Source organism: Somniosus microcephalus, chromosome 3 (genome assembly GCF_052327205.1).
Source record: "Somniosus microcephalus isolate GS21.2 chromosome 3, FLI_Smic_1.0, whole genome shotgun sequence".
Taxonomy (NCBI): Eukaryota; Metazoa; Chordata; class Chondrichthyes; order Squaliformes; family Somniosidae; genus Somniosus; species Somniosus microcephalus.
Window position 1 is genome coordinate 186,751,268 of NC_140989.1, and position 144,179 is coordinate 186,895,446.

Sequence of the window (144,179 nt, forward strand, 5' to 3'; positions counted from 1 at the left end):
ACAGAATTTTATAGGTTTCGATGAGATCCCCTCTCAATCTTCTAAACTCTCCTCATACATCATTCCTGCCATCCCAGGTATCAGCCTGGTGAATCTTCGCTGCACTCCTTCCATGGCAAGAACGTCCTTCCTCAGGTAAGGCGACCAAAACTGCACACAATACTCGAGGTGCGGTCTCACCAAGGCCCTGTACAACTGCAGCAAGACATCCTTGTTCCTGTACTCGAACCCTCTTGCTACGAAGGCCAACATACCATTTGCCTTCTTAACCGCCTGCTGCACCTGCATGCTTACCTTCAGCGACTGGTGCACAAGAACACCCAGGTCTCTTTGCACTTCCCCTTCTCCCAATCTAGTGCGGGGAGGGGGGCCACTGGCGCAGGGATTGTAAAAAGCCTGGGAGAGACGATAAAGCCGGGACCCCCGCAGCCCCAACTCAAAGGGTAGAGACAGGAACTTCCCCTGCCTCAGTCGAGTCGCTACTGGAGGCAATGCGGTCTCTCCTGACCAACCAGGGAAAGGTGGCAGCCATCAGTGGTGCTGCAGCCCCCTCGCCCACCTCTGCCTCCCCACAATGACTGGAGCCCGCGCAGCCTGTCCGCCTGTGCAATCTCCGGTACGATGAATGGAAGAGACCGCTTGTACAGATGGAGGTAGAGAAGGTTACAGGGACTTATCTATTGGATATGGGGGCATCATGCACTGTGATCCATACGGATAACCCCCCCACCTCACCTCTGTCTAACGGGGTTCCATACATACTATTGGGATTCACCGGTCAGGAGCAGGCGGGTGTATACTCCAAACCCCTCTCAATCCACCTGGGCACGCTCCAGACTGAGTGGACATGCATCCTGGCACCGTGGTATCGGGAGGAAGGAGAGGGGATCCTAGGGGCCGACTTCATGGTGAGCCATGGGATCCTCGTGGATCTCCACGACCATTGCCTCTGGGGGGCCAGCACAGACAGGGAAGAGGGTGTAGTGGTCATCCCGGGCAAGGAGGGAAAGGGGACCTTGTGTACTGTGAAGCCCAAAGAAGGTTACGACCTCGGGCTCATGGTAAATGGTGTCCCGGAGGCACTGCAGACAGTCGTGCAGGCAAACCTTACAGCATTTGCCACCCATAAACACGACTGTGGGAGGATTACAGGGTTTGAGGTTAAAATAGATGGGGACCCCATGGCCCGACCACAGAAGCAGTACAATTTCCCCAAGGAGGCAGAACGCAACATGGAGACAGCCATCACCTCCTTCGTTAAACAGGGAGTGTTGAGGCCCATAGCCACTCATGTTAATTCTCCACTTTGGCCGGTTAGGAAACCAGCCAATTCATGGAGAGCCACAGTGGACTATCGGGTGCTTAACAGCAATATCCCCACGTGTGCCCCCACAGTAGAAGCAGTGGCTAATCTTATTAGCAGTATCCCAGCATCCGCGAGTACATTCACAGTGCTGGACATTTCAAATGGGTTTTGGTCCATCCCTTTAAAACGGGAGGACCAATATAAATTTGCAGTCACCTTTAAGGGACAGCAGTATACCTGGACCTGTCTGCCACAGGGTTTCCACAACAGCCATAGCATCTTCCACCAATGCATGAAGGATAGTTTAAAAGAGTTCAGTCAGCCCACTCAGTTACTGCAGTATGTGGATGTCCTGCTCTTATTTACCGACTCGGTCGGAGAGCATGGCCCACTGCTGGCTGAGCTGCTGCAGAGAAAGGGGTTTAAAGTCAACCCCAAGAAGGCGCAGGTCGGTCAGCAACAAGTTAAATTCCTGGGTCTGACTGTCCGTACAGGAGAGGGGGCAATAGATAAGGCAAGGAGGGAAGCAGTCCAGGCGTTACCAATTCCCATTTCAGTAAGAGGGGTGAGGTCGTTCCTGGGATTGACAGGGTACTGCAGGGATTTTATAAAGGACTATGCAGCCACAGCGGCCCCTCTGCTCCGTCTCCTACACAAGGGGGTGGAGTGGTCCTGGGATGAGGGATGAGGGATGCCAGGCGGCATTTGTTAAGTTAAAGGGAGACCTGCAGACCGCACCAGACCTAGGAGTGATAGATGGGAAAAAGGGAGTTCTTCTTGGAGGTAGCAGCCAACGGGGATAGTCTGAGTGCTGTGCTGCTCCAAGAGCGGCACAGTAGGCGGAGACCCGTGGTCTACTCCTCCAGAGTCCTCACGGATGTGGAGAGGAGCTACTCCAACTGTGAACAGCACCTTTTGGCCACACATTGGGCTGTGAAAAGATCTTTAATTTTCACAGGCACCTCACACACCACACACCTCAGATGCTTTTGGATGGGAGGATTAAAGATGGGACAGTCAGCAGCATCCGCATTGCGCGCTGGACCCTTCTCCTCTCACAGATGGATCTGAAGGTAAAGGGCCTTTGCGAGCCAAAGCTTGCGGCCAATATGGTATATCCTGGAACAGCCCATCGGTGTTCCATAGAAGGGGTATGGGTGTACCTGTGAACATAGGTTTACGGGCAGGGATACATCCCTCAGGCCGTGAGATCTATGTAGACGGTTCCAGCATGGTGTCCGCTGGGGTAAGACTCACGGGTTGCGGGATCTTTGACCCAATGGCAGACATTGCCTTGGCAATCAGGCTCCCTAACACCACGGGTGCCCAGCAGGCTGAACTGTCCGCGGTGATGTACGTGGTTACACACCTCGACACCTTCCCTACCCCGTATACGATTTCCTCTGACAGTATGTTCACTTGCAACTAGTGTACGGAGTACCTGGCCATCTGGTCCCGTCGTGGGTACACCTCCGCCGACGGGAAGCCCTCAACAGTAAAGCCTATGCTGGAGAAAATCCTGGCAGCTGTGGGGGAGGAAGGCGAGGTCTTCATCCACAAGGTGAAAGCCCATTCCTCCACAGAACCCCGCAGCCAGAGCAACCAGCAAGCCGACATGCTGGCCAAAGAGGGTGCGCGGGCCGGCACCTTTTGGGACCCATATGAGTCCGGGCCAGTGGCGGCAGTTACAGGCAGGGATGGGACACGGAAAATCAGAGTGCTAGCCCCAGACCTCAGGACGGTCCAGGCACAGGACCCTGGCCTGAAGGCAATCATTCGTACAGTGATGGAGGGCAAAAAGATAGAGGGCCCCTACAGCGTAGCCCCCCTCTCCATAAGGGAAGGCATGCTGTTCAGGGGGAACAGTGGGTAGTACCCCAGCAACACTGGAGGGAGTTCCTTCAGCTGGCCCATGAGGGGCTGTGAGCGGGACACCCCAGGCCTGAGACCACCTGGCAACGGGTGGAACAGGCGGGATGGTGGCCAGGACTCCGGGATGATGTCCGTGAGTTCTGTGCTAGCTGTCTTGTGTGTGCAGCAAATAATCCCGATCCCCACAAAAGGAAGGTGCCCATAGGACACATTAGGAGGGTGGAGGGACCATGGCAGTCGATCCAGATCGACTATATAGGGCCCTTGCCCACCACCCAGGGAGGCTATAAGTACTGCCTCGTCCTGGTGGATGTGTTTTCCAAGTGGGTGGAAGCCTTCCCCTGCAGGACGGCCACAGCAATGGGGACTGCAAAGATCTTGGTGAAGGTGTTCTCGCGGTGGGGACTGCCCCAGTCCGACCAGGGAAGCCACTTTACTGGCCAAGTTATGCAGAACACCCTCAGGCTGCTTGGTATTCAAGGGAAGTGGCACGCAGCCTACAACCCGCAGTCCTCAGGGATTGTGGAGCGTATGAACAGCACCCTTAAAGAAAGGCTGAGGAAAGAGGTTGTGGGGTCACCCCAAAAATGGGCAGAGACCCTACCTCTGATCCTCATGGGGATCCGAGCCAGCCAGTCCAAAAGTACAGGGCATTCACCACATGAGCTCATGACCGGCAGAGTTATGAGGACCCCCACTCATGTCCTCGACCCAGTCCTCACCGAAGGACAACTGCAGGAAATAAACCGGGATAAATTCACCCGAACCCTCCTAGAACACCTCAAACAGATTTATGGGCAGGCAGCAGACAGCATGGGGAAACAGCATCGGAATAACCAGCTGCTGCTCGAGCCTAGCAGGAGCCACCAGTGGGAGATAGGGGACCTAGTGATGGTAAGAAACTATGCCCGGGTGGGAAGTTTAGAGCCACTCTACATGGGACCCTATAGTATAGTCGATAGGGCCAGCCCCATGGTCTATGCAGTAAAACTACCCCGGTGCACAAAGTGGTTCCACGCCAACCAATGTAAATTGTATAAATCTGACAAGACAAGTTCAAGTTCACAGCCTGTAAAGACAGGCGCTGTGGCTTGTTTCCAGGGAAAAGTTGTCCGGCCCACCAATTGGGACACTTCCCCACCCCAGTGGGGCCTAAGTTTTGGTCAAAGTTTAAATTTGAACAAGTTATGTGGCTCAGAAACCGAGAAACAGCAACCTGAGATTAGAAATCTGCAGGCTGCTGCAAATCCATTCACAGAGACTGCTCGCGCAGGCGTGGTTCCCCAGCGGCTCCTCTTCGGTTTTCCCGCGCAGGCGCAGTCACCTGTTTGAAGACAGAGGCTTCACAGCCTCTGCCGCGGGACTCCGGGGAGGAGATTCACGCAGGCGCAGTTGCCTGCGGGAACTACAGTGGCTCTTTCTCAGTTTTCTCGCACAGGCGCAGCCGTCTGCTTGGATACAGAGGTTTCACAGCCTCTGCCGGGGGACTCCGGGGAGGAGATTCACGCAGGCGCAGTCGCCCGCTTGAAGGAACAAGCTTCCCAGCCCGCTTCTAGAGTGGTCCCCCCCATGATGTGGGACCCTGGGGTGGCAGGGATAGCAATTCCTCTTGCAGGTGAGCTGGTACCAGGTTTTGGACCTGGAGAGGAAGTTTTTCAGCCATCAGCAGCGGGTAGTGAGGCAATACCTGCCCCCAGCACAGGAGTGGGTAGGGAAAGGGAGACAAACCCGGAGTACCGGCAGGCTGCCAGGTATATTATAGAGTCTGGGCTGTTTGCACCAGGGGGAGACGGGTCCAAGCCAGCTAGGGCTGTGACCCAGGCTCAGGGTCCGCCAGTCAAAGTTTCCCCCACAGACACCCCTCAAAGTCTCAGCGGGTCCACAAGCCCAAGAAAAGATGGTCACCAGAGTACCTGCCACAGAGAGCAATCTCCCGAGCCCGGGAGGAAACCGAACACAGGGGTCCCTAATCAGCAGCCATAAGCTGCAAGGAACCAGAAGCAGAAGGCAGTCCAGCTTCGCTACAGGCAGCAGTAATCTGCGACAGTGCCAGATATTAGCCTGGCCGTCCGGAGACAGGCGGCATTTGTATTATAGCTTTGGTTTGATTATCATTTTGAATATAGCGTGCTTTTAAGGTGAATTTTAAGTTTAGAATTAACATTTTGTAGTTTTGAGTTTAAGTTTACAGCTCCAAGCTGAGCAGAGGCGTAGGACCCTCGCCGTGCTTGGGATCATTTTGTGACAACTCCAAGCTGAGCAGAGGCGTAGGACCCTCTCCGTGCTTGGGATAATTGTGATTACATTGTATTACCAAGACTGCAACATTTTGTAATATGTTATAATGTAGCAAGTGATGCAGGGTTATGGGATCCCTTAGTGTAAATTGATGTATCTGTAGATGCCTACCGTACCACGGTTTTTTCTCAAATTTGAGGGGAATAGACGGGTCAGGGGGATGAGTGGTAGGTAGCTATTAGGTAAATACAGGGGATGGTTGTTTGTCGGGGGTCAGAAAATTTTGCTCACTTCTTCGAGTGGATACTACAAGCAAGTTGGAAGTATCCAAAGGGCAGAATGTAGGGGTTCGCAAAAAATCCCCTCAACCCCGAAGCTACTGGAGATATTAATCTACATCGTGAAAATTGTCTCTGGGTTGGACAATGTTTTCTTGGACCACAGGTGAGCAGGTTTCTGACTCCTCAGCAAGGCAATCTAGTAAGGAGTAAAAAGGGGGGGTGGTAATTTAAGGAAAAATAAGATTGTTTAATTAACATTGTAGCCATTTATCCCTCACTTTGCCATCTGTCTTCCCCCATTTAAGCAATTGTAGTGTGATTACTAAAATCGTGTGGTGTAGTTTTCTTTAGTTCAATAAAGTTTGACTCTCACACATCCAGACCAGTTGTCCGTTTTAATGTATATCATTAATTATAAGTCCTCCAGTCAGAACTGGAAGGGTGGGTTTAGCGATTCGAAACCGCTGTTTGGGATTGGTCAGAGTGTAGTAGCAAAAGGCTGCCTGACCAGGTGAATTACCGTAAACCAGGTAAAGGAAGGTAAATTACCGTAAACCACAGAAAAGATGCCCCCATACAATGGGGTCTAATCAAGGGTCTGTACAACTGAAGCATAAAACTTATTTTCCTTTTGTATTCCAACCCCATTGAGATAAAAGATCAACATTCCATTAACCCTCTTGGGTTTTTTTGTATCTTTGCACTAGCTTTAAGTGATTTGTCCTTCTGGCCACCCAAATCACTTTGCTTTGCCAGTTTCTGGTCTTTTGCAATTAAGAAAATATTACGATTAATCTGTCTTTTTTGGATTATCTCACATTGAACTCCATCTCTACAGTTTGCCCACTGACTTAATCTGTCCACGTCCCTTTGTAACTTCCCGCTCCCATCTATGCCTTTCAATTTAGTACCATCTGCAAACTTGGATATACAACTCTGTATTCCTTCATTGATCTATATGGTGAAAAGCTGAGGCCCCAGTACAGGCGTCAGTAATAATAATGTTTACATTATCTAGCCATCAACAAAACACAAATAATCTTCAGGGATATCCTCTAGCTTTCCAAATATTTTGAAAAACAACCAAATAGATTTTGTTACTGAAGCATTGTAGCTTTAATATTACTGATCCATTCTGGGAAATTGCTCACACTGCACATGCTTAGACTGCAAGACCAACCTTCAGCTAACAGAGTGACCATGCTGGGCAAAAATATCAAGTCCAAGCCAAGGTTTTTGGGTGAAGCCGAGGCCTTCAAGTAAAAAGTTTAATAAAGGTATAAAAAAAAAATCCAAATGCATATTCTTGTGAAATGTGAACATTTTTTGAATTTTGTTTATCTAGGACAATTAAGTAAAAAAAAAAAGGCTTTTTTGTGGAAACAAAAGGGCATGAATACAAGAACTAATTTGCATTTTGCACTATCAAATTATTTGAATGAAGTGTAAATGTGAAAGTTAATGAATGGCTCCAGGAGATTCAGTACTTTAACTAGTGCAAGAAAAATAAGATTGCATTCCTGTGCAGCTGAAATGCAGCCCCAGTTCCATGATAGTCCTTTGTTCGAGGACAAACACAACAGAAATTAGCCTGTACAATAGCAAAATCAGCTTGTAGAAGGCTGCGTTCCATAGTTTCCTCCCCTTCCTCTCCTGAAGGTGCCAATTCACACTGGGATAGGTTCCCAGGGGAACTGGCAGTCCTCTGGTTCTTCACCAAGATGCTATCCTTCATGTGTGAGCCCAGTGAGCACTGGCAGGCTATTCAACTGTGGATATATATCACAGCCAAGCCCAATCCTGTTCTCATTCACTGTCCACACAATCACTTCCAGCAGAGATCACTGGGCAGCAATCAGCAGCAGGAACCACCCCAAACCCCATTGCATGGCATTAGCTGCTGCCCCACATTTTTTGGACATTTATCAGAAACCTGCAAATAGTATTGCTTTATTGATAATCTCATCCAAATGACAAAAACATATGTAAATATATTCATAACAAACCAATCTAATACTAGATGTCATTATCATCAATTGATTATTGTTGCAATTTTTTTGATGAGTAATTACTCATTTGAAAGTCTTCAATCAGCTCAAAAAAAGGTTACACTATTCTTAAGAAATTATACAATACAAACACATGGAACATTTAAAAAATAAATTTGCATTAAAAAGAACTTTTAAATCAAAATATTTCTTTACACATTACAATTTAGGACCAAACTGATCCATTGTAAATGAGTATAGGCCTTTTCTACTGGATACTAGAAGATGGCCTGAGGACGACCAGCCCCCCCCACTGGTATATCTCAACACCATTTTGATTGCATCCGTTCTTAGCGTTACATGTGGTCTGTGGTTTGCAGTTGGATTAATTTAACACCAGTTCAACAAATTGTGTGCACCTGAGGGATTCTCTCAGTCCAATCTTCACTGCTTCAGAACTTCTTCAGAATAACAGAAGCGGCAAAAACTATCCATTTATCTGTACAGTGAAGTATATATTAATGCTGAAGCTTCTATGCAACCTCCTCTATATAATCTGCCACATCACTATAGTGTGAAATGGTGTGGTCCTGTGTGAAATCGTCAAGCTGCAAGAAAGTAATCAAAGAAACAAGGGTCACAAAAGTGCTGTTTTACACAAAACCAGCAAAGTTATCACAAAATCTATTAATACAAATCTTAAAAATGACATGAAATAATCTAACCCAATTTGAGAACAGATCAAGTTCATACCAGTTTTTTCCCCCAAAAAATGAAACTCTTTTATAAATGCCTACCCCATTTTTTAAGCAAGGGAAAAAGCTTTAGATTACCATTAAAGTTTGCAATAAATGTTTATCAGCTTCTTATAACAATGAAAAATGTATTTTCAGTTCAGTGCTTTCTTTCACCATTCCACTAGAGAGCAAATTCTCAACAGTCGCTTTCACAATATTTTTATTAAAACTCAAAGTTCTACAAACCTTATCACCGGTACAAAAATCTTCCCCCTCCACAGAAATATCCTCTTCAATCTCTTCACCAATGCTAACTTCACTCTTGGTTTTATCTGAACGCTGACTGCCACTAAGACAAAGACACAATTCTTATGAAACAACTCAAGTCTTGGAGAATGTTATACTATTGAGCAGAAACAATTATCTATACAGAGAAGAACTCAATTTAATAGTGCATAACATATCTTAATACCTTTTGATTTTCTTTTCATTGGAAGAACTGAAAATGTAAAAATGTATCACAATAACAATCAGCTGTAAATTCCCTAAAGTCAATACAATCTTATTTTAACTGTTCTCTATCTTTGCCAATTCATTGGCTGAAAAGCAGCAAGGGAGCAAAGGAACAACTTAACTCAATCATCACACTTGGGCTCATCTGACACTACCAGGCTAGGTTTACTTTAATACATTGTGACCATATAGCAAACATGCTTAAATTAGACAAGGAAATCCTCAAATCATGACTAAGGAAGCAAGCGGCTTCTTAATCAACCCTTGACTCAGTTCTGGCAATATAAGATGGTCACTAATAAATCCAATAAGGAATTCAGCAGAAACTTCCTTACCCAGATTGGTGAGAATGTGGAACTCGCTACCACAGGGAATGGTTGAGACGAATAGCATTGATGCATTTAAGGGCAAGCTAGATAAGCACGAGGGAGAAAGGAATAGAAGGATATGTTGATGGGGTGAGATGAAGTGGGGTGGGAGGAGGCTCGTGTGGAGCATAAACACTGGCATAGACCTGTTGGGCCAGAGCAAGGATGCCTTACCACAGTTCTACAGGGCCCTGGTGAGACCACACCTGGAGTACTGTGTGCAGTTTTGGTCTCGTTGCCTAAGAAAGGATATACTTGCCATAGAGGGAGTGCAGCGAAGGTTCACCAGACTGATTCCTGGGATGGCAGGACTGTCGTATGAGGAGTAATTGGGTCGACTAGGCCTGTATTCACATGATTTAAAAGAATGAGAGGGGATCTCATTGAAACGTATAAAATTCTAACAGGGCTAGACAGACTGGATGCAGAGAGGACTTTTCCCTGGCTGGGGGGTCGAGAACGAAGGGTCACCGTCTCAGGATATGGGGTCGGCCATTTAGGACTGAGACGAGGAGAAATTTCTTCACTCAGAGGGTGGTGAACTTGTGGAATTCTCTACCACAGAAGGCTGTGGAGGCCAAGTCACGGAATATATTTAAGGAGAAAGGTAGATTTCTAGACACAAAAGGCATCAAGGGGTATGGGGAGAGGGGGAATATGGTATTGAGATAGAGGATCAGCCATGATCATATTGAATGGCGGAGCAGGCTCGAAGGGCCGAATGGCCTACTCCTGCTCCTATTTTTCTATGCTTCTATGTTTCTAATAGTCAGCTCTGTAAAAATTCAACTGCACGCCAACTTTACTTTGGTGTTGCTGTTACAAGTAACATTACATTGAAGCCAAAGATTATTTTTAAACATCACTTTATAACAAAAGTTTTCTAGCATTGTCATGTACAATGCAAAAGATTAGATGACTGGGACATGGTGCAGAGTAGTGTCAAAAGTTTTGGCATTATCACAAATGAGGAAATATAACCTCAGAAATCAATACAAGTCTCCGTACAGTCCCACATACTGGACCTGTCCACCTGTGAGCAAATGCAGCAATACCTGGGAAGCCTAATCAAGTTTCCTAGATACAGTAGTTAACAGTCCATTCCAAGTTACTGGCCAGGAAGCTGGGAGCAAAGCTATTTAATATTACCACAAAGAAACAGGTCTGAAGGTGGGCCAGTAGAACACAAAGCCTCCAAGTTCTTGTATTTATGTACAGGAACTATTGCCCCAACTAAGGAAAAGGAAGGACTAGCTATTTGAGACTGAGGGAAGGAGGCCAATGCAAGGAATAGTCTAGGTGCACTGGAAAGAGGTGGCCTTGGTAACCAATACCATCTCCACCAATCCCTGCCAGCAACTGATATCAGAAGTTCAAACACCTCCCATGGACAAACCAAGTAAGAGAAGGCAGTCATACCTTGCAACAATGTGCTGTAATAAGCACATTACACATTTCCAGCCACCTTGCCCTCACTTTGTTGAGCACCATCTACAACTTCGATTCAATGTGCAGGAGGTACTACAATACCGTTCACACCTCCTTGCAAGTGTTCCTTCACTCAGCCGGTATGAAGTGGTAAAAGCCTTGCATAACAAATATTTGCATAGATCCTGCACCCATATTAAGGTATGCTTACGGACACCTGATGGTATATGATGGGAAACAAAGGGCTTTCACATTCTGTGTGTGGTAAACCACTTTTATCGTTCACTATCGTTACACTATGGTTATCACTGTTTACACTGTTGTATCACTCCACGAGGTCGCCTCGTCACGCTGTTATACCTGGGCTGACCACTGCTGACTCCGCCCATGGCTCCACCTACTTGCCCAGGTATAAAGGTGGTCGACTGGCTGGTATTCCTCCTTGTTGGATCCGATCACCCACGAGGGTGGGCTCTGTTATTTAGCCAATAAAAACCTATAGTTACTGTCTTAACTCGTCGCTTTTCATTAGATGAATTGATAGGTATATCAATTTTATTGGCTAAATTTTGAAATGTCTTGAACGGAGCAGCCAAACGACCAGTCAGACACCCAGCTACAACAGCCACAGCAGCCGGCCTGGCTGCGAGCCCTCCGACCGCCGTACCTGGATCTAAACCCACAGGCAGCAAACTCAGCCCTCGACTTCAAACACTGGCTGAGCTGTTTCGAATCCTACCTGGGAGAATCCGGCGTGCCTCAGAGATCCAAACTAAGAGTTCTGACCGCCCAAGTGAGCCCTAAAGTATTTGCACTCATCCAGGACCTTACTACATACGAGGCCGCCCTCAACCTGCTGAAAGAGCAGTACCGGAGCCCGGTAAATTCTATGTATGCCAGACATCTCCTAAGATCCCGCCCACAACAGCCAGGAGAGTCTGTAGATGAATTTTTACGGGCGCTACAAACACTCGGCGGGGACTGTGACTTTAAAGCTGTAACGGCTGCAGAAAATACTGAAGGGAATATCCGCGATGCCTTCGTGAAAGGCCTTCGGTCCGACTACTCACGGCAAAGACTGCTCGAATCAAAGGACCTCGACCTGAACACAGCTGCAGCCCTCGCTCGCTCTCTGGAAGTGGCCCATCGAGACCTCGAGGCGTATTCCAGGTACTGTGCTGCGCGACCCTGGGACTCGGGCCCGACCGCAATACCCCTCGCACCGCCGCCTCTGGGACCTACCTCAGCGTCCCGGACCCGATCGGGACCGCCACCCCCGGTACCGGCCCCGATCGGGACCGCCACCCCCGGTACCGGCTGCGACATCGGAGCCCCGCGATCGGGCCGCCGGCTGCTTTTTCTGTGGCCAGGCGAAACACCCGAGGGCGCGCTGCCCTGCAAGAAACGCGACCTGCTCCGACTGCCACAAGAAAGGCCACTTCGCGAAGGCCTGCAGGGGGAAAGCCACAGACGCCAGCAGTGCCTCATGCGAGTTGTGGGGGCGGCCATCTTTCATCAAGGCCACAGATGCCAGTATCCCCTCGTGAGTCGTGGGGCGGCCATCTTTGATCAAGGCCACCGACACCAGCAGTGCCTCATGTGAGTTGTGGGGGCGGCCATCTTCTCCGCCATTTTATGCAACCTCGTGGGCGCCGCCATTTTGTCCACCACACTCGACCGCCACCTTGTCTCCAGACCCGACCACAGCCTCACCCGCAGACTACAGCAGCTCGCTCAGCCATACACTAGCCTCCGTCACACTGGACCAAGCTCGCCCGCATCACCTGTCCAAGTCCATGATGGACATCAAAGTAAGCGGCCACGCCACGACCTGCCTGTTCGACAGCGGAAGCACGGAGAGTTTCATCCATCCAGACACGGTGAGCCACTACTCCCTCACTGTCCAGCCAACGCGCAACCGGATCTCGATGGCGTCGAGGTCCCATTCAACAGACATCAGCGGATACTGTGTTGTGACCCTGTCGGTTAGGGGCACGGAGTATAAAAATTTTAAACTTCTCGTCCTGCCCCAACTCTGCGCTGCCGTCCTACTAGGGCTGGATTTCCAATCCCACCTTCAAAGTGTCACTTTGGCATACGGTGGACCCCTCCCCCCACTCACAGTCGACAACCAACAGCCTTTAAACCGCCCACCGCGTACCACCTGCGGCCTATCCACCCTCAGGGTGCCGCCCCCCTCCCTGTTCGCCAACCTCACCCGCGACTGTAAACCCGTCGCTACCAAGAGCAGGTGGTACAGCGCCGGGGACAGAGCTTTTATTAGCTCTGAGGTGCAGCGTCTCCTGAAGGAGGGCATCATCGAGAGGAGCAACAGCCCCTGGCGTGCCCAGGTCGTAGTCGTTAAGACCGGCGATAAAAACCGCCTAGTCATCGACTACAGCCAAACCATAAACCGGTACACCCAGCTGGACGCATACCCCCTTCCCCGCATATCTGATATGGTCAATCAGATTGCACAGTACCGAGTATTCTCTACCATCGACCTTAAGTCGGCCTACCACCAACTCCCTATCCGCCCTGAGGACCGCCAGTATACCGCCTTCGAGGCGAATGGCCGCCTCTACCACTTCCTTAGGGTTCCCTTCGGCGTCACCAACGGGGTTTCGGTCTTCCAAAGGGAGATGGACCGGATGGTTGACCAGAACGGTCTGCAAGCCACGTTCCCCTATCTAGATAACGTCACCATCTGCGGCCGCGACCGGCAGGACCATGATGTTAATCTGGAGAGATTCCTCCGTACGGCCCAACGGCTGAACCTCACCTACAATAAAGGAGAAATGTGTGTTTAACACCTCGCGCCTTGCCATCCTCGGCTGCGTAGTAGAGAACGGAGTCATCGGCCCCGACCCCGAAAGAATGCGCCCCCTCATGGAGCTTCCCCTCCCCCACTGTCCAAAGGCGCTGAAGAGGACCCTGGGGCTCTTCGCCTACTATGCCCAATGGGTGCCGAATTATGCGGACAAAGCCAGACCCCTCATGAAGTCCGCCTCCTTCCCCCTGACGGCAGAAGCGTGCGCAGCCTTCTCCCTCATTAAGGGAGACATTGCTAAGGGCACAATGCACGCGGTGGATGAGTCTATCCCTTTCCAAGTGGAGAGCGATGCATCCGACTTCGCCCTAGCCGCAACCCTTAACCAGGAGGGGAGACCGGTGGCCTTCTTCTCAAGGACCCTCCAGGGCCCTGAGATCCGACACTCCTCGGTCGAGAAGGAGGCCCAGGCGATCGTGGAGGCTGTATGACGCTGGAGGCATTACCTGGCAGGCAAACGATTTACCCTCCTCACCGACCAGCGTTCGGTCGCTTTTAATGTTTAATAACAAGCTGAGGGGCAAAATCAAGAACGACAAGATCTTGAGGTGGAGAATCGAGCTCTCCACCTATGATTATGAGATCTTGTACCGGCCTGGTAAACTGAACGAACCCCCAGATGCTCTATCACGAAGTACATGCGCCAACGCGCAAATTGATAGACTGCAGACCCTCCACAACGACCTCTGCCACCCCGGAGTCACCAGACTTTACCACTTCATTAAGGCCCGCAACCTGCCCTACTCCATCGAGGAGGTCAGGACCATGACCAGGAACTGCCAAACCTGTGCCGAATGCAAACCGCATTTCTTTAGGCCGGACAGAGCAAGCCTGATCAAGGCCACCCGCCCCTTCGAGCGCTTGAGCATCGATTTTAAGGGGCCCCTCCCGTCCTCTGACCGTAATGTGTACTTCCTCAACATCATTGACGAGTACTCCCGTTTCCCCTTTGCCTTCCCCTGCCCAGACATGACCAGTACCACGGTCATCAAATGCCTGAACGACCTCTTCGCCGTGTTCGGGTTCCCGAACTATATACATAGCGATCGGGGCTCCTCCTTCATGAGCGAGGAACTTCGCCAGTTCCTACTAGCGAGAGGTATTGCTGCAAGCAGGACCACCAGCTACAACCCCCGAGGGAACGGCCAGGTGGAAAGAGAGAACGCGACTGTCTGGAAGGCCGTTCTCTTAGCCTTAAATTCCAAGGGCCTCCCAACCTCTCGCTGGCAGGAAGTCCTCCCGGCAGCGCTGCATTCCATCCGGTCACTGCTTTGCACGGCCATTAACGCCACCCCCCATGAACGAATGTTTGTTTTCCCCAGGAAGTCGACTACGGGAACCACGCTACCAACTTGGCTGACCTCTCCGGGGCCCGTCTTGCTGCGAAAGCACGCGAGGGCCCATAAAACGGGCCCCCTGGTCGAGAGGGTGGACCTCCTGCACGCCAACCCCCAGTACGCCTATGTGGCATACCCAGACGGGCGGGAGGACACAGTCTCCTTACGAGACCTCGCACCCTCGGGCATCCCTGAGACACCACCGTTACCCCCCACCACCCCCCCAAATCCAACCCAGGTAGACGGCATGCCGGAACCCCACGAGACTTCGCCGACCACGCAGACACCAGCATTAACATCGGATACTGCATCACCGCCGCCGCGACGATCGGAAAGGCTTACGAGGCCTCCGGACAGACTGACATACCCGAACTGGTAGTACACTTCACCCCGCCGGACTCAAATCTAAACAAGGGGTGAATGTGGTAAACCACTTTTATCGTTCACTATCGTTACACTATGGTTATCACTGTTATATCGTTACAACAGTGTAAACAGTGATAACCATAGTGTAACACTACACGAGGTCGCCTCTTGTCACGCTGTTATACCTGGGCTGACCACTGCTGACTCCGCCCATGGCTCCACCTACTTGCCCAGGTATAAAGGTGGTCGACTGGCTGGTATTCCTCCTTGTTGGATCCGATCACCCACGAGGGTGGGCTCTGTTATTTAGCCAATAAAAACCTATAGTTACTGTCTTAACTCGTCGCTTTTCATTAGATGAATTGATAGGTATATCAATGTGCTTCCTTGTTTTTTTTAAAAAAAGGTGAATGTGGGCCATATCATCAGCAAAGAACAGTTCCAGGTGGTGAAGCCCCCAAACTCCAGCCTCTCATCCCTGGAACTCTTGGACAGACATACAGAAGAGGGAGAGGGATACAGGAGTCGGAGAATCAACTGCAGGTTGGTCATACAATTCATCGCTCTCTTCATATAATTCATCTTCTCTCTCTTCTATACATTATGAAGCTCTCCCTTTTCCTAAAAGTGGAATGGTCACTGTGCTGCTCATCTGCTCAAGCAGCCTTCTTTTTTGTGATCCAAGTGTGCCACAGCAAAAACCAAAGGAAGAGCAGCAAGAGGATCCTGGCCCCTCTGCTTCAGGATCATTCAGTACTTCTTCACACACAGCAATCACCATCTCCCTCCAAAGCAAAGGACGGGGGCTAGCTTGTGGGCCTGAGGTGATTGTACAAAGTCCGGCACAGAGCATGAGTGGGCAGAAAGAGCTGGAGGTGGAAGCTGAGGAGGCAGACGTGTTGTCTGCAAGGTCAGGAGATGCTGGCCCTCAGCTGAGGAGCCTTAGGACCCAGATCTGAGGGGTCCTGCTTTTTAGATAAAGATGCTTGCAGAGCATTTAACAAATATGCAGGCATTGGGTACGGTGTGCCACATCATGCTGGAGATAGTGACTAAGTTGGAGGAATCCGCTAACTACATGCATAACACCATAATGAATGTATGCCCATCACTGCAGTCGATCTCCTGGAGTATGCGGAACCTCCTTAACAATCTGCAGCAGAACTCCACCACCCCCTCCAAAAGAGTAACTAATGGCAGCTGTACCATCTATGGAAGCTGTAACTGCTGCCATAGATACCTTAGGTGCCAGAGTGCAAAGGGTTGCCTCTTCATGCTTCAAGTGATTGGGACTGGAATAAAACAGGTCTTCAACATTTGAGCAGCTTTGCTGCTGATCAGTAGCGAACCAGAATACTAGTGGCCAGGCAGGTGTGTGCACCCATGACGATGCTGTTTGTCAGGACAGTACCAAGTGTGTAACCTTCTATCATGTTTCAGGATCTTTTGACCATTTTTCCTCAAAAGGATTTGAAAAAGGAATTACTTCAAATGTGTTTTAAAACAGTTAAAAAAGTGGTCCGAGATGATAGGTATTTAAGAGGCTAATGAGCTAGCTTTGCGGTTTCCTCGTAGATTGTAAATAATAAGTAATCTGTTTGCTTGTCTCACTATTCAATAAATATTTTTCACCCACTGTCTTGGGGAGTAGCTGATCCAGCCGTTTGGCAGGCTGCCTCTTTCTGGCTGTGAACAGCAAGGGATTAAAAAAAAGACAGGCAGTCAAGGAGAAGTTTTTGAAATAGAATGCCGTGAGGCAGTCAGGCAGCAGAAGGCCGTGAGAAGGTTGGAGTGCAGGAGGGAATAATCAAAAATGATCTTGTTTATGTTCAGTGATGAGAACATGGCGTGTTCTTATATATACAGGCAGACTACCCTTTATCCAAACTCCCGAAAACCGAAACCCTCTAAAAACCGAAGGTTTTTTCGTTCAGCGTAAGTCGTGCGCACGACCCCCCACCGGCCCCGACCCCCGCGGACCCCCGCCGGCCCCGACCCCCGCGGACCCCCGCCGACTTACGCTGAGCGTCAGCGTAAGTCATGCGCACGACCCCCCCGCGGACCCCCGCCGGCCCCGACCCCCCCCCGTAAGTCGGCGGGGGTCGGGGTCGGCGGGGGTCCGGTGCCGGCGGGGGCCCGCGGTGGGGGGGGGGGTCGGGGCCGGGTCGTGCGCACGACCCCCCGCCGACCCACCTTCCGAAATCTGAAATTCTCCGAAAACCGAAACACGGCTGGTCCCGAGGTTTTCGGATAAAGGATAGTCTACCTGTATAAACTTCTACTCTATGGGGGTAGATTTATCATCACTGCTTGAGCGGTAATCTGGCCTAGCGCATCGCCTGCCCTTTACAGAACCCGCTGATTTTCATTCCAGTGATTTCAATGCAATGAAAATCAGGAGAGTTCTGTAAAGGGCAAGCAATCTGCTCTGCCAGATTACTACTGAGGTGGTGGTGAAGACAAACATTTATCCGTATATGTTCACTTTACTGTGAAATAAAACAGTTTATTGATTCGCATCAGGCCTGGTCTCACCAAGCGTTTCGATCTGCCATCAAGGAGATTGAAAAAGTACATGTGCGAAAGACATGAATATCCAGTTCAGGTCAGGGATTTGTTACACCCTTGGGTTACATGATTGTACATGTGTGAACCTACTCCAATAAAGGCAAGTTGCCCTGACTGCTTAAGGGAGCAACTTATGCCACCAAACCCAAGAAGTTACCTATGGCAGACCCAAAGTTGTTATACCTCAAAACAGCCCGAGGACTAAAGTATTGCAACAGTCAAGTCTTCAGGAAAAAAAAGATAGGAGCCTCCTCAGTTGCCTGCACATATATGCAGAAAGCTGCCAGGGCCAGGCAGCCTGCAGCAGCTCCTTCTGAAGCCTCAATTGACAAGATGAGGGCTACCTTAGCCCCAATGGCTGCCTGCAGCAGCTCCTTCTGAGGCCTCAATTGACAAGATGAGGGCTACCTTAGACCCAATGGCTGAATGCAGCAGCCAATCACTTCACCCCCCTCCTGTTATAGGGAGTACCAAGAAGAACAGGATATTGGAATCGAAAAGAGTGCACAATTCAAAGGGGAAACATAGCAGAAGCATGGTAGAGAGCCACACATCCCTGGTTACATTCCCCGCTGATGCCCTCAATTGCAGTGCAGTGTCCAGCTGCAGCACAGATAGCTTGGTCTTACACTGCCCACTCCAACTGAACGCTGAGCCAAACAAGGACTGCACAGCTGACAGCAAAGACAACCTGGAGCATATCCTAACAAAGGGAAAATTAGCACATCCTACCCGGTTTGTAAAAAATAACTTCCCCATTATCGTGTAACCTAAGCAGAGAGGCACAGGTGAATAATGAGCAAGTTTAAAAGTCTCAAGTGCCACCATGTTGCTGTTAACTCTGGTTTGCAACCATGTTTGCCCTTTTCTGAATCATTTTGAGTGTTTATCTTTTCTTAAGTACCATAGTCAGATCTGGACACAATACTCCACATGTTCTCTAACTAATTTATAAAGTACCAGTATCATTCTAAGCACATACACTGGGTTAATCTACTCATCACCCTACGGTTTGATTTTTCTCTACAACTGTTGCGCTAGACTATGCCAAGACGTTCAACATCTGGTCAACTACAGCTTTTCCTAACTGGCATTATTTACCCATTCAAATTTTTCATTACAGGAAACTTTGTTATATCCGGCACCGACGGGACCGAGCTGTTGCCAATCTATCAAAACTGCCGGACATACAAAGTTAATGTTGAAGCATACGGAGGTTTTCATCTCCGTATCTGACAACAAACACTGTTGCTTAGCAACAGCTTGTAAACAGTCAGCCTGTACCTTGGAAGCATCTCTGTAGCTTAGCAACAGCTTCAGCGAGACTTTCCAGAGCCCGACTGTTGAAAACAAAGCCACGAGAAGAAAAAAAACCTAACAAAACGGCTCCTGATTTCTGCCAGTAGATTGAGGTTTCCGGACATACAACCTCCGGATAAACCAAAGTTTCCTGTAATATTTATTACTTTTAGTGCAAATATGTTACCATACCCTTCTCAATATTAAAGTCCATTTCCAAATCATGTGCAGAGTCTCTGAATTATTTTACTCTAACTTTACATCGCTCACTAGCATATTCTAAGGGCATAAATCTAATACAGAAACTTTACTGCACTAAGGAAACAATCCCAGGACCGAAGTATTGCAACAGTCAAGTCCTCAGACCAAACCATTTAATCAACATCTGAACATACCAATATGCCTCGAGTATGAAGATAAATTATAAGTTAGAATAATTAAATTTGCTTCACCTGATGAAATCATCATCGTAATACTCTTCTTCATCCCCCGTTCCTAAAATAGAGGTCAGAAATGAGAATTTGTGTAAGAAGTCATCATTTTAAAATATTGTTTCTATTGACTGTTTATGTAACTGTATTGGATTGTTGTTCATATTACTGTTACTTGCCTAATCCCAGTGAACAAATCTTTTCATTCATTACTTTGAGATTCTTCAACTCTCTGGTTTTATCACTGCCTATGAACAGCACAGCAAACAAAAAGTTAACTCATAATTTCAGTGATTACTACTTGTATCAGCTCCTATAAAAATTAGAAATAAATAATTAAAGAGCACTTCTTCACAAATGAATGCTTCAGTGGCCAGTGCACATTAGCCGCTGGTTCAGTAGGAGACAGAATGTTATTTTCACTGCTTGCACGGTAACCAAAACTTTATTTAGGAAATGATACGGTAAAATACAAAAGCCTAACTGATGCAGAGGTAGCAGTAGAGATCAAATACCACCAACGCTGCTGTAAGCTTAGCTGCTGGTGTGAGCTAAGCACACTAAATAACAGCAGCTCTTTTGTGCCACCCATATTACAGTTGCTACTAAGTTTACTTTTGGAGAGCCACTGTATGTGTGCTGACATGTACATGCTATACATGCAAAGCTGCACTCCAAGAGTTTGAGACAGCATAGAGTGTGGCACAGATCATGAAGGCACAAAAGAGTGAACATGCAAACCAGGACAAGAATTCTTAAGACAGTGATTTAGTGCGTGAGATTCAGTGCTCGGGGAGGGTGGAGAGAAAGAGACAGACACATAGGGCCCGATTTTGTGGATTGTGTGGGAAATGATCGGATTCCCCAAATGTGGGGTTCTGACCCACAAAAAAAATGGGTCAGCCAGCTGCATGCAATTTTCCCTCAAGTGGCCAATTAATTTCCAGAGTGTGGGCAGCCTTGCTAATTGTCCATTTCCAGTCAGGAAGCCCCACAGTATGATGTCATCATTCGTGGTGCTTTCAAGGTCCACAGCAAGCACTGCTTCCTCTGTTGGCTTCCAAACGAACCATACAGGATGGCAGAGGAGCCTGCAGCAGCTGTGGCCAGTACCAGACCCCGAGCTGCCTCCAAATTCGATGAAGCTTCACTGCAGGCATTATTGGATGGGGTTAGGGCCTGCAGGGAGGTCCTCTTCCCTAGGTCAGGCAGGAAGAGGCCTCCCACTGAGACCAAGGCTGCATGGATGCAGGTGTCAGCAGATGTCAACTCGAATGTGCATGTAACCTTGGCATCACATCTCTAACTCCTTCCTCTACTCCCCCACAGGACCATCCAGAGCCCCCGTCTCCACTGGTGGAGGAGGAAGAGGCTGTGCAGCCAGACTCCTCAGAGGAAGCTCCAACCTCGGAGGGCGCAGCGTCAGCAGAAGTAAGCGCACCCAGCACCAGCACAGACACTCACCTCGGGGGACCTTCGGGACATAGAGTAGTGTTGTCACCTGGTGTTTCACAGCTCACGTGAGCCTCAGCAGATTCTGGAGACAGGGACAGCAGTGGAGAGTCCTCGTCGGAAGGCGCAGGACTCTGCCAGCTCAGCTCAGCTGCGCTGCATGTCGACCCTCTGCCTCTGGGTCCATCCGCAAGAGAAGAGGTGATGGATCTCCATGCACAGATGCAGGAGTCTCTGGCAGGTTCTGTCTCCAGGGTCGCTGCGAGTGTGGAGCGAATGGAGGAGTCCATAGCGACCATGAGCAGAGCCTTTGTGGAGTCTTGGCGCGTGAACACATCACCATGGAAAGGTTGGCAACCTCCATGGAGAAGATAAGTCGGCAGGGTAGGGAAAACATGGTGAGTGTTCATAAGAGACTGACATCTCTTGAGGAGCGATGGCCATCTATTGAACAGAGAAACCAGACCTTCATGGAAGTCCTTCTGAGTAGGACTGCCAGTGCAGATACGGGTCCCCATGGCCCCCTAAAGCACAGCAAGGTGCTCTCAAGCCACTTCCAAGCGCTGGCCCCGTCTGGCCTGTGCAGCTTCAGGTGAGCGAGCAGCAGGATGGTGCTTCTGTTGCTGATCCTGCTGTTCCTGGTTCTGCTGCTGCCACCTCTGCTGCTGGAGATCCTTTAATGGCAAGAAGGGAAGGAAAAAGGGGCTTCTGGTAGATGCCTCCGCTGAGGAAGCACTGAGTGAGGGTGGCGAGAGGGGCTTCCCAGGCGATCACATTGGAGAAGTGTGTGAGGCTCCAACCTTCCACAGCTCTGCCTAAGCCTTGAAGAAGTAGCCCCAAGCCTTCAACAGCAAGATCCTTCAACATACAAATGCTGTCCGATTAAATCGCAGCTTTCCCGAATGACCTGCAGCTGAGAGCAAGCAAGCCGGCAAGCTTCACGCCAGTTTTCAGCAGCGGGGTTCCCTGCAGGCGTGTTTAGTGTGGGGAACCCTTGAAAATAGCAAGGGCCCCTTAAAATGGCATTAAACATGCCAATAATTGGTGATTAGGGTCCCGACGGCCAGTCCCGCCAGTGGCGGGCGGGACTGAATCGGCTCGCTGAGAAACGGCGGTCCGAAAGTTGGATGGGGCGGGGAATCAGGCCGGGGGGCGGGGGGGGCAACCCCCTATTTCGGCGATTTTTGGTCCCCGCCCACCGGCTGGCAGGAAATCGAGGCCATACACTCGGGTTAGCAGAAGTGAGAAAATTCAGCTGGAAAGGAGGGGAAGGGGAGAGCAGGAGGCAAGTCAGCAAAGATAGCATTAAGGAAAAAAAAAAAGAGGTAAAACATTAAGGGAATGAGGAAGTGCATGAAGAAATGGTGCCAGTAATTTTCTCTTGATTAATGATGGATTGATTAGGTATACAGATGACAAACAGAGAAGAAGAAATTCCCTATTAAGATAACATACATTGAAAGCAGCTTGTTCAGTTTTGATTATAAAAACTTCAGGAGAAGATAAACAGAACATGGCTACCAAACTGGTATCAAAATATATGAACAGGAAATCATCCATCGTGAAGTTCACCCCCCACCCAAGAAAACTAGTAGACCTAGATGACTTGCTCCTATGGCATGTGGAGAATGCAGAAAATGAAGAAAAGAAATGCTGGACTGCAACATGTTGATACACCATGATTTTGAAGAACAATCTTTTGAAATGTTATTTAGCTCAATGACTTTGTGAGGGGGATAGAAGGGCAAAGAGGGACTGCATGACTCAGTGAATTAGAACACCATCCCTTCATCTCCAGAACCTGGGTCTGAATACAGCCCAGGCTGATGGGATGAAAAAGGGACCATAAAGGATATTATGTAAAATAACACAAAAACTGCTCACCCATTTACAAGATACCAGACTTAAATATTTAATGTCCTTAGTTGCACCATTTTAAAAAGCAGAGTAATTTCTAGCTTACCTTTTATGTCAGCTTCTTTTAATGGAGGTGCTCCTGCCAGGGACCCCAAGTTCACTGTCAGAGGAGGAGCATCTGAAAGGGATGTAAGCCCACCTGTTGGTTTACTATTCAAATCTGTCCGCCTAGTCATCAAAGAGATCAAAAACTGTTTCAAACAATGAAGGAGACCATTTATTTACAAGTTCATTACCTCAAAAAAATTGTGAACAGTATTAGAGCTTGCCAGAATTTTTGGTTAATGGAGAAATTCAAAGAAGTTAGCACAGACGACCATTCCAGTCTGTGCCAGTGCCGTTCTTCAACCAGTGAATCATACCTCCACTTAGTGCCACTCTGTCTTGGTTTGGCTGAGTGGAGGAACTCTGGTGTGGGAAAACCTCAGTGTCTCAACATTGCAGAGCACAGCACATTCGAGTGCAAATGTACTGTGCCACTGGAATACTGAATGTAAAAACAACTTTGAAGTGTACGAGAGCTGGAGAATTTGAAAAGCCTTATTTCATAATAAAATTCCACTTAAACCTACATAAAGAGAGAATCTTTAAACTGAAACTGGTTACCCAAAGCAGGTAGCTGTTAAACCAAGATTAGAAATATTGAAACCTACTGCCTCTACAGCCACCCACAATTTACTGAAACGAAAACTGTAACAGTGATTGTATAATTCACATGCAACTCGTTATAGTTCTAAATGAATAATTGGTTACTCCAAGGTAGGTGTTTAAAAGGACTGTTATAATAGGTCGCTATAGATAATAATTACATAAAAATTATTACCTGGGAGTGATTATATATAACAATTTCTTTGAGGGGTTTGGACATCATAAACTGCAATAAAGCTCAAATGATTTCTAAATCAACTAAACCTCAAGAGGATATTACAGCCTTGAAATGACTCCAGGATGTAAACATTTTAATTGACTACATGATTTCCCACGGCATTACGCAAGGACAAAAGTGATGAGTTTATAACAGATCCTGAAGTTAGAAATAAAATACATTTATGCAGAACCATTAATTGTACTAATGAACTCTGATTTACAAAATATATTCCACATATGGATTTTTAAATACAGTAAATAAATTAATTGTCTGCAGTAAATTGATTAAACATCAGTAAATGAATAATGAAATTCAGTAAGTTATAAAATGGAAGCCGTAATTAAATGGCAAGATCCTAGCCTGTACATCTGCCAATGCACTTTATTATGGTTATGTTTATGTATTACAAGCCAAATGAATGTTGTATGTTTAAATGTCTTAATCTAAATGTACACTCTCAGGAGCCGCAAACCTACATTTCGTTGAACTGCACTTGTGCACTAACAATGACAATAAAGTTGACTTTGATTATGATTATGATTCACTGCAGGATCACTGCATTCTACTCTTGGAGTCAGCAGCTGGCTTGTGCTGGATTACGACGTGCAGTAATGCTGCTGTAGCTCATGACTGAGCGAAAAAAAATTGTCAGCACAAGTGATAGCATATCTGCGGTGCACCAAAGACAGGGAGTTTGCTAGCAGGTTGTTCATGTGTTGAGGACCTAAAAATATTAGTACAGTCACGTCCACTTAAATGAATAACTGAGCATAAAATGTTTGTGATGCTTATAACTTATCCATGTTTTTCTGGTACACAAACTCGTTGGCAAAAAAAACTGGCCAAAACAATGGGCGAGATATTGGGCTTGGTAGCGCCTATTTTCGGCACTACGAGTACCCTTAGGGTTCCCAAATGGCATCCATGGGCACGCGCACTACTTCTGACGCGAAGCGTGGCGGACGCCATCTTGGTAAAGGAGTCGTTGTGTGCACTTAAATGTGCGCCGGAAGTATGCAGAGCAGGCAGGCCAGGACACCAATCAGCGTGCAGCACTGCCATTCTGGAGCACTCCAGCCAACGCCCTCTCCTAAGCTCGCACAGCTGAACACGCGTTAAGCACCATGAAGGACCCCCACCAGCACTATTTAAAGGGATCATCAACTACTTTTGGAAGAGCATGACTGGGAGAATTAGCAGAGGCCACACAAAGCAGGACAAGCTGCTGGAAGAGGAAGGAGGAGAAGGAGGCCATATCCACTCAGGGTTTTCAGGGAGCAATTCAGCCTGCTGCTCTTCATACTTCAGCGATGAACAATGAGAGATGTCTGCGCTTCACTGTGGAGGCCCTCGCTGAAATCTGCCAGCTGCTGCAGCCACTACTCCAACCTCAGAGCAGGGCAAGGACCACATTGCCAGTGGCTGTGAAGGTGACCGTGGCGATGGACTTTTATGCATCTGGCTCCTTCCAGGCTGAAGCTGGAGATATTTGCAACATCTCACAGTTTGCCGTCCACTGTTGCATAAGGGAGGTCACTGAGGTTCTCTATTCAAAGAGATATCTTCATTTCATACCCCCTTGCCAGAGACAAGCAGGCAGAGCGAGCACAAGGGTTTGCACCATGGTGCAGGGTGCCATTTACTGCTCGCACATTGCTTTGTGGGCACCGCATGTCAACTCTGTCTTGTACCAGAACCGAAAGGGATTCCACTCCCTCAACGTCCAGGTGGTGTGTGACCATGTGCAACGCATCATACAGGTTAATGCCTGGTTTCCTGGCAGCAGTCATGATGCCTTCATTCTGCAGTAGTCCACTGTGCCAGCTGTATTTCAGTCACCATGGCAAAGGGTGGCTACGAGGCGACAAGGACTATCCGCTGACAGCATGACTCCGGTTCGCAACCCACATACGTGTGCAGCATGCATACAATGAGAGCCACACTGCTACAAGAAATGTGATAGAGCAGACCATTAGCGTGCTAAAGCAATGATTCCACTACCTGGACTGCTCTGGAGAAGCCTTACATAGATATAGAAGATAGGAGCAGGAGTAGGCCCTTCGAGCCTGCTCCGCCATTCAATGAGATCATGGCTGATCATCCAAATTCAGTACCCAGTCCCTGCCTTCTCCCCATATCCCTTGATCCCTTTAACCTTAAGAAATATATCCAACTCTTTCTTGAATATACTTAATGAACTGGCCTCCACTGCCCTCTGTGGCAGAGAATTCCACAGGTTCACCACTCTCTGGGTGAAGAAATTCCTCCTCATTTCAGTCCTAAATGGCTTACCCCTTATCCTTAGACGATGACCCCTGGTTCTGGACTCCCCGGCCATCAGAAACATCCTTCCTGCATCTAGTCTGTCCAGGCCTGACAGAATTTTATAGGTTTCGATGAGATCCCCTCTCAATCTTCTAAACTCCAGTGAGTATAATCCCAATCGACACAATCTCTCCTCCTACGTCATTCCCGCCATCCCAGGTATCAGCCTGGTGAATCTTCGCTGCACTCCTTCCATGGCAAGAACGTCCTTCCTCAGGTAAGGCGACCAAAACTGCACACAATACTCAAGGTGCGGTCTCACCAAGGCCCTGTACAACTGCAGCAAGACATCCTTGTTCTCGTACTCGAACCCTCTTGCTACAAAGGCCAACATACCATTTGCCTTCTTAACCGCCTGCTGCACCTGCATGCTTACCTTCAGCGACTGGTGTACAAGAACACCCAGGTCTCTTTGCACTTCCCCTTCGCCCAATCTATTACCATTCAAATAATAATCTGCCTTCCTGTTTTTGCCACCAAAGTGGATAACCTCACATTTATCCACATTATAGTGCATTTGCCATGTTTCTGCCCAATCACCCAACCTGTCCAAATCGTGCTGGAGTTTCACGACATCCTCCTCACAGCTTACCCTCCCACCCAGCTTTGTGTCGTCTGCAAATTTGGAGATATTACATCCAATTCCCTCGTCCAGATCATCATTAATATATATTGTGAACAGCTGGGGTCCTAGGACCGATCCTTGCGGTACCCCACTAGTCACTGCCTGCCACTCGGAAAACAACCCGTTTATTCCAACTCTTTGCTTTCTGTCCGCCAACCAGTTCTCTATCCAAGTCAATACCTTGCCCCCAATCCCATGTGCCTTAATTTTGCACGCTAATCTCTTTTGCGGGACCTTATCGAAAGCCTTCTGAAAGTCCAAATACACCACATCCACTGGTTCTCCCTTATCTATTTTACCAGTTACATCCTCAAAAAATTCCAGTAGATTAGTCAAGCATGATTTACCTTTTGTAAATCCATGTTGACTTTGTCCGATCCAGTCACTGCTTTCCAAGTGCTCTGCTATTACATCTTTTATAATGGACTCTAGCATTTTCCCCACTACCGATGTCAAGCTTACCGGTCTATAATTCCCCACCTTTTCTCTACCACCTTTTTTGAATAGTGGGGTAACATTAGCTACCCGCCAATCCATGGGTACCGTTCCAAAGTCTATCGAGTTCTGGAAGATGACCAGCAATGCATCTACTATTTCTAGGGCCACTTCCTTAAGTACCCTGGGATGTAGATTATCAGGCCCTGGGGATTTATCGGCCTTCAGTCCCATCAATTTGCCCAACACCATTTCCCTACAAATACTGATTTCTTTCAGTTCCACCCTTTCATCAGACCCTATGTTCCCTGGCATCTCTGGGAGGTTATTTGTGTCCTCCTTTGTGAAGACAGAACCAAAATATGTATTTAGTTGGTCTGCCATTTCTTTGTTCCCAGTTATAAATTCCCCCGATTCTGACTGCAAGGGACTTACGCTTGACTTCACCAATCTTTTTCTCTTCACATATCTATAAAAGCTTTGAGTGTCAGTTTTTATGTTCTCTGCAAGCTTACTCTCATATTCTATTTTCCCTTTCTTAATTAATCCCTTTGTCCTCCTTTGTTGAATCCTAAACTGCTCCCAATCCTCAGGATTATTGCTTTTTCTGGCCAATTTATATGCCCTCTCCTTGGACCTTATGCTATCCCTAATTTCCCTTGTTAGCCACGGTTGAGTCACCTTTTTTGTTTTATTTTTATGCCAAACTGGGATGAACAAATTCCGTAGTTCATCCATTCGGTCTTTGAATGTTTGCCATTGCCTATCCACTGTCAACCCTTTGAGTGCCATTCCCCAATCAATCCTACCCAACTCGCTCCTCAGACCATCATAGTTTCCTTTATTTAAATTGAGGACCCTAGTCTCCGAGTCAACTACTTCATTCTCCATCTTAATGAAGAATTCGATCATATTATGATCGCTCCGACCCTTGCAGAACTCAGCTGAGCGGGTCTCAAGATTCATAGTTGTCTGCTGCATGCTGCACAGCTTCTCCATCATGAGGGGACAGCCCCTTCTCACCACCTATTAGACAAGAAGCTGAGGAGCAGGAGCATGAGGAGGAGGAAGAGGAAGGGAGGCTGCAATCTTGTCAGCTCCTTTCTGCCTGGGCTGTACGTGAAGAACTAATTCAAATGCGATACTAGTAACCTCAACCCCAATTCTCGAGTGGCTGCAGCATGGCTGGTAGAAGGCTGCTGACTTTCAGTGGAGGACATCCTCGAACAGCTCTGGGCCTAGAAGGCCCGGCTTCAGATTGCACCATCTTGGCATGGGCAGCAGCCGTCTGGGTTGGCTGGCTGACAGGCAAGGGCACTGGCAGAGTGGCAGCACGAATGCTGTCATCCCGAGAGCAGGACATCAGGCTCGTGTTCCATGGAGCCATTGCCACTCCCCTGGGGACAGTATCTCAGCAATCCTAGTAATCTGTTGGACTGCTGGGACACCCTGCAAGCCCCTTTGAACACAAGTATGCACAGCCATGATGCATGATGGCAGCAAGCTGACTTTGCATGGCAGCAAGCTGACTGTGCAATGTTTGCGAATGTCTCAGAAATTAATATTTAATAAGGGGGTGATTCAAAGGAGGAAATATATCTGCTGAGTACAGTTTGTCTGAAAGTCTCTAGTTCCCTAAAGAAGATAATGCAACTAGATTCCCTTTTTACTAATGTACATTAAAACAATGCTGCAAGGCAAACGGCAGTAGATGGGGGCAGACGGAAGGTGACCCCGAGCTGCTTGAACTGCCAGAAATAGCCGGCCTGCTTAATACGATTTAAGCAGCGCCTTGAAATTGACGCCTATGGTAATGGTAAATGGTCAATGGTCAGCATCACTTGCCCAATACAGACAGTTGTCTGGGATAAATGGGGATGGTGTAAGTGGTAAGGACTGCATTGTAATTGCAATTCAGTTTGCATTCCATTGTTCACTTCTTGCCAAAATTGATAAAACAGTTAAAATGGATTTAAAAATTAGAATGGTTAAGTGCATAAAATTACTTGGCAAAATAATTATTCATTCCAGTTTTCCTCTGTACCCCAGGCCTAGATATAGGATCCAAAATCCAACAGAGGTAAAGGCAAATCTGTCACCACAAGGGCCCGGGGGGGGGGGGGGGGGGGGGGGGGGGGAAAGAGAGAAGAGAAAAGGTTACAGGAGGGATTTTTAAAATTAGGCGATTTAAGTTTTGTGCTTTTTCCCCAGAATTATTTTATTCTTTAATGTATTTGCATTATTTTATTTTTTGGGAGTTTGTTGAGACATTGGTGGGGAACCAACATGCGTACTCTAAAAGGAGTTGATTTCCACCCCCACCCCCCCAAACCACGGATTTGATTTGTTGCTTTTGAGGGGTTTTTTTTAGTGAATAGAATTTTTTTTTTTTTTTTTTTTTTTAAAAAGAACATTTTCTTGAGATATTGAAAGTAGAATCTTTTAGAGGTAATGTTTTCTTGAATGGGACATCTCAGTCAATTAGCATGCTTGATGCCCAGAAACACTGCCAGATGCAAAACTTTTAAATGCTGTAGATATACACAGAACTTTGAGGAGGTTATTTTGTTCAGATCTGAGTTTTTCTTGTTTTGGCTTCTATAATGAAATAATGATGACAAATCAATGCAAGTTTATCAAGTGATGATTAACAGTTGATCACCAGGAAATAACCAGTCAGTATACAAAACAGTAATCTAATCAAGTGGTTCAGGTGTCAACCTCCAGACACAAAACTTGATTTATAACCATTTGATTTATAAACACATAGTATAAGAAAGTCTTGGAATCAATCACTTATAATAATATATAAGCATTTTAAATTATATATCAAGATTTTATTCTGTTTGGTCAGTTTACATGCCAGGAGAACCAGTCACTATGATCTACATCCCTGATGAAAGAACCAGAAACTATCACTACTGTAGTTTTCTCAAGAAATAATCTGTATTTAATTATTCTGAAAATCTGTATATTATAGACAATAGATGAGAAGATGCTAGAATTCTCGCTGTTAATGCACTCGTGGGAGTTGAATAAAGTTTTTAAAAAGGCAAGAATATGCCCTAGTACTTTTCCAGTCTTCCAAAATTCAGAGTTTGGGATACAATTTAAAAAATATATATATAAATGCATTTTGGTTATGTTTACATTTTCAGGGCTTTACTGTCTGTTATTGTACATTTCATTACTGGCACTAACTAACGCAATTACAGCGGCCAAGGTTTTCTGTACACATCATGCAACAGGAAAAGGTATGCAATGATCAAAATTAAACCAAGGTCAGATGGGTTTTACTGAAAAACACATTCTTTTCCCAAGCTATTAAAACCCCAAAATATATAGATATAATAAAAATGTTAATTCTTCCAACACGATCAAATTTAAGTAAGGTTGAAACATATCACAATATAATATCTTTGATTCTACTTTCCTCTTTTGCCATTGACATTTTAAACTGCTAAGATTTCAAGTTTTATTTATAAGCGCTCTACTTTTTCAGTCATCAGAATTTTTCCTGTGTGTTTAAAAAGGTCACCACCTACAATTACCTCCATCACCAAACCATTAAATCATGCTGGTGATCTCACCTTTCTAGAGGACTCTGTCTACCACCTGTCTCTACAAAGGGATCCTCTGCATCTTCATCGGTATCACTGTTTTTACCAGAGATGCTGCCTCATGAGAAAGCAATGGGACAGAAGAGAGAGGAAAGGAAAGATGAAAACTGGACAATCATGGACAGAGATGCATCATGCACAAAATTACAGTAATCATCAACAAGGGGTAATACATCAGGGAGTATTTATAATTTTAAACTTGAAAGAATTCAAGCCAGCCTAAAAGATTAGTAGCTATGACATTACTTAACTATATGGATCTTCCTTGAACATACACGGACAGGACAACAAACTCGAGAGAGATTTGAATACTCGGATGCATCCGTATACTGTACCAATTTTGTCCAGTTAGGGATCTTAAATTAAATTCATATTTTCTTTTAAACGTCAATGGAAAAAAAAAATCAAAATTGATGTACAGCTCAAGAGGTCATAATAGCTTCGGAAGCCACAAAGCTTCAAGAATCCAGTTCTAGCTTTTGAACCATCTGACCTAATTTTCAGCGATTCAGAAGTAGTAGAGAAATGTTTTGTCCCTTTTTGCACTTTGGTTCTACTTTCAGGTTATCACTCAATTCTTTACTATCACCATTTTATGGATTACTCATGTACAGATGTGAATAAAGGAGGTACTTACACTTTCTGACTGCCATTCTTTTTGCTATCTGAAGAGCGCAACCCTGAAACATTTTTATCTCCCTGTGATGGACTGATACCACAATAGAAAATTAATAGAACAAATGGAACTGGATATGCAGCGAAAAAGAAGAGAAAGAGAACAGATCGATAATGGAGGTCTACACCTCACTACAAGATATCTAAAACAGCAGTTAATGGGGGATGTTTAAATGAGGAAAATCTTGGCTGGTCAATGACTGCGTTGTTGAAAATAGTCTTTTGCCCTCTGCCTTATGGAAGCTGAAAGTATTGCACTAAATGATGAAATAGTCTAATGCTTCCAAAACTTAAGGGTTTGTGAATGTTTGACAAAAATACAACCAGGCCAGTAAAATTCTGGAGAACTACCAATGAAGAGTTAACCAAGTTTTGACAAATTCACTTTTTCCACAGATAAACTCCAAGGCCCTGATATTTACCAAGGTACGATCTCAGAGTGGGGTGAGGTGGTGAGCAGAGACAACATGGTGGGATCGGTGATTGGAGTAGATCAGGGCGGGGAAGCGGTGATTGTGGGAGGGTTTACAGGGTTGGTTTGTTGGGCCTGGAGGGAATAATCCTGCTCCTTTTGGTCCACAAGCAGTGCTGTACTGGCACATACCTTATAGATTCAGCCCTTTTCATCTCCTTTTACCTGCTGAGTATCCCAAGGCCCAGAAAACATGGCTAACATAGGTTAATAATAAAAATGGAGCCATGCAGCCTACTTAAAAGGTTTCAACAACTGACCTGCCTCCCGAGAACCCAGCTTCCCCCAACACTCTGCTCTTCTGCTGTAACCACTCACACATCATCTGGGTCTCTGCTGCATCATTTATATCTCTAATTTCCCTCATTATTGCTTCATTTTATCTAGCACCATCATTACTTCTGTCATTTAATCATCTCCTGTCCTCTACCTAATCACAGACCTCTCCTTCTCTCAACCCCATTTTCCCAGGCTCTGTTCCTCCTCAAAAGCTGTTCTTCTCTAACATTTTCTGGTTTTAACAATAAGTAATCGACCTGAAATGTAAACCCTACCTTGCTCTCTCCAGGTGCTGCTTGACCTTGAGTGTTTCTAGCATTTTCTGTTAACCTCAACATTCCAATAGATTAGCCTAGTTCTCAAATGGGTAAATCAAGAGTCCCTGTACGACTCTACAAAACAGTGAATACTACCAATACAACAGGATTTCCCCATTCCCACACCCTATAAATACTTCACTTGTCTTCAGTGCTTTTCAGCCAAGGAAGCAATGGGTCGAGTCAATGATACATAGTAATGGGTACATTCCAAGCAATGTCTGAACACTCCAGATCAGAGAAGAAAAACAGCGAAGGCAGAAGTTGGAATGTGGCAATGATGTATATTCAAAGCACAAGAAAATTGAGGGACTTTTCATGTAGGCTTATTTCCCGGAATCATTCTGAAAAACTGTTCTAATGCAGTCTGCTGGGCGCCACAGTAAGACTGTAGCTGCACTGCAAAGTTTTACAATATGACTTCTGGTTCTTCTCTTGCTAAAAAGGAATCAGTAATACCGAGGTGATAAATGTCATCACGTCACCCGGTCATGTCAACACACGTTCCTCAGTTTAGTGACAGTTAAAGTATCTTGCAAACTATATTAACAGACAATCACATTCCTTTACGGTAGAAATTTCAGAGAGGATCAGTACTCTACACTGAATTTAGTCTTTTCAATAAATAGTTGTGGAAGAATGCATTTAAATTAAAACAAAACCATGCTTCACCAAATGCTGTATACTATGCTTGATAAGACTTTGTGAAGACCAGAAGGAGTTCCTGTCTGTCACAATCTGCTCACAAGATTAAATATAACGCCCACCTTCCACCCTGCATAAACATGAGCTCACCCAAAACTCTACTGCCCGTATCCTAACTCGCACCAAGTCCTGTTCACCTATGCTCGCTGACCTACATTGGCTCCTGGTCCGGCAATGCCTCGATTTAAAAATTCTAATTGGTGTTCAAATCCCTCCATGGTCTTGCCCCTCTCCAGCACTATAGCTCCCCTAAAATCTCTGCGCTCCTCCAATTCTGGCCTCTTGCGCAGCTCCGAATTTTCATCGCTCTACTATGAGTGGCCGTGCCTTCAGCTGCCTAGACCTCAAGCTCTGGAATTCCCTTGCTAAACCTCTCCACCTCTCTCGCCTCCTTTAAGTCGCTCCTTAAAACCCACATCTTTGACCAAGCTTTTGGTCACCTGTCCTAATATCCCTTTATGTGGCTCGGTATCAAATGTTGTCTGATAACGCTCCTGTGAAGTGCCTTGGGATGTTTAACTACATTAAAAAAGGTGCTGTATAAATGCAAATTGTTGTTTTCTATTTAGTATGCCTATGTTTTGGCTTACCAGCCATAGGTCTTCATTTGTTCAGGCAATGGGTCATCAAAGAATGAGTCTTCATCTTCCTCAAGATGCATCTTTCCATCTTTCTTTAATTCTGGGGGATTGGTACCTGTGTTAGGCATCAAGTCTTGTTTTCGCTCACCAGAAGACAGATTGGTTATACTTTTTATGTCACCTGAGGCTACACTGGTATCTCCAGGACTGGTATCAGTGACCTTTGGAAATGCAAATAAAAGTACACAGTATAAGGATTATACAAAACAGATTAATTATTGTACTGTATGAATTAGTAAATAGAGCTGTAGTGTTTAAAATAGACTCCCAAATGTTTAGAAACTTTAAACAGGAGCAGTTAAAGCAGTTTGAATCAAACTGGCACCCAGATACCAATAATTCTCGAACCTACTACTCCTGGAGTAACAAGGTAATGCTTCATTATACAGATGGAATAATGTAACATCCTAATTGTAACTGCTGCATGTGTATCAACTAAAAAAATACCAATAAAAGTATAGGGCCCTACACCTTTTAACATTGTTACAAAGATAGTTTGAGGTTACTTTAATAAATATACAACCAGAAGTACTGAAGGAATTAGAGAGTATGCATTAGTAAAAGCTATTTTCAGATGTTTTATTGATCTTAAGCCTCTATGGGTCTAGCTAGGAGGGTACAGGACTTGGTAGATTACTGAATACAGAATCACCAAGATCCACAAATCTGCTATAATTATAACTACATGAATGGTAACTTTTTCTTAATTTTGAACACAATATATAGTGGTCAAACCTTTTACAGATTTCAGTGCACCCATTGATTCAAAAATAAAGATCAACACTAATTTACATTATGGAGAATTCCAATGGTTTTGTGGTTGAAATCAGCGTGTTGTTGTATTAACTGAAGATAAAAATCTGTCTAAGGTGAGGAAGGGGTACATTGGCATGTTAGGCATTTTGCTTCAATCATTTGGGCTTTGTTATCTGAGGGAGCTATAGCATCAATTCTAGTTTCACCAGGCTCCTTTAACACAATGCAAGATGGCAGGTTTCATACAAACTTATATCTCATGCAAGCTTATAAATGGCCTGCTTGTAAGAGACAAGAAGCACCATCAAATATTAACATGTTTGAGCAAAACATCAAATGTTAGAAAAGGCAAGACTTCATTAAATACATAGGCCTAGAAATTCAGTTGGCTGCGCCAGCCGTTAGCGCCTTAGGAGTTGTAGATCTCGAGCGCTAGGCGCTTAGCGCCCAGGCGCAGCGCGATCTGCGCCTCGCCCCAACTTCAGTAGACATTTAGCGCCGGTGCAAAGTCATTGCGCGCGCTCATCTGCGCGCGCAGATCATGACGTCATTTCGTCGTGCAACGCCCTTTGTGCGCCCGGAACCGGAACTTCACTCGCGCCGCCCCATTGTGCGCCTGGCGGCCCGAACAACTGTGAAGTGGAACGGTACACAGCAGAGGCGGGCCGCGGAGAGCGCAAATTAAAGGGCACTCCTGCAGTAGAAAAGGCAGCCGTTTTGCAACACTCCTTCTAGGAGGAGGAGGAGGAGGAGGAACAAACTGATGGAGAGAAGCCCTCCCCAACAACACAAATACACTAGCCTCGGCCTTTCAAAAAAACAAATCCACCCTCCCCCTTTAAGAGCTCACCGGAGCCAGAGTGTCTGCCGGCAATCAGCAGCTCGCCGCACCTGCCCTGCGCCCAACTTCCGGTGTTAGCGGCCCGGGCTGCCGGCTTAGCGCCTAATGATAGTCGTGCATCGCCTGTTTTAGCACAGCAGCAACCTCTTCGGGCGATGCAACTGAATATCGGCGAAGGGGGCTCGACTTTGCGCCGGGCGCAAACTTTAGCGGCCGCCCGACTTTACCGCCCCAGAAGTGGCTATACTGAATTTCTAGGCCATAATATCTACAATGTTAGAGGGGAAGGGACAGTGGGGTGTTGAGCTATATATCAGTTTATAGTTGACTATTCACCTACAGTAGTGCATTAACCATTAGCACAGATCAGCACACAATATTGAACTGGCATGGAAACTAAATGTAACAGATGAAAGTAACTCACAGCAACACCACCACAAAACAGCGTATTGATGATCAGAATGCCAAGTCTTATCATGAATTTAAAAGTAAAGTTATTAAGACAGTGTAAGATTATACTAGGGACTTCGCAAAACAGTGCAATTTTTCTCAAATAGATCATGCAGTAACAGACCAATATCAAAATAGTTTCCAGCATCAAATAAATGACAGACATTAAACATCTTCATTTCTGAAATGCACTATTATGATGGCATTGCTGGGAAACCTATTGATCCACCCTGGCATGCCAAGTCCCAGTGATAAAGGTTTTTTCTTGCTCTTTAAATTTATCTAATCGTTTTTGCAATTTCTATAAACCATAGTAACCCAATTATAAAACATGATATACAAATAGCTGTGTAATTTCTAGATTTCCTGTAATATCCATAGGTATCCCAATATGTTTTTTAGGAATTTGCGTGCCGTGCCTGTGCTAAGAGTAATGTTTGAGCCATCACCAGGCTTGTGCCAACATGCAGTTACCTTCTCACCAGCTTTCTCCCCGCTCTCTTTAACTTTACCAGTTCCTTTGTATCTAGGTATCTGAACATGAACATAAAAAAAATCATTTAACTAGTGCTACATCTGGCATGGAATGAGTGACTCCAAGTAGTCAGCAGGTGAATGGGGCAATTTTCCCCGGATACTTTAGGCGCTAAAGAGCCTCGAGGTGGCCAAGATGAGGTCTTAAGATGAAACGTCGGTTTAGCACAAGACGTCATCTTGGTAAAGGAGTTGATGCTTTCGCCAAGAATGGCCGCACGGAAAGAAAGACAGACTTGGATTTATATAGTACCTTTCACGACCAACGGACATCTCAAAGAGCTTTACAGCCAATTAAGTACTTTGAGTGTAGTCACAGTTGCAATGTAGGAAATGCGGCAGCTAATTTGTGCATAGCAAGCTCCCACAAACAGCAATGTGATAATGACCAGATAATCTGTTTTTGTTATGTTGATTGAGGGATAAGTACTGGCCAAGACACCGGGAAGAACTCCCCAGCTCCTCTTCGAAATAGTGCCATGGGATCTTTTACGTCTACTTGAGAGAGCAGACGACGCCTCCGACAGTGCAGCACTCCCTCAGCACTGCACTAGTGTCAGCCTAGATTTTTGTGCTCAAGTCCCTGGAGTGGGACTTGAACCCACAACGTACTGACTCAGAGGCGAGCGTGCTACCAACTGAGCCACAGCGGACACAGCATGGAGGATCGCTAAACACCTGATTGCCACTTAAATTGCCTGCTAGCATTAATGAGGCTACACAGCATTGTGGCGGCCAGCGCTTGATCCAACGGCCTCTCCCAACTGCGCCCAGGTGACTGGGAATAAACTAGTCGATGCAGAAGATTGAGAGCTACTTAAAGGTATATCACCTTTTACTGTTCACTTGCTGCTGGAAGTTTGAAGAGGACTTTTGAAACATCGGCACTTTCTAGGACTCTGTCAAGATTTCACCAACACTATCAACATTTAGTCTGGAAATTCTCTGAGGATGTCACCTAAAAAGAGTAAGTACGGTGCTACGCTATCTTATTGGACACCTTATTAGGAATCACCAGGAGAAAGGGAGTGCTTGGTCATCGGCATCTTGCTAAGGGTCCTCTTTGGTCTCCAGGAGGAAGACATGACCCCAGGCAGTACAGCACCAACTACTGTAGGAGAGTGGGACAGGAGGGGGAGGTGCACGCCATCACACAGGCGGGTACAGGACATCCCTCCTCCTCTGTACCTCCTCCACCAGGAATTCCAGTGCTGCATCCGAGAACATGTGCGCCCTCTCACTCGGTCCCAGAGCCATCCTGAAACTTGCAGCTGTGTGTCAGCCAGCCTACTCCACACCATCAGTGGAAGTGGGTGAATGGGGCCCACATATACTGCTCCACGACAATTGTGTCTAATCAGCGCTTGAGCGCAAAACCTGCAGGTGTCTGATTTAACACCTCCAGGCAAGGTCAAATTATAATGATCAGCAATTAGGACCAAAAGTGTGTGCAAAAACAAGACTTTCAAACAGGCGTGTCTTATTAGCACATCACCCATTTAGCGCCCGTTTTCACCCTTTCCCTAAAATAACCCCCGAGTCTTTGGTAATAAATTCTGAACTGATTGAAACTTCCTTCCAGGGAGTGGGTTCACGTGAAGAAAAGTTACTGTTGAATTAATACCCACCAGGCAAGAAATTGAAATGGTAGAAATGAGTTATTGTACTGTGATAGTGAATGCACTGCAAAGTGACAAACTCAATAGAACATGGATTTGGCTATTACTGCAAACCAAATCTAAGCCTAAACAGCAACCAATGCGGATTAAAATACAAAATACAGCATCACACGTGCCCAGCATGCTTGTTAGTAAAAACATTTACATTTACATCATTATCTTCAGTTTAAAAAAAGGCAGGCATGGGCTGGACAGATTTTTAAAAAGTGGCGATACAACAAAAGAGAAAGATAGAATGTAACACTGACCTCCTCATCCTTCACAGGAAAGCATGAATACAAACTTGGAAAGTCAGTGAAGAGAATAGTGTCTCAGAATGCAAATAATGAACTACAAAGACACGGTGGCATAGTGGTTAGCACTGTTGCCTCACAGCACCAGGGACCCGGGTTCGAATCCGGCCTCGGGTGACTGTCTGTGTGGAGTTTGCACATTCTCCCCGTGTTTGCGTGGGTTTCCTCCGGGTGCTCCGGTTTCCTCCCACAGTCCAAAGATGTGCGGGTTAGGTTGATTGGCTATGATAAATTGACCCTTAGTGTTAGGGGGGATTAAATACGTGGGGTTATGGGGATAGGGTGGGATATGTGTTGGTGTTGGTGTAGGGGTTATGGGGATTGGGTGGGACATGTGTCGGTGCAGGCTCGATGGGCCGAAATGGCCTCTATCTGCACTGTGGGGTTTCTGTGATTTCTGTGAAAGACACAATAGGACAAAGACTTTGAAGACTCCAATAAAATTCAGAATTATTTGTTAAACCTGCCCACAAAATATTAACTACTAGAAATGTTTATACATGTTCCTCTTGCTACAGGACAGTTGCAGTACCTTTGTGAAATCTGAATTGTGAGATTAGAGAGAAAGTCCTTCTATTTTACAATGGAACCCTTTGTACAACTGCTACAACAAACAGGAAGAAAATACTACTGTATTATACTTCAGACACTCAAACATAACCAATAATCAAAGGATAAAATTCTTTAAAAAAAAGTTTCACATTTCTTAGATGAACCAGAATTATGTTTACTTCCCCATGTTTCCTTTTTTTATATAAAGTGTTTTGTGTCCACCCTAATGAAGATCAATGCGGAGGAAGAAAATCCTTTTTTTTTCACCCAGTGTGAACATCAAGCAGTCCAAGGTTCAGGAAACGCTCTCAAATACAAAATAAAGCGCTGTACTTCAACTAGCTTTAACCTCAATTTCAGAAGAGCACTTGTTACAGCACTCGAATTTCCCACCCCATTTCCCACAGCACCCATTGTTTTTGTCTCTGAATGACATTGATTGGAAATGGGATTAGACTGGTCAAGCTCATTTCCTGTGGGGGAGCATACAAGCAGCAAAAGGAAGAAACTTTCATTCAACCAGTCAGAGCTAAATTAAAAGATATATCCAGGAGATAAAAAGGGCACAGCTAACCCAATGCAGCAACCAGTTGTACCCAGTATTTAATTCTTGACTAGCCTTCTGTTCAAAACTGCCTTATGATTGGATTGGCTTATTACTCCATGCTCATTTGCAGTATTTCTCTTCCTACAATTCCCTCCTCCGAGGCCTTCTCCCCTGAAGGCGATTCATGCTGGGTACAGCTCCATAGGTGGCACAAACAGCCATTCTTCTTGTGCAAGCCTGGATAGCACACATCTGCACACCACTGAATCATGGGTGCAGAGGCCAAACTCAACCCCGACCTCACCCGACACCCACATGTGCTCAGTCAAAAGCAATCTCAAGTGGGAACACTTGATATTTCCTCGCAGCCAGGTACAGCAAAGCCAATTGGATCAACAATCAGACGAAGCTTGCCTAACTCATCACAGGCCAGGAATCAAATCGTCCCAGTTTGCACAACTCTACCACAACATGCACTGTGCTTCCCCGTTACACAATTACAATACCTTGTTCTTGCAACACTTTCCTTCCCGATATCAGTTCATTGTTAATGCAAACCTCTGTACTACCAACCCGAGTTAGTCAGTGTTTTGCTATTTCTTACACACTTTACCATCCAAGTACAAAGATAAAAATTCATTGAAAAGTTTGGGTTCAAGATGAAAAATTGAGCTGAAATCACTGGGAGTGGCGCATTGGGGAAGGAGGGAGGGAAAGAAAACGAATTGAACAATTCAGCTACTGCTTGCCACTATAAACAAATCTCCTAAGCTCAAAATTCCTGTTGGCAGATTCCACATTTGATTTTACAAAATCAACATGGCTGCTATAAACACACCCTCCAAATTACATGCGCGTCACCTGTCAGATGGATTTCACTTAGCTACCTTGCATGGCTTGGGGCTATAGTCACTGATGTGCCAAATAACTGCCTGAATCCCTGAGGTTAAAGCTTAAAACTAAAGGCTGTTATTAAGAAAGAATATGGCATCAAGTTAACACAGGGCAACCATCATTCATCACCGACCCAGCCCTTGGTAGAACATTCCAGAAGAGAGGCGGGGCTAGGGAGGAGCATTAGTGGTTACACCGGTGGAACATTCCAGACATTAACAAGTACAACAACAACAATACAAATGCCAGAACACAGTTATTTCATCACATTCACCCCTGCTATAGATTCGGTCTGTCAGGAGGTCTGATAATCTTCTGGGAATGACTTAACTCTTGCTGAGGCTCCTCCCGGAGTACTAACTCCGGTTCATTCGAATTCCCAGAATCATCAGTATTTTCCACACTGAGGGTTTGTGTCTCTGAAGGTCCAATACCACGATTGAAAACTCTACGGAGTCGAACTCCGAGCTCCAGCAGGTGCACGATCTTTAATAGAGACCGTATCCTCTCGCCCATCCGGATATTGAATATACGCATACTGGGGATTAGCATGGAGGAGTTGTACTTCCTCCACCAGTGGATCAGTCTTGTGGCCTCTCACACGTCTGCGCAACAACACAGGGCCCGTGGTCGTCAACCATGTGGGTAACATTACTCCATTAGTAGCTTTTCTTGGAAAACTAAACATCCTTTCATAAGGGGTGGCATTCGTCGTTGTACACAAAAGAGACCTTATGGAATGCAGCACGTCTGGCAGGACATCCTGCCAGCGAGAGGTCGGCAGGCCTCGTGACTTCAGAGACAGTACGATAGCCTTCCACACTGTCGCATTTTCTTTCTCGACCTGCCCATTACCACGAGGGTTATAGCTGGTAGTTCTACTCATTGCAATCCCTTTCGATAGCAAAAACTGTCGCAATTCTTCACTCAAAGGAAGAACCACTATCACTATGTATATAGTTAAGCATGCCAAACAAGGAAAACAGTTGGCAGAGGCATTTAATTACAATAGCACTAGTCACATCCGGACAGGGGATAACAAAAGGGAACCGAGAGTACTCGTCTATAATATTAAGAAAATAGACATTACGGTCGCTCGATGGAAGGGGACCTTTAAAATCGAGACTCAAACGCTCAAATTGCTTTAATAAGATGAGCTGGTTCGGACGGCTTATAGAAGCGGGGTTTGCATTCAGCACAAACACGACAGGTTCTGGTCATTGTCCGGACCTCCTCAATATAGAGTAGGGTAGATTGTGGGACTTAATGAAGTGGTTCATTCTGGTAACCCCAGGGTGGCAGAGTGCGTCGTGGAGACTTTGAAGCTTATCTATACCTAGACTAGCACATACTCCTCGTGACAAAGCATCCGATGGCTCATTAAATACTCCAGGCCTGTACTGAATATCAGAGTCATATGTTGACAGTTCTATTCGCCATCTTAAAATCTTATCATTTTTGATCTTGCCTCTCTGCTTAGTGTTGAACATAAAGGCCACGGATCGCTGGTCAGTAATGAGCGTAAAAACGGGCCAGCGAGATAATGTCTCCAATACCTGACTGCTTCGATAATCGCCTGTGCCTCCTTTTCCACTGAAGAATGTCGAACTTCTGGTCCTTGCAATGTACGAGAGAAGAAAGCTACTGGTCTACCAGCTTGGTTAAGAGTTGCTGCCAACGCAAAATCAGATGCATCACTTTCCACTTGAAAAGGGATCTTCTCATCCACGGCACATACCACTGCCTTCTCAATGTCCCGTTTGATATTAAGGAAAGCCTCCTGAGCTTCCGCCGATAGCGGAAAAGACGTCGACTTAATAAGAGGTCGGACTTTATCTGAGTAGTTAGCCACCCACTGGGCATAGTACGAGAAGGATCCCAGACACCTTCTTAAAGCTTTTACAGTGTGAGGTAAAGGTAATTCCTTAAGTGGGCGTAATCTTTCAGGATCTGGCCCGATTACCCCATTCTCCACAACGCAACCAAGAATACACAAACGTGTAGTATTGAAGGTACACTTGTTTTCGTTGTAGGTCAGGTTTAACCTCTTTGCAGTCTCTAGAAACTTCGCGAGATTTTGATCATGCTCCCGTTGGTCGCGCCCACAGATAGTAACATTGTCCAGGTACGGGAATGTTGCTTCCAACGCGTATTCATCCACCATACGATCCATCTCCCGTTGGAAGACGGATACCCCATTCGTCACTCCAAAGGGCACCCGAAGGAATTGGTACAGGCGCCCATTAGCTTCGAAGGCCGTATAAGGTCGGTCTTCTATTTTAATGGGGAGTTGATGGTAGGCAGACTTTAAATCAATGGTGGAGAACATGCGGTACTGAGCTATCTGGTTCACCGTCTGAGAAATACGAGGCAAAGGATAGGCGTCGAATTGGGTATACAAGTTTATAGTCTGGCTATAAACCGACCACAAGTCTTTTCTTCTCATTAGGTTTAACCACCACCACCTGGGCACGCCACAGGCTATTACGGTGTTCGATGATTCCCTCCCGTTGAAGCCTTTCTACTTCCTCTTTTATAAATGTTTTATCTTCTGAACTATACCGTCGACTCTTAGTCACTATAGGTCTACAATTAGGAGCAAGGTTCACGAACAAAGAAGGCGGACTTACTTTTAAAGTAGAAAGGCCGCAGACTGAGTGGAGGCTGAGAGCCACCATACTTAAGGGTAACGCTCTCATGCTGACACTGGAAGTCCAAGCCTAAAATTAAGTTCACACACAACGGAGGTAATATGAGGAGTTTAAAGTTCTTATACGCCGTATCCTTAACGGTCAATGTGACTTTACAATATCCAGTTACCTCCGAAGTAAGGGATTTGGACGCCATCACAATTTCACTTCGAGTAGGATACACCTTCAATGAACAGGAGTTAACAAGGTTGGGGTGTATAAAACTTTCAGTACTGCCACAGTCTATCAAACACCCAGTAGGACGACCATTAATCTTGATGTCCATCATAGATTTCGACAAGGAACACGGTATGGTCTGGTCAGCCGTAGCCGAGGCTAGAGTAAAACGATAGGCGGCAGCAGAGAAGACATCGGGTACAGGATTACCCTTACACACTTTACTAAAATGTCCCCGTTTCTTACATTAAAAACAGGTAGCCTCTCTGGCTGGGCATCTTTGCCTGGGGTGTTTAGATCGGCCACAAAAATAACACTTAGACCCATGGGGTACAGCCGCAACAATAGGATTAAGTGGAGGCTCCATTGGTGTTATGGATGCCTCCATACTCGGAACACATGAGGCTGAGAGAGACGCATGGGCTGATGCATACACTTCTAAATTCTTCTGGGCTACATCTAACGATCGAGCAGTAGCGACGACCGTTTTTAAAACTAACTAGTCGTTCTCAAGGAGTCTCTGTCTAATATAATTAGATCGGAGGCCAGATATGAAAGAATCGCAGATGGCTTCTTCCTGATGCAACTATAAGACTGTCTCTGCCATAGTGTAATCCTTAGCCAAAGCCTTAAGGTCCTGCAGGAAATCGTCCAGAGATTCCTCGGGTAATTGCCTGCGAGTAGACAAAAGATACCTGACGTATACTTCGTGAACCGACTTAAGGTACTGGGCCTTAAGGGCTGCGAGGGCCTCATTTGTAGTAATATCTTCAATTATCAAGTAAGTTTGATGACTTACCAAGTTGGTTAGAAGACCCAACTTGTTAACCGTCGAATCGACCAATGCGATGAAGTGTTCAAAACATCGAAGCCAATGCGTAAATTTCTTCGACGCGTCTGCCGAATGGGGATCGATATCCAGACACTCTGGTTTCAAAAATCGATCCATCTTCCAAAAGTTGTTACTTAATAAAATTGATGTGCCAAATAACTGCCAGAATCCATGAGGTTAAAGCTTAAAACTAAAGGCTTTTATTAAGAAAGAATATGGCATCAAGTTAACACAGGGCAACCATCATTCATCACCGACCCAGCCCTTGGTAGAACATTCCAGAAGAGGGGCGGGGCTAGGGAGGAGCATTAGTGGCTACACCAGTGGAACATTCCAGACATTAACAAGTACAACAGCAACAATACAAATGCCAGAACACAGTTATTTCATCACAGTCACTTTTGGTTGGCAAACACCCTGCACATACACACATTTTTCCAGCTTTTTTTGAAGGATCACATTTGAGGATCATTAGGGAAGAAGCAGGAGGCAGATGGGCTGAGCCTGGAGGTGGCCACATTTTCAGCTTCTGTAACAACATTTTTCTCCCTCCTTTTGGCAGAAACAGGATTTTCCCCCCAAAATGAGGAATTGCTTCAGAATGCAGTTCTGAACATAACAGAGGCAAAGTGAGCTTTTGTTTCTTCACTCAAGGCACAGCACAAGTTTTTTTTACACCATATATAATCTTTCCCTCCAAACTTCTCCGTCTCCATCTCTGGGGATAGGTTATTGACCAACATTCACTACAAGCCCACTGACTCCCACAGCTACCTGGACTACACTTCCTCCCATCCCGCCTCCTGTAAGGACTCTATTCCATTCTCCCAGTTTCTCCGTCTCCGCCGCATCTGCTCAGACGATGCCACCTTCCACACCAGTGCTTCCGACATGTCTTCCTTTTTCCTCAACCGAAGATTGCCCTCTACCGTGGTTGACACGGCCCTCGACCGTGTCCGTTCTATCTCCCGCACTTCTGCCCTCACCCCTGCCCCTCCCGGAACCACGATAGGGTTTCCCTTTTCCTCACCTTTCACCCCACCAGCCTCCACATTCAACGGATCATCCTCCACCATTTTCGCCACCTCCAACGTGATACCACCAAACGCATCTTCCCCTCGCCTCCCCTTTCAGCATTCCGTAGGGACTGCTCCCTCCGAGACACCCTAGTCCACTCCTCTATCATCCCCAGCACCCCTTCCCCCAGCACCTTCCCGCAAGCGAAGATGCAAAACCTGCCCATATACCTCCTCCCGTCCCACTGTCCAGGGCCCCAAACACCCCTTCCAGGTGAAACAGCGATTTACTTGTACTTCTTGCAATTTTAGTATACTGTATTCGCTGCTCACGATGTGGTCTCCTCTACATTGGGGAGACCAAACAGATTGGGTGACCGCTTTGCGGAACACCTCCATTCAGTCTGTAAGGGTGACCCCGAGCTTCCGGTCGCCTGTCATTTTAATTCGCCGTCCCATTCCCACTCAGACTTCAGCATCTGCGGCCTCTTGCATTGTTCCACGGAAGCTCAGCGTAAGCTCCAGGAACAGCACCTCATCTTCCGATTGGGCACTTTACAGCCTTCTGGACTCAATATAGAGTTCAACAATTTCAGATCATAACCTCGGCCCCTATTATATTTTTATATTTTTTATCCACACTTTTGGTTTGTGCCTTTTCCTTTTTTTTCTCTCCCACATGGCAGCTGTCTTTCGCTCTGCCAGCGCATTTCACACTTCATCTAGAGCCATTGTTTGTTTCTTTACCTGTCCTATTTCCATCTCGTCTCACCTTGAATATCTCAATGTCTCTTCTTTCATCCCCTCCCCCATTTCCCAGCCCCCAAACTGCCTTTTAATCCATTTCATTTCTTGCCTTTTTTTCCCCCCCTCAGTTCTGAAGAAGGGTTTCGACCTGAAATGTTGATTCTATTTCTCTCTCCACGGATGTCGCCTGGCCTACTGAGTTTTTCCAGCGTCTTCGGTTGTTATTTAGAAAAGGAGAAAGTTGTTTTGGTCAGTGATTTCCCCCCCCCCCCCAGAGGTGAGCTTTATATGGCCTGAAATGCTGCCGAAATGAGGTGTACTCTTGCTGAAAGCCAGCTTTAAGGTTCTGCAGGACAGTCAACAAGCCACTGAGGCGAATATCAAGGTTGTGATCTAACCCGGAGACACACAATATCCTGGATGATTGCAATAATCATTTTATAGCAGCCGTTTAAAAAAGTCAGAATTCATTTTAAAACATAGCATTTTATATTTTGCTGACTGGAAGCAGTTTGTTCAACCAATATTTCATTTTCATCCTGAGCAGATTTTAAATGAGCTGTAAGACACGTTGGTGCAGTATTTAAAAAGCCATCTTTTGCCACCTAGTGACAGAAAATGTGTAGTGTTCTCTTGGTAATTCAGTCATTTTTTGAGTTTGTTAAAAAGGGCAATATGGGAATTTAAGTGGTAAAACAATCTAAATAATCAGTGAGTTTGAATTAAGCAAAGACTGCACTACAGAACCTTTTACAGGAAACTTCGCGATATCCGGCACCGACGGGACCGAGCTGCTGCCGATCTATCAAAACTTCCGGAGAGACCAGCGCTAATGTTGAAGGATACGGAGGTTTTCATCTCTGTATCTGACAACAAACACTGTTGCTTAGCAACAGCTTGTAAACACTCGGCCCGTACCTTGGAAGCGTCTCTGAAGCTGTTGCTAAGCTACAGAGATGCTTTCCAGAGCCTGACTTAAGAAAATGCTAGAAGGAAAAAAAACTAACCAAAACGGCTGCTGATTTCTGCCGTTAGATCGAGGTTTCCGGACATACAACCTCCAGATAAACCAAAGTTTCCTGTATTTACAGTCATGTCCTCAATTTAAAGTTGCTTAAAACTATTTGATAATTCAATTTTTAAAGCAGTAAATTCCCACTTTGCTGTTATTGATGTGGTTTAAACAAAATTATTGGATCATTCAAATGTGATCCTGGAGCATATCTTTAATAGGCTGTGGTGCCACTTAGTAACAGAAAAGTTGCAGTGTATTCCTGATAATTCAGTCACTTTGTGGTTATACTGAAAAATAAAATAATCCAATAATTTGAATGAAGCAATGTAAATCACACAAAGTGAGAACTTACTGTAAAAAATTGAATTATCAGGTGGTTTGAATCAAGTAATTTTGATTTAAAAGCTGTATACCAAAGAAAAGGTTCTTCTAAGCTATCCAATAATTTTTTTTTAAACCACTAAATTCCACTTTGCTATTCTTCATTAAAATTATTGAATAATTCAATTCCTACGGAGCACAAAAAGTGACTGGATCAGTAGACTGTAAATACTGTAAAGGCTACAGGGTAGCCATAGATTTAGTAATCAATGTTTTATACCCCCCCTTATTCTGTTTATGCAAATGACGTCAAATGCCTTTAGTGCAACAGTACATTGATAGCACTATTGATATTCTACATACCATTTGATTAAAAATCTTTCACAATTGATAATTAGAGTTGCTAACAGCTACAATGAATTTAAAGAAACCTTTGTGCGAAGTAATACTCGCTCTGCTGTCTTACCTTGCTGCCTGTATTTAAAGCACTTTGCCTCGCTTCTGGAAGCTTGCATGGAGACTGCACAAGATCAGCAACATCTTGGGCTACCTGTCATAGGAACAGACAACAGCAGTTGCAATGTTGTATAAAAAAATTTAAATACTGTATTACAGCAACATCATGCCACAACAAGTAACCGTATAACATCATGGTACTCACCACACAATATCTTCACTTTTTTGCTTTCAACAGAACACTGGGAAAACTCTGTTAAAAGTTTTAAAATACAAGTATAGCAAAAGAAGACATAGGGCAACGGACAGTGGTATTAGATATGATTGTTGTAGCAAACAGCAGGCACAAACACAATGGGCCAAATGGCCTCCTTCTGTGCTGTAAACCTTGTGACAGTTCTATGGCACACTGAAGGGAAGAAGAGGTTGAGCACCACACCAGGGTTTTGAAAGTTTGATGATGAGCTGATCAAACTCCCGGTACTGCTCAAGAAAAATAAAGAATTACTGGATTTAATACAGCAAGTGTGGAGTTAGTAGCAAGTATAAATGGAGGAATAATGAACCACATTCCTTTCTGGATACTGGAGGCATATCAGGACTCCAGAAGTTAACTTAGTATAACATGAGTAACTGTTTTCAGCACTGCTCAACTGTTCAACAATGCTATTTAGGTAAATAGTTGAGCCATGCATTGTTCAAAGTAATGGCTTTTGGTTTGACAGTTACCCTGCAATGCATTTTGCGATTGCCACCTTCAGACTTAGTAATGATCCAGATATCGTGATCAGTCACTTGCCCCAACTGATCACTATAAACAATTCCACTGGACCTGCCTCACCCTCAGATAATAAACTCAGACCTCAAAAAACAACTTTTTATTTAATTCAGATAAAACAGATTTGACAAAATATCAAACAAAATAATGGTATTAAAAGAAATAGCTAGCATGTACAAACTTTGGTAAAGATCTTGTTCTTTCTCCACTCTGATGCATATTCTCAAATACTTTCCCCTTAGTGATGTACATACATTATAGACAGCCCCATTGTATATGGAAGCTGTGCCAGAAGACTAGAGGGTTGTAACCTAACACCTGATAAAGGGCAAAAATGGATAAACCAGGTAACTATACACCAGTCAGCCCAGCATCCATAGTAGGTAATCTTGCAAATACTCACATAGAAAGGCATGAGTTAAGTGAGGACAGCCAGCAGATTAGTAAAAAGCAAATAGATGGTCCTCTTCACAGCTAACTGTACTATGAGTAACTTTAGGAGGACAAAAACAGATTGGACAGATGTTAGATGAAATTTAATGTGGTGAAATGTAATGTTTTATATTTTGGGGAGGAAGATGAAATTACATTAAACTATAAAGCCTTAAAAGGCATAAAACACAAGAGCGACTTAGATGTTCAGATACACAGATCTTTAAAAGTGAGAACACAAGTTAATAAAGTTAAAAAAAAGCATATGGGATAATTGAGGCACAAAGGACAAAAGCAAAAGTAGTAATGCTAAACCTATACAAATCATTGATTAGTCACAGTTAGAACACTGTCCAGTTTTAGACACCCTACTTTAAGTAGAACGTCAAGGCCATGGAAAGGGTATTAAAGAGATATACTAAAATTATACCAGGGACGAAAGACTTTAGTTATGAGGAGACAATAGAGAAACTGCGGTTCTTTTCACTAAAAAGAGGATAAGAGGAGCTCTGAAGGATATGTTGAAAAGCATGAGATCTTTTGATAAGGTAAATATTTCCACAAATCAGTGAGTCAGCAACCAGAAGGCATAAAATTTAAGATCATTACTGAAAAGCAAAAAAGGGAGGGGTTAGCAGAAATTATTTCACACAGTAGAATTCATAATAGCTTTCAAAAAGAAAGTGAATAAATATTTGAAAGAAAATTTGATGGGCATGGGGGGAAAAAAGAGGAATAAGACTAACTGATGGTGCTTGATTAAGGAGAATATTACAGTTCTGGAGAGGATGTCCCAGAGGGGTCAAGGACAGAATCTATTTGGTTAGAGTTAAGGAACAATAGAGGTTACACTACTAGGTGTATTCTATAGGCCACCAACTAGTGGGAAGGATAGAGAGGAGCAAATTAGCAGGGAAATTACAGAGGTGCAAGAAATATAAAGTAAAGTAGTGATAATGGGGGAATGCAGCTATCCTAATATAGACTGGGATAGTAATAGCGTAAAGGGCAGAGAGGGGGAAGCATTTCTGAAGTGTGTTCAGGAGAACTTTCTTGATCAGTACGTTTCTGGCCCAATGAGGAAGGAGGCGTTGCTGGATCTGGTTCTGGGGAATGAGGTGACTCGAGTAGAGCAAGTGTCTGTAGGGGAACATTTAGGGAACAGTGAGCACAGTATCATAAGGTTTAGACTAGCTGTGGAAAAGGACAGGGAGCAATCTAGAATAAAAATACTTAATTGGAGGAAAGCCAATTTCAGTGGATTGAGAATGATTCCAGTTTACCCGGGTCAGATCCAAAGATTGGCAGGCAAAACTGTAATCGAACAATGAATGGGCTGCCTTTAAAAGAGAAGATCGTTTGGGTACAGTCGAGGTACATTCCCACGAGGGGCAAAGGTAGGGCAAACAAAGCCAGAGCTCCCCGGATGACGGAAGAGATAGAGAGCAAGATGAAGCAGAAAAAGGGGGCATATGACAGATGTCAGATTGAGAATACAAGTGAGAACCAGGCTGAATATGGAAAGTTCAGAGGTGAAGTGAAAAAGGAAATAAGAGGGGCAAAGAGAGGGTATGAGAATAGATTGGCAGCTAACAAAGGGAATTAAAACGTCTTCTATAGGCATATAAATAGTAAACAGGTAGTAAGAGGAGGGGTGGGGCCGATTAGGGACCAAAAAGGAGACCTACGCATGGAGGCAAAGGGCATGGCGGCAAAGGGCATGGCTGAGGTACTAAATGAGTAATTTGCATCTGTCTTTACCAGGGAAGGTGATGCTGCCAAAGTCATAGTGAAAGAGGAGGTAGTTGAGATAAAAATTGATAAGGAGGAGGTATTAGAAAGGCTGGCTGTACTTAAAATGGATATGTCACCAGGACCGGATGGGGTGCATCCTAGGATGCTGAAGGAAGTAAAGGTGGAAATTGCAGAGGTACTGGCCATAATCTTCCAATCCTCCTTGGAAAAGGGGCTGGAGAATTGCAAATGTGACAAAACATTTGTAAATTGTTCAAAGGGTGCAAGGATAAACCCAGCAACTACAGGCAAGTCAGTTTAACCTCTGTAGTGAGGAAGCTGTTGTGTATGTACCTTTAAGAGAATAACTGGTCTCAGACTGCAGTACCGGCAGTGACCACCCCTGTATAAAAGGCGCTAGTGAGCCTCTGTTTTTAGTTTCACTATTGACTTCCACCAGTAAAGACTTATTTTGTTCACGCCTGCTGTCCGTGTCTCAATTATTCACGGACGTAACACTGGCGACGAGTAAGAAACGAACTTACCTGCAACTCGGCTGCACCTCAGACGACGTTATTGAAGGTCGAAGCCAGAAGAAAAATAAATAAATAAATAAAATCCAAAGAAACTCGAGAAACGGGCGTCGACCGCGGGCAACCGCCCTCCAAATCGTCGGATTGAAAACTTGCAGGAGAGACTGTCCAGAGCCAGGCTGGGTTCCTCGGTCTGTGGTTTCCCAGCTAATCGGGCTGGTGGCAGGTAATGCACTGATCCTTCCTGGGCTGCGGCGGGCTAGAGCTCGATCGGGTGGCTTTTCAACGGGGCCGGGCAGCGAGTCGGGAAGCAAAGAGAGAGAGAGAGGGTGGAGCACACATGGCGCGGCCGGTGCTTCGAATCCAGGCAGCGTTCGGACCTAAGAGGAGGGAGGGAAGTGTCCCAGAGGGTCCGCTCCACGACGGGAAAATAATAAAAGAAAAAGAATCAATATTAAACGCGCAAGAAACCGTGGAAAGCAGCGCTAACAACAGCGGGGAAGAAGGCAAAGCGCGGGAGGCGCCATTTTAGATTTGCAAGATTCCGAAGACCGGCTGTATCACTGCTTTTGATAATACAAGAGGGGACTGGACCACGTATGTGGAAAGAGTCGAGGTATATTTCGAGGCAAACGAAATAGCGGAGGGGAAAAAGGCATCGATATTGCTAAACTTAATGGGCGCTAGAACGTACGGCCTATTGCGGGACCTGATTACTCCAGCCAAACCGAAGGCGAAGAGTTTTAACGAAATTGTTGCTGTCCTACAGGAACACTTAAACCCTGCACCACTGTTGATAGCAGAAAGATTTAAATTCCACAAGAGAACTCAGCACAAAGATGAGAGCAATGCTGAGTATCTTACAGAACTACGCAAGCCATCAAAGCACTGCCAGTTCGGAGCAGGACTGGCAGATACCCTACGGGACAAATTTGTCTGTGGACTCCTGAGTGAAGGAACACAGAAGAAGTTACTCTCAAAGAGCTGACGCTAGATAAGGCTTTCAGCGTGGTAGTATCGTATGAAGCAGCAGCCAGGGGAGCTGCAGAAATTCAACAAAAACCACAGGAATACAGCACCCACAAAATGACACGGGAATTTGCAAAATGTTATCGCTGCGGCAGAACTAACCATGACCAGAAGGACTGCTGGTCCAAAGACAAAATATGCAGGCAATGCGGGAAGATGGGACACATTGCACGAGTTTGCAGGTCTGGGAAGAAGACCAGCGACAACAAAAAGGCTACTAAGGAACCGTACAAGAAAGTACAAAAGATGACGGACAGTAGTTCCGAAGACCAGATGAGCGATAGTGAATCCGGGAACAGGAGACTAAGCGGTCTCAAACTTCACAATGTAATCGCAAAAGAGGATCATCGAACCATTTGGGTCACCCTCACGATAGCAGGGTCCCAAGTTAAAATGGAATTGGATACAGGATCAGCGCTAACCGTCATGAATCGACGAGACTACGAGCGGTTATTTTCACACATACCCTTGAGAGAGACATCCATCGTCTTGACGACGTATACGGGGCAAAAAGTATACCCCATAGGAAAAAGAAGGGTGCCTGTCGAATACAATGGCAAGAAAATACGGAAATTGTATCTCGACATACTGCCAAATGGTGGACCACCGTTATTGGGACGGGAATGGATCAGGAAGATAAACTTAGATTGGCATTCCATTCGTGCAATGACGGTGGACGGTAAAAAAGATGAAGACGTCACTCCTGGACGATTGTCAACAATCTTAGCTAACGCCAAAGAGGTATTTCAACAAGAACTGGGCACGCTTAAAGGCGTAACCGCCTCGTTAAAAATAGAAGAGAATGCAGTTCCCAAGTTTTTCAAAGCAAGACCGGTACCATATGCAATTCGCCCAGCCGTCGAGGCAGAGCTGGAGAATCTGGAGACGGCGGGCGTGTTGTCCAAGGTCGACTGGTGCGAGTGGGCGACACCCATCGTTCCTGTCATGAAGAAAACGTTAAGCAATAAGTCCGGGTGCCAAGGAAGATTCGCATCTGTGGGGATTTCAAGGTGACGGTGAACCCAGTCCTTCACACAGTACAATATCCTCTTCCAAGGATAGAAGACATCTTCGCCTCACTGTCTGGAGGGAAGCGTTTTACAAAAATTGACCTAGCACAAGCATATTTGCAGATGGAGGTTGAAGAGTCCTCTAGGAAGTATCTCACGATAAACACTCACAAAGGTCTTTACCAGTATCATCGATTGGTATTCGGAGTAGCATCGGCTCCAGCGATATGGCAAAGAGCGATGGAACAAGTCCTGCAAGGGATTCCGGGGACTCAGTGTTACTTGGACGACATCCTTGTGACAGGTGAAGATGACAGTGAACACCTTAACAACCTAGAACAGGTGCTCACTAGACTACGGGAACATGGGCTGCGAGCCAACCGCCCCAAGTGCAAATTTTTTAAGAAACAGATATCGTATTGTGGCCACGTGATTGATGAAGAGGGGTTACATAAGTCCCCTGACAAAATTGAAGCGGTTGTTAAGGCCCCAGCGCCTGAAAATGTGTCGCAACTGAGGTCATTCCTTGGATTGGTGAATTACTATCATAAGTTTTTACCGAATTTGTCGACAATTCTGCACCCACTGAACGCCCTGCTACGAACGGGGGTAGCATGGAAATGGAGCGATGATTGTAAGCGTGCTTTTCAGAAGAGTAAGGACTTAATCACTTCAAGGGAAGTTTTGGCTCACTACAACCCAGCACTGCCAATCAGGCTGGCATGTGATGCGTCTCCCTACGGCATTGGGGCGGTACTGTCACATAAATTCCTTGGTGGTTTAGAGAGGCCGATAGCTTTTGCGTCACGCTCGTTAACTTCTGCCGAGCGTAACTACACCCAGATTGACAGAGGCCCTCAGCCTAGTGTGGGGGGTGAAGAAGTTCAATCACTACCTGCACGGTCAAAAATTTACTCTACTAACCGATCATCAACCTCTTGTCTCCATTTTCAACCCTCAGAAGGGCGTACCGATAATGACAGCATAACGGCTGCAGAGATGGTCCCTTTTCCTAGGGGCACACCAATATGACATCAAGTACAAAGGAACTAAACAGCATGGAAATGCTGATGGATTGTCACGTCTACCGTTGCCGACGGAAGAAGACGACCTTGCAGTGGATCCAATGGAGTTATTCCACTCGACCATAGTCAAATGTCTCCCTGTGACGAATGCAAACATAGAAAAGGAAACACGGAATGACCCGACACTATCGCGGGTCTATGATTTAACGGTGAAGGGGTGGCCAGCACATGGCGAACCACTGCTGCCAGCATTCTCGCCGAGAAGAGAACAGCTGTCAGTGTGCAGAGGAACCTTGATGTGTGGATCCAGAGTAGTAATTCCACCTAAGTTGACAGATAGAGTGCTCAATGAGCTTCATGAGGGTCATCTGGGAGGGGTAAAAATGAAGAACTTAGCCAGAGCGTTTGTGGTGGTGGCCGGGAATCGGTAGAGAAATCGAAGAGATGACCAAGAGCTGTGCAGGATGCCAGGAGGTCCAAAACGCCCCACCACAAGCTCCTCTGCATCCATGGGAGTGGCCCTCATCTCCATGGCAAAGGGTGCACATTGATTTTGCTGGTCCCTTCATGGACTCGATGTTTTAATTGCAGTGGATGCACATTCAAAGTGGCCAGAGGTAATAAAAATGTCCTCAACCACCACGGAAAAAACTATCACAGTTTTACGAACCATATTCGCCAGGAATGGGCTGCCTGAACAGATTTGCTCTGACAATGGACCACAGTTTGTGTCAGAAGAGTTCCGGAGGTTCTTAAAGAACAATGGTGTTAAGCATTACACATCTGCCCCATATCATCCAGCCACTAATGGATTGGCCGAGAGGTTTGCCCAAACATTCAAGAAGGCTATCAAGGCAATGTGTAATGAAGATATACCCCTACAACACAAGGTGGACAACTTCTTGTTTGCCTACCGGAATGCGACACATGCGGTTACCAACCAAACTCCAGCCATGGTGTTCTTCAATCGAAGACTACGATGCCGCTTGGATTTGGTTAAGCCAAACGTCCGAAGAGATGTGGAGAACAGGCAGTTTCAGAATATGAATGAAAGGCCGACCAGGAGTTTTAAAGATAGGTCAACCAGTTTTGGCCCGGGACTACCGCACTGAGAAATGGCAGCCAGGAACGATTTGTACACGACAAGGACCTCTCATGTATACCGTGGACGTTGGGGAGAGCATTGTAAGACGCCATGCTGACCAGATTCTAGAGTCACTGGAAAACGTCAACTCCACACCACGATCTGATACACCTGGTAATGAAATCAACGTTCCAATTGCAGCTACCGCAGAACCGGTAATATTGGAAGCAGATGAACCAAACAACGACATTGATCCCGACTCAACATTGCCAGAAGAACCAATACCCCAAAGAGGCGTTATCCAGACAGAATCAGGAAGCCTCCTCAAAGACTGAACTTATAATTGCTTAAACTTAACCAATGTATCTAGCAACAGTAATTGTGATTGTAATTAGTTATCATTTAGTTGTTAAATGAATGTTATGTACTGTTTATCTAAAAGGGGAGGAATTGTTGTGTATGTACCTTTAAGAGAATAACTGGTCTCAGACTGCAGTACCGGCAGTGACCACCCCTGTATAAAAGGCGCTAGTGAGCCTCTGTTTTTAGTTTCACTATTGACTTCCACCAGTAAAGACTTATTTTGTTCACTCCTGCTGTCCGTGTCTCAATTATTCACAGACGTAACAGAAGCGTTTAGAAACGATAATCCGGAACAAAATTAAAGTCAATTGGACAAGTCTGGCTTAATTAAGGAAAGCCAGCACGATTTGTTAAAGGCAAATCGTGTTTAACTAACTTGATTGAGTTTTTTGATGAGGTAACAGAGTGTGTTGATGAGGGCAATGCGGTTGATGTGGTGTACACGGTCTTCCAAAAGGCATTTGATAAAGTGCCGCATAACAGACAAAGTTGAATCCCATGGAATAAAAGGGACAGTGGCAGCATGAATAGGAAATTGGCTAAGTGATAGGAAACCGAGAGTAGTGGTGAACAGTTGTTTTTCGGACTAGAGGAAGGTATACAGTGGTGTTCCCCAGGGGACGGTACTAGGAACACTGCTTTTCTTGATATATACTAATGACTTAGACTTGGCTGTACAGGGCACAATTTCAAAATTTGCAGATGACACTAAACTTGGAAGTATAGTGAACAGTGAGGAGGATAGTGACAGACTTCAAGAAGACAGACAGGCTGGTGGAATGGGCAGACATGTGGCAGATGAAATTTAACGTAGAAAAGTGCAAAGTGGTACATTTTGGTGGGAAGGACGAGGAGAGGCAATATAAACTAAAGGGTACAATTCTAAACAGGGTGCATGAACAGAGAGACCTGGGGGTATATGTACACAAATTGTTGAAGGTGGCAGGGTCGGTTGAGAAAGCAGTTAAAAAAGCTTACGAGATCCTGGGCTTCATAAATAGAGGCATCGAGTACAAAAGCAAGGAAGTTATGATGAACCTTTATAAAACATGGTTCGGCCTCAACTGGAGTATTGTATCCAATTCTGGGCACCGCACTTTAGGAAGGGTGTGAAGGCCTGAGAGAGGATGCAGAAAAGATTTACAAGAATGATTCCAGGATGAGGGATTTCAGTTACATGGATAGACTGGAGAAACTGGGGTTGTTCTCCTTAGGGCAGAGAAGGTTGAGAGGAGATTTGCTAGAGGTGTTCAAAATCATGAGGGGTCTAGACAGAGTAGTTAGAGAAAAACTGTTCCCATTGGCGGAAGGGTCGAGAACCAGAGGACACAGATTTAAGGTGATGGGCAGAAGAACCAAAGGGAACACGAGGAAAAACTTTTTTACGCAGCAAGTGGTTAGGATCTGGAATTCACTGCCTGAAAGGGTGGTGGAGGCAGATTCAATCGTGGCTTTCAAAAGGGAATTGGATAAGTACCTGAAGGAAAAAAATTGCAGGGCTACGGGGAAAGGGCAGGGGAGTGGGACTAGCTGAAGTGCTCTTGCAGAGAGCCGGCACAGGCTTGACGGGCCAAATGGCCTCCTTCTGTGCTGTAACCATACTACGATTCTATTCTATGATTCCCAGCTTCAGTGTCAAGAGATTATGGCCTAGAAATTCGGTGGGCTGCGCCACCAGTTAGCGCCTAAAGAGGGCATTCAGTGGCTTTAGTGCCACTGGCCACACCTCCCGCGAAATTTAGCGGGGTGCTAATGGCGGCGTTCGCCTGTAGCGCTGCGCCGCCACCGATGATGTCATCGGTGTGCGCAGCGCCCCGAACGCGATATTGGGTCGTGCCCCCCCCCCCCCCCCCCGTAGCGCCGGTCGCAAATCGCGACCGGTTCAGGGGGGCCTACCTGTGGCGGTAGTGGCGCAAATTAAAGGGGAGGTGCGGGGCGGCCATTTTTTTTTCGGTGGCCGCCTGCCAGCACCTCCTCGCGCCGCCCTCCCCGGCCTCCCAATCCCGCCACCCCCCCCCCCCGCCCTCCCCGGGGCAGTGCCCCGAGAGCCCGGCACCTCTCCTCGGTGCCAGGCTCTTCTGCCGGCACTCGCAATCGGAGATCGCGCTGGTGCAGGCCCCTCCCCTTTAAGAAGGGGAGGAAGGCCTGCAGTACCACAGCGCACCGTGCCGCACTGCAGCATGTTGCGCTGCGATATTCAGTTTCAGCGCCCCAAGACGGACGCGGGGTGCCTCGAGCAGCGCCCCGCTTCCGTTTGGGGCGCTCAAACTGAATATCCCGCTGGCGCTCCCGGCTCCTTCCGGGGCGGGACTTCTGGCGCCCAGGTGAGCTTGGTGCCCCAAATGGGGCGCCACCGAATTTTTAGGCCTATAAGTCAGCAACTGCTACCAGCCAATTTCCTCTCACCCCAAACAAGCTAACATTGCTTTTATAAGGCATAATTTTGGAACATGGCTAACAATCGGGCTGGCAAAGAATCCTGTGTAGTCATACTCATAAGATCATAGTAATGGGCATCATCATCTCTCCCACACAACAGGCAAGTGGGTATTTTCTACAGCTAGCTAGTAATGTCTCTATGGATACCATGGTTTTGGTCCTGCGGCGATCCTGTCATTTTTGCAAAGCAATTCATCAGGGTAAAACATTATCAGTAATACCATTTGATTGATAATCTTAAGATTTCACTTGATTACTGTAGGGTTTAGGGAAAATTGTGACTGTATTCTTCAAATGAATACATGTGGTTGCTTATCTCCGAGGACCTCAAATGTAAATGGTTGATTGGAAGGAAAAAAGGTTGTTGAGGTTCATTGCCATTTTTTGTTCCAAGCTTGATCTTTTTCTGTTCTTAATGCCAAATTTTGCCCCCTAGTGTTGAGACACATTGGTACATCAGCATGCTTCATCGTGTATGTCAAGACAGGAGTTTGTACTTGTAGATTCCTCACAATTTGAACTGCTAACTTAGCTAAGCCCAAGTGCCCCTCAAAGGGAGTATGGGGTGCTGAACTCCTTTCAGAAATCATCTAGCAGCCAATTGCAGAACTGCAGGGCCAGAGATTAGAAGATAGCTGGCTGCTTGCTTTTTCAGCCAAGGTATATGCTTAATGGGAGGGGAGGCAAGTCATTTTAGAAATGCATCACTATTATTTTTAAATCACAAAAACTTGACTTACCACACTTCTGCACTGGATAAATAACCTTTTGTACATTCCCAGAAACTCATCAAAATCAATCACTAATTGAACAAGGAAGAAATAAAGCAGTTACTGTACTTTAAAACTTCATCTGGATAAAAAAAGTATTTTAAAATGTTTGTGATTAGGTGATCTGATGACAAAGACAATCTATTATTGTATCAAGTTACAGAACAAGGCAACAAACCATAATAGCAAAATAACTACAGGAAACTTTGGTTTATCCAGAGGTTAACTGTCTGGAATGCTCGATCCACCAGCAAAATTCAGGAGTCGGTTCAGTAAGTTTTTTTTCCTTTTCATTGCTTTTTTTTCTACCAGTCAGGCTCTGCAACGTCTAGCTGAAGCTGTTGCTAAGCTACAGAGACGCTTGCAAGGTACAGCCGACTGTTTAGAAGTTGTTGCTAAGCAACAGGGTTTGTTGCCAGATAAGGATGTTTCAACATTAGCGCTGGTTTGTCCGGCAGTTTTGATGGGACGGCAACAGCTCGGTCCAGTCGGTGCCAGATATCACAAAGTTTCCTGTACTTTGTTCATTCTCTAGTCCTACGTTGATTGCCCAAGTTAATTATCTTGCTTATTTCAACCTTATCTACACCTTCATTATTTTAAAGACCTGTACCATGCCTGCCTCAGTCTTCTTTTCTGCAGCAAAAATATGTTTAGGTGCTTGGGCCTTTCTACATAACTTATTCCCCTGGCCCAAGACCACACAAAGTGGAGAAGAAGCATCCGGGAAGGCACCGAACACAGTCTCTTCGCCGGGAGCAAGCGGAAGCCAAGCGCATGTCAACCCAAGCACCCCACCCACCCACCCCTTCAACCACCGTCTGCCCCACCTGTGACAGAGACTGTAGGTCCCACATTGGACGCATCAGTCACCTGCAAACTCATTTTTAATGTGGAAGCAAGACATCCTCGGTTCCGAGGGACTGCCTAAGAGGAGGAGGATACACCTTAGCATGCAACCATCCTGTCATTCTTCTGTAAACCCTTTCTAATGTGTCTATACATTTTTAAGGGGCTGCAAAAGTGCACATCGCACTCTAGATGCGGCCTCACCATTGATGTGTGCAATGGCAATATAACTTATTCTGACTGTAATCTGATCCCCCCTCCCCGCACCACCACAACCACCCCCCCCCGCACCACCACAACCCCCCCCCCAGTACCTGGTTTGCCTTTACTGATATCAGACATCCATTTTTTAAAATTTTCTTCCCATTGGGACGCACCTGGCCTTCACTTGATGTCACCCCTGATTAAATGCTTGGAATTGGAAACTCAACATGTGGACAGTAGATGTTCCAAAAACGACATCCTACTTAATGCTAGTACTCACTGTAGATGTAATTTATATGTAGGGAGCTTCAAAGGAGGTTTTAGGGGGTTGAAAAGAGGAAACTGGAGTTGCCAGATGATTACCATGGCAGGAAAGTTTCTTTGTTAAAGTATGATTTTCATTCCCAAGCAAATTTTGGATTTTCGGCATAGAGAGGTCTAATAATCTTAGTATTAAAATAGATACACTAGAAAGGTAAAGCCTATTACTACTAGGATCAGATTACTAGAAATAAAGCACTTCACTGGCCTCAGCAAACATGTATAGAACGTATCATTGTAAAACACACTTACCATTATTAACATCTTTATCCACTGCTCTAAACTCATCATTTACATATCTGTCCAGCATATTCCTATCAGTGAAACAATTTGTAACAGTTAGAATTTAAAAAAAAGTTTGCAGCAAAGTGCAATTTAAAAGGAAAATACTGTTTTAAGAGGTAGGTGCTTACTTACTTGTGAAAATTAGGGAAAAGATCTATGAATAGTTCCCTCAGTTCCTCTTTACTTATCTCACCATTCTTGCCCTAAAATAAAAAAGGTAGATTATGGAGCTGATTTTTTTATTTATTTATTTATTTATTTATTTATTTTAAAACATTGCCGTTGGATCATGCAGCATTACACATTTGTAAATCTGAACTTTTATAGATACTTCAACAGATTCCCATCCCATGTATGCGCACTAAGTGGACTAAAACTAGTATGGCTTTTTAATAAAACTAAAAATATCAAAGATACACAACTCAAAAAAAATCCAGTGAAATGGGTAAATTGGACAGGTTATGATTTCTTGCGTGGATAAGAATTCACTGCATTTAAACAAAAATACCAGAAGGTATTTCATCACAAAAGATTTCTGTTCTTACAAGCCAACACAATTTTGAAACAATTCAGCTGGTTACAAATAACAACAGAAAATGCTGGAAACACTCAGCAGGCCAGGCAGCATCTGTGTAGAGAAACAGAGTTAACGTTTCAGGTCTGTAATCCTTACAAAATTGTTTTGTGCACATGCTCAATGTGTCCATTGAGGAACAGCAATCAACAAAGCAAACAGAATGCAGAGTTATCTTGTGAAAAGAATAGTACAAGTCAGCATAAATAATGTTCAAACTGCTCAGACCAAATGTAGGTGGTGTCCAGTTCTGGTCACTGGGACATAGGGAAGACTTTCAAGCCACGAGATTAAGTGTCAGAGGCCCGAGTTGTGAAAAACTTGGGTTTGTCAACCTTGAAAGGAAGTGGCTGAATGGTGAGCTCAGGAGGTTTATAAAGATAGCAAACAGGATAGAAAAGGTGGATCCAGAAGATTACTAAACTAAACCATGGCAGTGGGACACAGGTTCAAACTAGTAAAAGGTAAATTCAGAATTGACAGCAGGAAGATTTTCTTGACACAAGGAGTCAGCAACACATGGAATGGACTCCCAGATAGGATAGTGAAGGTAAGTCATGGAATCAATTGAAGTATGGATGCACTGCAACAACTCACCAAGTTTACTTGACAGCACCTCACAGCCCTGCAAGCTCTACCATCAAAGACAAGAGCAACAAGATCAAGATCATGGTAAAAGCAATACCTCCAAGTCGCATACCATAATGACTTGGATATACATGCTGGAAATCTCCTCAGGGGCTCTCTCTCAATTGGCCATGGTGGTTTCTGCTGAAGTTAGGGTTGCCGATAGGAAGAACCCTTGAGGATATTCCTGATGTAATCAACGCAATTGCCATGTCTTCATCGCCGTTGGGTCAAAATCCTGGAATTCCCTACCATCACAAGTTGCTCAAGAAGGTGGCCCACCACAACCTCTAATCATTATGGGGATGGGCAATAAATGTGGCCTTGTCAGAGTTGCCGTATCCAGAGAACAAATTTAAAAAATCATTTAAGAAGCAATTGAATGGGGAGAATGCAGAGTTTTTTTTTTAGATGGATAAGCTAATATGGGCTGAATGACCTTCCACACCTGTACCTATGTTGTGAACTTTCACATGGACCTAGACCATATTTTAAGATTTTTTTCCCCTTTTAATTCCCGTCTTGGGGACAAACGTGATTTGCCAAAACATTTTTACCCATGGGAAAAGTGCCACTAATTTTTACATATTAAAGTTGAACTGGGTGTTTTAACTAACTACAGGCCATGCAGAAACTATGAAATTACTAATAAAAAAACTGAAATTAGAAAGCTGATTCCATAATTGGGTATTCCCAGTGAGGAGCAGTGATCACAGGTTAGAAAATCACAGACTCATGGACCATGATCATCGGTCCATTAAAATTAAGGGTCGTAAAATCATGGGCTAAGGGCCTGTGATTTCCTGACCTGCTCTCCCTGCAGGCACTTGCTAGGAGTGCCCAATCAGGGCATCGATCCTTATAAATATGTTGTTTGTGTAAAATTTGCATCACTATTTAAAAATATATCTTTATAGTAATAAGCCTACAACTTCAATTAGTTTAGGTCATAAATCAGCCCATAATCAAGGTGCATGAAAATATATATAAAGTTGCAACTTACACATAGATTAACATATCATAGATTAAACAAATCATAGATTAAACAAATCAAGTTAAATTGGTGGAAAGTTAAAAACTCACTTTATCATAAAATTCAAACTTTTTCTTGGCTTCTGCTATGTGTTTTGCTGACAATTCCTGGAAAAAATAACCACAACCAGTTTTGAACCCAAAAAGAGGAAAGATATTATACAAATTGTCATGTAATTCTAAATTTTATAAATTGAGGTAACTGTACACTTACCACCATTTTCTGTCAGTTATGTTTTATTGTACCCTAAAACTGTAATGTCACATATTGTATGTTTCTCAGTAACTAGGATACTGGAGCGACACACATTTATGCAACTACAACATTACATGCACATATTTATATAATGAAGGGCAGCTTTTGAAGGGCACAAATTTATTTCTTCATTTGTCTGGCTTGTCTGAGAAGGGACACTATGTACTTCAAAAAAAGTCAACGAGCAACCCTTCAGGAGATCTACCATTTCATATGTAGTGAGTTGTTTTACATTTCTTTAACTCAACATATTTTACCATACACAATGGTTTTCTAAGACACTTGGATCAGCTAAAGACTTTATTTTTCATTATTGAAATATCAATGTATAGGGACAAACTGTTTATAAATACTTAAAACAAAATAGATTAACAGAAATCTTAATTTTCATAAAAGAAAACTTAAGACATATTGTATCACTTACTGAAACGCTATTGGCCCAGTAATTCCGTTCCAAACGCGCGAGTACGGTCGGGGTACTCACGCGTCTGGCCGGAGGAAATGCCGGTTTTCAGCATGCACAGCGCATGCGGAGAAAACCGGCATTTCCTGTCCTCTGAACGAAGGGGTTCAGAGGCACAGCGTGTGCAACTGCACAGGCAGCGCGTGCGCAGTGAACTTCGTCGATTTCATTCATGGATTCAGTGAGGTTAAGTCCTTACAACTTACACATGAAAAAAGCATGTGTAAAGTTGCTCCAGAGGAAGATATATTTTATCGTGGAGCTTCTGAAAGGCAATATTTTTGTTTGGGAAAGGGAGGAAAGTTATTTTAAGAAATGCTGAGGTAAGTTTTAAAGTTTAATTTTTTTTTTTTTTTAAAAACAGGTTTTCAGTACTGTAGGTAGAAGGAGCAATTGTGGCTGTGTGAATTGAATTTGTGTTTATTAAATGTGAAAATGACTGTTCTAAAATGAGTAATGTAACATTTCCAACATTTTTAAGAAACTTTTCATCAGTAATATATTCTTTTAAGTAATTATGTATGTATGTCCGTATATATTCCTTTACGTATATGTATGTATATATTCCTTTACATGTGTATGAATGTATGTATTTAATTATGATTTTCCAATAAGTTACTTTCTCTGAGTCATAATTAAATACATACATTCATACACATAAGTAAAGGAATATATACACATACATATACGCAAAGGAATATATACAGACATACATACATAATTACTTAAAAGAATATATTACTGATGAAAAGTTTCCTTAAAAATGTTGGAGTCATTTTCACATTTAATATACACAGCAAATTCAATTCACATAGCCACAATTGCTCCTTCTACCTACAGTACTGAAAACCCATTTTAAAAAACAATAAACTTTCCTCAGCATTTCTTAAAATAACTTTCCTCCCTTTCCCAAACAAAAATATTGCCTTTCAGAAGCTCCACGATAAAATATATCTTCCTCCGCAGCCTCTGGAGCAACTGTACTCATGCTTTTTTCATGTGTAAGTTGTAAGGACTTAACCTCACTGAAAGCATGAATGAAACTGGCGAATTTTACTGCGCACGCGCTGCCTGAGCAGTCGCACGCGTTCTGCCTCTGAACCCCTTCGTTCAGAGGACAGGAAATGCCGGTTATCCCCGCATGCGCTGTGCATGCTGAAAACCGGCATTTCCTCCGGCCAGACGCGCGAGTACCCCAACCGTACTCACGCGTTTGGAACGGAATTACTGGGCCAACATTTTACATGTCAATAAAATGAAAAATTTAACAATTGCACGATTTGCCCCCTCGCATCTGCGACTGAGGGTCCAAGGAGGTGCATTGCGCAAGAGGTCATCGTCGTACGTATCCTCACACTGTTCCCTTTCGGGAACTGTATGAAGTGGTGGAAGGATTTCTGGCCACGTTAACGCTCCTTCCGTGACCATAACCATCTTCATACCAGCCATTAGGGTGGTTAGTCCTATGGCGTGAGGGTTTTACGGGCTCCCACAACCCATCTGAGGGGGGGGTGGCCACCCACACCCGCAAGTATCCCGCTGGATGTCCACCCAGAATTTATAGTTGGAGCTCCGACTCCACTTGCCGGGACTGTCTGGAGCGGGGTTCGAAACCCTACTCCTTCTGGCCCAGCGGCGGGGATGCTTACCGCTACGCAAAAGGCCCACTCCGCGCAAAAGGTGACACCCATACGTTTCCTGCACCTTTTCCCTCCCCGTGACTGGAGCCCTATGCTGCCACTTGAAAGACCAAGCTATCATCTGTCCTTTTTGCGGCGCCTTGGACTTCTCATTACCAATGATGAGCAGGCGCTGCGCCGCCACCTCGTTGAGATTGCTGAGGTCATCATCAGTTCAATTAGGAGTTCTTTTAATGCCGTGAATTGTGCTCATTCCAGCCATTTCACGTTGCTAATCGGAGTGGGCCTTTGGCGTAGTGGTAGGATCCCCGCCGCTGGGCCAGACGGGGTAGGGTTTCGAACCCCGCTCCAGACAGTCCCGGCAAGTGGAGTCGGAGCTCCGGCTCTAAATTCTGGGTTGACATCCAGTGGGATATTTGCGTCCGTGGGTGTGGGTGGCACCCCCTCCTCGTATAGCTTGTGGGAGCCCATAAAACCCTCCCGCCATTGGACTAACCACCCTAATGGCTGGTACAAAGATGGTTATGGTCACGGAAGGCGCGTTAATCACGGCCATAAATCCTTCCACCACTTCATACAGTTCCCCAAAGGGAACAGTGTGAAGACACGTATGACGACGACGTTGCTAAATAAATAAAATGAAAAAAATTCTCAGGGCTTTTAAAAGTCTTTAAATTGCTTTAATTCTGTTTAAAACTACTTCAGATTCTTCAAATAATGTAAACGTTTTTAAAAGTTTATAAAAGTTACCAAAAGCTTCATAAAAATGCCAAAAACCTATTTAAAATGCTGCTCTGCATGTAAAAATGCTTAGCAGCTTGTGAGAAACATTGGGGGCGTGTCCTATTAAACTGAGACCTCAAGGGGCGTGTCTCAGTTGCACAGCGCACTCCAGGCTTCGCGCTGGCTGCACTCCTGGGCGGCATGACGTCAGACGCTGCCCGGGATTCTTCTCTTTCAAAAAGGAATTCCAGGCGTCCCTGGAGGTGAACGGCAGGCGCGTCGGGTAAGTGCAGATCGGGGGCTTGCACGCGCGGCAAGCCCCCGATCCGAATTTCTGCCCCATTATATATGTAATTAAAATAATTGTGAAGGCAGAGAGTAGAAAGCAGTCTAGCTTGTGATGAAAATCCCAGCAAACAGTAATACCCATCACCATTCAGCAGAAAGTCAGGCAGAAATGATTCAGTACCTTTGGAATAAAAGTGGGCTGGTCACCCTGCAGCAAGAAGAGCAGATTATGGTGTTACAATACTTAAGATTATAGCCATGCTTATAGATTAGAAATATGCATTCAGGTTCCTATTTCCCCCCCTTTTCGGTGTTGATGTTTAGCAAGGTTAGTTTTTTTCCAGATTTTTTTAAGCCAAATTGTTTCATATTAAAAAATAAAAAGCTTTTTTTCCAATTTTTGTCTGAATATTAAACCTTATAATGCAACACTAAGTTCAAAATTACACAGAACTGCATACTTTATTTTAATCACATTAGAGAAAAACAGTGGTGTTGGATTTTAGGCTTTTAAACAGGCCTAACCATTTAAACAGTCATTCAACGGGTTTCCCTGGTAGCCTTGAGGGTAAGGCACATCCAGGTACAGCAGTGAGCCAGACAAACCAGAAGGTTATCCGATTTCAACTAGGGCAGCAACTGAAGAGTAACAATTGGCCTCGGGCACCCTGGACTGGGGAACGTGGTTGAAAAATCAGCCAGCATTCTCATTCCTAATCGTTATCTAGCAACTTCTAACTCCTGCTGGAAAGTGTGCATGACAGTTGAGAACAGGGTCGGGTGCAACTGATACCAACTACAGTCAAATAGCCTGCCGAGGGTAGAAAATGCTGACTCACTATCCAATTACTGAAATGCATAATTATCCCAAAGGATTTTAAAATCAATGTGCAAGAGGTACTTAAAAGGGATTATTATATATGAATAAAAATCAGACACAGGCAAATACAAGCCCATTAGCCCAAATTCAATAGTGGGTAAAATAATGGAAACCAATCTATGGAGTAGACTGGAGTACACTAATTATAGCAATATAATTTAACAGCTAACGTGGGTTTAAAAAGGTGAAAATCCTTGACAAACATCCTGAAGGGGTTAGAAAGTATATGGTGAAACTCCTATAACGTATGTTATTTGGACTTTCAGAAAGCCTGACATGAGAAATATTGAATAAAACTAAAAAAGGGAATCTAGGGTACAACATGGGAGTGGAAAAGATGATGGATCAAAGAAATAGGAAACAGAGTACTCAATGACAAATTGGGGGTGGGGGAAAGGAAGATGTTGAGTGGGTTCCACGGGGCTCAGTGCTTATACTCCTGTTGTTTCTTATCTACATAATTGACATGGATTTGTAAAATTTGCAGACTACTACAATAGGGAGAGCAGCAGCAACAGACAAAACAGTAATGATCTGCAGAGGATTTATATCCATTATGTAAATGGTCAAATTACATTTAATATTGAGTCAAAAAAACATGCTGACATAGGAAAACAATAAAAAGAATAAAATTAGAAATGGCAGACCTAGGAAAGGACATAGAACAGTAAACACATCACCTACAATCAGAATAATATGGAGGAACAGTTAAAATAGCAAACAGAATTTTAGATACAGAACAGTGGTGTATAAATCTGCATAGATCATGCAGAGACCTCACAATACATTGGTCAGACCACACTTGTAACACTGTATATTGTTTGACCAGTACGTTTCAAAGAGGACAAGCATACACTTGAGAGTGTAGAGTAGAGGAACAAGAATGATTTAAATTATTAAAAGACACTTGCTATGAGGAAAGATCAGAAAAGCTTAAAGACTAAAGTCTAAACCGGGAGCCTCATTGAAGTATATAAAGTAATAAAAGGCATAGATAGATAAAGCGAATGCAAATATTACTTTTATGCAAGTTAGATCAGTAGGACTAGAAGATATAAATAAAATTAAAATGGGTATTAGAAGAAATGTATTTCCTCAATAGAATGATAAACATTTGCAATTATGTAATGGATGAGGCGCTGGAGTCAACAACATTAAGGGCATTCACAATGAGATTGGAGTAGGAATTTTGGATGGGCTAGATATGAAGGGTCAAATGGCCTTTTCTTACTGATTGTCTAGAAATGAAAAGTGTCACTTGGGCAAGGTTCCAGAGAGTAGCCAATGCCATACATCAGTAAGAGTCACTGTCTTCAGGATAGAAGGGCAGAAAATACTGCACTGTCTTATTTCATTATCATTTATATTTAGTACTCTACCAACAACATTACAAAAATCGAGGTTAAAAAAGTTAAATGACTAAAACAGAAGTCTTAAAAATGTTAATAGATAATCTGCACATGGGCAACTCCTGCTCTTCCTGCAAAGCTGTGAGTCGCCCAGAGTTTACAGACATATCAGCAAGGGAGTTTTATTGGTGCTTATTTTTCTCCCCTCCTCTTCTGCAGGTGTTGATTTCTTGCTGAACTGCAGTTCCACAGGTGCAGATTGACTTCTGATAGCTCACCCAAGTGGGCAAGTTTGAGCCTTGACAACAAGCATCAGCATGCTATTCAACCATGGTCAGGGATAGGAGCGCGAAAGAGAAATCACATCGGAGTCCAATGCTGTCCTCATTTAATGTTCACAAGTACATTTCCAGCAGGGGACTCTGGCTAGCAATCAAGAGCAGGGTACAATTCTAAAGGGGGTGCAGAATCAGACACATAAGAACATAAGAACTAGGAGTAGGCTAATCGGCCCCTCGAGCTTGCTCCACCATTCAATAAGATCATGGCTGATCTGATCCTAACCTCAAATCTACTATCACTCTCCATCCCACCCGAACCCATGTGATCTCCCGGGAGAGGTGAAAAAACAGATTAAAAAAAACAATGGCCAATTTGGGAGAAAAAAATCTGGGAAATTCCTCTCCGACCCATCTAGGCAATCGAAACTCGTCCAGGAGATCACTCTGTCCCGATATTTTCTACAGTACTTACCTTCTGTAAATGCGATCTCCACCCCAGCCAGGAACAGGAATAAAACCATCTCCTGAAATCTAACAGAATTAGAACACAAGAAGTAGGAGCAGAACCAGGCTACACGGCCCCTGGGCCCGCTCCACTACCCACAGGGCCACGACCATTCCGAACCTAGACTCATGTCCAATTTCCTGCCAGCTCCCCGGAACCCTTAATTCCCTTGACTTCTAGGAAACTATCTATTTCTGTTTTAAATTTATTTAATGATGTAGCTTCCACAGCTTTCTGGGGCAGAAAATTCCACAAACCTACCACCCTTCGAGTGAAGAAGTTTCTCCTCATCTCAGTTTTGAAGGAGCAGCCCCTTATTCCAAGATTATGCCCCCTAGTTCTAGTTTCACCCATCCTTGGGAACATCCTCACCGCATCCACCCGATCAAGCCCCTTCACAATCTTATATGTTTCAATAAGATCGCCTCTCATTCTTCTGAACGCCAATGAGTAGAGTCCCAATCTACTCAACCTCTCCTCATATGTCCACCTCCTCATCCCTGGGATTAACCGAGTGAACCTTCTTTGTACTGACTCAAGTGCAAGTATGTCTTTTCTTAAGTATGGACACCAAAACTGTATGCAGTATTCCAGGTGCGGTCTCACCAATACCTTGTACAACTGCAGCAATACCTCCGTTTTTATATTCTATCCCCCTAGCAATAAAAGCCAACATTCCATTGGCCTTCTTGATCACTTGCTGCACCTGCATACTAACTTTTTGAGTTTCGTGCACCAGGACCCCCAGATCCCTTTGTACTACAGTACTTTCCAGTTTCTTGCCATTAAGATAATAACTTGCTCTATGATTTTTCCTGCCAAAGTGCATAACCTCACACTTTCCAGTATTGTATTCCATCTGCCAAATCTCTGCCCACTTACTTAGCTTGTCTATGTCCCTTTGAAGGTTTTTTATGTCCTCCTCACTCACTACTTTCCCTCCCATCTTTGTATCATCTGCAAACTTTGATGTGTTACACTCGGTCCCCTCCTCCAAATCGAATATAGATTGTAAAGAGTTGGGGACCCAGCACTGACCCCTGCGGAACACCACTAGTTACTGATTGCCAGTCTGAGAATGAACCATTTATCCCAACTCTCTGCTTTCTGTTAGAGAGCCAATCCTCCACCCACGCCAGAATATTACCCCCAATCCCGTGATTTTTTATCTTGAGCAATAATTTTTTGTGTGGCACCTTGTCAAATGCCTTTTGGAAGTCTAAATACACTATGTCCATTGGTTCCCCTTTATCCACCCTGTATGTTACTTCCTCAAAGAACTCAAGCAAATTTGTCAAACATGACTTCCCCTTCATGAAACCATGCTGAGTTTGTCCTATTAAATTATGTTTATCCAAATGTCCCGTTACTGTCTCCCCAATAATGGACTCTAAAATTTTACCAACCACATCTAGCGGTATATGTGCACAAATCGTTGAAGGTGACAGGGCAGGTTGAAAAAGCGGTTTAAAAAGCATACGGGATCCTGGGCTTCATAAATAGAGGCATAGAGTACAAAAGCAAGGAAGTTATGTTAGAAACATAGAAGATAGGAGCAGGAGTAGGCCATTCGGCCCCTCGAGCCTGCTCCGCCATTTAATGAGATCATGGCTGCATGGCTGATCATCCAAATTCAGTACCCTGCCCCGGCTTTCTCCCCATATCCCTTGATCCCTTCAGCCTTAAGAAATATCTCTAACTCCTTCCTGAATGTATTTAATGAATTGGCCTCAACTGCCTTCTGTGGTAGAGAATTCCACAGGTTCACCACTCTCTGGGTGAAGAAATTCCTCCTCATCTCTGTCCTAAATGGCTTACCCCTTATCCTTAGACTGTGACTCCTGATTCTGGACTCCCCCGCCATCAGGAACATCCTTCCTGCATCTAGTCTGTCTAGTCCTGTTACAATTTTATAAGTTTCAATGGGATCCCCTCTCATTCTTCTAAACTCCAGCGAATATAAGCCCAATCGACCCAATCTCTCCTCATACGTCATTCCTGCCATCCTAGGTATCAGTCTAGTGAATCTTCGCTGCACTCCCTCCATGGCAAGAACATCCTTCTTCAGGTAAGGCGACCAAAACTGCACACAATACTCAAGATGTGGTCTCGCCAAGGCCCTGTACAACTGCAGCAAGGCATCCTTGCTCCTGTACTCGAATCCTCTCGCTATGAAGGCCAACATACCATTTGCCTTCTTAACCGCCTGCTGCCCTTCAGCGACTGGTGCACAAGGACACCCAGGTCTCGTTGCACATCCCTTCTCCCAATCTATTGCCATTCAGGTAATAATCTGCCTTCCTGTTTTGCCACCAAAGTGGATAACCTCACATTTATCCACATTATACTGCATCTGCCATATCACCCAACCTGTCCAAATCATACTGGAGTTTCTCGGCATCCTCCTCACAGCACACACATAAGAGATTAGCGTTTAAAGTTAAGGCACATGGGATTGGGGGCAAGGTATTGACTTGGATAGAGAACTGGTTGGCAGACAGAAAGCAAAGAGTTGGAATAAACGGCTCTTTTTCCAAGTGGCAGGCAGTGACTAGTGGGGTACCGCAGGGATCGGTCCCTGGACCCCAGCTACTCACAATATATATTAATGATCTAGACAAGGGAACTAGATGTAATATCTTCAAATTTGCAGACGACACAAAGCTGGGTGGGCGTGTCTGCTGTGAGGAGAATGTCGAGAAACTCCAGGATGATTTGGACATGTTGGGTGATTGGGCAGAAACATGGCAGATGCAATAGAACGTGGATAAATGCGAGGTTATCCACTTTGGTGGCAAAAACAGGAAGGCAGATTATTATCTAAATGGCAATACATTGCAAGAAGGGGAAGTGCAACGAGACCTGGGTGTCCTTGTGCACCAGTCGCTGAAGGTAAGCATGCAGGTGCAGCAGGCGGTTAAGGCGGCAAATGGTATGTTGGCCTTCATAGCAAGAGGGTTCGAGTACAGGAACAAGGATGTCTTGCTGCAGTTGTACAGGGCCTTGGTGAGACCACACCTTGAGTATTGTGTGCAGTTTTGGTCACCTTATCTGAGGAAGGATGTTCTTGCCATGGAAGGAGTTCAGCGAAGATTCACCAGACTGATACCTGGGATGGCAGGAATAACGTATGAGGAGAGATTGGGTCGACTGGGCTTGTACTCACTGGAGTTTAGAAGAATGAGAGGTGATCTCATTGAAACTTATAAAATTCCAACAGGACTGGACAGACTAGATGCAGGAAGGATGTTCCCGATGGTCGGGGAGTCCAGAACCAGGGGACACAGTCGAAGGATAAAGGGTAGGCCATTTAGGACAGAAATGGGGAGGAATTTCTTCACTGAGTGGTGAACCTGTGGAACTCTACCACAGAAGGCGGTGGAGGCCAGTTCATTAAATATATTCAAAAAGGAGTTGGATATATTTCTTAAGGCTAAAGGGATCAAGGGGTGAGGAGAAAGCAGGGACCGGGTACTGAATTTGGATGATCAGCCATGATCGCGTTGAATGGCAGAGCAGGCTCGAGGGGCTGAATGGCCTACTCCTGCTCCTATCTTCTATGTTTCTATGTTTCACACACCCACCCAGCTTTGTGTCATCTGCAAACTTGGAGATATTACATCTAGTTCCCTCGTCTAGATCATTAATATAAATTGTGAATAGCTGGAGTCCTAGCACCGATCCCTGCGGTACCCCACTAGTCACTGCCTGCCACTCGGAGAAAGACCTGTTCATTCCAACTCTTTGCTTCCTGTCTGCCAACCAGTTCTCTATCCAAGTCAATACCTTACCCCCAATCCCATGTGCTTTAACTTTGCACGCTAGTCTCTTATGCGGGACCTTATCGAAAGCCTTCTGAAAGTCCAAATACACCACATCCACTGGTTCTCCCTTACCTATTCTACCAGTTACATCCTCAAAAAATTTCAGTAAATTAGTCAAGCATGATTTACCTTTTGTAAATCCATGTTGACTTTGTCCAATCCTGTCACTGTTTTACAAGTGCTCTGCTATTACATCTTTTATAATGGACTCTAGCATTTTCCCCACTACCGATGTCAGGCTTACAGGTCTATAATTTCCCATTTTCTCTCTACCACCTTTTTTGAATAGTGGGGTTACATAGCTACCCTCCAATCCATGGGAACTGTTCCAGAGTCCATAGAATTTTGGAAGATGACCAGCAATGCATCTACTATTTCTAGGGCCACTTCCTCAAGTACCCTAGGATGTAGATTATCAGGCCCTGGGGATTTATCAGCCTTCAATCCCGTCAACTTTTAACACCATTTCCCTACAAATACTAATTTCATTCAGTTCCTCCCTCTCATTAGACCCTATGTTCCCAGACATCTCTGGAAGGTTATTTTTGTCCTCCTTTGTGAAGACAGACCAAAGTATGTATTTAATTGTTCTGCCATTTCTTTGTTCCCCATTATAAATTCCCCTGATTCTGACTGCAAGGGACCTATGCTTGACTTCACCAATCTTTTTCTCTTCACATATCTAAAGAAGCTTTTACAGTCAGTTTTTATGTTCCCTGTAAGTTTACTCTCATACTCGATTTTCCCCCTTTTAATTAATCCCTTTGTCCTCCTTTGCTGAATCCTAAACTGCTCCCAATCCTCAGGTTTGTTGCTTTTTCTGGCCAATTTATATGTCCTCTCCTTGGATCTTATGCTATCCCTAATTTCCCTTGTTAGCCATGGTTGAGTCACCTTTTTTGTTTTATTTTTATGCCAAACAGGGATGAACAAATTCTGTAGTTCATCCATGCGATCTTTAAATGTTTGCCATTGCCTATCCACCGTCAACCCTTTAAGTAACATTCCCCAATCCATCCTAGCCAACTCGCGTCTCATACCATCATAGTTTCCTTTATTTAAATTCAGGACCCTAGTCTCCGAGTCAAATACTTCACTCTCCATCTTAATGAAGAATTCTATCATAATATGATCGCTCCGTCCCAAGGGGCCTCGCACAACTAGATTGCTAATTAATCCTCTCTCATTACATAATACCCAGTCTAAGATGGCCTGATCTCTAGTTGGTTCCGCGACATACTGGTCCAGGAAACCATCCCGTATACACTCTAGAATTCCTCCTCCACAGTATTGTTACTAATTTGGTTAGCCCAATCTATATGTAGATTAAAGTCACCCATGATAACTGCTGTGCCTTTATTGCACATCCCCAACCTCAGCATTACTGTTTGGGTGTCTGTATACAACTCCCACCAACATTTTCTGCCCCTTGGTATTTCTCAGCTCTACCCATACAGATTCCACATCATCAGAGCTAATATCCTTCCTTACTATTGTGTTAATCTCCTCTTTATCCAGCAATGCTACCCCACCTCCTTTTCCTTTTTGCCCGTCTTTCCTGAATATTGAATACCCCTGGATGTTGAATTCCCAGCCTTGGTAACCTGGAGCCATGTCTCCATAATCCCAATTATATCATATCCATTTACATCTATTTGCGCAGCTAATTCATCCACATTACAAATGCTCCTCGCATTAAAGACACAAAGCCTTCAAGCTTGTTTTTTTAACACTTAGACCTTTTAGAATTATTTACTGTGGCCATGTTTGACTTACACCCTTGATTTCTCTGACTGCCACTTTTGCTTTTCTCCTTCCTGTCTTTTGCTTCTATCCTTGCTTCCCTTTCCTCTGTCTCCCTGCACAGGTTCCCAACTCCCTTTTAATGAACTTTTATAAAACACTGGTTCGGCCACAACTGGAATAGTGTGTCCAATTCTGGCTACTGCACTTTAGGAAGGATGTGATGGCCTTAAGAGAGGATGCAGAAAAGATTTACAAGAATGGTTCCAGGGATGAGGGACTTCAGTTACATGGATAGACTGGAGAAGCTGGGTTTGTTCTCCTTAGAGCAGAGAAGGTTGTGAGGAGATTTGATAGAGGTGTTTAAAATCATGAGGGATCTAGACAGAGTAGATAAGAGAGAAACTGTTCCCATTGGCAGAAGGGTCAAAAACCAGAGGACACCGATTCAAGGTGATTGGCAGAAGAACCAAAGGCGACATGAGGAAAAACTTTTTTACACAGCGAGTGGTTAGGATCTGGAATGCACTGCCTGAGAGGGTGGTGGAGGCAGATTCAATTGTGACTTTCAAAAGGGAATTGGATAAGTACCTGCTGCGGGGAAAGGGACTAGCTGAAGTGCTCTTGCAGAGAGCCAGCACGGGCTCAACGGGCCGAATGGCCTCCTTCTGTGCTGTACCCATTTTATGATTCTAGGAACCCGGGCTGGTTTTACTCCCCCTAACCAAATGGACAGAGGCCAACTGTAGTGACCCTCCCGCCAACCCATACTACATACATAAACTACATACGCAAGTCCCCAGCAACACTATAAATGTTACATTATTTTTCCATACAAAGATGCAAGAAGGCATTGAAGAAATTTACAATTAGGCTAGACAGGATGAAAGCTTTGCAGAATCAAATTGAAGCTTTAGGCACATCGAGATTGTGTTTATAAATAATTGCTTATAAACCAAACTTACGTTTTGAAATTTAGCACAAATGGCATCAGCTAATGAAACAGGAAAATCATCTGAACATGTATTACCATCCATTATACGAGTTACTTACTTCAGAAAGACAATGATCTTTTTCCTTTTGTCGACTTCTTATCACCTCCAATAATAGCGGTGCTCCCTTCAACCCATCTCCTTCATGGACTCCTAACTCCCTGGCAATATTATCTCGCCCATCAAGCCCAGTAAACTAAGTACAAAACAAAGGAGCCAAGATTTGCAATTCATTTATCATGAACATTAATGACCTCGACAGGGATTGCGAATGTGCATTTTCTTTGTTTAAAAAAAGTTTCAGCTTTACCTTCCCTTCTCCTGCTTAATAACAGTACAGTATCCCTGATCATTCAGTATGATACAGCAAGCACTTAAATGTCTCTTTGTAACTTTTTATTTCAAATGCGGATGGGATCATAACCACCATAAAACAAACAATCAGTAGTTATGCAAAAAAAAAGTAGACATGGCAGTTTATGTTTAATAACAAAGCAGCCATGTAAGATGGCACCCGATTGTTAGCTGGTTTCAATTATGGCCTATAATTTTTTCTTGTAGAGATCATATTGGGTGTAGCATGTATACCAAATTCAAGTGTGACTGAATGTGAACAATACAACAACTTGCATTTATAAAAGTACCTTTAATGTAAAAAATGTCCCAAGGTGCTTCAGAGTTAGGTATATGAGAAACAGACGCCAGGAAAAGGAAAGGGAGGGACTAGGAAGGGATTACCAAAAGCTTGGTTTTGAAGAGGTATTTAAGGGCAGAGAGAGGGGCTCAAGGAGGAATTCCAGAGAATAGGAAGGCAGAGCCTTCAGTCTGGGTCAATAGTGGGGTGAAGAGAAAGAGAGGGAGGGAGGGAGGGAGGGGGGGAGGGGATACATAAAAGCTCAATTGCAGAGGAACAAAGTGTTTGGAAGAGGCATCATAAAGAAGAGGGCCAAAGGTGAGGGATTTGGGAATTAGAGTGTGTGGTTCTAAGGGATTGGTTATGTGCTTCCCTAAATTATCACAGTGACTGCACTTCAAAAGTGGTTAATTGGCTGCGAAGCTCATTGTAGCATCTTGAGGCTGTGAAAGGGAGGGGTGATACAAATGCAATTTCTTTCCATCCTTTCTTTTTGGGTTGGGCGGGCTGAAGAGAAATTTTTTCCCCCTCCCAAAGGTCAATTTTTCCATTCAATTAAATAGATATATAAACCTGATGTTAGTATTTCTTACAATCAGTGCTCTTCCCATTATATATTAACATGTTTACAAAGCTTGGTGCAATTAAACTAGTGTGCAAGAGGTATTCCTTTGTGACATTATAATTTCTACTGCTTTGTCAAGCACATTGGTCAATTTTAATGATATTTTTGGCGTACATTATTGAGAGTGCATAAAATTGCCCTGTGATTAAAACAGACCAATCTAAATTTGCACAATGATCTTCAACAATAGAGCTGGACTGAATGGTGCAGTTAAGTTAAACTGTTTCATTGCTGTGACCTGGGTTCAGATCCAGCAATAGGCGAGAGGAGAAACTTGTCCCAATGGTTTCTAAGTGAAATGAGTTTGGGTACTCCAGGAACATTTTATACTGGTGCAGTTGGGGGGGAATAGGGCTCTTCTAAAGTTTTGGTCAAAGCAGATTCTTGGGCAGAGTGGAAGGAGCATTACTCTATATCTAATACCTGGGGTGTTTGATGCTGGCACTGTGTGCCCAAAATAGAAGTTGCATTCCCCAACACGGACGTCCCACACCTTCTTGTGTACAAAACTTCAAAAAACATACAAGAACTCAAAGACTCATGAATAACAATGGTGTAAACACCCCCCCCCCAAAAAAGGTGTATAGTTCCATTGTATTTCCGATTTATAAAAATCTGAAATATAAACAAAACTATCAGAAACAAAAATATACCTGAAGACAGTGTCAGTCTCAAAATATATTAGACAAGGCCAGACCACCCCAAATTCTGATGGCTGAATATATCTGTTAAAATAAAAAAAAAGATTTTGAAATGAACTTACAGTGTTTGTTTCTGGCTGGAATACTGCCAAAGTAAAGTCCAGGTTGAAAAACTGGAGAAATTCAGTAACAAGACCAGCCACCAAGCGCCCTGTGAAGGAAGACTGAAGTTCAATTTCCATACAAATTTACCAGTATTGTTTCAAATGGTGTCTTCATTTGTTTGCTCATGCGAATTCAATTAAAGCAACACTTACCATCCTTTGTGTTCAAAAACTTTTTCAAGCTCTCATTAACCAATGGCGTTTTGTTCTGTAAAAATAAATATGAATTAATTAACTGCAGCCCAATTTCTATCCCATTAAACCTTTCCTTTTTCCCCAATTGTTTATTCTTTCATTTTTACTCTTTCGCTTTTGTCACTTTTGTATTTTAGCACCTCCCCATTTTTTCTGTTCACTTTCCCCTCTATCCTTTCAAAGGATTCTTTTTGGTTTTATACTTCCTTTCCAATTTCTCTGGTTAACTTTACCTTTCTTTCTCAACCTTTATTTCTGATGCTTGTAATTGTGTGAACTTTTGTTATCCAAACCTTGGACAGTCAAGTCTTCTTAAATTACAAAAGACTCCAAATCTGTTGCACAGGTATATTGGACAAGAGATGTTGTGAAAAGGGGAAGAATAAACTAGGCAATTTTTACTTGCTAGTTGTGCAAAGAGGTGATGGAAAGAAGCTGGGGAACAGAGAATGGCTAAGCATGGAAATTAAAATTTGAGTGTGAAATTTATAGTTTCTTATCCATCACTGAAATTAACCTCCGCACACACTTAGCTAATCCTTTTAGCTTGGGTAAGGAGGCAATATTAGGTTACCTCTAGTGCTTTCAGGTATGTGATAGTGAACAAATTAGAAGTAATAACAATTGCATATGCTGCATTTTTATAACCCAATCTTAATAAAAATCTTATTTTATTTCAACATTCCTCCCTCAACCAATACCAAAAAAACAGATTAGCTGGGTAGTTGCTCTGATCGGTGGGATCTTGCTGTGCGCAAAATGATTTTGGAATGGCCTCCTTCGGTGCTGTAACCATTCTGATTGTAGTATTGCCTTCTATAACAACAGTCACTACATTATAGGTGGAGTGTGTTGGGATGTCCTCAGGAATTGAACAGACACTATAAATGCAATTTTGATGTACCTAATCAGAGGGTAATTCCTGTTACTGTTGGACTTTCCCCGATTGAGTCCTCTTCTCATTATTTAGAAGAGAAGGTTGATGGGTGACCTGATAGAGGTCTTCAAAGTTATGATAGGGTAGACGTAGAGAAGATGTTTCCACTTGTGGGGAGACAAAAACTAGGGGACATAAATATAAGATAGTCACTAATAAATCCAATAGGGAATTCAGCAGAAACTTCTTTACCCAGATAGTGATGAGAATGTGGAACTCGCTACCACATGGAGTAGTTAGAATACCATAGATGCATTTAAGTGGAAGCTAGATAAGTGCGAGGGAGAAAAGAATAAAAGGATATGTTGATAGGGTTAGATGAAGAGGGATGGGAGGAGACTCATGTGGAGCATAAACACCGGCATGGACCCATTGGGCCGAATGGCCTGTTTGTGCTGTACATTAAATGTAATTATTTTTAATAAACATGATCAGCTGTTGAAAAGCACCCCAGTGCCTTACACAGCACTTACCTCAACTCTCTCCTGTTCTTCAAGCGCCAGGAATACAGCTGCCCGTAATTCAGCCTGAAACAGAAATTACTCAACTTAATTTCATTCTACTTTTCTATTGCCTCAATCTTTCGTTTATATTGCCTCTACTCGTTCTTCCTACCAAAATGTATCACCCTGCACTTTTCTGCGTTAAATTTTATCTGCCACGTGTCTGCCCATTCCGCCAGCCAGTCTATGTCTTCTTATCACTATCCTCCTCACTGTTCACTATACTTCCAAGTTTTGTGTCATCTGCAATTTTTGAAATTGTGCCCTGTACACCCAAGTCCAAGTCATTAATATATATCAAGAAAAGCAGTGGTCCTAGTACTGACCCCTGGGGAACGCCACTGTATACCTTCCACCAGTCTGATAAACAACCGTTCACCACTACTCTCTGTTTCCTGTCACATAGCCAATTTTGTATCCATGCTGCCACTGTCCCTTTTATTCCACGGGCTTCAATTTTTCTGGCAAGCCTATTATGTGGCACTTCAGCAAACGCCTTTTAGAAGTCCATGTATACCACGTCAACCGCATTGCCCTCATCAACCTTCTGTTACCTCATCAAAAAACTCAATCAAGTTAGTTAAGCATGATTTGCCTTTAACAAATCCATGCTGGCTTTCCTTATTTAATCCACACTTGTCCAAGTGACTTAACTTTGTCCTGGATTATTGTTTCTATAAAAGCTTCCCCACTACTGAGGTTAAACTGACTGGCCTGTAGTTGCTGGGTTTATCCTTACACACTTTTTTGAACAAGGGTGTAACGTTTGCAATTGTCCAGTCCTCTGGCACCACCCCCATATCCAAGGAGGATTGGAAGATTATGGCCTGTAGCTCCATGATTTCCTTAACTTCCCTCAGAATCTAAGATGCATCCCATCTGGTCCTGGTGACTTATCAACTTTAAGTACAAACAGCCTTTCTAGTACCTCGTCTATCAATTTTTATCTCATCCAGTATCTCCACTACCTCCTCTTTCACTATGACTTTGGCAGCATCTTCTTCCTTGATGAAGAGGGTGCAAAGTACTCATTTAATACCTCAGCCATGCCCTCTGCCTCCATGCATAGATCTCCATTTTGGTCCCTAATCGGCCCCACTCCTCCTCTTACTACACATTTACTATTTATATGCCTATAGAAGACTTTTGAATTCCCTTTTATGTTAGCTGCCAATCTGTTCTCATACTCTATCTTTGCCCCTCATTTCTTTTTTCACTTCCCCTCTGACCATTCTATATCCAGCCTGATTCTCACTTGTATTCTCAACCTGACATCAACGTGCTTTTGGAGTGCCAGGTCCAGCTTGACCAACCTTCGACTTATTTTGAGGAAGTGTTATGTTTTTGGAGTTTCTTTACTCCAAATATTTTTTTGTTTCTGATGATACACTTGTAGGCAAGTTCCAGCTTCCTATGTTCCAGAATGTTTTCATGTACCCAGATGTCTAGGTAAAATTCATGGCTAGCCAGAGAATCCTCTTCAGTTTATTTCCAGTGCCCTCGTGTGATGCTCATCTTTGGAAGCCAGCAGCACACACTTCACTGGAATTTGATTTCAGCTTTAACTGTTAAAGTTATTAAACAATAGAACGAGCAAATAGCTGCAGTCATATATGCTTTTACAGAAGTTACTAAACCTCACTAGCTCAAATAATACAAAATAAGAGTTCATAACTGCTTCATTAAACTGCGATACAAGTAATATTTTTTACATCCTTTCTTTTTCCCCTCAACTATGAAAGCTGCCTGTAATGATTCTCTCTCTTCGAAGACTTCAGCCCGATTCCCCAATTTCAACAAGACAGATTTAATGACCATAACCAAGTAGATTTAAATAAATGTACCTATCAAACACACATCTGAACAAATTCAACAAGATGTTAGTATTTGAATTGAATGACTTGGTCCTTCCTACGTACACCAGGCAGAAACTAAAGTCTGTAACAAATGCATCAAGTTAAGGTGGGATATGATTTATATGGGTGAAGTTGTTTTTAAATCCCTTACGTACCATGACAGAATTAAAGATTCCCTATACCATGCTAAACCCTATAGATGAAAATGCTTCATTTTTGTTACAGCAACATCTTAAGTGGACACTGAAAAGCCCTACGATAAGAGTAGAGCCAATTTCCAGAAAGCATTTAAGTTCTACATGAAAGGCTCAAGGCAGTGGGTGTTTCTAGGTAAAACTTGAAAGTAGAAAAAGTAGTAGCTAAATGAGAGGAAGCAGTGTGCACTTGTTGGTAATGCATGTTGCAGACATAAGTGGAGCAAGATTTTGGGACATAGATGCAATCAGGAAAGATTGAACTGGCTGGGGCTCTTTTCTCAAGTGCACATTGTTACTGTATGGAGGGCAGGACAAGTGCTCAACTTTCCCTATTTTAGAATTACAGAACAGGAGAATGACACAGATAAAGAGGCTAAGCAAAGAGAGACTTGCATTTATATCGTAACATGTCACAGTGCTAAAACACCTCAAATTGGTTCATGCGATGAATTACTCTTTTTTGGAATGTAGTAACTATTATACAAACAAAGCAGACAGACAGAGTCAATTTTGCACCAACATTCCACAAACAGAAAATAAATGAATGACTAAAAAAAATAAATGACAGGAAACTTTCGATTAACCGGCCCCTAAATAACCGGAACGCTCTATCCACCGGCAAAATTCAGGAGTCGGTTCAGGTAACTTTTTTTACTTTTAGTTACTTTGCAAGAGTGTAGCTGAAGCTGTTGCTAAGCTACAGAGACGCTTGCAACTTGTGCCAATTGTTTTGAAGCACAGGGTTTGTTGCTTTATACAGAGCTCTGAGCTCCATATCTTTTACTATAGCGTTCGGTTATCCGGAATTGTTGATGAACCAGCAACACGTCGGCCCCGTCCGTGCCGGATACCAGAAAGTTTCCTGTAATTTGTTTTTGGTGTCTTGGTTGAAGGACGAATGTTGATCATGAACGCCAAGAGAACTCCCTTCTCTTGGAGTCGATGTTAAAAATCCTATGTCATTATGTGGAGGATAATGAAGGCACTATAATACAGCAATCCTTCAAGGACAGCACTCTTTCTGTACTGCACTGGAGTATTAGAATTACGTCGAATTTACCACAGAAACAGGCCATTTGGCCCACCTGGTCTATGCCGGCGTTTATGCTCCACACGAGCCTCCTCCCACTCCTCTTCATCTAACCCTATCAACATAACCCTCTATTCCTTTCTCCCTCATGTGTTTATCTAGCTTACTCTTAAATGCATCAATGCTATTCACCTCAACTACTCCTTGTGGTAGCAAGTTCCACATTCTCATCACTAAAGTTTCTCCTGAATTCCCTATCGGATTTATTAGTGACTACCTTATTATTTATGGCCCCTAGTTTTGGTCTCACCCACAAGTGGAAACATCTTCTCTACGTTTACCCTATCAAACCCTTTCATAATCTTAAAGACCTCGATCAGGTCACCCCTCTGCCTTCTATTTACTTGAGAAAAGAGCCCCAGCCAGTTCAATCTTTCCTGATGATTGCATCTATATCTTTTTTTATATAATTATGGAGACCAGAACGGTGCACAGTACTCCAAATGTGGTCTAACCGAAGTTCTATACAAGTTTAACCATAAATTTTCTGCTTTTCAATTCCATCCCTCTGGAAATGAACCCCAGTGCTTTGTTTGCTTTTTTTTTTATAAATGGCCTTACTACAGGTACCTGCTTCTCTACTTTTATAGTTTTTTGTATCTGTACCCCTAGATCCCTTTGCTCCTCTACCCTATATAGACTTATTTTCCAAGGAGTATGTGGTCTCCTTGTGCTTCCTACCAAAATGCACCACCTCACATTTATCTATATTGAAATTACATGCCCATTCTGTAAGTTTATTAATGTCATCTTATATTTTCGCAGTCCTCCTCAGTATTAACTATATCCCCCAAATTTGGTTTCGTCTGCAAATTTTGAAATTGTACTTCCAATTCCAGAGTTCAAATCATTAAGTAAATGTCCCAGCACCGATCCTTGTGGAATACCATTCACCACCTTTTGCCAGTCTGAGTAACACTTCTTAATCACTACTCTGTTTTCTGTTTTGTAGTCAGCTTGCTATCCATTCTGCTACTTGTCCCCTGACTTTACCTTAGCCATGAGTCTACTATACAGTACCTCATCGAAGGCCTTTTGAAAATCCAAATATATTATCTCTATACTACATTAGCCTTGTCTACTCTGTTATCTCCAAGGAATTCAATAAGGTTGGTCAAGCATGATCTTTCCTTTTGAAATCTGTGTTGACTACTCCATATATTTTTGGTTTCTAGATTTTTTCAATGGCATCTTTAAAGTAAAGATTTATTATTTTTTCTACCACCGATGTTAAGTGAATATAAAAGCAAAATACTGCAGATGCTGGAAATCTGAAATAAAAACAGAAAATGCTGGAAATACTCAGCAGGCCAGGCAGTATCTGTGGAGAGAGAAACAGAGTTAACGTTTCAGGTTGATGACCCGACAAAAGATCATTGACCTGAAATGTTAACTCTGTTTCTCTCTCCACAGATGCTGCCTGATCTGCTGAGTATTTCCAGCATTTTCTGTTTTTATTATTGACGTTAAGCTAACTGGTCTATAGTTCCCTGGACTTGCTCCATCTCCCTTTTTAAATATAGAAATCACATTAACTGTCCGCCTGCCAGTCCTCTGGCACTATTCCCTTTTCTAATAAATTTTTATATATATATGCAACAGTGCCTCTGCTATCTCTTCCCTAATTTCTTTTAATGTGCATGGATGCAAGCCTTCCAGACCAGGGGTTTTATCCCCTCTAATTTTGACTAGTTTATTATCTCCCCCCATTCTATCTTAAATGCCATTATATCTCTTTGTTCAATGTCATGTCCACCTTGTTAGTTTACCTGGCAAAATAATTATTCAACATTTCTGTCATTTCACTGTCATTACCTGTAAATTTAGCATGTGCATCCCTTAGTGGCCCTATCCCTATCCTGATGTGTTTTGTTATTTGTGTATCTGTAGAATACTTTATTTCTTTTTATATTCCTTGATAATTTAATTTTGTAATTAATTAGTCTTTGCCTTACTAATTGTTTTTTTGACTTCTTACAGAAATCAGAAATCACAGAAACCTCACAGTACAGATAGAGGCCATTTCAGCCCATCGAGCCTGCACCGACACATATCCCACCCGATCCCCGTAACCCCTAGACCAACACATATCCCACCCTATCCCCGTAACCCCACGTATTTAATCCCCCTAACACTAAGGGTCAATTTAATCATAGCCAATCAACCTAACCCGCACATCTTTGGACTGTGGGAGGAAACCAGTGCACCCGGAGAAAACCCACGCAAACACGGGGAGAATGTGCAAACTCCACACAGACAGTCACCCGAGGCCGGATTCGAACCCGGGTCCCTGGCGCTGTGAGGCAACAGTGCTAACCACTATGCCACCGTGCTTCTTACCTAACCTCTTCGTATTTTGCCACCCTCCCCATTACGGTCTATGTACTTAGTGTGTGCCACCTTCTTTATTTTCAATTTTACCCTCATCTTTATTCATCCATGGTGTTTCATTATTAGCTAGTTTGTTCTTGTTTTTTAGCAGAATACATTTCTCCTGAACTCTTTTGATCGCTTTTTAAAATATTTCCCACTGCTATTCTATCTCAATTTTTCCCCAGTTTATCTTCCCTAGCTCCATTCTCATCCCCTTAAAATTAGCTTTCCCCCCCCCAATCAATTTACTTTGCTCTTTGTCTTGCTTTTGTCTTTTTCAATCTTTACCTTATTATGTTGTGATTGTATTGCCTAGTTGTGTAAGAATTCGCAATAATTTACAGTTCTGAAGATCAATTTTTTTGATTAAAGAATCCCTGGGCGTTGTGCTTTTAAATTTCCAGGGATAAAAATGGCTGTCGCACCACATGGCCGAAGACAAAGGGCTTGGAATGCAGCTTTCTGTGTCTGGAAGTAAGGTTCAATGGAGCTGCCAAACAAAGGGTGTCCCCACCCCCCCCTGCAGCAGGACAATCGATGCCTGTACCACAGGACAATGCTTTGTTTACAAAGCAATTGAATGCTATTAGCATGTTTGTATATCGAGTGGATACATCTAAACTGCAGAAGAGACTTTTGTACCTTGAATGGGAAACGTTTAACAATTGAATGGGTCTAAATCACCTAGCATGCTGGACAATAGAGCAGTTGTATTTCCCTTTTGTTTCAGCCCAGGGAGCTCTGGAAGACACATTAACCCAGTCCAACCACTCTGAGTTAGCCAATCTCAGCTTTCTCTTGTGTATTGGACCCTTTGGGCGGGGAATTTTGCACACAGCCCTTGCAAGGCAGAACAGCAGGACCTCACCAGGTATAAAAGATAGCTGCCGAGAAGCTATCTCTCTCTCACTTCGCTGGAACACAGGTGAGCAGAGTGTTCTGACTCCTCAACAAGGCAACCTAGCAGGAGTTAAGGGGTGGTGATTTAAGGGAATTGCCAAGATTGTTTAAATAACATTGTAGCCATTGTATCCCTCGTTTTCGCCGTCTGCAACCCCGTTATATAGTTTTACTGTAATTACTGTGTTCGTGTGGTATAGTTTATTCCTTTGATTGTAGTTTATTTAGGTAATAAAAATTGATTTTTTTCTCTCATCCAAACCACTTGTTCCGTTTTAATATCATTAATTATAAGTTCCTCCACTCAGAACTAAAGGAGGGGTAGCAATTCGGAACCGCTGTTTTAAAATTGGTTTTATTGGAATTGGTCTGAGTGCAGGAAAAGGCTGCAAGACCAGGAAAATTACTTTAAACCCGTTTAAAGAAGCCCCCAACCCTTACAGTTGTGCCACTATACTTACTTCTCTTGTTTGCTCTGGTTCACTTTCCATTTCATTCCTCTCTTGTTGGACTTCTTACATACTGGGTAAGAAAGGAGTCCTGAACACACTGCAACAACTCCATTCATTTCCCTTTCCCTACATCTTGCCAGTGTATTTGGGGGCAGTTGAAATCTCTCATGATTATCATTCTACGTCTTCTACTCATTTCATAGATTTGCGTACACATTTCTACCTCCACTTCCTCCAATACCCGTCAGTGTGATCAATCCCTTCTTATCCTTTATCTCAAGCCATATAGATTCTGGAACAGTACCCATGGATTGGAGGGTAGCTAATGTTGCCCCACTATTCAAGAAAGGTGGTAGAGAGAAAATGGGGAATTACAGACCGGTAAGCCTGACATCGGTAGTGGGGAAAATGCTAGAGTCCATTATAAAAGATGTAATAGCAGAGCACTTGGAAAACAGTGACAGGATCGGACAAAGTCAACATGGATTTACAAAAGGTAAATCGTGCTTGACTAATCTACTGGAACTTTGAGGATGTAACTGGTAGGATAGATAAGGGAGAACCAGTGGATGTGGTGTATTTGGACTTTCAGAAGGCTTTCGATAAGGTCCCGCATAAGAGATTAGCGTGTAAAGTTAAGGCACATGGGATTGGGGGGCAAGGTATTGACTTGGATAGAAAACTGGTTGGCAGACAGAAAGCAAAGAGTTGGAATAAACGGGTCTTTTTCCAAGTGGCAGGCAGTGACTAGTGGGGTACAACAGGGATCGGTCCTTGGACCCCAGCTATTAATATATATTAATGATCTAGACAAGGGAACTAGATGTAATATCTCCAAGTTTGCAGACGACACAAAGCTGGGTGGGCGTGTGTGCTGTGAGGAGGATGCGGAGATACTACAGGATGATTTGGACAGGTTGGGCGATTGGGCAGAAGCATGGCAGATGCAATATAACATGGATAAATGTGAGGTTATCCACTTTGGTGGCAAAAACAGGAAGGCTGATTATTATCTGAATGGCAATAGATTGGGAGAAGGGGAAGTGCAGAGACCTGGGTGTCCTTGTGCACCAGTCGCTGAAGGTAAGCATGCAGGTGCAGCAGGCAGTTAAGGCGGCAAATGGTGTGTTGGCCTTCGTAGCAAGAGGGTTTGAGTACAGGAACAAGGATGTCTTGCTGCAGTTGTACAGGGCCTTGGTGAGACCACATCTTGAGTATTGTGTGCAGTTTTGGTCGCCTTATCTGAGGAAGGATGTTCTTGCCATGGAAGGAGTTCAGCGAAGATTCACCAGGCTGATACCTGGGATGGCAGGAATGACGTATGAGGAGAGGTTGGGTCGATTGGGCTTATACTCGCTGGAGTTTAGAAGAATGAGAGGGGATCTCATTGAAACTTATAAAATTCTGACAGCTGGACAGACTAGATGCTGGAAGGAGGTTCCCGATGGTCGGGGAGTCTAGAACCAGGGGTCACAGTCTAGGGATAAGGGGTAAGCCATTTAGGACTGAAATGAGGAGGAATTTCTTCACCCAGAGAGTGGTGAACCTGTGGAATTCTCTGCCACAGAGGGCGGTGGAGGCCAGTTCATTAAATATATTCAAAAAAGGAGTTGGATTTATTTCTCAAGGCTAAAGGGATCAAGGGATATGGGGAGAAGGCAGGGACAGGGTACTGAGTTTGGATGATCAGCCATGATCTCATTGAATGGCGGAGCGGGCTCGAGGGGCCAAATGGCCGACTCCTGCTCCTATCTTCTATGTTTCTATCTTAATGTTAGTTACGTCCCTTTTTTTTTACTGCCATTGTTATCTCTAATTAGTAGTTACCCTCTTCTTACATTATATCCTGCAATATTAACTGCCAGTCCTGTTCTTTATGGAGCCACATTTCAGTTACCCCTACATCTGGTTCCACACTCCGAATTATTGCCTCCAGTTCCCCCGTTTTGTTTCAGATGCTGCGCACTTTGCTGTACAGGTAATTTCATTTGTTTTTAATTCATCGTTCCACTCACTTTATTTTTAACAGTTATTTTATACTGAACCAGAATTCTATAACTGTATTTGTTCCCTGACCGTTTATGTTACCATTATTCTTTATCATGGTCTAACCTTCTACCCTCGCCTCCTATTTCTTTTATCTTCAGGCTTATCTTCACCAGATCCCTACCCCTGTATTGCTACTTTAAAATCTTATCCACAGCTCTACTTATCCTTTCCACTAAAACTCTGGTCACATTCCAGTTCAGGTGGAGCCCGTCCCAGCGGTGCCGCTCCTTCCTGCCCCAGTACCGGTGCCATGAAATGGAACCCTCCTTCCTGCATCACTCTTTCAGTCATGCTTCTGCCTTCCTGATCTGTATACCCCTATTCCAATTAACATAGCAAGAGACTCAAATAATCCTCTCCAATTATGATCAGAGGCAGTTGCGGTCAATTCTCAACAGACCAGAGCTTAAATGATCAGAGTTTGATAAAAGTTCACTTGTTCTTACAAACCATAACTTTTTCAGTTGCAAAATTTCCAAGATGATTTCTGGCCACACACAAGCCAGGTGGCCAAGATGACTCAGGACATAAGAAAAAATATCAGTAGCAAGCTTGGATTGTAACTATGCATGCTTCAAATAGAATTCAGGGCATGACCCAAACTAATTTAGTGTTGGTTCAACAAAGCCATCTGCTGAGCCTCTAACAATGCTACAGCACAACTAACAGCTGCTCAATCAATTAAAGAATAGATTCTAGTGAATCAAGAGTCATCATACAGACCCATTTGCATGCAGGCTGGAAATGTTGGTGGAATGTGCTGCACAGATTGAAGGCCTTATTGAACCAATTGATGGGAAAATTTTCCACACTCCATTGTCCAGCTAATCACGAAGTGGACAGAAATGGTAATGATATTGGAGAACAATGCAAGAAACAATCAATCACTCACTTTTGAGGTGCCCTTCTGAGGCTTGTGAATAGAATTCCGTTTGAGGCGTGCATAGTTACAATTCAAGCTCGATGCTGATATTTTTTCATAAGCCCAACACAAAAGTCTACTTCCATAGACAAACCCTCACTCAAGAAACAAAACGTAATCTTATACACACCTACTCTGCAATTATAGGTCGCCCAGTGAACGGTGAACCCTTTTTACATTTAAATGTATGTAGTAGTATGTGATCTCACAACAACCTCCTAATCTTTCCAACTGACAAAAAATACCACATGGACAACCTTTAGAATTAGAACTTAATAAACTGCAAACTACAAATCAGGTTTAAGATTAACAGAAGATGAAAACAAACAACAGATTCTAGCTAAACTATAATACAGGTAGACTATCCTTTATCCGAAAACCTCGGGACCAGCCGTGTTCGGTTTTCGGAAAATTTCAGACTTCGGAAGGTATTTTATAAGACTGGGAAATTTGTCGGTGGGGAGGGGGGGGGGGGGTTCGGCCGGGGAGGGGGGGGGGCGGGTCGGCGGGGGGGGGGGGGATGATTGACCTCCAACAACCACAATCATCTTCCTTTGTGCCAGGTATGACTCCGGCCAATGGATAATTTTCCCTCCCGATTCCCATTGACTTCAATTTTACTCGGGCTCCTTGATGCCACACTTGGCAAATGCTACCTTGATGTCAAGCGCAGTCACTCTCACCTCACTTCTAGAATTCAGCTCTTTTGTCCACATTTGAACCAAGGCTGTAATGAGGTCTGGAGCAACCCAAACTGACCATTGGTTAGCAGGTTATTGGCGAGTAAGTGCCACTTAACAGCACTGTCAACAACACCTTCCATCGCTTTGTTGATGATTGAGAGTAGGCTGATGGGCTGGATTGAATTTGTCCTGTTTTTTGTGGACAGGACATACCTGGACAATTTTCCATTTTGGCGGGTAGATGTCAGAGTTGTAGCTATACTGGAACAGTTTGGCTAGAGGCGCGGCTAGTTCTGGAGCACACGTCTTCAGCACAATAGCCGGGATGTTGTCAGGGCCCATAGCCTTTGCTGTATCCAGCACACTCAACTGTTTCTTGATATCACATGGAGTGAATCGAATTGGCTGAACACTGGTTTCTGTGATGGTGGGGACCACAGGAGATGGTCGAGTTGGTTGTAAACACTTCAGCCTTGTCTGTTGTATTCAAATTCTGGGCTTTGCCATCATTGAGGATGGGGATGTTCATGGAGCCTCCTCCTACCATTATTTATTTAATTGTCCACCACCATTCATGACTGGATGTGGCAGGACTGAAGAGCTTTGATCCCACAACCAACAGAGCTCTGATCACTTAGCCGTCTATAGCATGCTGCTTCTACTGTTTAGCATGTATGTAGTCCTGTGTTGTAGATTCATCAGGTTGGCACCTCATTTTTAGGTACGCCTGGTGCTGCTCCTGGCATGCTCTTCTGTACTCCTCATTAACCAGGGTTGGTCCTAGCTTGATGGTAATGGTAGAGTGAGGGATATGCTGGGCCATGAGGTTACAGATTGTGGTGGAATATAATTCTGCTGCTGCTGATGGCCCACAGCGCCTCATGGATGCCCAGTTTTGAGCTGCTAGATCTGTTCTGAATCTATCCCATTTAGCACGGTGGTAGTGCCACACAACACGATAGAGGGTGTCCTCAGTGTGAAGCCGGGACTTCGTCTCTACCATGACTGTACGATGGTCACTCCTGCCAATACTGTTATGGACAGATGAATCTGCGACAGGTAGATTGGTGAGGACCAGGTCAAGTAGATTTTTCCCCTCGTGTTGGTTCTTTCACCATTTACCGCAGGCCCAGTCTGGCAGCTATGTCCTTCAGGACTCGGCCAGTTGGTGGTGCTACTGAGCCACTCTTGGTGATGGACATTGAAGTCCCCCACCCAGGAGTACATTCTGTGCCCTTGTTACTCTCAGTGCTTCTTCCAAGAGTTGTTCAACATGGAGGAGTATTGATTGTTCAGCTGAGGGAGGGTGGTAGGTGGTAATCAGCAGGTTTCCTTGCCCATGTTTGACCTGATGCTATGAGTCTTCATGGGGTCTGGAGTCAACGTTGAGGACTCCCAGGGCCACTCTGTCCCGACTGTATACCACCGTGCCACCCCCTTGTTGGTCTGTCTTGCCGGTGGGACAGGACATACCCAGGGATGGTGATGGAATCATCTAAAACATTGCCTGAAAGGTATGATTCTGTGAGTATGACTATGTCAGGCTGTTGCTCGACTAATCTGTGGGACTAGTGGCTCTCCCAATTTTGGAACAAGTACCCAGATGTTAGTTTGCAGGGTCGATCCAAAGTCCAATGCCAGGTGGTCTGTCTGGTTTTATTCTTATTGTACTTTGTCATAGCAGTTTGGTGCAACTGAGGTGCTTGCTAGGCCATTTCAGAGGGCAGTTAAGAGTTAACCACATTGCTATGGGTCTGTAGTCACATAGGCCAGACCAGGTAAGGCACCAGATTTCCTTCCCTAAAAAGGACATTAGTGAGCCAGATGGGTTTTTAATGACAATTTAAATTCCCCAGGTGCCGTGGTGGGATTTGAATACATGTCTCCAGATCAATAGTCCAGGCCTCTAGCCCAGTAACATAACCACTATACTACCGTTGCCGGTATTCTCTTCTCCTTCCCCCGATAGAGCCGATACAAAAGGTAGACAGATGTCATTTATAATTAATTAAAACCAATTTCTTTTAGTAATAAGCCTGTCAGTCAAACGAGGTTCCAAAGGTATCATGTCCATCTGCCAAAGACCAGACAACTAATTCACACACCTTCAGGACAAAGCAAAACTGCTTTATAGGACTCCTTTATAGCAAAAAAAAAGGTTATAGATGCAAGTACCTGTATAAGCAAGTGATAGCCCTGTGATCAATATTAATTAGTTCTGGATGGACTTTGTATCTATGAACACTTGTTATTGCACAACTCCCTTTAAAGTGGCATCTCTATTCTAGCCATCGATGTGGATTTTCTACACCCCCACTTCACAAAAATAGGCTGTTCTCTGATGGCAGCCCCAGAAATCCATTTGAGAAAACAAGGCATTAGACTAATTAAAAGATCATTTAAAAATATAAAATATAGAGTTTTAAGGTCTCAGGCTATACAGATCTCTGGTATATGTGACACATCATTGGTGCTTTAGAGTGTAGTTGTTGTTTCTATCTATAAGAGGGATCATGTCTGCAGCCACAGATGTGATTCCAAGATGATATGTTGCCTCCCTGGTGCCAGGGTCAAAGGTGTCAATGAGCAGCTGCAGGACATTGAGGTGGGAGGGTGAACAGCCAGAGGTTGTGGTCCATATCGGTATTAACAACATAGGTAGAAAAAGAGGAATGAGGTCCTGCAGGCAGATTTTAGGGAGCTAGGAAGGAGATTAATAAGCAGGACCTCAAAAAGGTAGTAATCTCCGGATTACTCCCAGTGCCATGTGCTAGTGAGTACAGACATAGGAGGATAGAGCAGATGAATGCGTGGCTGGAGAGATGGTGCAGGAGGGAGGGCTTTAGATTCCTGAGGCATTGGGTCCGGTTCTTGGGGAGGTGGAACCTGTACAAGCCGGACAGGTTGCACCTCAACAGTGCCGGGACCAATATCCTCATGGGGAGGTTTGCTAGTGCTGTTGGGGAGGGTTTAAACTAGCTTGGCAGGGGGATGGGAACCTGAGCATAGATTCAGAAGGGAGAGAAGCAAAGCTGTAAATGGAAGGCAGTAAATTAGTACGCTAGTTTGGAAGGCAGAGGAAACAAAGGTTAGTTTGGCGGTGCTTAATGGTATATACTTCAATGCAAGGAGCCTAGTAAATAAGGCAGATGAGCTGAGTGCACAGATAGACATGTGGGAGTATGATATTATAGCTATTATTAACATGGCTGAAAAAAGGGCAGGAATGGCAGCTCAACATTCCTGGTTACAGGGTTTTCAGATGAGATAGAGAGGGGGATAAAAAAAGGAGGGACGATGCAGACATTGTAGTTAAGGAGGAGTGTGAAATATTATATGAGATAAAATAGTAAGGGAGGAAATATTAAGAGGTTTAGCATTCTTGAAAGTATATTAATCACCAGGCCCAGATGAAATGTATCCCAGGCTGTTAAGAGAAGCAAGGGAGGAAATAGTGGAGGCTCTGACCATCATTTTCCAATCCTCTCTAGCTACAGGTGTGGTGCCGGTGGACTGTTAACATTGCACCGTTGTTTAAAAAGGGAGAAAGGGATAGGCCAGTCAGCCTAACCTCGGTGGCGGGCAAATTATTGGAAAAAATTCTGAGGGGCAGTATAAATCGTCATTTAGAAAGACACTGATTAATCAAGGACAGTCAGCATGGATTTGTTAACGGAAGATTGTGTCCGACTAACTTGATTGACACTCCTTGTTACCTCAAAAAATTCAATGAGGGTAATGCGTTTGATGTAGTCATGGATTTTAGCAAGGCATTTGACAAGGTCACACACGGCAGACTGGTCAGAAAAGTAAAAGCCCATGGGATCCAAGGGAAAGTGACAAGTTGGATCCAAAATTGTCTCAGTGGCAGGAAGCAAAGGGTAATGGTTGACGGGTGTTTTTGTGACCGGGTGGCTGTTTCCAGTGGGGTTCCACAGGGCTCAGTACTAGGTCCCTTGCTTTTTGTGGTATATATCAATGATTTAGACTTCAATGTAGGGGGCATGATTATGAAGTTGGCCATGTGGTTGATAGTGAGGAAGAAAGCTGTAGACTGCAGGAAGATATCAATGGACTGGTCAGGTGGGCAGGAAAGGGGCAAATTCAAATCAATCCGGAGAAGCGTGAGGTAATGAATTTGGGGAGGGTTAACAAGGCAAAGGAATGCACAATAAATGGTAGGATACTGAGAAGTGTAGAGGAACAGAGGGACCTTGGAGAGCATGTCCACAGATCCCTGAAGGCAGCAGGACAGGTAGATAAGGTGGGTAAGAAGGCATACAGGATACTTTCCTTTATTAGCCGAGGCATAGAATATAAGAGCAGGGAGAACTGTATAAAACACTAGTTAGGTCACAGCTAGAGTACGGTGTACAGTTCTGGTAACCCCATTACAGGAAGAATGTGATTGCACTAGAGAGAGGGTACAGGGGAGATTTATGAGGATGTTGCCCGCACTGGAAAATTTGAACTATGAGGGAAGATTGGATAGAATATAGAAAAAGAGTAGGCCATTCGGCCCTTCGAGCCTGCTCCACCATTCAATATGATCATGGCTGATCCTCTATCTCAATACCATATTCCCACTCTCTCCTCATACCCCTTGATGCCTTTTGTGTCTAGAAATCTATTCGGTGACTTGGCCTCCACAGCCTTCTGTGGTACAGAATTCCACAGGTTCACCACCCTCTCTGAGTGAAGAAATTTCTCATCTCAGTCCTAAATGTCCTACCCCGTATCCTGAGACTGTGACCACTCGTTCTAGATCCCCCAGCCAGGGGAAACATCCTCCCTGCATCCAGTCTGTCTAGCCCTGTCAGAATTTTATACGTTTCAATGAGATCCCCTCGCATTCTTCTAAACTCTAGTGAATACAGGCCTAGTTGACCCAATCTCTCCTCATACGACAGTCCTGCCATCCCAGGAATCAGTCTGGTGAACCTTGGCTGCACTCCCTCTATGGCAAGTATATCCTTTCTTTAGGTAAGGAGACCAAAACTGCACACAGTACTCCAGGTGTGATCTCACCAAGGCCCTGTATAACTGTAGTAAGACATCCTTGCTCCTGTACTCAAATCCTCTTGCAATGAAGACCAACATACCATTTGCCTTCCTAACTGCTTGCTGCACCTGCATGTTTGCTTTCAGTGACTGGTGTACAAGGACACTCAGGTCCCTTTGTACATCAGCATTTCCCAATCTATACTCTGCCTTTCTGTTTTTCCTACCGAAGTGGATAACTTCACATTTATCCACGTTATACTGCATCTGCCATGTATTTTCCCACTCATTCAACTTGTCTAAATCGCCTTGAAGCCTCTTTGCATTCTCCTCCCAACTCACAATCCCACCTAGTTTCATGTCTGGGGTTGTTTTCTTTGGAATTGAGAAGGCTGAAGGGAGAATTAATTGAGGTGTATAAAATTACGAGGGGCCCAAATAGAGTGGATAGGAATGACCATATTTCCCTTAGCAGTACAGAGGGAGTGCTGCACTGTCGGAGCTGTTATTTTGCAGATGAGACATTTACACCGAGGCCTGGTCTGTCGGCTAAGCCAGATGTAGAAAAGCAGTGATTTTGCCCAGTATCATCGCCAATATCCATCCTTCAGCCACCACCACCACCACCACATCTGGCATTCTTTTTTCGCTTGAAAATAGAAACATAGAAGATAGGAGCAGGAGTAGGCCATTCGGCCCTTCGAGCCTGCTCCGCCATTCAATGAGATCATGGCTGATCATCCAAATTCAGTACCCTGTCCCTGCCTTCTCCCCATATCCCTTGATCCCTTTAGCCTTAAATATATCCAACTCCTTTTTTGAATATATTTAATGAACTGGCCTCCACCGCCCTCTGTGGCAGAGAATTCCACAGGTTCACCACTCTCTGGGTGAAGAAATTCCTCCTCATTTCAGTCCTAAATGGCTTACCCCTTATCCTTAGACTATGACCCCTGGTTCTGGACTCCCCGGCCATCATAAACATCCTTCCTGCATCTAGTCTGTCCAGGCCTGACAGAATTTTATAGGTTTCGATGAGATCCCCTCTCAATCTTCTAAACTCCAGTGAGTATAAGCCCAATCGACACAATCTCTCCTCATACGTCATTCCCGCCATTCCAGGTATCAGCCTGGTGAATCTTCGCTGCACTCCTTCCATGGCAAGAACATCCTTCCTCAGGTAAGGCGACCAAAACTGCACACAATACTCAAGGTGCGGTCTTCACCAAGGCCCTGTACAACTGTAGCAAGACATCCTTGTTCCTGTACTCGAACCCTCTTGCTACGAAGGCCAACATACCATTTGCCTTCTTAACCACCTGCTGCACCTGCATGCTTACCTTCAGCGACTGGTGCACAAGAACACCCAGGTCTCTTTGCACTTCCCCTTCTCCCAATCTATTGCCATTCAAATAATAATCTGCCTTCTTGTTTTTGCCACCAAAGTGGATAACCTCACATTTATCCACATTATAGTGCATTTCCCATGCTTCTGCCCAATCACCCAATCTGTCCAAATCGTACTGGAGTTTCACGACATCCTCCTCACAGCTTACCCTCCCACCCAGCTTTGTGTCGTCTGCAAATTTGGAGATATTGCATCCAATTCCCTCGTCCAGATCATTAATATATATTGTGAACAGCTGGGGTCCTAGGACCGATACTTGCGGTACCCCACTAGTCACTGCCTGCCACTCGGAAAACGACCCGTTTATTCCAACTCTTTGCTTTCTGTCCGCCAACCAGTTCTCTATCCAAGTCAATACCTTGCCCCCAATCCCATGTGCCTTAATTTTGCACGCTAATCTCTTATGTGGTACCTTATCGAAAGCCTTCTGAAAGTCCAAATACACCACATCCACTGGTTCTCCCTTAACTATTTTACCAGTTACATCCTCAAAACATTCCAGTAGATTAGTCAAGCATGATTTACCTTTTGTAAATCCATGTTGACTTTGTCCGATCCTGTCACTGCTTACCAACTGCTCTGCTATTACATCTTTTATAATAGATTCTAGCATTTTCCCCACTACCGATGTCAGGCTTACCGGTCTATAATTCCCCGCTTTTTCTCGACCACCTTTTTTGAATAATGGGGTAACATTAGCTACCCTCCAATCCATGGGTACTGTTCCAGAGTCTATCGAGTTCTGGAAGATGACCAGCAATGCATCTACTATTTCTAGGGCCACTTCCTTAAGTACCCTGGGATGTAGATTATCAGGCCCTGGGGATTTATCGGCCTTCAGTCCCATCAATTTTCCTAACACCATTTCCCTACAAATACTGATTTCTTTCAGTTCCACCCTTTCATCAGGCCCTATGTTCCCCAGCATCTCTGGGAGGTTATTTGTGTCCTCCTTTGTGAAGACAGAACCAAAGTATGAATTTAGTTGGTCTGCCATTTCTTTGTTTCCCATTATAAATTCCCCTGATTCTGACTGTAAGGGACCTACGCTTGACTTCACCAATCTTTTTCTCTTCACATATCTATAAAAGCTTTTACAGTCAGTTTTTATGTTCCCTGCTAGCTTACTCTCATTCTATTTTCCCTTTCTTAATTAATCCCTTTGTCCTCCTTTGTGGAATCCTAAACTGCTCCCAATCCTCAGGATTATTGCTTTTTCTGGCCAATTTATATGTCGTCTCCTTGGATCTTATGCTATCCCTAATTTCCCTTGTTAGCCACGGTTGAGTCACCTTTTTTGTTTTATTTTTATGCCAAACTGGGATGAACAAATTCTGCAGTTCATCCATTCGGTCTTTGAATGTTTGCCATTGCCTATCCACTGTCAACCCTTTGAGTGCCATTCCCCAATCAATCCTACCCAACTCGCTCCTCAGACCATCGTAGTTTCCTTTATTTAAATTGAGGACCCTAGTCTCCGAGTCAACTACTTCATTCTCCATCTTAATCAACATTAAATGTCAACGTCCAAGTAACCAGGGGGCATAGATTTAAAGTAATTGGTAGAAGGATTACAGGGGAGTTGAGGAGAAATTTTTTCACCCAGAGGGTGGTGGGGGTCTGGAACTCACTGCCTGAAAGGGTGGTAGAGGCAGAAACCCTCATCACATTTAAACCATACTTGGATATGTACTTGAAGTGCCGAGACCTGCAAGGCTAGGGGCCAAGTGCTGAAAAGTGCAATTAGGCTGGATAGCTCTTTGTCGACCGGCACAGACACGATGGGCCGGATGGCCACCTTCTGTGCTGTAAATTTCTATGATTCCACGAGCGGACGTCGACATTTAACGTTGATTTTCAAGGTGAAAAAGAATGCCAGATGTTGTTGTGGTGGTGGCTGAAGGATGGATATTGGCAATGACACTGGGCAAAGTCACTGCTCTTCTACATCCGGCTCAACCATCAGACCAGGCCTCGGTGTAAATGTCTCATCTGCAAAATAACAGCTCCGACAGTGCAGCACTCCCTCTGTACTGCACTGAAGTGCCAACCCAGGCGTATGTATGTGCGGAAGGTCTGATATAAAACGGAGGAACCGCTGCTGACAATTCACTTCCCTACAGCGAGTTGGAGCGCTTGATTCCCCTCGGTGTAGTGCGATCATTTTTGTTTTGAAGAGGGGCTGCCCTGAGAGCTGGGGGACGGTGCACTGAGCTGGCTTGTTGCTTACGGTGAGCGATGCAAACTGGTGTTAAACCCCAGCGCCGCAAAAAGGGGCCGGCGATGGTATTAAACCTTACCTCACCTCCCCTCCCGCCCACCTATCCCGCCCCGGCAACCTCGGTATCGGCCTGAAGAGCCGCACTCCTCATCGGCGGACACAAACCTCGCCGGCATCCCGGGGCTCCTCAACCCGGCGGCGGCCCGCCCGCTCGCTGGGCCCGGGGGTCGGGCACTGACCTTGATGTTGCTGAGCACGCCGCTGCTCTCCAGGGTCTGCACCAGCAGGTCCCGCAGCTCCGTGTCCTCCTCCGCCGACATCTGCACAGCGCAGCGGCCTGCTCATTCACCGCGCCTTTCAAAAGGAAACCAAATAATTTCTAGAGTCGGGCCAAATGATTTTCTTCACAATCATCGGTACGTGGGTGTCAAATATATGTACTTTTTAAACTCGGTTGGAGGACTCGTCGCCAACTGGGCGGGGCCCGGCGCGAGGCGGAGCCTGGGTTCGGGGGCGGAGCCAGGGGTGGGGCCCGGCGCGAGGCGGAGCCTGGGTTCGGGGGCGGAGCCAAGGGGGGGGGCCCGGCGCGAGGCGGAGCCTGGGTTCGGGGGCGGAGCCCAGCGCGAGGCGTAGCCTGGGTTCGGGGGAGGAGCCAGGGGCGGGGCCCAGCGCGAGGCGGAGCCTGGGTTCGGGGGCGGGGCCAGGGGCGGGACCCGGCACGAGGCGGAGTCTGGGTTCGGGGGCGGAGCCCAGCGCGAGGCGGAGCCTCGGTTTGGGGGCGGGGCCCAGCGCGAGGCGGAGCCTGGGTTTGGGGGCGGAGCCAGGGGTGGGGCCCGGCGCGAGGCGGAGCCTGGGTTCGGGGGCGGAGCCAAGGGCAGGGCCCGGCGCGAGGCGGAGCCTGGGTTCGGGGGCGGAGCCAGGGGCGGGGCCCGGCGCGAGGAGGAGCCTGGGTTCGGGGGCGGGGCCCGGCGCGAGGAGGAGCCTGGGTTCGGGGGCGGAGCAAGGAGCGGGCCCCAGCGTGAGGCGGAGCCTTCGTTTGGGGGTGGAGCCAGGGGTGGGGCCCAGCGCAAGGCGGAGCCTGGGTTCGGGGGCGGGCCAGGGGCGGGGCCCGGCGCAAGGCAGAGCCTGGGTTCGGGGGCAGTGCCAGGGGCTGGAGCGGGGGCGGAGCCAGGATTCGGGGACGGAGCCAGGGGCGGGGCCCAGCGTGAGGCGGAGCCTGGGTTCTGGGGTTCTGGGGCAGAGTCAGGGGGCGGGGCCAGGGGCTGGAGGGGGGGAGCCAGGATTCGGGGGCGGAGCCAGGGACGGGCCCTGGCGTGAGGCGGAGCCTGGGTTCGGGAGTGGAGTCAGGGGGCTGAGGCTGGAGCGGGGAGGAGCCAGGATTCGGAGGCCGAGCCAGGGGCGGGGCCGAGCCAGGGGGCGGGGAAAAGAACCAACGCGAGGGAATACCTACTGCATCTCGTCGTCACCAATCTACCTGTTACAGATGCATCTGTCCATGACAGCATTGGTAGGAGTGACCACCGCACAGTCATTGTGGAGACGAATTCCCGTCTTCATACTGAGGACACTCCCCATCGTGTTGTGTGGCACTACCACCATGCTAAATGGGATAGATTCAGAACAGATCTAGCAGCTCAAAACTGGGCATCCATGAGGCGCTGTGGGCCATCAGCAGCAGCAGAATTGTATTCCAGCACAATCTGTAACCTCAAGGCGTGGCATATCCCTCACTCTACCATTACCATTAAGCCAGGGGACCAACCCTGGTTCAATAAGGAGTGTAGAAGAGCATTCCAGGAGCAGCACTAGGCGTACCTAAAAATGAGGTGCCAACCTGGGGAAAGCTGTAACACAGGACTACATGCATGCTAAAAAGCAGAAGCAGCATGCTATAGACAGGGCTAAGCGATCCCACAATCAATGTTTCAGCTCAAAGCTCTGCAGTCCTGCCTCATCCAGTCGTGAATGGTGGTGGACCATTAAACAACTAACGGGAGGAGGAGGCTCCATGAATATCCCATCCTCAATGATGGTGGAGTCCAGCACGTGAGTGCAAAAGACAAGGCTTAAGCGTTTGCAACCAGCTTCAGCCAGAAGTGCCAAGTGGATGATCCATATCGGCCTACTCCTGAGGTCCCCACCATTACAGAAGCCAGTCTTCAGCCAATTTGATTCACTCCAGGTGATATCAAGAAACGGCTCAACGCACTGGATACAGCAAAGGCTATGGGCCCTGACAACACCCCGGCTATCGTGCTGAAGACGTGTGCTCCAGAACTATCTGCGCCTCTAGCCAAGCTGTTCCAGTACAGCTACAACACTGGCATATATACGACAATGTGGAAAACTGCAAAAGTATGTCCTGTCCAGGAAAAGCAGAACAAATCCAACCCAACCAATTACCGCCCCATCAGTCTATTCTCAATCATCAGCAAAATGACGGAAGGTGTCATCAACAGTGCTATCAAGCGGCACTTACTCACCAATAACCTGCTCACTGATGCCCAGTTTGGATTCTGCCAAGACCACTCGGCTCCCGACCTCCTAACAGCCTTGGTCCAATCAAGAACAAAAGAGCTGAATTCCAGAGGTGAGGAGAGAGTAACTGCCCTTGACATCAAGGCAACATTTGCCCGAGTGTGGCATCAAGGAGCCCTAGTAAAACTAAAGTCAATGAGAATTGGGGGGGAAAACTCTCCACTGGCTGGAGTCATACCTAGCACAAAGGAAGATGGTTGTGGTGGTTGAAGATCAATCATCACAGCCCCAGGACATCGCTGTAGGAGTTCCTCAGGGCAGTGTCCTAGGCCCAGCCATCTTCAGCTGCTTCATCAATGACCTTCCCTCCATCATAAGGTCAGAAATGGGGATGTTTGCTGATGACTGCACAGTGTTCCGCACCATTCACAACTCCTCAGATAATGAAGCAGTCTATGCCCGCATGCAACAAGGCCTGGACGACATTCAGGCTTGGGTTGATAAGTGGCAAGTAACATTCGCGCCACACAAGTGCCAGGCAATGACTATCTCCAACAAGCGAAAGTCTAACCACCTCCCCTTGACATTCAACGGCATTACCATCGCCGAATCCCGCACCATCAACATCCTGGGGGGTCATCATTGACCAGAAGCTTAACTGGACCAGCCACATAAATACTGTGGCAACAAGAGCAGGTCAGAGGCTGGGTATTCTCTGGTGACTGTCTCACCTCCTGACTCCCCAAAGCCTTTCCACCATCTACAAGGCACACGTAAGGAGTGTGATGGAATACTCTCCACTTGCCTGGATGAGTGCAGCTCCAACAACACTCAAGAAGCTCGACACCATGCAGGACAAAGCAGCCCGCTTGATTGGCACCCCATCCACCACCTTAAACATTCACTCCCTCCACCACTGGCGCTCCGTGGCTGCAGTGTGTACCATCTACAAGATGCACTGCAGCAACTCGCCAAGGCTTCTTCGGCAGCACCTCCCAAACCCGTGACCTCTTCCACCTAGAAGGACAAATCCCCTGGACGTGACGGCCTACATCCTAGAGTTCTCAAAGAGGTGGCTGAAGAGATAGTGGATGCATTGGTTTTGATCTTCCAAAATTCCCGAGATTCTGGAATGGTCCCAGCGGATTGGAAGGTCACAAATTCTAATCAATAATGGATGGAGAGAAAAACAGGGAACTACAGGCCAGTTAGCCTGACATCAGTCGTCGGGCAAATGCTGGAATCCATTGTTAAGGAAGTAGTATCAAGACACTTAGAAAATCATAACATGATTAGGCAGAGTCAACATGGTTTTATGAAAGGGAAATCATGTTTGACAAATTTATTAGAGTGTTTTGAGGATGTAACTAGCAGGGTAGATAAAGGGGAACCAGTGGATGTAGTATATTTGGATTTCCAAAAAACATTTGATAAGGTGCCACATAAAAGATGATTACATAAGATTAGGGCTCATGGGGTTGGGGGTAATATAGTAGCATGGATAGAGGATTGGTTAACGGACAGAAAACAGAGAGTAGGGATAAACGGATCTTTTTCAGATTGGCAGGCTGTAACTAGTGGGGTGCCGCAAGGATCAGTGTTAGGGCCTCAGCTATTTACAATCTATATTAATGACCTAGATGAAGGGACCGAGTGATGTATCCAAGTTTGCTGATGATACAAAGCTAGGTGGGACAGTAAGCTGTGAGGAGAACACAAAGAGTCTGCAAAGAGATATAGATAGACTGAGTGAGTGGGCAGTATGGCGGCAGATGGAGTATAATGTAGGGAAATGTGAAGTTATTCACTTTGGTAGGAAGAATAGAAAAACAATATTTTTTAATTGGTGAGAAACTTTCAAATGTTGCTGTTTAGAGAGATTTGGGTGTCCTCATGCAAGAAACACAGAAAGCTAGCATGCAGTTACAGCAAGCAATAAGGAAGGCAAATGGCATGCTGGCCTTTATTGCAGGGGGGTTGGAGTATAAGAGTAAGGAAGTCTTGCTACAATTGTACAGGGCCTTGGTGAGACCACAGCTGGAGTACTGTGCACAGTTTTGGTCTCCTTATCTGAGGAAGGATATACTTACCTTGGAGGCGGTGCAACGAAGGTTCACTGGATTGATTCCTGGGATGGGAGGGCTGTCCTATGATGAGAGATTGTGTAGATTGGGCCTTTACTCTCTGGAGTTTAGAAGAATGAGAGGTGATCTCATTGAAACATACAAGATTCTGAAAGGGATTGACAGGGTAGATGCAGAGAGGTTGTTTCCCCTGGCTGGAGTGTCTAAAACTAGGGGGCATAGTCTCAGGATAGGAGGTCGGCCATTTAAGACTGAGATAAGGAGGAATTTCTTCATTCAGAGGGTTGTGAATCTTTGGAATTTTCTGCCCCAGAGGGCTGTGGATGCTGAGTCTATGAGTATATTCAAGGCTGAGATCGATAGATTTTTGGACTCTAGGGGAATCAAAGGATATGGAGATCGGGCGGGACAGTGGAGTTGAGGTTGATGATCAGCCATGATCTTATTGAATGGCGGAGCAGGCTCGAGGGGCCGTGTGGCCGACTCCTGCTCTTACTCCTTATGCTCTTATGTTCTGATGAAAGACGGGAGGAGGCTCGAATGGAGCTTAAATGCCAGAAAGGACTCTTTGGGCTGAATGGGCTCTTTCTGTGCTTTCTGTATATTCTATGTAATCCTATGTAAAAATATTTGACATGTAGTTTTGCAAAATCGACAGCCCTTTGATATCAATCAAGAATTATTGGCCCGGATTTAGAGTTAAGAATAACTTCCAGAGTCTGCACATACACAGTTAAACGCAGAAAGCCTAAAGATGAGGTCAGAGTCACCCTGCTCCTCCACAAGCTGCACTATAACAGAACCTCGTCGGCATTTAAATCAATTTAAGTGTGTGAAGTTGCTGTACTTATCCACTAGTTATCCACTAAACAGACCTGAAAATGTTAGGGTTGGTGCTTTCAGGTGTAAGTGAATTTTTAACAGCATGAATGGGACTGACTGGATTGTTCTACCGAGAGCAGGCACGGACTTGATGGGCCGAATGGCCTCTTACTGTGCCGTTATGACTCTATGGGCTGCATTTTGTGAATGGAGGCGAGTTGGAGGCGGGACTGCTGCTTGTCGTGTCAATGTCCCGCCTCCATCCTCGTCTGACCAATCAGTGGAATTTTCCCCTGATTGAGCTTGTTAAGCCCGCTCTGCGGGCTCAGCAGGCAAATTAGGGGGGAAGTCACTGACAGATCATGTCAATGTCAGACATGCTATCTGTCAAGACTTCTTGAAACTGAAATGACAGCGTTTGACAGCTCTGTGAATCTGTCAAACACCGACATTCTCTTTACTGTAGTTTGATGAGACTTTGTGGTGAGGACTCATCAAAACTTTCAACTTTGTAAATTTCACATGTCTGTAGGATCGGAGGATCCAACAGCCATTATGTGAAATTGACAAGGAGAATGTCGGCTCTCCCCAGCCAGCGCGGCTAAAGGCTGTAGAAAGAAAACAAGGTAAGTCAACACTTTTTTAAACTTATCACTCACCTTGCATACATACCACTCCACACTTGCACCCATCACTCACCTCTACACCTTACTTCCAGGTGCCGCTGACCGCCACAGACCTCCTCCACGTCTCCTCCAGCCCAGCGGGGTTCTCCGAGGTCAGGAAGCCTTCACCTGTGAAGGTAAAATGGCACTAATCCTTTCAGTTAAAAGGATTAAATGCCTTTCCCGCCTCCAGGAGACGGGACCCGAAGCTGCACATCCTCCCGCCTCCTGGCAAAAGGGCACGGAGGCGGGATGGGTGCGGGTTTGCCATCCGCCCCCACTTTCTCTGATTTTACCGGCTGTCCTGCCTCCATGCCCGCCTCCTCGGGGCTTGGAAAATCTAGGCCTTAGACTCTAATGTTCCACCTAATTTTTTTTTGGTGCGCGGCCCCTTTAAGAGGCTGCATGGCCCATTCATAGCTTCGTGCATGCGTGAAATTTAACACTGAAAAAGCCGGTCCCGGGCTGCGCAGGACCAACAGTGGTGTCTCATCCCTTCAGAATTGAAATAGTGTTGGAGATTTTTTTTAATTTTAATTTTTACTTTTTCTTTCTGTCTCTTTTATCTCTCTCTTAATTCCATCTTTCTTTCCCAATCTTTATTTCGCTTTCTGTACATAATTTAAATCTAATTTATACTTCTTGCTTTATACTTCCTGATTTAGACTCTGCGTGTCTCAGTGAGTATTCTTCAGTCTGATTGGTTGAAGAGCCTCACTGTTTCTTGACCTACTCACACCTGTCACAGATCGCCTGTAGAGGGCGCCGCACTGGATAAGCCAACCACTGACAGCAAGTTCATGCTCACAAGTCTGCAAAAACTCTGTGGGCAGCTGTCAGCGGAACGAATGGCGGGCGCGGTTCCTTCACCGATGGCCGCAAAATCGTTGACACCAACTCCATTTTGCAAAGACTGAACCACCCCTATCTTGTTTTGGTTCACTGCCGTTTCCCTCCTCCCCCATCAGTTGTGCACTTGAGAAAAGGTGCCTACCCTAGCATGAAATAGAAGCTCAAAAGGCTGATGCTCCAAACAATCCAATAAACTTCTTTGATTTATATAATGCCTGTTTATATAGCATCATCTCAAAACAAGGTGCTTAGGAACATAGGAACAGGTGTAGGCCATTCAGCCCCTCGAACCTGTTCCACCATTCAATGAGATCATGGCTGATCTACGACCTAACTCCATATACCAGTCTTTGCCCATGTTCTTTAATACCTTTGGTTAACGGAAATCTATCAATCTTCGATTTAAAATTAACAATTGATTTAGCATCAATTGCCGTTTGTGGAAGAGAGTTCCAAACTTCTACCACCCTTTATGTGTAGAAGTGTTTCCTAATATCACTCCAGAAAGGCCTGGTTCTAATTTCTAGACTACGCCCCCTAGTCCTAGAATCCCCAACCAGCGGAAATAGTTTCTCTCTATCTACCCTATCTGTTCCCCTGTGGCGTACCGACCACAGAAAGGACACAATCCGCTTTTCGGTCCGTAGACTATAAATCAGGCGTCATGCCTTTAAGAAGGATCACACCTTTAAGAAACTCGATCTGCAACATAGTTAAGCCCAGAGCGGGGGAGGAGCAGTCGAAGCTGTGGACTGATGAAAGGCAGTCGGACTTGGTGTAGGCTCTGATGCCATTTTGTGTTCAACATGCAGTCTCAAGAATTAAACCTTTTCTGTTGAACCTCTCCGAGTTCAGTATTTTTTGCTAGGAGTACGTAGACTCCTACACCCCTTAATATCTTGAAAACTTTGATCAAATCACCCCTTAACCTTTTAAATTCTAGGGAATACAACCCTAATTTGTGTAATCTTTCCTTGTAACTTAACCCTTGGTGTCCTGGTATAATTCTGGTAAACCTACGCTGCACTCCCTCCAAGGCCAATATATCCTTCCTAAGGTGTGGTTTCCAGAACTGCTCACAGTACTCCAGGTGTGGTCTAATCAGGGCTTTGTATAGCTGCAGCATAACTTCTGCCCCCTTGTACTCTGGTCCTCTAGATATAAAGGCCAGCATTCCATTAGCCTTTTTGATTATTTCTGTACCTGTTCATGACATTTTAATGATCTGTGTACCTGGACCCCCAAGTCTCTTTGGACATCCACTGTTTTTAGCTTTTTACCATTTAGAAAGTACCCCATTCTATCCTTTTTAGTTCCAAAGTGGATGACCTGACATTTGCCTATATTGAAATCCATTTGCCACAGTTTTGCCCATTCACTTAATCTATCAATATCCCTTTGTAATTTTATGCTTTCATCTACACAGCCTACAATCCCACCGATCTTTGTATCATCAGCAAATTTGGACATGTGGCTTTCTATCCCATTATCTAAGTCATTAATAAACACGGAGAATAGTTGAGGCTCTAACACAGATCCCTGCGGGACACCACTAGTCACATCCTGCCAATTAGAGTACCTACCCATTATCCCTACTCTCTGTCTCCTGCCGCTCAGCCAATTTCCTAGCCAGGTCAGTAATTTGCTCTCCATTCCATGGGCTTCGACCTTAGTTAACAGTCTCTTATGAGGGACTTTATCGAATGCCTTTTGGAAGTCTATATAAATAACATCTATAGACATTCCCTTGTCTACTACTTCAGTCACCTCCTCAAAAAATTCAATCAGGTTCGTGAGGCATTACCTACCTTTCACAAATCCATGCTGGCTCTCTGATCAACTGAAAATTTTCAAGGTGTTCAGTCACTCTGTTCTTAATTAAAGACTCTAGCAATTTCCTGACAACAGATGTTAGGCTAATTGGTCTTGTAGGGTTCTCAAAATTCCCACATTCCCCAAAGTTAGTAATAAAGGGACCCTGAAGGACAAAGTTATTAATAAGGGTACCCTAAAGAAAATGGCTTCTGGACCTCGTGGCAGAAGCCTGCAAGATTGGAAAGCAGGATCCTGCAAAAACAGCAGGCCAAATTCAAAAGGGGTTTGAAAAACCTGACATGCCTGGGCCTGTGAGAGACTTGTTATTTCTGAAGCCAGACAACTAGATAATGCAGAATACGCATTCTTCATTTTGAAACCAATCAACTCAGGAAAGACTTAATCTTGAACCCATCAAACCTTTGCATAAATAATTGCTTACAGTTTAAACTTGCTACCGAGCCAGGAAGATACCGATTCACATTATGCATAACAAACACTGAGGCATTAAAGACCATTTAGCAACGGGGCAATCACCCAAAAAAGCAGTTAAGGTGAACAACTATAATCACTTTAACGAGCCCGCCAAAATTAGACATAGAACTAACCCTGATTTGGCGCGCAGATAACAACCTCCAAAATAGTATAATTGTAGGCCCACCGGTAACCAGAAAAGGTGTACAGCAAGCGGGCAAGCGAGGCGAGACGAACGGCAAGGCCGATGAACAAGCAGAGAAGGGCAGTGTGGAGAAGCGTTGGGGGCCGAGCAAGTACACGCTAAGGTCCAAGTTTACTCAAAATGCAAGGATGCACTGGGGGCCAAGCAGGCACACGCTCAGGTCCAGAGGTACTCGAAACTCAAAGAAGCAGAATGACTACAAGCACCGCGGTGACAAAGGGCCGGGTAAACCATACCTTCAGATCATTACCACTGCACAGGTAGTGATCTAGGCCACCGCGACCGAGCTAACACCGAAGACCGCCAACCGAACCCCAACTGCAACAAAACTTCGACGACCAGACCACCACCAGAAGAACAAAACCCGAAGTTTTCCACTCTACAAGGAAAAGTGCCCAACAAAGACTTTACTCCCTATCTCTAATGGAGAAAAGAGGGTACTTTACTCAGACGACTCCACCACCACGCCCTGGGACCACGTGACGACGGCAGGCCCCAAAGGACACAAAGAGCGAACCCCCAAAACCGCAACCAGCTTAATCGACAGGATTCGACCTGTCCAGAAACCCTTATTGGTGAGCATAATCCCTGGCCCCTTACAGCACAATTTAGTTAGATATTGGGGGTGGGACAAGGGTAGGGAGATTATTACTGTGATTTTTCCCTTGTTGTGCCGTGTGTTCCCCATTCTTAATTAAGTGTATGTTTATATGCCTGTAACCATTCCAGTAATTTTCAGTGTTGTGATTTTATTGTGCCTTTAATAAAAATATGGTTTTCTTGCACCAAACCAGTTGTCTACTCCAATTCTGTATCGCCGCCTGTACTTAAGTCCGGTGCCTAGAACCCAGGGGTGTGGGAGTGATTCAAACCGCTCAGAGCAGTCGGAGGCAAGCTAACTACACGCACATGCCACCCCCTACAGTCTATAATTCCCTGGTTTCCCTCTCTCGCCATTCTTAAATAGCGGAGTGACATGCGCAATTTCCAATCTAAAGGAACGGTTCCTGAATCAAGAGAACTTTGGAAGATTATAGTTAGGGCATCTGTAATGTGCTCACTTTTTTTAAATTAATTTTTATGGCGTCACTGGCAAGGCTAACATTTATTGCCCATCCCTAATTGCCCTTGAGAAGGTGGTGGTGAGCCGCCGCCTTGAACCGCTGCAGTCCGTGTGGTGAAGGTACTCCCACAGTGCTGTTAGGGAGGGAGTTCCTGGATTTTAACCCAGCGACGATGAAGGATCAGCGATATACTTCTAAGTCAGGATGATGTGTGACTTGGAGGGGAACTTGGAGATGGTGGTGTTCCCATGCGACTGCTGCCCTTGTCCTTCTAGGTGGAAGAGGTTGCGGGTTACTACCTTTAAAACCCTGGGATGAAAACCATTTGGTCCCGGGGATTTGTCACTCTTTAGTGCCGTTATTTTCTTCATTACTGTTATTTTGCTTATATTAATTTTGTTGAGTCCCTGACCCTGATTCAATATTAGTTTCTTTGGGCTTTCCGGTATGCTATCCTCTTCCTTTACTGTAAATACTGACGCAATGTAATTATTCAACATGTCCACCATTTCCTTATTATCATCGACAATATCACCGATATCAGTTTTTAAGAGGCCAACATTGCTCCTGACCACCCTCTGTTTCCTAATATAATTGTAAAAAAATTTGGTATTGATTTTGATATCCCTTACAAGTTTCTTTTCATACTCCCTTTTTGTAGCTCTTGCTGTCTGTTTTGTGACCCTTTGCTGTTCTTTGTATCTTTCCCATTTGCCAGGATCTGTGCTATTTTTTGCATTTTTGTATACTTTTCCTTTTAGTTTTATGCTGTCCCTTACCTCTTTACTCATCCATAGGTATTTTTTTGGCAAGTAGAGCTCTTGCCCCTCAGGGGTATAAACTGGTTCTGTATCACATTCAATTCTTTTTTGAACACCTCCCTGTCGTTTTACCCATTAACCAATTTGTCCAGTTCACTGTGGACAGTCTCTGTCTCATCCCATTGAAGTCGGCCTTACCCAAATCTAGAATCTTAGTAGCTGTTTCCTGTTTCTCCCTTTCAAACACCACGTTGAACTCGATCATGTTATGATCGCTTTTTGATAAATATTCACGCACCATTAGGCTGTTAATAAATCTGGCTCAGTACTCATTACTAAATCTAATATGGCCTGCCGCCTTGTTGGTTTTAGGACATATTGTTGCAGAAAACTATCCCAGACTCCTCACACAAATTAATTATTTTTGAATTGCAGTGACGAAAATGTTACGGTCCTACAGACCAAATCCACTACAAAGGCAATCGAGTCCCCCAAGGATCTATCCTTGGCCCCCTCCTATTTCTCATCTACATGCTGCCCCTTGGCGACATCATCCGAAAACACAGCATCAGTTTCCACATGTACACTGATGGCACCCAGTTCCACCTCACCACCACTTCTCTCGACCCCTCCACGGTCTCTAAATTGTCAGACTGCTTGTCCAACATCCAGTTCTGGATGAGCAGAATTTTTCTTCAATTGAATATTGGGAAGACCGAAGCCATTGTTTTCGGTCCCCGCCACAAACTCTGTTCCATAGCCACTGACTCCATTCCTCTCCCTAACATCTGTCTGAGGCCGAACAACACTGTTCGCAACCTTGGTGTCATATTTGACCCTGAAATAAGCTTCTGACCAAATATCCGCAGCATAACTAAGACCACCTATTTCCACCTCCATAACATCGCCTGTCTCCACCCCTGCCTCAGCTCATCCACTGCTGAAACTCTCATCCATGCCTTTGTTACCTCCAGACTTGACTATTCCAACGCACGCCTGGCTGGCCTCCCATATTCCACCCTACGTAAACTTGAAGTCATCCAAAACTCGGCTGCCCATGTCCCAACTCACAGCAAGTCCCATTCACCCATCACCCCTGTGCTCGCTGACCTACATTGGCTCCCGGTTAAGCAATGCCTCAATTTCAAAATTCTCATCCTTGTTTTCAAATCCCTCCATGGCCTCGCCCTTCCCTATCTCTGTAATCTCCTTCATCCCCACAACACTCCTAGATATCTGTGCTCCTCTAATTCTGCCCTCTTGAGCATCCCTGATTATAATCGCTCAACCATTGGTGGCCGTGCCTTCTGTTGCCTAGGCCCCAAGCTCTGGAATTCCCTGCCTAAACCTCTCCGCCTCGCTACCTCTCTTTCCTCCTTTTTAAATGCTCCTTAAAACCTACCTCTTTGACCAAGCTTTTGACCACCTGCCCTCATTTTTCTTTATGTGGCTCGGTATCAAATTTTTTCATCTTATAATACTCCTGTGAAGCACCTTGGCAGGTTGTACTATGTTAAAGGCGTTTTATATAAATACAAGTTGTTGTTGTTGAGTTATTTCCTGTGTATCTTTGGACTTCTTCTTTAATTTAGAAAAAAATGCATGCTTAAGAAGCTGAGTACATGGTAGATGTCAACCCTATTACAGGAAACTTTGGTTTATCTGGAGGTTAACTGTCCGGAATGCTCGATCCACAGGCAAAAATCAGGAGCCGTTTCGTTAGGTTTTTTTTCTTTTCGTTGCTTTTTTTTCACCAGTCAGGCTCTGCAAGTTCTCACTGAAGCTGTTTCTAAGCTACAGAGATGCTTGCAAGGTATGGCCGACTGTTTAGAAGCTGTGGGTTTGTTGCCAGATATGGCTCCGTATGTTTCAACATTAGCGCTGGTTTGTCCGGCAGTTTTGATGGGACGGCAACAGCTCGGTCCCGTCGGTGCCGGATATCACAAAGTTTCCTGTATGAATAATGTGACCATTAACTGTTAATCGGGTCCATTTTTGTTCTGTCAGAGAGACAAGTACAAGGCTTCATGGCAACACCCTCGCTCCAATAATGTGACCAATAACAGTTAATCGGGTCCATTTTTCTATGGCTGTTGCAATACTGTCTGACCTTAGCACACTTACAGTCAGTCAAAATGGATTGTTTTCAAACCGTGGCGGTGGTTGTCTTTATAAACATCTTTCAATTTTTTTTAACATTGGTGCAGGAGTCCAAAGAAATGTACATTAATCCTGGTGTCTACCATTTGTATTATCCTTGTGAAATCTTCAGATAACATTTTTAAACTTTGCTGAGGTCTTGCAGCTCTTTCGTGCACATAAACTAAAGAGGTAATTTTAATGTCATCAGTGAGGTTTCACATAAATGTAGGGTCTGTACTAGATATTCTCTTGGGTTCAGTGTCGACGGTCTTTCCTGTAAGTATATCCTAGATTCCTTACAGTAAGGAATTTACCTGTACTGCCCAATGAAAACCCATCAATGTGAGCTGGATACTGTATCACGCACATATTCCCACATGCATTTCTCCTTCTTCTTCTTAGGCAGTCCCTCGGAACCGAGGATGACTTGCTTCCACATTAAAAATGAGTTCTCAGGTGACTGATGAGTCCAATGCGAGACCTACAGTCTCTGTCACAGGTGGGGCAGACGGTGGTTGAAGGGGCAGGTGGGTGGGGTGCTTGGGTTGACGTGCGCTCCTTCCGCTGTTTGCGCTTGGCTTCCGCTTGCTCCCGGCGAAAAGACTCGAGATGTTTGGCGCCTTCCCGGATGCTTCTCCTCCACTTTGTGCGGTCTTGGGCCAGGGATTTCCAGGTGTCAGTGGGGATGTTGCAGTTTTGCAAGGAGGCTTTGAGGGTGTCCTTGAAGTGTTTCCTCTGCCCACCTGGGGCTCTCTTGCCGTGTCGGAACGCTTGCTTTGGGAGTCTCGTATCGGGCTTGCAGACAATGTGGCCCATCCATTGGAGCTGATCGAGCGTGGTCAAAGCTTCGATGCTGGGGATGTTGGCCTGAGCAGGAACACTGATGTTGGTGTGCCCATCCTGCCAATGGATTTGCAGGATCTTGTGGAGGCAGCGTTGGTGGTACCTCTCCAATGCTTTGAAGTGCCAGCTGTACATGGTCCATGTCTCTGAAGCATACAGGAGGGCGGGTATCACTGCTGCCCTGTAGACCCAGAGCTTGGTGCTGGGTTAGAGTTCCTGGTCTTCAAACACTCTCTTCCTCAGGCGACCAAAAGCTGCACTGGCACACTGAAAGTGGTGTTGGACTTCGTCATCGACGTCTGCCCTCGTTGACAGTAGGCTCCCGAGGTATGGAATGTGGTCCAGATTGTCCAAGGCCTCGTCATGGATTTTGATAATTGGGGAGCAGTACTGGGGGCAGGTTGGTAGAGAACCTTTGTCTTATGGATGTTTAGTGTAAGGCCCATGCTCTCGTACGCTTCAGTGAAGGTGTTGACGATGGTTTGGAGTTCGACCTCAGTGTGTGCACAGACGCAAGCGTCGTCTGCATACTGTAATTCGATGACAGAGGATGGGACGACCTTGGATCTGGACTGGAGGCGACGGAGGTTGAACAGTTTCCCATTTGTTCCGTAGATTAGCTCCACTCCAGCGGGGAGCTTACTGAGGGTGAGATGGAGCATTGCAGCCAGGAAGATTGAGAAGAGCGTTGGTGCGATGACACAACCTTGCTTGACCCCGGTCCGTATGTGAATTGGGTCTGTGGTGGATCCATTGGTCAGGATCACGGCTTGCATGTCATCGTGAAGTAGGCGGAGGATGGTGACAAACTTTTGAGGGCAGCCGAATTTGAGGAGGACACTCCATAATCCCTCACAGTTGACAGTGTCGAACGCCTTTGTGAGGTCAAAGAAGGCCATGTACAGCAGTTGGTGCTGTTCCCTGCATTTTTCTTGTAGTTGACACGCGGTGAAGAATATGTCCATTGTGCCCCTTAGTGGGCGGAATCTGCATTGCGACTCTGGGAAGAGCTCTTCAGCCCCTGGGAGAAGGCGATTGAGGAGGATTCTTGCGATGACTTTCCCTGTGGCAGGCAGCAGGGAGACTCCTCTGTAATTACTGCAATCGGATTTGTCACCTTTCTTGCAGATGGTCATGATTACAGCATCTCTGAGATCCCCTGGCATGCTCTCCTCCTTCCAAATAAGAGAAATGAGTTCATGTATTTGCACCAATAGTGCTTCTCCGACATGTTTTAGTGCCTCGGCGGGGATTCCATCTGCTCCTGAGGCCTTGTTGTTCTTCAATTGTCGGATGGCCTTTTCAACCTCATACTGGGCGGGGGTTGTGCTGAGGTGGTGGCGGGTAGCATGCTGCGGGATGGAGTTGAGGACACTCGCGTCGAAGACAGAGTCTTGGTTAAGGAGATCTTCGAATTGCTCCTTCCAGCGGGCACTGACTGCCTCTCTGTCCTTGATGAGTACCTCTCTATTCTTGGCCCACATTGGGGTAGGACCTTGGGTCATAGGTGGTCTTGACTGTGCTAAAGAATCCACGCACGTCATGGTTGTCGGCTAGCTGCTGGATCTCCTGCACTTTCTCCACACACCATCTGTTCTTTAGGTCGCGAGTTTTTTGTTGGACCTCGGCCTTCAGGCATCAGTACAGCTGCATTCTTGCTCTCGAGTTCTGTTGCTGTTTCCAGATCAGGAAATGCCTTGCGCTTGCGGCTTATTAGCTCCTGGATCTCCTGGTCCCCTTGTGGAATAAACGAACGGGCCCGAGTCCCAACGGGTGACAAGCTGATCCTCCTTGGTGACTTTAACACCAGAGTTGGAAAGGACACAGACCTCTGGAGAGGTGTGATCGGCAGAGAGGGGTTAGGGAAAGCCAACTCCAACGGTACCATCCTCCTGACGAAATGCTTAGAACATGGCCTGGTCATAACCAACACCTTGTTCCATCAGAGAGACAAGTACAAGGTTTCATGGCAACACCCTCGCTCCAATAATGTGACCAATAACTGTTAATCGGGTCCATTTTTCTATGGCTGTTGCAATACTGTCTGAGCTTAGCGCACTTACAGTCAGTCAAAATGGATTGTTTTCAAACCGTAGCGGTGGTTGTCTTTATAAGCATCTTTCAATTTTTTTTTAACATTGGTGCAGGAGTCCAAAGAAATGTACATTAATCCTGGTGTCTACCATTTGTATTATCCTTGTGAAATCTTCAGATAAAATTTTTAAACTTTGCTGAGTTGTTGCAGTTCTTTCATGCACATGAACTAAAGAGGTATTTTTAAAGTCATATGAGGTTTCACATAAATGTAGGGTCTGCACGTAAATATTCTCTTGGGTTCAGTGTCAACGGTCTTTCCTGTAAGTATATCCTAGATTCCTTACAATAAGGAATTTACCTTTACTGCCCAATGAAAACCCATCAATGTGAGCTGGATACTGTAATAATGCACATATTCCCACATGCATTTCTCCTACCTTCTGAAAGATAGACTGATGAATACTTTAGTGAGATGAGGCCAAGTATAAATCAGCAAGTATAAATAATGTTTCATGTGAACAGGGTAACAATTACAACTTATTCCATAACACACAAAATAGCAATGCTAAATACAAGGGTGCCGCTGTTGTTTAACAAACCAACCTCTACCTTGCGCAGGCTGAAAGCCAACTAACACTCTGACACCTCCTCCTACCTCCCCCTGGACTGTGACTCCACCACCAAACATCAAGTCATCGTTTCCAAGTCTGTCACTGACCTCATCTCCTCTGGAGATCTTCCCCCCATGGCCGCCAACCTCATAGTCTCACGCACATCCCGCTTCTACCTCCTTCCCAAGATCCACAAACAGGACTGCCCTGGTAGACCCATTGTTTTAGTCTATTCTTGCCCCACGCAACTGATTTCTTCCTATCTTGACTCTTTTTTTCCTCCCCTTGTCCAGTCTCTTCCTACCTACATCCACGACTCTTCCGACACCCTCCGCCACTTCAACAGTTTCCAGTTTCCTGGCCCTAACCATCTCTTTTTCACCATGGACATCAAAGCCCTCTATACCTCCATCACCCACCAGGCCAGCCTGAGGGCGCTCCGCTTCTTCCTTGAACAGAGGCCCAACCAGTCCTCATATACCACCCCCTGCCTGGCAAAACTTGTTCTCACGTTGAACAACTTCTCCTTTGGCTCCACTCACTTCCTCCAAATAAAAGGTGTTGCCATGGGAACCTGTATGGGTCCTAGCTATGCTTGCCTTTTCATAGGATATGTGCAACAGTCCTACTCAGGTCCCCTCCCTCATCTCTTTTTCCGGTACATTGATGACTGTACCAGTGCCATTTTCTGCTGATCTGGAAAATTTGATCAACTTTGCTTCCAATTTCCACCCTTCCCTCACCTTCACATGGTTCATCTCTGACTCTTCCCTTCCTCGACTTCTCTGTCTCCATTTCTGGGGATAGGCTATCGATCAATATCCACTATAAGCCCACTGAATCCCACAGCTACGTGGACTACACTTCCTTCCACCCCGTTTCCTGTAAGGACTCTATTGCATTCTCCCAGTTTTTCCGTCTCCATCGCATCTGTTCCAACGATGCCATCTTCCATACCAGTGCTTCCCATATGTCTTCGCTTTTCCTCAACCAAGGATTCCCCTCTGCCGTGGTTGACAGGACCCTCGACCGTGTCTGTTCCATTTCCTGCACTTCTGCTCTCTCCTCTTCCTCTCAGAACCATAATAGGGTTCCCCTTGACCTCACCTTTCACCCCACCAGCCTCCAAATTCGACGAATCATCCTCCGCCATTTCCACCACCTCCAGCGTGATCCGACCACCAAACACATCTTCCCCTCCCTTTCAGCATTCCGAAGGGACCGTTCCCTCTGCGACACCCTGGTCCGCTCTCACCCCTCTATCACCCCCAATACCCACCCCCTTTCCCCGGCACCTCCCGTGCAAGTGCAGGGGATGCAACACCTGCCCTTTATCCTCCTCCCTTCCCACCATAAAGGGTCCCAAACACACCTTCCAGGTGAAACAGCGATTTACTTGTACTTCTTTCAATTTAGTATACTGTATTCGCTGCTCACGATGCGGTCTCCTCTACATTAAGAACATAAGAACATAAGAAATAGGAGCAGGAGTAGGCCAACCGGCCCCTCGAGCCTGCTCCGCCATTCAATAAGATCATGGCTGATCTGATCCTAACCGCCAAGCTACTATCACAGAACCATCTCCTGAATCTAACAGAATTAGACACACGAAATAGGAGCAGGATCAGGCTACACGGCCCCTGGGCCCGCTCCGCTACCCACAAGGCCATGACCGATCCGAACCTAGACTCATGTCCAAATTCCTGCCCGCTCCCCATAACCCTTTACTTCTAGGAAACTGTCTATTTCTGTTTTAAATTTATGTAATGATGTAGCTTCTACAGCTTTTTGGGGCAGCATATTCCATAGACCTACCACCCTCTGAGTGAAGTAGTTCCTCCTCATCTCAGTTTTGAAAGAGCAGCACCTTATTCTAAGACTATGCCCCCTAGTTCTAGTTTCACCCATCATCGGGAACATCCTCCCCACATCCACCCGATCCAACCCCTTCACAATCTTATATGTTTCAATAAGATCGCCTCTCATTCTTCTGAACTCCAATGAGTAGAGTCCCAATCTACTCAACCTCTCCTCATATGTCCATCCCCTCATCCCCGGGATTAACCGAGTGAACCTTCTTTGTACTGACTCGAGAGCAAGTATGTCTTTTCTTAGGTATGGACACCAAAACTGTATGCAGTATTCCAGGTGCGGTCTCACCAATACCTTGTACAACTGAAGCAATACCTCCCTATTTTTATATTCTATCCCCCTAGCAATGAAAGCCAACATTCCATTGGCCTTCTTAATCACTTGCTGCACCTGCATACTAACCTTTTGAGTTTCGTGCACCAGGACCCCCAGATCCCTTTGTAGTTCAGTACTTTCCAGTTTCTTGCCATTAAGATAATAACTTGCTCTACGATTTTTCCTGCCAAAGTGCATAACCTCACACTTTCCAGTATTGTATTCCATCTGCCAAATCTCTGCCCACTTATTTAGCCTGTCTATGTCCCTTTGCAGGTTTTTTAGGTCCTCCTCACTCACTACTTTCCCTCCCATCTTAGTATCATCTGCAAACTTTGATATGTTACACTCGGTCCCCTCCTCCAAATTGTTAATATAGATTGTAAAGAGTTGGGGACCTAGCACTGACCCCTGTGGAACACCACTAGTTACTGATTGCCAGTCTGAGAATGAACCATTTATCCCAACTCTCTGCCTTCTGTTAGATAGCCAATCCTCTATCCACGCCAGAATATTACCCCCAATCCCGTGATTGGGGAGATGAAACAGATTGGGTGACCGCTTTGCGGAACACCTCCATTCAGTCCGCGTGACCCCGAGCTTCCGGTCGCCTGTAATTTTAATTCTCTGGACCACTCCCACTCTGACCTCCCAGTCCTCAGCCTCCTACACTGTTCCAATGAAGCTCAACTTTAGCTCAAGGAACAGCACCTCATCTTTCTATTGGACACTCTACAGCCTTCAGGACTCAGCATTGAGTTCAACAATTTCAGACTACAACCTCTGTCCCCATTTTTTCGGATGGCAGTTGTTGCTGATAATTCTGATATTCCCATTTACACCTCCTCTAGACCCATCTTTTGTTTATTGTCCCATTACCATCTCCTTTTGCCTTTGCCCCATCATCCCCTTTGTCTCTTAATCTCTCCTGCCTTCCATCCTATCACAGGCCTTCCCTTTTGTTCTTTCCTCCCCTCCCCCCTTCCCCTGCCCCTACACTTGCTTAAAACCTGTTACATCTCTTACCTTTTCCAGTTCTGGTGAAAGGTTATTGACCTGAAACGTTAACTCTGTTTCTCTCACCACAGATGTTGCCTGACCTGCTGAGTATTTCCAGCATTTTCTGTTTTTATTTCAGATTTCCAACATTCGCAGTATATTGCTTTTGTACAACTTTTCTGACTAACACTAGTTTGAAAATGGCCGCGGTAACAAGCAGTCCAATTCTGTCAGTTGTCCGAGGAAATAGATAATTAAATCACTGATTTCCGACTCCCGACTAAGTAGGACTGAATAAATAATCTATCAGAAACTTGTCAAAATCACCTTATGTGTGGTTGGGTCTGTGGGGATAGCGTGGGGATCGTCAGCTGCAGAAATCGACTTTGTTGTTGAGGGGACCCAGCGTTACTTTAGATTTCAATGGCTGAATGGTGTCAGGAGGTAATCGTGGCCAGGCGCCCCCCCCCAGCCCACCACACGCTGAATGGTATCAGGAGGTAATCGTGGCCAGGCGCACCCCCAGCCCACCACAAACTGAATGGTGTCAGGAGGTGATCATGGCCAGGCGCACCCCCCCCCCCCCAGCTCACCACACGCTGAATGGTATCAGGAGGTGATCGTGGCCAGGCGCCCCCCCAGCCCACCACAAACTGAATGGTGTCAGGAGGTAATCGTGGCCAGGCGCCCCCCCCAGCCCACCACAAACTGAATGGTGTCAGGAGGTAATCGTGGCCAGGCGCCCCCCCCAGCTCACCACACGCTGAATAGTGTCAGGAGGTGATCATGGCCAGGCGCACCCCCCCCCCAGCTCACCACACGCTGAATGGTATCAGGAGGTGATCGTGGCCAGGCTCCCCCCCAGCCCACCACACGCTGAATGGTATCAGGAGGTGATCGTGGCCAGGCGCCCCCCTAGCCCACCACACACTGAATAGTGTCAGGAGGTGATCGTGGCCAGGCGCCCCCCTAGCCCACCACACACTGAATAGTGTCAGGAGGTGATCGTGGCCAGGCGCCCCCCCCAGCCCACCACACGCTGAATAGTGTCAGGAGGTGATCGTGGCCAGGCGCCCCACAGCCCACCACACGCTGAATGGTGTCAGGAGGTGATCATGGCCAGGCACCCCACCCAGCCCACCACAAGCTGAATGGTGTCAGGAGGCGATCGTGGCCAGGCGCCCCCCCAACCCACCACATGCTGAATGGTATCAGGAGGTGATCATGGCCGGGCGCCCCGCTAGCCCACCACACGCTAAATAGTGTCAGGAGGTGATCGTGGCCAGGTGCCCCCCCCAGCCCACCACACGCTGAATAGTGTCAGGAGGTGATCGTGGCCAGGTGCCCCCCCCAGCCCACCACACGCTGAATAGTGTCAGGAGGTGATCGTGGCCAGGTGCCCCCCCCAGCCCACCACACGCTGAATAGTGTCAGGAGGTGATCGTGGCCAGGCGCCCCCCCCAGCCCACCACAAGTTGAATGGTATCAGGAGGTAACCGTGGCCAGGCTCCCCCCAGCCCACCACACGCTGAATGGTATCAGGAGGTGATCGTGGCCAGGCTCCCCCCAGCCCACCACACGCATCCCCCAGGAAAGGGTTCGCCAGGTTCAGCAGCATCCAGAAGAAAAAGACCAACTTTGTCTATCTGTTGTTAGTTTGTCTGTCAGTTATTTAACAGGAGCGCTGTCATTGATTGCTCTCACCTTGGCTGTTGCTGCATCGCTTTGAAACTGGCATTGCTATTGACATTGTTTCTAGAAGTGTTCACCCCGCAGCCTCAGAATGTGCAGGCAGAGAGGGAATGGGTGACCACCAGTCAGAGAAGGAGCACCAGGCAGGTAGGGTAGGAATCCCCAGAGTGCATCTTGCTCGCTAATCGGTTCACAGTTCTGGAAACTGGTGGGTGTGATGGCTCCTCTGGGGAGAGCAGCCAGAACCAAGGCCACGGCACCACGGGTGGCTCAGCTGCACAGAGGGGGAGGAAGAAGAGTGGCAGAGCAAAAGTGATAGGGGATTCATTGGTTAGGGGAACAGATAGGTGTTTCTGTGGATGCAGATGTGACTCCAGGATGGTATGTTGCCTCCCTGGTGCCAGGGTCAAGGATGTCAATGTGCGGCTGCAGGACACTCTGAGGATGGAGGGTGAACAGCCAAAGGTTGTTGTCCATATCGGTACCAATGACATAGGCAGAAAGAGAGATGAAGTCCTGCAGGCAGACTATAGGGAGCTAGGAAAGAAATTAAAAAGCAGGACCTCAAAGGTAGTAATCTCTGGATTGCTCCCGGTGCCACGTGATAGTGAGTACAGGAATAGGAGGATAGAACAGATGAATGCGTGGCTGAAGAGATGGTACAGGAGGGAGGGCTTTAGATTCCTGAGGCATTGGGACCATTTCTGGGTAAGGTGGGACCTGTACAAGCCAGACGGGTTACACCTATACAGAGCCGGGACCAATATTCTCGCGGGGAGGTTTGCTGGTGCTGCTGGGGAGGGGGATGGAGTACCATATTAGATAGGAGCAGACTAAGAAAGACCCGCTCCCAACCCGCCTCCAACCAATCTTCCCGGGAGTCAGGTCCTCGATTTGCGCAGGGTTCTGACTCCTAGAGGCGGGAAGAGGATTACAGCCATTTAATTGCCTGTTAGCAGGTAGTTAACAGGCATTTAAGAGGCTTTTTCCCATTTTTCCAGTGCTGCTGCGGGCTTCCTGACATCGTGGAACCCCGCCAGGGTAAGTGAGGCTTGATGTGGGTCTACTGTAATCTTTCTGTATATATGACAGCTGCAGAAGTGTGTTAAAGGATTGAATGGGACACTGGTGAGTTGCAAAGGTAAGGAAAAGTTATGAAAGTAATGTTTAATGTGTTTAGATGTTTCTGCAGGTGACAAGCTGTGAAGTGTTTGTATAGGCTCATCTCATCGGGAGAAGTGACAGATGGCTTCTGCAATCTCAGCTGCATTGCAGCTGCCATCTGTTTCATCCTAATGAGATAGAAATTGGAGAGCCTGGGTGCAAGGGCTCACCTTTGGACACTGATTGTCAGTGTTTGACAGCACCTCAATGCTGTCAAACATTGTCAAATCATCTGCCAAACAAGTGTGGTGCATATGCCTTTAAGAAAACCGGCAGATGAAGCGTCATCAAGTGACATCATCTGACACCGGCTTTTCCTTAATTGGCTGGTAAGCCCGCAGGGCAGATTTAACGAGGCCAATCAGGGGAAAATAGCGTCCTCTCCAAAGTTCTTGAACATGCCGTCGCCTCCCAAATTCGTGCCCATCTTTCCTAGACTCCTTGTTTGAGTCCCTCCAATCAGGTTTCCCACCCTCCTTGCCACCGTACCGAAACTGCTCTTACCAAGGTCACAAATGACATCCTAATTGACTGCGACAAAGGTAATCAATCCCTTCTTGACCTGTCTGCAGCCTTTGACACGGCTGACCAAAAATTCTGCTCCAAGGCCTCTCCACCATCGTCCGCTGGGTGGGAATGCATTCGCCTGGTTTCCTTCCTATCTTTCCAGTCGTATCCATAGAATCACCTGCAATGGCTTCTCTTCCCAATCCCACACCGTCACCTCTGGTGTCCCCCAAGGATCTATCCTTGGCCCCCTCCTATTTCTCATCTACATGCTGCCCCTCGGTGACATCATCCGACAACACAATGTGAGTTTTCACATGTACACTGATGATACCCAGCTCTACCTCTCCTCCACCTCTCTTGAACCCTCCACCATCTCTATACTAGCAGACTGCTTGTCCGACATCCAGCACTCGATGAGTAGAAATTTCCTCCAATTAATTATCGGGAAGACCAAAGCCATTGTCTTCGGTTCACGCCACAAACTCCATTCCCTTTCCACTGATTCGATCTCTCTCCCTGGCATCTGTCTAAGGCTGACCAAGTCTGTTCGCAACCTTGGTGTCATATTTGATCATGAATTGAGCTTCCTACCTCATATCGTTCTATCCCTAAGACCGCCCATTTCCACCTTCGCCCGTCTCCATCCTTGCCTCAACTTATCTGCTGCTGAAATCCTCATCCAGGCCTTTATCACCTCTAGACTCGACTATTCCAATGCACTCCTGGCCGGCCTCCCTAGTTCCATCCTTCATAAATTTGAAGTCATCCAAAACTCTGCTGCCCGTGTCCTAACTCGCACCAAGTCCCGTTCGCCCATCTCCCCTGTGCTCACTGACCGACATTGTCTCCCAGTTAAGCAACGCCTCGATTTTAAAATTCTCAACCTTGTTTTCAAATCCCTCCATGGCCTTGCCCCGCCTTATCTCTATCATTTCCTCCAGCCCTATAATCCCCCTGGACCACTGTGCTCTGCTTATTCTGGCCTTTTGAACATCCCCGATTTTAATCGCTCCACCATTGATGGCCGTGCCTTCAGCTGCCTAGGTCCTCAGCTCTGAAATTTCCTCCCTAAATCTCTCCGCCTCGCCACTTCTCTTTCCTCCTTTAAGACGCTCCTTAAAACCTACCTCTTTGACCAAGCTTTTTGTCATCTGCCCATACGTCTTAATATGGTCCAGTGTCAAATTTTTTTTTTTGATAACACTCCTATGAAGCGGCTTGGGATGTTTTATTACATTAAAGGTGCTACATAAATATAAGTTGATGTGGTAGTTGTTGTAGCATTCTCATAGATTATAGTCCTGTACTCAGGCCAGAGCTTTCTTTCTTTAGGCCTGGCCTCCTTACCAGATCTCGTGGACTGTCCCAGACCATGCGCTTCTTTGTTCTTTGGGTGGACAGATGCCAACAGCTTCACCATCTTAACTGGATATCCAAATCTTTACAGGTAAGCTTCTTCAAACTTTTCGAAATAAACACTTAGTGATGAGGCCAGACACGAATCAATAAGCTGTTTATTTCACAGTAAGGTGAACATACAGAACAGCAACTGGAATCGGTCTCTCTTAATTCAATCAGTAAAACATATCTTTGCATAACAATACAAAATAAAGGGCATACTTCAGTTCTCCATATCAGTGGGTTGTCATAAAGAAAATAATTTCAGACTATCCTCTCCTGAGTTCCAACTTTTGCTGCCTGACTGCTTCACAATTATGTCAAAAACTTGACTGCCTGTCAATGTTGGTGTCTGTGTTTTGTCTCTCGCTGTTCATAGCCAGAAGGGGAAGGTTTGACAGATTCCAGCTGAGTGCTTGGACCAGAGACTTCCAACACAAAGGGTATGAGGTGTTTATTGATTACCAAGACAAGCAAACAATTTGCTTATTATTTACAGTCTATAATAATAATAATAATCAACTTTATTGTCATTGTTAGTGCACAAGTGCAGTACAATGAAATGTAGGCTTGTGGCTCCCGAGAGTGTACATTTAGATTAAGACACTTAAACATTCAACATTCATTTGGCTTGTAATACATTAACATAAACATAATAAAGTGCATTGGCAGATGTGCAGGCTTTAGAGTTTATTTGTGGAGTTCAGTAGGATGACAGCCCTAGGAAAGAAGCTGTTCCTAAATCTGGTCGTTCGGGTGCGAATGCATCTGTAGCGTCTCCCAGATGGCAGGAGGGCGAACAGACTGTGGCTGGGGTGGGTAGGGTCTTTGATGATGGACCGTGACCTCCATAAACAGCGTTTCTGGTATATGTGCTCTATGGTCGGTAGCCGGGTGCTGGTAATGCGTTGGGCAGTTTTGACTACCCGCTGCAGGGCTTTCCGGTCATAGTAGCTACAGCTGCCATACCATACTGTCATACAGTTCGTCAGGATGCTCTCTATTGTGCAGCGGTAAAAGTTAGAGAGGATCAGGGGTGACAGGTTACATCTCTTCAGCCTCCTTAGGAAATATAGGCGCTGCTGGGCCTTCTTCACCAGAGAGGAGGTATTGAGGGACCAGGAGAGGTCTTCCGCGATGTGGACTCTGAGGAACTTAAAGCTGTCCACCCTTTCCACCACAGCCCCATGGATGTGGATGGGGGTGTGACTTCTGCCTTTAGACTTCCTGAAGCCCACAATGATTTCTTTGGTTTTCTTGATGTTGAGGGCCAAGTTGTTATCGGCGCACCACTTCACGAGATGCTGGACCTCCTCCCTGTAGGCTGACTCATCGTTGTTGGAGATCTGGCCTACCACCGTGGTATCATCCGCAAACTTGATGATGGTGTTGGAACCATGAACAGCCACACAGTCGTGGGTGAAGAGGGAGTAGAGGAGGGGGCTCAGCACACATCCTTGTGGGGCCCCCGTGTTCAGGGTCGGGGGGGGAGGTGTGGTTACCTAATTTGACAGACTGGGATCTGTTTGTTAGGAAGTCCAGGGTCCAGTTGCAGAGGGAAGTGTTCAGGCCAAGAGTGTGGAGTTTGGTGGCCAGCTTGTTGGGGACAATAGTGTTGAATGCTGAGCTGTAGTCTATGAACAGCATTCTGATGTAGGTCTCTTTACCGTTTAAGTGATTCAGTGCAGAGCAGTTGTGATTGCATCCTCCGTTGATCTGTTTGCACGATAGGCAAACTGGTGTTGGTCAAGAGAGGCGGGAACACTGGCTTTGATGTGAGCCAGGACCAGTCTCTCGAAACACTTCATTATGATGGGTGTGAGTGCGACAGGTCGATAGTCATTCAGACACGTCACAGCCGTTTGCTTTGGCACAGGAATAATGGTAGCAGTCTTGAAGCATGTAGGGACTACTGCCTGGGCCAATGACAGATTGAAGGTGGCGGTGAAGACATCAGCCAGCTGATCAGCACATTCCTTGAGTACCCGTCCAGGGATGCTATCCGATCCAGCAGCCTTACGTGTGTTCTACGGAGAATCATCAAAGCTAGCTCATTAGCATCTTGCCCATCATTTCAGAGCTTTTAAAAAAAAACTTGCATGGATACACTATGCTTTAAAGCACAGAGTTTGAAACACTCTTTTTTTCCTAACCCTTTTTGTGGGAAAATGGTAAAAAAAAAGGCAAACTCTCCCTAACAGTGAAGTTAGCCCTTCCATGATGTTCTAGGGATTCATTTATTTTCCATAATCCTCCCCATCAAAAAAAATTACAAGTGCTTAAGAGAAGAACACTTCCAACATCTTGTACAGCCCGGGCAGATCTTTTTTGCAAGATCTTCATTTTTATCTGGCACAAGAAGAGCTTGAAATAGTCAGTTTCCTGATGGCTACATCAGGAACTTCTTAAAAGTGGCTTCACTTTCAATATGTTCATTGCTAACTTGCACTTTCCATGTAAAGACCAAGACCGTACAGATGTCATAACATTATCCTTTGCAGTTTGAATTCTTCCTCTGCTAGTGTGAGCAACTTTCAATTCACTTTGAAAACAAGTTCTTCAGAGGTTTAGCCAGTATTTTAAAAGTAATTTATTTTATACTAACAAATTAGTAAATAGAGTACACAGGGCTTCTAACAATAATGAGAACGAGTGTATGTGACTGAAATTAAGCATTTTCATGCGAAATTTATCATGGTATTAGGTTGTATTATTTGTATTGGTGTTTACCAAGGGGACTTTTGCATTGGTGTTTACCAAGAGGACTTTTGCATGGGTGTTTACCAAGGGGACTTTTGCATGGGTGTTTACCAAGAGAACTTTTGCATGGGTGTTTACCAAGGGGACTTTTGCATGGGTGTTTACCAAGAGGACTTTTGCATGGGTGTTTACCAAGGGGACTTTTGCATGGGTGTTTACCAAGAGGACTTTTGCATGGGTGTTTACCAAGGGGACTTTTGCATGGGTGTTTACCAAGGGGACTTTTGCATGGGTGTTTACCAAGGGGACTTTTGCATGGGTGTTTACCAAGAGGACTTTTGCATTGGTGTTTACCAAGGGGACTTTTGCATTAGTGTTTACCAAGGGGACTTTTGCATGGGTGTTTACCAAGAGGACTTTTGCATGGGTGTTTACCAAGGGGACTTTTGCATGGGTGTTTACCAAGAGGACTTTTGCATGGGTGTTTACCAAGAGGACTTTTGCATGGGTGTTTACCAAGAGGACTTTTGCATGGGTGTTTACCAAGGGGACTTTTGCATGGGTGTTTACCAAGGGGACTTTTGCATGGGTGTTTACCAAGAGGACTTTTGCATGGGTGTTTACCAAGAGGACTTTTGCATGGGTGTTTACCAAGAGGACTTTTGCATGGGTGTTTACCAAGAAGGCTTTGCCAAAGCTATGGTAAACAAGGAGGTTGCTGGGATACTGGATGAGCTAAAAATCGATAAAGAGGAGGTACTAGACAGGTTGCCAGTAATTAAAGTGGATAAGTCATCCAGTTCGGATGGGATGCATCCTAGATTGCTGAGCGAAGTAAGGGTAGAGATTGCGAAGGTGCTGGCCACAATCTTCCAGTCCTCCTTAGATACAGGGGTGGTGCCAGAGGACTGGAGGATTGCAAATGTTACACCCTTGTTCAAAAAAGGGGAGAAGGATAAACCTGGAAATTACAGGCCAGTCAGTTTAATGTCGGTGGTGGGGAAGCTTTTCGAGACAATAATCCGGGAGAAAATTAACAGCCACTTGGACAAGCATGGACTAATAAAGGAGAGTCAGCACGGATTTAAGGGCAAATCGTGTTTGACTAACTTGATTGAGTTTTTTGATGAGGTAACAGAGAGGGTGGATGAGGGCAGTGCAGTTGACGTGTACATGGAGTTTCAAATGGCGTTTGATAAAGTACCACATACTAGGCTTGTTAGCAAAATTGAAGCCCATGGGATAAAAGGGGCAGTAGCAGCATGGACACAAAATTGGCTAAGGGATAGAAAACAGAGAGCTGTGGTGAATGGCTGTTTTTCAGACTGAAGGGAGGTATACAGTGGAGTTCCTCGAGGCTCAGTACTAGGACCACTGCTGCTTTTGATATTCATTAATGACTTGGACTTTAGGGGTACAGGGCACAATTTCAAAATTTGCAGATGACACAAAACTTGGAAGTGTAGTAAACAGCAAGGAGGATAGTAATAGACTTCAAGAAGATATAGACAGGCTGGTGGAATGGGCGGACGCGGGCAGGTGAAATTCAATGTAGAGAGTATGAGCTGATACATTTTGGTGGGAAGAATGAGGAGAGAACATACACACTAAATGGTACAATTTTAAGGAGGGTGCAAGAACAGAGAGACCTGTGAACAAATCTTTGAAGGTGGCAGGACAGGTTAACAAAGCAGTTAATGGCCCAGAAATTCAGGTCGGGGGCTTCCCGTGGATGTAAGCCCCCGACCTGCACTTACCTTGCGCGCCGGCCGTTGAGCTGTGGGCCCCCGTGGGATTCCGATCCGGGGCCTGGTCCAGCTGCCGGCACGCAGTGCTTGCGTATCCCAGGGGCGCAGTTAGCTCGATGTGTCCCCTGGGATCACGTGGGCCATGGGGAGCCAATCGGAGCAGGGAATGGTCCATTCATAAGATTGACAGGAAGAGCTGTCAAGACTTATAAATACTACGGCCCCAAAATAGCACTAAATCGTCAAATAAATTTAAAAAAAACATCATTTTTAAATAAACTATAAATTACATGAAATAACTTTTAAACAATAATTTAAATTTTTGAAAAAAATAATTTTATTTTCTAACGGGGCTAAAAATAAACTTACCTTGCTTTAAAGTATTTAAAAATAATAAAGCTGTGGAAAAAATGATTTAATTTTAATTAATTCACCACTTACCTTGTAAAAAGCAGGCCTTACGCCTGCTTTTTACATGTCTAACTTCTGCAGACTTACCCTCCCGGGAAAACCTGCAAAAAAAAACGAAGTTTGATGCGCACGCACAGTCTCTCCCGCGCACGCGTTCGACCTCTGAACCCCTTTGTTCAGGGGAACGGAAGTGCCGGTTTCCCGCGCATGCGCAGTGCATGCAGGAAACTGGCACTTCCATTGGGCTTACGGGTGAGTACCCAGTGCGTACTCACCCGTGGAGACCCGAATTTCTGGGCCATTAAAGCCTCTGTGATCCTGGGCTTGAAACACTAGTTCAGCCCCAGCTGGAGGATTGTTTCCAATTCTGGGCACCACATTTTAGGAAGGATGTGAAAGCTTTGTAGAGGGTACAGAAGAGGTTTACTAGAATGCTTCTAGGGATGAGGGAATACTGTTATGTGGATAGACTAAAGAAGCTGGGGTTGTTCTCCTTGGAGCAGAGAAGACTAAGAGGAGATTTGATAGACATGTTTAAAATCATGAAGGATTTGGATGGAGTAAATAAAGAGAAACTGTTTCCAATGGCTGAAGGATCGATAACAAGAGGGCACAGATTGAAGGTGATTGGCAAAAGAACCAGAGGTGATATGAGGAATGAACTGCCTGATAGGGTGTTGGATAGATTCAATGGTAGCCTTCAAAATGGAATTGGATAAATGAAAGAAAAAATTGCAGGGATATGAGGAAAGAGCAGGGGAGTGGGAATAACTGGATTACTCTTCGAAAGAGCTGGCTCAGACTCAATGGGCCGAATGGTCTCCTTCAGTGCTGTACTACTCTATGGCCGGGAAATTTGATCAGGCCTGAAAATGAGCGGGGGCACCGCGAAGCAAGATTTGCTTGCACCGGTTAGAAATCACAGGCAGCACATTAATTTGGTGCTGCCTGGTAATTTAAATGATTTTACCGCACAACCCAGCGATGATCACACTGCTGATAGGCTGTGTGCTCAGCAGAAGGTGCAAGGTCTGCATTTCCTTAAAGCTGGGCTGTTCATTTTTAAGGCAGTCTCTAGTCCTTAAAGGTGAACTGCCTTCTGCTAAAAATAAAAATCATTCCAAACTAGGCAGTCTACAGCTCTGAATGCTAAACTTCCTCTTGCACGTAAAAAATGGTAAAAGTGCTTCAGCACTAACACAAATTGTAATGTATGTACCTTTAAGGGGAGAACTACTTTTTACAGCTCCTGTATACTGTAGTACCGGCAGTGACCACACCTGTATATAAACCCTGAGTAGTGATCTGTACAATTAGTTCTAGAGTAACCCTCATTCAGTAAACACCTGTTGAATCGTTCCCTGCAGTCTGTTGTCTGATTATTGAAGGACACAACATTAAGATACACGGACATAACATTGGCGACGAGCAGATTCGAACCTACCTGCAACTCTGCATCACCTCCCAGGGATTCGCTCCTGGAGAACAGTGGAAGAAGGCCGAGTCCAGAAGCACGGGCGTCGACCACGGGCAACCGCCCAGTCATCCAGCGGAGATTTTAAGCCGCAGCGGGGAAGAAAGGAAAGCGTGGGAGATGCCATTTTAAGCCGCAGTGGGGAAGAAAGGAAAGCGCGGGAGACGCCATTTTAAGCCAGTCTAACCACACCCAAAAATGAAGAAGAGTGGCAGTATCACAGCATTCGACAATGAAGTCGAAGATTGGACGACATATGTCGAACGCATAGAAGTATACTGCAAGGCGAATGAAGTGCCAGATTACAAGAAAGTGCTGGTATTGTTGAATTCAATGGGTGCAAAAACGTATGGCTTACTACGAAACCTAGTAACCCCAGAGAAGCCAGTAGAAAAGGATTTTGAAAACATAGTGTCAATCCTACAGGACCACTTAAACCCCACACCGCTGCTGATCGCAGAACGATTTAAGTTTCACAAAAGGAACCAGCATAAAAATGAAAGTAATGTTGAGTATTTAACGGAACTGCGCAAGCTATCAAAACACTGCCAGTTTGGAACGGGACTAGCAGATACTTTAAGGGACAAGTTTGTGTGTGGGCTTCAAAGTGAAGGAACCCAGAAACGGCTTCTATCAGAAAAGGATCTTATGCTGGACAAGGCTTTCAGCATTGCAGTATCACACGAAGCAGCAGCATGGGGCGCTGCAGAGGTACAACGGAGACCACAAGAATATGGCACAAATGAAATGTCATACGGAACAGTGAAGTGCTATCGCTGCAGCAGAACAACACACGACCATAATGATTGCTGGTTCAAGGACAAAGTGGGCAGACAGTGTGGAAAAGTAGGACACATAGCAAGAGTCTGCAGGTCGGGAAAGAAAACCAGCAGCAAGAAATCTCCACAGGAGAAGTACAAGAAGGTACATAAGGTGACGGAGAGTAGTTCAGACGAACAGAAGAGTGATACAGACTCCGGAAGCAAGGAGCTGGGTTGTCTGAAATTACACAATGTGATCAAAACGGAGGATCACCAAACTATCTGGGTCACGCTCAAGATAGCAGGAGTCCAAATGAAAATGGAATTGGACAGAGGATCAGCCCTAACAGTCATAAACCGAAGGGACTACAAGCGGCTATTCTCACATATACCCTTGAGAGATACAAAGATTGTCTTGAAGACGTACACAGGGCTTGTGTGGTGGCCGGGAATCGATAAACAAATCGAGGACCTGACCAAGAGCTGCTCAGGATGCCAGAAAGTCCAAAATGCACCACCACAGGCCCCTCTACACCCATGGGAGTGGCCCTCATCTCCATGGCAACGGGTGCATATTGATTTTGCTGGTCCATTCATGGACTCAATGTTTTTAATAGCCGTGGATGCACACTCGAAATGGCCTGAGGTCATCAAAATGTCCTCCACCACCACGGAGAAAACTATTGCAGTCCTACGGACCATTTTTGCCAGGAATGGCTTGCCAGAACAGATTTGCTCCGACAACGGACCACAGTTTGTGTCCGAAGAGTTCCGGAGGTCCTTGAAAAAGAATGGGGTAAGGCATTACACATCCGCCCCGTATCATCCAGCCACAAATGGATTGGCTGAGAGGTTCGTACAAACCTTTAAGGCGGCAATAAAGGCTATGTACAATGACAACATTCCGCTGCAGCACAAGGTGGACAATTTCCTGTTCGCCTACCGGAATGCGACATATGCAGTCACCAACCAGGCCCCAGCCATGATGTTCTTTAACCGAAGGCTAAGATCTCGCCTGGATTTGCTCAGACCAAACGTACGAAGAGATGTTGAGAGTAAGCAATTCCAGCACATCCATGAGAAGCCAACAAGGAGCTTCAATGTAGGGCAACCAGTCTTGGCCCGCGACTACCGAACAGAAAAATGGCAGCCAGGAACGATATGCACATGGCAGGGCCCACTAATGTACACAGTGGACGTTGGGGAGAGCATCGTGAGACGCCATGCTGACCAGATCCTAGAGTCACAGGAACAAGTCAACCCCATGCCTCGCCCATACGTACCTGGTGATGAACCCGACGTACAGGTAGCATCTACCCCAGAAACAGTAGCATCGGAAGCTGATGAACCAACCGACGACAGGGGCCCAGAATCGCCTCCGCACCAAGAGCAAGACACTCGGGAAAGGCGCTATCCAGAAAGGATCAGGAAGCCTCCCCAAAGACTGAATTTATAAATAGACTATTTTCAGCTAATGTTGCATGTTAAAAGTGTTAATTGTAATTAGTTTGATATTTAATTGTTAAATGAGTGTTATGGTACTGTTAATCTAAAAGGGGAGGAATTGTAATGTATGTACCTTTAAGGGGAGAACTACTTTTTACAGCTCCTGTATACTGTAGTACCGGCAGTGACCACACCAGTCTATAAACCAAGTAGTGATCTGTATAGTTAGTTCTAGAGTAACCCTCATTCAGTAAACACCTGTTGAATCGTTCCCTGCAGTCTGTTGTCTGATTATTGAAGGACACAACATTAAGATACACGGACATAACACATGACTCAACAGGCCAGGGAAAGGGCACCCAGGGTCTTGGACGCAGCACTTGAGCGTTGTGCAGGGAGTCAACACTGGAAGAGATGTCCTCGACCCAGAGGGAGCGAGGAGGCCTCCAGAAAGGAGGACGTGGGACCAGATCGCGGAGGCCATCACTGCCAGCAGTGTTGGCCCAAGGACCTGGCTCCAGTGCCCAAAGACATTACATGGCCTCAGACGAGTGGTCAAGGTCAGTGAGTGCATCTTCAAAAGCCGTCTCCTACCACCTGCACCACTAGACTCACACACTGCTCAATCCATGATCCCCCCCTATCATTCACCTACCAACTATCTCTACCAAACACGAGGCACACCTCATATTCCTAGCTTCACCTCACCCCCTTGGAGGAGACGGATCTGGCGATTCTTGGCAGGGGCATGGCTGAAATACAAGATGCTGGTATCCTCACACGTTATCCTCCTTCTCACACCCCACTTCCCCCTCATCCCACAATCTCTTCTGATGTACAAGCTGCACATTATGTAAGCATGCAGCTCTTGCTTTCCTGCCCTCCCCTCACCACAACCCTATCCTTGTGCCTTCCTCATTTCAGACACCCAAGAAATACAGCCTGCCCAGCCCGTGGTTGACCAAGAAGAGGAGTGAAGAAACACCACCACTCGATTTCACACTCCCAGCCACCAGCTTGTCAAGGTCGTCCTTCAAGGCCATCTGCATTGTCCCCCACTGAAAGTCAGCAGCCTTCCACCAGCTATGCTGCAGCCACTGCGATAGCACTGTGTAACATCACTATACCCAATACATCAAAAAATCAACTCATCACCTTAGTAAGTGTAATATTGGATGCATATATGGATAAAGTTGGATTGGAAAGTTTGCTTTGTGGTGGCTTTTATTTGTGGCCAAGAGGACGCTGTGATGGTCAGTAACAGAGGGAAGGTAAGGTGTGGGACAAATGTTGAAAGGGGAATTGAGGTTTTGTTCACTGGTACCGCAGGCAGATGATTCAATCCTGGATATCCAGGACAGAAAGGAGCTGTCTGGGTTGCATCCCTCCTCTTCTGCTTCTTCCTCTTCCGTCTGTGAGCAGCTTGTCCCCTTTGCTGCCTCTGCTTCATCTCCATGTGATGCTGCAGCCCAAAGGGGACTGCAACTAGAGCCCCCAGGCCTGGGCTCAAGTGGCATTCTCAGAGGCCTTCCTTTAACATCCAAAGCCTTGCAAGTGTTCAGCAGCACTCTCTGCACACTAACAACTTTTCAATATATTATCGTTTTATTGCATCAAACCACTACTCCAATAAAATGTAAAAAAGTCCAAAAGCGGACATCAAAACTTACCTGAAAGATGTGCGTGTCCCTTTAAGAAGCGCTAGCAGTGTCGCTATAGTATTGCTGCACACACGGTCTTCGTGCGTGATTTGGAGAGGGCGGTATGGAGAGCACAACATCCAAAATGGCAGTCGTGCGTCAATTCAGGTGCTGCACGCCAATTGACATCATGATCTGCATATTTACATGGGAGAGGCGAGCGCAGGCAACGGCAGCGCTAACGCCCTCTCCAAAATGGCAGTCACTATGCTCAGCTTGGTCCCAGGACACAACTTTGAAGGTATTTATCAACCAGTCTTTTTCAAATCAGTAAACCCATCTAGGGCCTTTAAAGACAGTCTGTCTGTAACTTCTGAAGAAAATTTAGTTAAGTTAGACAATTTCAGTAGCTGGTGAGAAAAGGAATAAGTATCATGAAATAAAAAACTTCATTACAGTATAGTTGCAAATTATTTATTTTCTATACCTCATTTGTTCTATTAATTTTTGTCTGGCAGTTAAAGCCTAAAACAAGGCCTAGTAGTGTATGATTATTCTCTTGCTGCCTTCTGAAGGCTAGGATGATCTGTTTAAGGAATAGGATAGAACAAGTAGGTAAGATAATATGAAAAAGGTTCCCTATTTCTTTCCTGGACACACAACAAATTTTACCCAAATATATGGGCAAGTGTAAATATTCTCAAGTCTTGAAGGAACTAGGGCTCACCTATGAGAATACTCTGAAATATTAGAAACCAAAAATATAGAGTAAAAAAAAGTGGATTAAATCACAGTACAAAGCACGAGGATGGCAAGATGCACATCCACCTTGCTCATTAACTAGAACCTACTCCTGTACAGTAATGGCATAGGACTGCAATACAATATGTATTTGGCAAATGCCAGAAGAGCAATTACAAAGAAGGTTGCTAAGCAAAGCTCATTGTACCTTATACATTTCTGCAATTGCACTTATAAGGTAGGAGGCAGTTGTTGAGTATTCAAGCAAAGCCCTATCTTTCCAATTGATTTTAATTGTCCATTGTGTTCTTTAATTTCATAATGGACAGCATAAGGAAATGAAATAGAAAAGTCAGTCAGAACAGTGTTGTTTCTCAGTATTTTATTGTTTAGAATTAGGTGAGGGTTGCGGTAGGTTACTGAATATATTCTTGAGACTATTTATTCCACTCTCTCAGGGTCCACTAGAAAAGTGGGACAATCTTGGTCGTACAACAGCTTTACTTCAGCCAACTGAAAGTATACATTGTGGGAAAGACTTTTTTTCTCATCCTATTCCGGCTATGGACAACAGATTATATCCAGGAGCCCAGCTGTGAATCGGAGATTGATTCTTAACTGTAGAAGTTAACCATTTTAGAAAATAGTTGAGATTCAAACCTACACCTGAATGAATAACACTCAACCATCTGAATCTGATGGCTGGTTTAATTGCAGTTACTAAAATATTATGGACAATTAAGTATTTTCTTTCAAATTGGAACTTTAAACATTTTACTTGATCAGCAGGCAACAGGAAATGTAGTTTTGATTTGGGGATGGAGAGAGTGAAGACAAGATTTCCCCCCCCAGCATAGTTTATTAAAATGTAATTTTATTAAAGCAGTACATCAATTAGCACTTCCCATAATATTGCCTGTTGAAATGACTGGCAATGAACGTAATAGCACCACACTCCACGAGAGACACTCACGTCGCAGACGATAGATTTTCCCCTATTCATATTCCCCCCCCCCTCCCTAACCCACAAAGAATCTGCCCGTCATGGCTCGTGGCCAGGTTCACTATTGCTACTCGAGCAGTCACTCACTCCCAATGTTCACATTGCTGCCTCTTCAACCATGTCTGTTGCCGCTGCCTTGGTGTCCTCCACAGGTAAAGCCACTGCTATCCCTGCAAAGTCTTAAAACCTCCCAAGCCTGCTGGAGTAGTAAAGGTTTCCTCCCCATTGCTATAAGGCTGCCCCTTTGCTAGTCTGAATCCAATCAGGAAGCACCCTTTACTAATCCTCCAAGCCCAGAAAATTTAAACAGCAGAGGCTGAAAGCACTCATAGGAAGGAACTGTAGGCCAGGTGAAAGGCTCTCACAGGCTGAGGCTTGGACAACACCAACTTCGATAATCAGGCTATGCAATAACACCCAACTGCACTTCTGTCCTTACTAAGCATGCACACTCCTAGCAGGGGTCACTGTGTAAGAGTCAGGTATGGAACTTTCTAATTTTTTCCCCTCCATAACCCAAGGGTGCTGAGGCCAATCCTACCACCCTAGAACTGTCCTAGCTGAGACCTGCCAACACAGCATGGGCTGGGGATTGAGTTTGGGGACTTCCTTATCTGTATGGCTCAGCTACTCACCATCTGAGAACACCAAACCTTCCGGGGGGGGGGGGGGGGGGGGTTGTACATCAAACGATCTTCATTTACCCAGAACCCGTGCACATTACATTTTTAACGGTTCAGTAAAAATGAAGACTTCAACATTCAGGCACAAACAGCAGCCATAACTTTGCACTATGATGCTACTGCCATGATCATAAAATGGCCTGACTGGGCGAATGCAAGGCCGGTATGAAATGTAAACACAAAGTACCGTTGCATCTTATTGTAATACCAGGATGGTTGATGTAAACATTGCTTATGGCACCTCACAAAGGGTACTATATAAGTATTTTGCATGCTCAAAGGGGTGTTGCATAGTATTTAATTACTGGATAGAGAGTTTCCAACTACTTTAAAAAAAAAAAGGATTATGTTGAACAGGTCATGAACAGGCTGGAGTTCTGATTAATTTAAAAAAGGATTACTTGGGCAATGATAGCCAGTTCATCAACTCTATGTATTGAAACACAGATTGGATTAAAATTTTCTAAATATTTAAGCACCTGTGATCCACTATTTTCTAAGTTCTGACAGAAACCAGTAACGTAGAATAATAAGATCTTGAAAAAGGTATTAGCAAGCCGTGTCATAAAGATTGAGTGTATAAATCATCTGAAAAGATCTTTAATGAAACTGGCAATGACCAAAGCAAACTCCGAGAGGCTTTAGAAACAACTTAATTACATCAGGTTATACCTATGCAACAATATTTTAAAAATGCACCCATTTTCAAAAGTGTGATAAATAAACTTTAATTACATTCATTCATATTACACATGCATTTTTCCAACAATAGCTGGGGCAGTACTCAAACAATCCAATGTGGCATGACTGGTGTGTGCTGTGCTGTGTGCATTCTTAAGCGTATCATATTCATTCCCCCCCACCGCCCCCCCAAAAAATACTTCCATTTTTCAACCTACCGAGCAGAATGTTGCACAACACACCAAAAAGCAGGAGCTAGAAAGTAGATTATTTAGTTACTAATTCTTCAGTAAGAGAAACAAAAACTCCCCCCCCCCCCCCCCCTGCACAAAATAAAGCAACACTGTGCTGCTTAAAGCCAGACATCTATTTTCATACCAGTAATATCATTTACATACCAACAATAAATTACAACTGACAAAACTTAGACTTGGCTCCCAAATCAAAGTTTATATTCCCCCCACCCCCACCAAATACTTGACTGAGGATTCCCCTCCCAAAACAGAAACATACTCACTCCCCCAATGCTTTGTAATATAATAGAAATATAAGGGATGTTTAACACCACAGACTGCAACAGTTACAACTGCTAAGTGGCTAAACTCTGTTTACTCCCTTTTCAACAGAAAGCTTTTGTCTGCCCTGCCTGCTGAAACACATCATCTGCAGACAGATTGGTTGGTCTAGAAAGGTATTACCGAGAATACTGGGTATTGGACTTTGGAAAATCAGCATAATTTGAAACTGCTTTATAGCATAAAATAATCTTATGTTCTGTAACATTTTGAATTGGAATATTAAAGTTGATCCATATCAGATCCCCATAAACCTCAATTTCCAACTGGTTACTTATTTTTTTACATGTAATGTGAATGCATTGTAAGCAAAATAATTGGAGCAAACGTTCACAGGAAGAGGCAAAACAATTCTCTATGGGAACTAAAAATAAGACATTTTGCCCATTATTTATGCATTCGACCATTGGTGTTGATACTGATACTAAGCATTAACCTGAACTGGCCAGTTTGTTAATGCTGGGGGGAGTACTTATCATGCACAGGAAATAACCTGTGGGTCTCCTTAGATCCTTAGCTGAGCTTGCACAGTACATTAACATTTAATTTCTGGGTGGCAAGAAAAAGCAAGAGTGCATTTAAATTTTACCTTTGTTCAAGAAATATTAAGTGATTTATACCTCCAAGAATATTAACACCCATATGCACAGAATTTAAAACTTATAGCCATTCGCTTAGGTTGTAAAAAAAGTGATCAAACAATTTTGCACTGCACTGCTTCACTTGCAAATCAAAATCAATTCTTAGTATATTTGGGAAGACATCAGATACTGACAACACACTGAAGACAGAGTCAAATCTCACCATGTACAATAATTGGAGTCGCCTGCTAAGAGTTTCCTAAAGCTTCATCACACATCAGAAACTCTCGACGGATGGACATGCAGTTAGTCTGCTGCATAGACACAACTAATTAGGAATGTCAGCGCTGGTGTTGCGGTTCCCATATTTGTGGTGGATGATCAGTAGTACAACTCCCAGAAAGAAGCAGATGGAGCCAACAGTGATGTAAGCGATCCCCAGGAATGGATTCTTTCCTCCCATCCAAGAAATGGTGCTCAAGATCATTCTTTTACGGCCATCAAAGCTGCGCACTGGGTAATCTGAACACAGTATAGGAAGACTATGCATTGTGTTTTAACTTAAAACATTCACTTCTTGATCATTGGTTAATTTACTGACCTCATTTTAAGAAGTTCTCTTAAATGCTGCTTACTTGAACGGACTTGTGCTCAGCTTACTTTTGAACACTGAAAATACCTTAGATCAAAATTTAATAAAAAAAACCTTTGTCCTACATCATTCTGCACCACACATTTCTATGCTCATAGATCAGCTTTCTGCAGTGCTACACTAACAGGTCACTCTGTAGTACACAGATGCAGTATGGGGTTGCACCACCAGATTTTTTATCCTTCCCTTCAGGGTAAGTGCCTAACCGCTGCTATTTGACCATGGAGGTTATTAAATCCAAACCCAATCCTGTCCTCACTCAATATCGACACTGGGGTACTTTCCAGCAGTTGTCACTGAGAGGGGTTAGGAGGGAAGTCTGGCTTAAGTGAACTGCAGCACCCCAACTGATCAGCTAACTCAGCACAGACCTGGGAACAAAGCAGAAACCTTATAGTGCAGCAGCCTGTTGAGTATTCGTGTAGTATTTCATGACATATTCCATTTTTCAAAATCAGTTCCATCATTGGTTGGGTTATAGACTCTAATTCCACCTGCTGATACACAAGAATCACAGCAGTTTAGCTTTCATTTGAAAAATTAAGATTCGGCTTTCTCACCAGCTGTCTTTATTCCCCAGGTAATTTGGCATGTTGCACCACTTGTGAATTGTAATCATGCTTAGTGCAGCTACTATTGTTCATTCCCTTTACACTTCCCTCAATATTGTAATCTTACACACCGCCCTAAATGGGCCTCTGCTCATTGGAGTTCGGAGGAGTGGGAGGCGATCTTGTCGAAACATGTAGGATTGTGGGGGGGGGGGCTTGATCGGGTGGATGTGGGGAGGATGTTTCCACTGGTGGGCGAGACTGGAACTGGGGGGGCATGGTCTTAGAATAGGGGGTGCCGTTTCGGGACTGGGATGGGGAGGGACTTCTTCACTCAGAGGGTGGCAAATCTATGGAGTTTGCTGCCTCAGAGAGCTGTGGAGGCTGCGACATTAAATAAATTTAAAACGGAGATAGACAGTTTCCTAGCTGATAAGGGAATTAGGGGTTACGGGGAGCGGGCGGGGAAGTGGATGTGAGTCTAGGTTCGGATCAGCCATGATCCTATTGAATGGCAGAGCAGGCCCGAGGGGCCATATGGCCTACTCCTGCTCCTACTTCTTATGTTCAAAGGTAACGTTCTCCACACAAGCACAGGCCCGGACTGAGAAAAGTGTGCGTTATATGAATGCAGGTTGTGGAATTTGTTTTTATATCACTTCAGTTGCGGTTAGCAGAGACTTTGATTAGCTTAAACGGAGATGCACATTTTGAAGGTTTTTCCATTCCTTTCTCGCTCTAACCTCTCCCTGCTACTCCAGAAAGGTTCGCCGAATTGATGTTCAATAAAATGGTTGACATAAAGGAAGAGATTGCAAATGCCAGTCAAATCTGAATGCGTTATTTTCCAATTTGGAGCCCAGCACAAAAGCCACCAATAACCAGCATTATACTGAACAGCACGTTCTCATTTTCCTCTGAGTGAACACAACATCTTGAAGATTCCAAGCAGTTTCGATCTGCGGGAGAGGAGAAAAAAACTGCCCTCACTTTCAAGCAACATTTCTGCAGTACCAAATCTCTGCAACAGGTCCTTTTTGAAAAAAAACCTCAATGGGGTTGATTTTAAACACGTTGCACCTGGTGTGAACGGTGCAGAATTGGCCTTAAAATGGAGTGGGTAGCCTTATCGCCCCATTAACCCCGACAGCTACGGCTAGTGCCATTTTTAAAGGGGCCTTCCGCTAGGTGCCCAACTCAGACAGCGGTTTTAAATTGGAACTGGTTAGGCGTGCGCCATGCATGCCCTGTTCAGTTCCAGGGGTGATAAAGCCGAAGAGGCACTGCAAAGGCAAGTTTGAAATTATTTTTGGAGAGTCCCTCTGGGCCTCAAAAAAATAATCGGGGCAGCTGCTGCCCTGGGACCCCGTCGTCCACCCATGTAAGTAGGTTACACATCATTAGCAAAAAACATCAGTTCTGTGTAACACTCTTCACAGACAAGCGTTCATAGCTCTCCATGAATATGCAATTGCAAATTTAATGACAGTTCTAGAATGTTTAGCAAAAAATCATTAACTGTCTTTTTCAAATAGCAAATTGACAATGTGCTTTAATGTAGGTCTTATTTGGAGCAGCATAATTCAAGTTTTAACCAAAACTCCGCAAATACAATTCAGCAAGAGCTCCCCTAATGTGTGTCCACAATCACAATATAGGACAGGTGCGCATTTTAAGTTTACAAAATAGGTGTTGGGGCTTTGCAGAACATTGTTTCTATAGTTAGAGCTTATTCATATGCAAAAGAAACAGCTTGTATTTATATAGCGCCTTTAACGTAATAAAATGTTCCAAGGCACTTCACAGGAGTCTCATCAATCAGAATGTGACATTGAGCCACATAAGGAGATATTAGGACAGGTGACCATAAGCTTGGTCAAAGAGGTAGGTTTTAAGGGACATCTTAAAAGGAGAGAGTAGTTATGGGAAGGAATTACAGAGCTTAGAAAACTGAAGGCACAATCGCCAATGGTAGACCGATAAAAATTGAGGATGCGCAACAGGCCAGAATTGGAGGAGCCCAGGGATCTCGGAAGGTTGTAAGCAATAGTCCTTTTAAGCTGCGCGGCTATGCAGCTTGCTGAACAACACATGGTAATTTGAATGGGCCGCGCACCCAAAAAAAATTAACGGGAACATTGGTTGTAAGGCTAGAGGGGTTACAGAGATAGGAATAGGCGAGGTCGCAGAGGGATTTGAAAACAAGGATGAGGATTTTAAAATTCGAGGTGGTGCCAGACCGGGAGTGAGCACAGGGGTAATGGGTGAATGGGACATGGTGTGACTTAGGATACAGGCAGCTGGAGTTTTGGATGAGCTCAAATTTAAAGAGGGTGAAAGGTGGTAGGCCGGCAAGAAGAAAAGCAGTCATTGTAAGCTCTCTCATTTCTATTCCTGAAGTCTCCCATGCACAAGTAAAGAGAACAGTAGGTTCTCAAAGGAACCCTGTGGGGAACCACTTGACCACCATACAGCAGTGCATTGGGGGTTGCAATGTACTAGCATACTTTCTACTCTGTGCCCCAATGCAGGATATCCAAATTTAAACTGCTGTTGCACAGCAAGGAGTCCACACCAGAGGCCAAACCAGCAAGTACCTGTTGTCCATCTTAAAAGTGGTACTAATGGAGGGCGAGGGAAAAAGATATGAAAACCTTGCCCTCTTGTCACAAGATGACAGGAGAAAATTCTTCATGGAATTAGAGAAAGAAAATTACATGCAAACTGTAACATATCCCTCTGTCCACAATTCTGATGTGCAAAAAGGACCTGCTCTTGATAAGTAATACCGTGGCTTACAAAATGATCTATGGTTATTATCTTGTTTTATATTTGAGATTAAATCACAATGTAAGCTGTTCTGGATAATATTGGGACAAAGCCCTATCTACAAGTGTAAAATGCAATAAAAATACTGTAACTTTAAATGGACTGACTTCCAAAATTCCTTTTCATTTGAGCACGGATGCCCAATTTAATCTGTGAATTGTTCTTCCACTAGACACTTAGGGGGCGATTTCCCCTGGATACTTTAGGTACTAAAGAGTCTCAGAGGTAGCCAAGATGGAGTCTTAAGCTGCGATGCCGGTTTAGCACAAGACACCATCCTGGTAAAGGAGTTGAAGCACACAGTTGGAACAGTCACCCGGAGGATCGTTATGTGCTGATTGACAATTAAATTGCCTGTGAGCGCTCATTAAAGAGGCTGCACGGCATTCTGGTGGGCAGCACTTCAATTAACAACCTCGCCCAACAGCGACCAGCTGAACAGGAGTAAAAGAAGTTGTTGCTGAGTGTTACTTAAAGCCATGCACTGCTCACTTGCTGCTGGAGATTAACTAAGTACACTGCGTTTGAAGAGGACTTTTGAGACACACTGGGAGACTTTCTGGGACACATTAGATGCCATGACCGGTCAGAAGGTGCCTTGCAGTACTCGGCCGAGGCGGTCTCCAGATTCGTGACTTGCTGCATGCTCCACAATCTGCCATCATGCGACACCAGCTGTTACCATCAGCAATTGTGCGAGAGGAAGAGGAGGGGGACCAGGGGGGAGCACCAGAGTTTTCCAGGTAGACGGCCCACACCTGGGAGGAATGCTCGCTGCCATCTATTTGAAGAGCGGTTTTCAGAGACCTCCTCCACCATCAGACTCCGGAGCAGTGTGGCCACATGCTTACCTTCCACGACTAAAGATCCATCAGGAAGTCCATCATCTGCATTCAATCCTTTCAACCCCTTCCTTCCCGATGAAGACCACAATAAAAAATACCAATTCCACTACTACCCAAATACCATCATCACTCTTTATCAACATCAAAAACAAACAAGGGAAACATTACACAACCAACAGCACTTACAAATATTAAACTATTCACCCTGGTGCAAACCCTATGGGGCTGTGGTATAAGAGCTCTTGCCTGCTCTGGGGCTTCTACAAAGTGTAACCCTAGGGGCAGCAGCAGGCGAGGTGGAGGCTGCTGAGAATCTGAAGAGGGCAGTTCAGATGTCCTTCTGGGACACCCTTGAGAGGCTGTGAGCCGTTAGGCCTTCGCCTCAGACTGCACCATCTCAACATGGGCTTGAGCAGTCTGGGCCGCCTGGCAAGACCAATGGTGGAGTGGCGCAGGAGGGAGCAGGAATGCTGACATCTGGAGAGAGGCTAGTAGGTTCCTGCTACCCCAGGATCTCTGTTCAGCCTGGCCAGTGATCTGGTGGAGGACAGATCTCTGGGCATCTGAGACACCCCATAAGCCCCTTTCAACCGAGGAGAACAGAGCCACCATGGTAACTGCCCGAGCTTCCACTGCAGCACTTTGTCGTTCCATGGAAGCTGCGACCTCAGTCAAAAGACACTGCATGATGTCAGGCTCCATAGATCGCTGGCTGGAATTGGCCGGTCTCTCCAAACTGGGGTCCAGGCTCTGCGTCAAGCCACAGGCCAACGTGGAGGCACATCCCCCTAGCCACGACTCCCAAGCTTTCAGCAGGCTAGTGACCACCGCACAGTGCTTGTGGATACAAAGTCCCGTCTTCGCACTGAGGACACCCTCCATCGTGTTGTTTAGCACTACCACTGTGCTAAATGGGATAGATTCAAAACAGATCTAGCAGCTCAAAACTGGGCATCCATAAGGCACTGTGGGCCATCAGCAGCAGCAGAATAATATTCCACCACAATCTGTAACCTCATGGCCAGGCATATCACTCACTCTACCATCATCATCGAGCAAGGGGACCAACCCTGGTTCAATGAGGAGTGCAGAAGAGCATGCCAGGAGCAGCACCAGGCATACCTACAAATGAGGTGCCAACCTGGGGAAGTTGCAACACAGGGCTACATGCATGCTAAACAGCAGACGCAGCATGCTATAGAAGGGGCTAAGCAATCGCACAATCAACAGATCGGATCAAAGCTCTAGAGTCCTGCCACATCCAGCCATGAATGGTGGTGGACAATTAACCAACTAACGGGAGGAGGCTCCATGAATATCTCCATCCTCAATGACGACAGAGCCCAGCACGTGAGTGCAAAAGGATAGGCTGAAGCGTTGCAACCCTCTTCAGCCAGAAGTGCAGAATGGATGATCCATATCGGCCTCCACCCGAGGTCCATGCCATCACAGAAGCCAGTCTTCAGCCAATTCGATTC

At 45.2% G+C, this 144,179-nt stretch overlaps 2 protein-coding genes across 15 annotated transcripts in view; both read right to left on the reverse strand.

The window, feature by feature from the left end:
• Nucleotides 1–7,629: 7,629 nt before the first annotated feature.
• On the reverse strand, nucleotides 7,630–98,952 carry cep43 (centrosomal protein 43). Of its 14 annotated transcripts, none has more exons than XM_085982027.1 (21): nucleotides 98,817–98,952; nucleotides 79,396–79,449; nucleotides 77,944–77,998; nucleotides 77,749–77,837; nucleotides 75,788–75,922; nucleotides 66,334–66,360; nucleotides 62,834–62,890; nucleotides 60,682–60,752; nucleotides 60,517–60,578; nucleotides 58,861–58,922; nucleotides 47,704–47,787; nucleotides 36,415–36,474; nucleotides 33,843–34,054; nucleotides 31,442–31,513; nucleotides 30,775–30,858; nucleotides 22,978–23,099; nucleotides 19,742–19,810; nucleotides 19,584–19,626; nucleotides 8,895–8,921; nucleotides 8,669–8,771; nucleotides 7,630–8,293 (listed from the first exon to the last, which is right to left on the reverse strand). In XM_085982027.1, the coding sequence occupies exons 1-21, from the start codon at nucleotides 98,895–98,897 to the stop codon at nucleotides 8,219–8,221; spliced, it is 1,644 nt and encodes a 547-aa protein (XP_085838153.1). In that variant the 5' UTR covers nucleotides 98,898–98,952; the 3' UTR covers nucleotides 7,630–8,218. The 14 variants fall into 14 exon arrangements, with proteins under 14 accessions (XP_085838153.1, XP_085838148.1, XP_085838155.1 ...); XM_085982022.1 differs by having other exon boundaries at nucleotides 98,743–98,922; XM_085982029.1 differs by lacking the exon at nucleotides 66,334–66,360.
• Nucleotides 98,953–136,699: 37,747 nt separating this feature from the next.
• Nucleotides 136,700–144,179, reverse strand: part of LOC147121629 (cell cycle control protein 50A-like) — a 48,437-nt gene continuing 40,957 nt past the window's right edge. Inside the window, exon 7 of the mRNA XM_085982037.1 lies at nucleotides 136,700–138,346. Within this exon, the coding sequence (XP_085838163.1) occupies nucleotides 138,153–138,346 (194 nt within the window). The 3' untranslated portion in view covers nucleotides 136,700–138,152. The remainder of the gene's footprint in view (nucleotides 138,347–144,179) is intronic.

Bases quoted from the DNA above. Each gene is read 5' to 3' on its own strand.
- cep43 (XM_085982022.1), bottom strand. From the start codon at position 98,922: ATGAGCAGGCCGCTGCGCTGTGCAGATGTCGGCGGAGGAGGACACGGA. The intron at 58,923-60,516 runs GTAAGTGTGTTT...TTGTTCAATTAG, and splicing joins GGATAAAGATGTTAATAATG to TGATTGATTTTGATGAGTTT. The intron at 8,294-8,668 runs GTTTGTAGAACT...ACTTTCTTGCAG, and splicing joins ATTTTTGTACCGGTGATAAG to CTTGACGATTTCACACAGGA.